General features: G+C 41.0%; 4 protein-coding genes and 2 long non-coding RNA genes across 8 annotated transcripts; 4 read left to right on the top strand and 2 right to left on the bottom strand.

Annotated features, from left to right (window-relative positions):
* Nucleotides 1–2,205: 2,205 nt before the first annotated feature.
* On the bottom strand, nucleotides 2,206–25,237 carry LOC146650649 (integral membrane protein 2B-like). 2 transcript variants are annotated; one of them, XM_085383522.1, is made up of 7 exons: nucleotides 25,001–25,237; nucleotides 7,013–7,171; nucleotides 5,847–5,915; nucleotides 4,639–4,782; nucleotides 4,153–4,263; nucleotides 3,303–3,453; nucleotides 2,206–3,052 (listed from the first exon to the last, which is right to left on the bottom strand). In XM_085383522.1, exons 1-7 carry the CDS (start codon nucleotides 25,082–25,084, stop codon nucleotides 2,964–2,966), a joined length of 807 nt encoding a protein of 268 aa, XP_085239648.1. In that variant the 5' UTR covers nucleotides 25,085–25,237; the 3' UTR covers nucleotides 2,206–2,963. The 2 variants fall into 2 exon arrangements, with proteins under 2 accessions (XP_085239648.1, XP_085239649.1); XM_085383523.1 differs by having other exon boundaries at nucleotides 7,040–7,171; nucleotides 25,001–25,236.
* Nucleotides 25,238–27,790: 2,553 nt separating this feature from the next.
* On the top strand, nucleotides 27,791–31,338 carry med4 (mediator complex subunit 4). The gene is made up of 7 exons (XM_085385432.1): nucleotides 27,791–27,881; nucleotides 28,603–28,669; nucleotides 29,265–29,435; nucleotides 29,793–29,850; nucleotides 29,956–30,042; nucleotides 30,127–30,258; nucleotides 30,637–31,338. The coding sequence occupies exons 1-7, from the start codon at nucleotides 27,811–27,813 to the stop codon at nucleotides 30,807–30,809; spliced, it is 759 nt and encodes a 252-aa protein (XP_085241558.1). The 5' UTR covers nucleotides 27,791–27,810; the 3' UTR covers nucleotides 30,810–31,338.
* A 1,317-nt stretch (nucleotides 31,339–32,655) lies between these two features.
* Nucleotides 32,656–63,092, top strand: sucla2 (succinate-CoA ligase ADP-forming subunit beta). The gene is made up of 11 exons (XM_085383493.1): nucleotides 32,656–32,786; nucleotides 35,690–35,885; nucleotides 39,896–39,995; nucleotides 41,325–41,487; nucleotides 45,603–45,731; nucleotides 49,949–50,087; nucleotides 54,313–54,474; nucleotides 55,600–55,742; nucleotides 55,879–55,999; nucleotides 59,487–59,575; nucleotides 60,867–63,092. Exons 1-11 carry the CDS (start codon nucleotides 32,703–32,705, stop codon nucleotides 60,939–60,941), a joined length of 1,401 nt encoding a protein of 466 aa, XP_085239619.1. The 5' UTR covers nucleotides 32,656–32,702; the 3' UTR covers nucleotides 60,942–63,092.
* Nucleotides 63,093–82,870: 19,778 nt separating this feature from the next.
* Nucleotides 82,871–86,545, top strand: LOC146650652 (uncharacterized). Of its 2 annotated transcripts, none has more exons than XR_014907909.1 (3): nucleotides 82,871–83,005; nucleotides 84,238–85,207; nucleotides 86,145–86,545. It is a non-coding gene; the product is annotated as an uncharacterized LOC146650652 (long non-coding RNA). The 2 variants fall into 2 exon arrangements; XR_014907908.1 differs by lacking the exon at nucleotides 82,871–83,005 and adding an exon at nucleotides 83,016–83,133.
* A 13,274-nt stretch (nucleotides 86,546–99,819) lies between these two features.
* On the bottom strand, nucleotides 99,820–101,061 carry LOC146650653 (uncharacterized protein F54H12.2-like). The gene has a single exon (XM_085384486.1). It carries the CDS (start codon nucleotides 101,059–101,061, stop codon nucleotides 99,820–99,822), a length of 1,242 nt encoding a protein of 413 aa, XP_085240612.1.
* Nucleotides 101,062–116,745: 15,684 nt separating this feature from the next.
* On the top strand, nucleotides 116,746–119,267 carry LOC146650654 (uncharacterized). Its single transcript, XR_014907943.1, has 3 exons — nucleotides 116,746–117,457; nucleotides 117,781–117,876; nucleotides 118,293–119,267. It is a non-coding gene; the product is annotated as an uncharacterized LOC146650654 (long non-coding RNA).
* The last annotated feature ends 24,912 nt before the right edge of the window (nucleotides 119,268–144,179 follow it).

Here is a 144,179-nt window from a genome sequence, read left to right on the forward strand (position 1 = left end):
GTTATCTATTAAAATGTTCAAAGCAGCTGTTGCATGTCACTTCCTGTACACTCTAATTACGCCTGTTGCAGTACCCGACCTAGACTCGGTTTTATTTTTACACATAAACAGGACACGGACACAGGAAGATTATTTTCTATTGTTTGCTTTATATTACTTTCGATTACTTGCTGGTATACCTGCATTGTAATGTTATCTAAAAATCTTATGTTTACCTGTATAATTTTGGATGTTTTTTTAAGATAAGAACATTTATTTATACTACGTTTGCGTAGTTATTAAAAATGTTTCAGTAAATAGATGTAGTGGACTGGGTGTCTGCCACTTGGGATCAGAGCCAAAGGCGGATCATGTTTCTCTTGTCAGATTTTAGCATTCACACCCCAGATTGATATTCCAGGCAGCCATCATGTCTGTAGTTATTCATGGTGCGTGTTGCTCCGTCTGAAAAAAGGTGATGTAATCCTCTGAATAGCTCCAATATAAAATGGATCCTCACATCTTCAGTTATGAACGGGGTATTAGGTAATCATATCTCCAATTGTAATGACGGCAAAAACAAACTGATAGACGTGTTCAGGATAGATGCTAGACCTTTGGAAAAATGTGTATTTGTGAATAAATGTGAAATGCAGCAAATGTAAAATACAAATCTCTATATGTACTGTAAAAAGCAAAAATCCCCCAAAAAATTATATATTATTGAAAAAAAAAAAAAAAGTAGGAACTTTGGTTGTTTAACTATTACTTATTACTCTGGTGTAGTGAGAATAGTTATAGGGGATGTCTTTACCAGTAGGAACAAAACTTATACCCCCCTTTTACATTTCTGAAAGCTGGCCAGTGGGTCTTAATTGAGTCTTTTCAGGGCCAATTCTTGCCCCTGGGCCTTATGTTTGACACCCCTGATGTAGACCCACAAACAGCCTGTAGGCTCCTGTTTGAGGGCCTCAGGCTGGCACAGGTTGGTAAGAGGAAAGCAGCTCTAAAAGACCTAAACTGAATCAGTACAAGCAGGCACAAGTTGAAATTAGCAAACATGAGTGAAACAATAATGAAAGTTTAACACGTAAAACAGACATCAAAGAAATCTAATAGTTTTTCAGTCCAGTATTTAGAGCAGATGTAACTGTACGAACCTCAGCTTTTATGACCTGTCTGCAAACACCTTCCTGCTCCATCAAGGTGACTTTCCATCCACTGCTTTCCCCATGAGCCCCCTGGGTTAGGGCTCTCTTGATTAGTGCTTTAATCATAGACAAATTTCCACCAGGATCCTATGACACACAGGCAGAGAGCCCACTGTGACAGCTGATCTATGTTAGTTCACTGAGGTAACGACTGCATGTGATGACACCGCTGTAAACAGCATGGCCACTGACACTGTCAGTCACATTCTTTATCATGAGTTATGATCTGTATGATGAAAACAAACTGTGTGGTGAACAGTACACTGACTGAAGAAATAATCTGACCTTTCATTAAAGTCAAAGAACCCATAAAAGATGTAGCGCTGATGCACCAGTGTGGCCCACAGTGGGCTGCCACAAACGATTACTTTTGTGATTAGTCGACTAATCAGGTCATGCATCCATTGGACGTAAAACGTACAGCTTATTGCACCAGCAGCATCTGCTCTTATATAACTATCATTAGCTTACAGCTTTAAGTGTTTAAGGTCTGTGCTAACTAAAAATAAAGACAAGATGATAGTTTATTAAATTTTAATGAAATTTGCAGATTGTTTCGGTGAAGTTTAATAAACTCAGCCATCTGCTCCTTGCTATCTAAAATATAACAGGACACTGGAGTATATTCTCGAGCATCTCACACTTCTGAGAATCAGTTGTCTGCTTGACGTTTATTCAGCTGTGTAAAAACTATAACTTTAATCTCAGCCAAGCCGATTTACTCTTAAATCCTACTACTTATTCCTGCGTCTTTTGGGATCTTACAAAGCTTCAAACGATGTGTCGAATATTAAATTAGTCGTCGACGATTTTAAAAGTCGACATAATCGTGACTAGTCGACTAATCGCGGCAGCCCTAGGCACACTAAAATAAACATGTACTGCTGGTTTCAAGTAGTCTGATCCTTTGCTCAATAACAGAAATACAGTCAAGATAATTATTAGTGTATATACACCAATTAAAAGTTTATAGGATTTTTCTGAAGCTTCTGGCACAGAAACACACAACACGCCATTTATAGTTTCTACCATTTTCTTTATTCTGTATGTCTGCTTATGTTTATAGATCATATACACAAATTGGTACAAGAAGAGTTATCCAAAAAAAAAATAAAAAATTACACATTCATAAAAAGACAGACAACCCCTGTGAAAAAGATTTTAATATAAGCGTGTTTTTATTTCTCTGAGCTGTCTTTCATCTGAATGAAAATATTGTGTTCTTCGGTCAGATTTCACACACTTTAAAGCTCAGCAGCAGAAGCGCGCATTTACACTCTTATTTTAAGATCATTTTCCAGTTAAGAAAACAAGTGCAGTGTATTAACAGCTACAGCAGACAAAATACAAAAAAAGTCTTTGTGGACTGAGTGGTATAAAAGTCGCCCTGTCTTAAAATGTTATATGTGAACTGAAAGCAAGGAAATCTCATATTTACCCACGTCTATTAATGAAGAGCTTGATACTATGTTTGCAGTTAATTTGATTAAAATAATTTACTTTTGTATACTCAGCTGGCTGTAAGCTAATTTATCTCTGAAAATAATTTCTGTATAGAAATTGGAAAATAAAACAAAAAACGCAATGCTTCACTTTTTTTTTTTTAATTTTAGGATCACTGAATATTCACCCAACAGCATCACATTTCACCACGCTCACTCACTCAAACTACCTGAAGTAAAGAACAGGAAACAATAGACAGGTGCGGATTAAAAACACAATCTCACTGCACGCCAGTGACTTTAAGAGCACGTCGTGAGGCGACGAGGCGTCTTAAGGCTCACAGATCAGGGTTTCCACCACAAACTGACTCCCAAAGTGACGAATCTTGTGGCAGTTCAGAGCCTCGCGCTTCTGCATACCTGTGAGGTGATCAGAGAATCTCTTATATAAACTTGTATGGCTGCATTTCGTGTCTCATGTTGCTGAAAGAGTACACAGAACTTCCAAACATTCAAATACACAGATTAAAGGTTGCAATGATTTACAATCTCTCTTAATGCTTGCTAAACATTTGTATGGCAGTGCATTTTGTCTTTGCCTTTCCTGTTTGGCATCTGTAGTCTTATATCTCTGTATGTTTAAACCTAAATGAAAGCCTGACATGCTTACCCAGAATCCTGTCTCTGCGCTGCAGTTTGTAGGTGTCTTTGCCTTTGCAGAGGTTGTTGATGAAATAGCCGAGCTGGTCGACGTGCTCCAGGCGCTCGGTCACCATCATCTCCTCACGGACCAGGTAAGACTGAGGCAAGTAGGTGCCAGCCTGGGCAAAGGGAGGAACCAAATGCAAATTATTTAAAGCATGGTGCAAATATGTAAGAGCTTGCGCTTTTTGGGTCTGTATTTCAATTTTTGGACATCTCTTTTCTTTGAGGAGTGCCAGATTCTGCTTAATCGTCATTAATACTGGAACCTGTATTAATAGATCCATGGCAAATATCAATTTAAAGCAGGCAGCTTGGTGGTTTCAATTCATTTATTTTGGTCCCAGCTGTTTGGAACAGTTTGAAGTGTTTTACACGAGGAAGACGTTAAAGCATCTTCCCCGAGCATCAGTTAGGAACTAGTTTCCTTAACATGTCTGGGAAAGTATGGAATGGTAAATTTGAGCATGTAGTAGGACAGCTATAAATCATGTCATCTAAAACCTAGATTATACTCCATAGTGGATGAAGGAACGGACAGAAGGAGACCTGATGACCGAGAAGCCATTCCTGTTAAAATTCTTTCTCATGGGTAGTTGGTGCATTGTAATGTAAATTCTGTGGGGACAAGCCTGCAGGTTAAAAGAAAAACAAAAGAAAAAAAAAAAAAAAAGGCAAACATGTAGACATCCACACAGACCCTCAAATTCACTGTCTGATGATGAAACTGTTACTTGGACCTCAGCAGATTTATGGAAATATAATCCAGGCTTAAGCCAGCACAGGAACACAAATAGGTCTGAACCCTGCACAGTTACCTTGATATTGATGAGAAGGTCCAAAAAGTCTTTGGGAGGCATGACAATGGAGGTGTTGAGTGGGATGACATAGCACTTGTCCAGAAACAGATCCAGGTAAGCAGTCAGCCTCTGAGAAAGAAGGAATACAGTTAGAAAACAGAAAAGTAACTGGTATTTGCTTTTTTTTTTTCTTCTTCTTTACCTAGTAACGGAATAGAAAGCTGAGTTGGTTATCTTTAAAATCTAAATGTTAAATAGCTAAATATATCTGCATACAGTTTCCCATAAAGGTGCCTATGCTGGGAGATGGGTAAATCATCTCAGGCTGAATTCCTACTGGCTGGTTAGCAGACACTGCATCACTCACAACTCACATGTTCTTCCTAAAATTCTAAAGCTGTCAGAATGTTATTCCAGGTGATGTTTGGTCTACTTTGAATCCCTCTAAATGTGCAACCGTAGCTTTGCGTCAACATCACTATTTCCATCTTTTCAAGTACATACCCGGCTGAAGTCGTGGACGATGTCAGCTGGGTCTCCATCTTCAAACTCGGGCACTGGCACACTGATTAGCTCCACCTGCTCTGTCTCCAACACCCGGATCGTCTCTGACATCTGACGCATGTGGTTTGGCAGCTCCACCTCCACCTATGAACCAGTGCGTAACATTTTTAATAAGTTACAGTCACTGGTTACTCAGTGAAACGCTTTCCTTCTACCTAAACATAATTCAGAATTGTTTTTGGATCAAGTCATATTTTCTTAAAAAATACTTTTGGTACAGAAATAAAACCACATGGAGCAAAGCTTGGAGGCCTGTCAGCTCATACACTGATTTATGGCAGTGATGCGAAACTGACTAGGCTCACTTTCCTAAAAGAGCCCTGCAAGCAGAGGTCAGTTAGTCACCAACTCAGGACATTAATCAGTAACTCAATCGGTAATGATTAAATGAAAACAATAGACACACTGAACCAGTGTCACATCTACTGAACACAAACATATAAACACAGGCCTGTGTTGCAAGGGAGTTCATCATACTCATGGTATCTCGTCCTTATCTGGCTTCACCTACCCTCGCATCTTCAATTAGACCAACCAAATAACGCTTGGGGATTTTCAACTCGATACATAACCCAGAGTTTCACAATCTAACCACAAACCCGTTCACACATGAAAGAGCGAGGAATAAGGAATGTGCTAGAAATGATGACATAATTCTTCACAATCTTATTTAAGATCGCCAAGTACGAGGCTTAGGCTCAGGTTTACAGAGCAATGATTTCGATTTGAAGATGCCTGCAGCAAAAAAAACCAATTTTCCTAAAAATGTGATACCTGATGGGTATGCAGAGAAAACCAAAAGCTTTTTTCTGTCTCTAAAACCAGCTGGCCCTTCTGTTATCACTCTGGGGTCAAGAAGTTGTTTGTTTGTTTTTTTAAAATAAATGAGCAAAATACTCTCCAGAGAACTGATCAGTGGGTCAGTGGGTAGTGATTTCGTACCCGCTGGTCTCCAACCTTGACATATCATGCTCCAGAGCAAATCAGGTTTCCATCTTGAATGGCCACCATACTGATGTAGTCCACTAACAAATCAACCCCTGTTGTAACCCTGATAGCCGAGGGTTAACCCTGAAGCACCTCGCTGAGCTCCCAAATCCTGCTTCATAACACAGGCCTCTGATACTATATCCAGAGTTTTGCCATACCTCATCCTCCTCCTGGATCATGAAGTCTTCTTCGCGGTATTTGACGCCACAAAAAAATACTTGGCCCTCCTGTGGTTAAAAAAAAGAAAAAGAAAAAAGGAGACAGAGATGTGACATTTTTGACAAATAAAGCGTAACAGAACATACATCTCAAATTTGAGGAAGTCTTATTCCCAGTGAGTCCTTCAGTTTCGTCTGCTTCACAGCATTTTGTTATAACTAATAACATCAGTTTTTGACGTTAAAAGTTTAGTTCTCTCTGGAGAAATGCATAAAAACAGATACTTCTGTAGACACAAAGTTTTTCTGAATTTAGAAACAGCGCATGTTCGCATTTCCTTAAGGAATGTAATGTGACAGACATGGAGACAATTTGATTCTCTTTAAATTTAGAGAGAATTTGGATTAATAAAAATAGAAGAGGACATTCAGCCACATCACAGCCATTTACAGAATAGTAAACAGGAAGCCTGTTCAGATCAGCGACGGGTTTATTCAGTCTTCAGCTACAAAAGATGAGCTCAAGTTGATAAACTCAAAACAGCTTGGTCTAGTTTGTGTCTAGAACTGCCACTGTGCTGTAGGCGGAGCTTAACGTGACAAGAACAGCTGGCAGTGGCGTACATGCTCTGACCTGTCGCGCTGTGTCAGTTCACATTTACTTTTGCAATTTCTGATCCAAGTTTCATGCCTTTTCTTACCCATGTCATGAACAGAAATTAAATTTGAATGTGTTTTCTTCAGAAAGTGGAGCTGAAATGTGTTTAAAAGTACATATAAATTTGTACCATGTGCTTTGCTCTTCACTGTCAGTGTGAGCTGCAGGAGTACAGCTGAGCACGGCGCTTTAAATAAGGGTGGTTTTGTTCATGGAAGGACAATAACATCCTAAATTATATGCAATTTTGCAGTAACATACATATGCATGTTTATGTTCATCACTGTCACTGTTTTAAACAGAAAATGTGGAAACTTATATATTCCATTATGAAGTTGATAAAGTGGTGTCACCATTGGCCATTAGTTTTTAATCATAGATGATCAACTCTTCCTGAGCCACCGCCATCTGTGACATTCTGTTGTAATGTTGTTAACTGCATTTCTACCTGTCTGCTTTCATATTTAACAACGCACCATTTGCTCCATGCGCTGTATGAGATACTTACCAAATTGTCCTCAGGCTCGCTACTCACCTCCATGACATAGTAGCGATACAGGTAGGCACCTCCGACCACCACTCCAGACAGCATGAGGGCCAGACCGAGGCACATGCACCAGCACCAGGCACGAGACTGGTGACGCACCAGCACCGCAGCCTCAGCGTCCTGCAGGAGAGGGCAAACTACTGATTAGATACGATTAAGTTTAACTGCCTCCAATTATACATTCAGGGATCTGAGAGAATCCCCCAAGGATCAGTACGCATCTGGTTATTATCGTTAAATACTTGTGATGATTTTCAACACATACCTATTATTTCAAACCCTCACACATGCATTTTCCTGAGTTTTTAAGCATTAAGCATTCAAAACCACCCTAGCCTTCAAGGCAGGGCCTCCTCCCAGAAAACAAATACACTGATGAAACTGCAGCTGGTCTGGGGAGAAGCACTTTCTTAAGGATAAACGCAGGGAACAAAAATGCTGAGTACCACATATGAAAAGTTTACCATGCTGGACCTACTCAGGTAAAGTCTAAGTTCATGTAGGACAGTGCACGCACCAAGTACTGCGGTTATATAAATGTACTTAATAGCACTCCACATTACATTAATTGAAAGCAAAAATCAGCAGTATGGGTTGAATACTGTGCACATTTTGTTGTTTTGTTTTTTTAAATAAATTCAAATGCACTTAGACTCAAATAAAAATCAGAACCCGTCCCAACTTTCACCAGCTTTTCAGCCGGGAAAATATCTTGAACTACATCAACTATTAATCCAGAGGCCAGGGTGTGAGATGAGGAAAGTGTGTGTGTGTGTGTGTGTGTGTGTGTGTGTGTGTGTGTGTGTGTGTGTGTGTGTGTGTGTGTGTGTGTGTAAGAAAACAAAGGCTTTCTTGAGATCAGATGAAGCAGGCTCAACATCTCTTTTCAGACTAACACAGCATCAGGGTGACTCATCATGATGCGAATCACAGAGGGGGGAAACAAACAGAGAGAGTGAAAAAATACCTAAAAATGTGAAAAGAAACGAAAACACAGATGAAAGTGTGGCTCTCAACTCGTTCTGTTATTACTTCACTGGAATCTTCAGGAAAGAGGAAACTACAATAAGATCCGATTTACATTTTCTGTTTGTTGAATAGTGACTAAAAGGAGTTTCAATCAGGTAGAAACTTCTACTTGATTTGCATTTTCTTCTTCTCTCTCTGACCAGTGGGCAGTAAAAAAAAAAAAAAAAAAAAAAAATCTGGGCAAGGTGAGGAAGCATGTTTTCTTGTTCTGGTTTCTCGTGTCACTGGAATGATCTCTTCATGCTATGTTCTTTTATTAGATTTGAATCGAGTTGCAAAGGCTGGAAGAACCGATAACAAGAAGCACTGAAGCTGTCCTGGTAGCTTTAAGGCAGCAAATGTTGATTTTTTCCCCTCCGCTTTCTTTTATTTACCAGTTTCCAACCAGTTCTCTTGTTTGCTCCTGAGCAGCTATTGTACAGTGGCATTTAGAGCCCCCTTTTATTGAAGTCCAAATGTTTTAAAAGGAAGAAAACACAATCCACATTTGTGGAGAACCTTGCACGCGTTCGTTTGCTGAGTAGCAATAAATGCCGGGACACTTCAAGGGGCAGCTTTACCACCAACACAATAATACTGCCTTTGTGAGGATGAGAAGTTGTTATATTTGCATCAGCTGAAAGTCACGCTCTGCCAGAAGAGGCTCACCAAGCTGCAAGCGTGGCAACATTACTACATGATATTGCATGCAAGTCCAGCTGGCATTTTTGTTTTAATAGCGATTTCTGTTTATGCCATAAAAGTTACTTTCTCTGAACAACGTAACAAAGGAAGCTGAGATTCTAACGTGAGCCGAGAGGAGAAATGAAGATTATGGGATTATGGGCAAGTAATTCAACAGCTATGAAAAGAACAGGGGTTTTAGCTGCAAACAAAACCTACACTGTGTACTCCAGCCGGGCACGTTCTTTTAGGATAAAAACCTCCAACACATTTGGGAACACGTCTGAAGTACAGCTGATCTGTTGCTTTCCTGTGAATACCATTTTCTTTTTTTAAATTTCCTGTTAAGTCTGAAAATAAATTGTGCGGTTTCCGTTACAGAAACACAGATGAAAACATTTCATAATCTTTTTTTGTGGCAGTTTTGGGGGTGGGGGGCACTGATATTACATAATTATGCTTTATGCTTGCTTTCATAATTAACCTGGTTGACCAAACATTTTAACGTAAAGACAAATTGCTCACAGTGCTGCACTATGTAAAAGGCCCATCCTTCTGTCTTAACTAAAGCAGAACATCCAAGTCTCCTATGTTCATATGTAAACCACGCATGTACACCCATGCAACAATTAAATGATCAAAAAAGGCTAATATTTAGCATGCATTTCCAGACAGAGTGTGTTTGCTAATTTCCTAAATCCTTATTGGTCTAGAACTGGTTCAGTTCAACAGTGTGCTGTATACAATAACACAAGGGTTGACAGGAAAATGCTTATTATTATTATATAATCAAACCCAGGGGATATTATGGTTATTAAATCATCCTGGTTAGACCAAGGTCAAGACTACATGTGTAAATTTTATAAAATGAACAAACACAGTCTTTTGTCACACTGATCGTAGTTAATGGTAAATGGCCTGTATTTGTATAGCGCTTTACTAGTCCCTAAGGACCCCAAAGCGCTTTACACAACCTGTCATCCACCCATTCACACACACATTCACACACTGGTGATGGCAGCTACATCGTAGCCACAGCCACCCTGGGGCGCACTGACAGAGGCGAGGCTGCCGGACACTGGCGCCACCGGGCCCTCTGACCACCACCAGTAGGCAACGGGTGAAGTGTCTTGCCCAAGGACACAACGACCGAGACTGTCCAAGCCGGGGCTCGAACCGGCAACCTTCCGATTACAAGGCGACCTCCCAACTCTTGAGCCACGATCGCTAATCACTAAAATGTTAAAGTTGTTTTTTCATGTTTTAGTACTTGAACTTAACACATTTATACACTGGATAAAAATTTTTTTAGGACATCCTCATCTTTTGTGGCCTGCAGATATACTGTGTCATCACAAAACAAGACTTGTCAGCATGAATTATCTGCTTTGAGAACAGCTGACTTCCAGTTTAAAGCTTGTTTTTACATTTTTGATTGGTCAGTGAAGCATTACCATGCATTTCAGCATATCGGGTAGAGAAGAAGAGTGTTAAGAGCCTTTTCTGTTTTTTTAAAGCAGCAGCAGGGTGGCTGCTGAGAAATAGATAGTCAGCCCTTTCAGATCTACAAGTCAAAGTACAGAAAGCAGGAGAGGACTCTTAGAATGTAACATTTTTCCTGGAATGAACAGAAATACCGGTAGCGATTAAAAAAAGGAACCAAAAAGCAGACGTTAGCATGAAACCAAATATGCGGACAAATAAGAGGAAGTGGGGGGTGAGACCGTTTAAAAAGTACACACTGGCTGACAGATCAGCAACATGTTAGTGTCAGATGCAGTCAGTTTAATACCACCACTGCCTGGCAGAAAGACACCAAATTGGGAACATTTCCTCAGGCTTTTCTCCATCAGCTGTATAGCTGGGGTCACCTCTGCTAAATAAGGGGTTTGCTCCAATCACCGACATGTCTTTTTGGTTTTAAGGGAAGGGGGAAAAAAAAGTTAGCAAAACATAAAAAGCAGAAGTCTCTATAGCAAACAGAACAAAAGAGTTCTGAGACCTTCAAGGAAGGACGCATGTATTGCAGTTTAATTAAAAAACATTTACTTTAAGGATCCTGATTCAATATCACGAAAGAGACTTAACCCAAGCAAAAAGCTCATTCACAGGTACTCACAGCTCTCCACAATTGAACAGAGCAGAAGGAAGGAAACTAAAGCAGGAAAGTGTAGAGTAGTGCTGTCCAAAAAGGGTGTGAATATTGGCTCCAGTGGCAAAGCTGCAATAAGTTTACTAAGGGTGAGGTTAAATAAGGACTGATGACGACTTTCTCCCTGAAATGGTGAAATGCATGTTACTAATAACATATATGTCAGACCTGGTCTGCGGCTGAACTGCAGCTGACCGTCTATGGTTGGTTCATGTCTTTAATGAAGGATGAACTGCATGTGGTAACATACAATCTGAAAACTGCTCGCTACTCTCCAACAACAATTTAATGCACAGACCATCAAGCATGACGAGGAAGCATCAGTAGCAAGTTCACCAAGTAAAAACGTTTTCAAATTTCAAGACAAAGTTTGTATCAGGACCTCTGCTGTGGAGCACTGCTATGTCTTTTTCCAGTTTTACAACCATCTCTTAAAGTCTCACCAACAACAAGACCCAACAGGCCTTCAGACCAACGTTTCATAATTCCAACACACGCACCCTCATTATACCACTCCTATGTCAACACGGGAAAGCATGCCGACGTCATGAGAACAATATGTACAGTCAAAAACTCTACACTCAACACTCAAAATTTGTATCATTTCATCATTATTTGAGGGCCTACAGATTATTAATTGTATCATTACATTTAAAAATGTTTATGAAGTATATGAAACTGAAACATATCTGAGCTGGCCCAACTCTCAACACAAACATCTTTTTATACACAATGATATTTTTGTTTCTCAGTGCTGTCTGGTTAAATGACACGTCCTCTTTTGTTCTTAAGCCAGGAACGACTTATTGTGTAAGCTTTTTGTTGTGGTTGGTGGTCACCAGTGATGGGTGTAGCACATTCCAAAGTGTGAGGTTAATGTAATCAGATTACATTTCAGTACCTGCACATGTTTCTACAGTAATATAACTCGCAATCGCTTTGAAATCTCTTTGGGCTGGATTTCGACTGTCCTTTGTGTTACCATTTTTGTGTTCTCGTGCAAACACTAAAAGAAAGATTGTGTGTCCTCATTAGGACAGGGATTTGTGTTGCAGTGTGGTTTATATTGTTAATTGTGTACAAAGTCATTTATAGAGTAATGCAAAAGCAATGCAACAGTAGTGCAATAAGTTACTTTCTCTGGTAAGTAATTAATGAACATACAGCCTTACTTTTGAGAAAAGTAATGAGAATTGTGTAATACACTACACAATAGGGCACTCTTTTTGAGGAACAAACCCAACACTGGTGGCCACAGAAATCCCAGGTTTGAGCTGCTGCTGTGAGGATGAAGGCTGCTGGTTTACACTGTGCTGAAGTGTCCTCTGGGCTTCATTCACAACACCACAGGGATCAATGACGGTGTTTGTGTGTCTTTGAGATGAATCTACGGGCTGACCACACTAAACCCACCACAACAAACAAACATTTTCCAGTTAATTATGTTTGTGGATTCACATGGTTAGAGCTATTAATCTGTGTGTGAAGATCTTTAGAGTCATTGTGGCCACAAACCCTGCCCCCCCCCCCCCACAAAAAAAAACAAAAACAAAAAAAAACAACCAACAACAACAAAATAAACAAACCCAGTTAATTTTCCAGAATTAAAGTTGACAGCCAGGAAAAATAAATGATGTTTGTGCTCAGTGGTCAACAAGTAGTGGAAATCCTACAGAAAAGCTTTACAGTGTTGCTTAGTTGTTGAAAGTAAAAGACGATCAAGTCTCCAGAAATAAATCTGAGAAGTTCTTTTTGCCTTTTACACCTTAATGTAACACAAGACATGAAGTAAATTAAACTAGGGGATCAATGTTGATATTTATGCTTAGCATAAAGATATTAAATGTATGACAGTATAAAGATGAGGAGGAAAAGCTCATTTGAGAAGCTAGAATTCACTGAAAAGCAAAAGTACTTTTGCTTTGAAAGCAACTTCATGATTAAATGTAAACCACTGGCAGCCGTGTGTGTGTTTATGTTCAATTCATTACTATTACTACTATTTCAGGAATATTTTAGTTATGCATATATTCCATTTCTGTCAGGCTTTGGTTACCTATTAATGCAGTTCTTTGTCTTTTGCAGGCATACTGAAAGCTTTAACACTTTTTCAGTTCACCTCAACAAATATGTTTCATGTTCTGTATTGTGGCATTTTCCTTGTCAATAATCAATATGCAAATAAAGTACTATTTAGAACTCCCTGTGATCCTAAGCACGATTCAGTCTTTCAGTAAATGTCTTAAGCGGATAATGCTGTCCATAAGCATCAGTCTACCTGAGGACGGCTTGTGTTTCCATCTCTGTGGATACAGGTGAGTATCACTGTCCAAGGCGGGTTTTATTTCAGTCTACACATGAAACTTTATCTTCACCTCTGAGCTACATAGCGTGTCTGTGAAGGCAGTAACTGGGTAACGTTAGGTCGAAAGAAGAAAGAGTAGAAAGAGTGTAAGGAATATAAAAGAAAGCAGCAAATCTTTGTGTTTAAAAAGCCAAAGTCAGCAAGTGTGTCACACTGGCTTAAAGGAAAAAACAACAACAAAACCCACTGCAGAATAAGAGCACTCATGTCCAACGTAAAGAAATTAAGAGTGTGGATTTTCTAATGGAAATAGATTTAAAAGTAGCTCTTGGTGTACTTACAGAAGCATTTAAGGGAAGAGCTGAAATCCTATTAGGGGTTCATGAAGTGTATTACCATTGGCTGAAGTGTATTACAGGTGGTTAAATGTTGATCCTCCACCACACAGTGTATTTATAAGTATGTAAACATACATTAGGACTTAGATATGTGTCACAGATATAATACTAATAGCATCATGGTGGGACGCAACCCTACACTTTTTCACTACGTTAAGCAGTGGCTGTGCACACCATTCAGATAGTGTGCACTATGTAAATGTGCATGGGCTTCATAGCTGCTGTCATATATATGTGCCTGCTTAGTTAATCCTCCCTCTTCTTGAGTTTCAGTGGTCGGCAGCGTCCTGTGGGAGGCAGCTAAAGCTCTCTGGCTGAGTCTCCATCTGACTGATTACACTGTAATCCTTTTCAAGCAGCCCACGTGTCTGAGACACCAACCAGAGAACAAACAAGCAGAGAGCAACTGAGGAAAGGTTAGGTCTGTAATCCAAATCTGTAATTAGGTTTACTGATGAATGTGAAGGTGGAAGAAAATTTTTTACTGGCACATGTGGAATAGCTCCTTCTCAAAACTGAGAGAAAACATTATTTTCATTCGATTGTTTGCTGAAAGACGTGATAGACGGAAAAGAAAATCAATATTACGTAAAAAGGAGACCTTTTAAATCTCAACAGACTACTAATGATAATGATTACTTCCATAGCTGATTATACTGTCGTCAGACAGGGCAGGGAGGTTCACCAGGTTTCATGCTGAAATTAGGAATCAAAGCACAGCAAGTATGTACATGAAGCTCTTAACCTAAATACTGCAATAAAGTTTTGCTTCAAAATGCCCACAACGTCAACAAGATACAACCACAGGTTCCTTTGAGCATCTGCATAAACAGCAGGTGTAAGCATGTAACTGCTCCAGCTCAGCCTCTATAAAACCACATACACTCAAAGTATATGACACCCAAACTGTGAGGCTCGGCAGATACAACTGCTCAAACATTTAAAGACTGAATTCATAAGATAAGAAGAACTTTATTTATCCCGAGGGAAATTCTGTTGCAATTAAAAGGCTCCTCCAAATGCGGCCGACAAATGTGTCCTTCATTTCCCTGGACTTGAAGGATGGGCTGGAGGTATTCTTCGTGGCCCAACGTATCCCACAATTCATAGCGTGGCCCAGCCAATTCCAGGTTCCAACAATAAAGCGGCAGCTACTTAGTTTTAATATTACTCTTTCTGGGTCACAAAATTTTCAAGATATCACCCAATGTATCGGGTGATATCTGCTCGATTTATCAAGACATCACATATTTGCAAAAGTGCTATGCCGTTTTCATACCCTGCGCAGTCTTTCGCTACTGTTTTATTTGTTCCTGAGTAAATCGGTGCGGCTGATATTAAAGTTATAGTTTTCACACAGCTGAATAAATGTTACAAAGAAAACTGATTAAACAGAAGTGTGAGATGGTCGAGAATTTACTCCAATGTCGTGTTATATTTTAGGAAGCAAGGAGCAGAGGGCTGAGTTTATTAAACTCCACGTCCACACGTATTTTTGAAAACAGAGATTTAAAAAAAAAAAATCCCATCCACATGTAAAAGCCAAAAACGAAGTCAAACGGTGTCAAGAACATGCCAAATCCTAACCGTTTATGTTGTATGTTGGCCAATCAGAAGTCTAGGAACCTGGAAGGAAAAGAGTAAACAGGATTTTAACTTTAAGCACTTCTGAAAAGTTTTTGGTTTTTCTGGGAAGACTGCTAATTTTGTGTTACTTTTAAAGTGCCTTCATCATTTCAAATGTTAATGACTAAAAACAGTATTTTGGCTGGTGTTGACTCACAACTTAGAAATGGACAAAATGCACACAACATACATAAATAAACATTTAATTTAAAAAACATTATTTTATTCAAAATCGACGATGACGTTGGCGTCGGGATTTGGGTTGCGAGAGCGTCTGTGCTGAATGTAGAAGCCCCGTCCGAAGTTCACTCTGACAACTCCGTCTTTCTAAATGGATGAACAGTATCTGCGTGTGTATACGCAAGCGTGTAAAAACTGCAGATAGTAAGATTAACAGCAACAGTATTTTGTCTATCTGCTGTTGTAGAAATTCATCTCATGTAAACAAAAACGTGGCGGACATCGTGACGCCAAAAAAGGCGCACAACTTTGACGTTGCATGACTAAATCTCAATTTTCCTCGTCCACGCATAAACGCGAAAACAACGTTTTTTGAAAATCTCTACCTTGGCAGGAGTTTTTAAAAATCTGCGTTTTCAATGACCCAAAACGCAGTTTGTGTGTTGGCCGAAAGGGCCAAATGCATAGAAAAATCTGCGTTTTCAAAAATACCCGTGTGCGTATGGACATAGCCTGAGACAGCTGGTGACAGCAGTGTATATTTTTACAAAGTACCAGAACTTTGTTTAAAGTACAGTAGAAAATGTTCACAAATGAAATGCTACAACTAGAGATTAAAAAAAAAAAACAACTTAGCACTCTTTATTTTCTAATACCGTATTTTCACGACCATAAGGCGCACTGTGCTAAAAGGCGCAGTCTCAGTTATGTGTGCCCTTACTGTATTTAACACACACATAAGGCGCACTGGACCATAGGGCGCATACAAGTACCGTATGCGTATTTAAAAATAAAGCGGGAGCAAACGTGAATTCGGTACCTTACTCACATTTCTATTGCCGGTAATCGTCATCATCAACAACACACAAGCATACAAGTGTGCATATTTAAAAATAAAGCAGGAGCAAAACAAAGTTTGGTACTCACATTTTTATCATCAATTAAACCCATCGAAGTCCTCATCCTCTGTGTCTGAATTGAACAGCTGCGCTAAATCTCCATCAAACATGCCAGGTTCACTGTCTTCACCGTCAGAGTCACTTTCCGTGCCGTGCGGCTCCTCGGAAACGATGCCGGCTTTTGCGAAAGCTCGAACAACAGTGCCAGCAGACATGTTAGCCCAAGCATCTACAATCCATTGGCAAATTGTGGCGTAACTCGCCCGGCGCTGCCTTCCACTCTTAGTGAAACTGTGGTCTCCACCGGTCATCCATCGCTCCCAGGCCGCTCGCAGCCTTACTTTGAACGGGCGGTTCACACCGATGTCCAGCGGTTGGAGTTCCTTTGTCAGGCCTCCCGGAATGACAGCAAGCTCACAGTTCATTTGCTTCACAAGTTTTTTCACATCGGCTGTGAGATGGGCACGCATAGAGTCACAGATCAACAGCGATGGTGATGCGTGGAAAAAACCACCTGGTCTCCTTACATACATCTCCCTCAGCCACTCTTTCATCATTTCCTCATCCATCCAGCCCTTTTCATTTGCCTTAATGATGATTTCTGCTGGAAACTTCTCTTTAGGCAAAGTCTTTCGCTTAAAAATCACCATAGGCGGCAGTTTCTGTCCATTAGCATGGCAGCCAAGCACAACAGTAAAAGAAGACTTTTCGTGCCCCGTTGTGCGTATCGCTACCGTGCTGGTCCCCTTCTTCTCCACAGTGTGACTCACCGGGATGTCAAAAGTGAGCGGGACCTCGTCCATGTTTGTGATGTGGCTGGGCTGGATGTTTTTGTCGCCGATGTGTTTGCTGCAGTAGGAGCGGAAGATGGCCAGCTTTTCCTTATAATCCGCTGGAAGTTGCTGCGCTATCGTAGTCCTGGTCCGGATGGAAAAATGGCACCGTTTCATAAAACGAAAGCACCAAGACGGACCTCCTTGGAAATGTTCAATGTTCATCTCTTCAGCTAGTGAAACTGCTTTTAGCCGAATGGTGACCGTCGAAACGCTTCTCCCGCTCGCTCTTTGCTCGATGATCCACCGCTCGAGTCTTTCCTCCAACTCGGGCCACCTCGCCTTATGTCCGCGGAAACTCAGCTGCGTTTTCTTGACCTGCCGGAGCTTGTTTTCCAGCTTCCTCCATTTGCGAACCATCGATTCGTTTATCTTAAATTCTCTCGCCGCTGCTCGATTTCCATGTTCCTCCGCGTAGCTGATGGCCTTCAGTTTAAACTGTGCTTCGTAAGCGTGTCTCTTTGCCATTTTCAGGGTTGTTAAAACAACGATGTCCTGCATAATGCACATACCTGTTCTTTTATACAGGTATGTGCGATTGTCCCGGTATATACGATCAACGCCCACACTTCACCCTTTAACGTTCTCATGGTGTTCTCTACTACGTCCTCCTTACAACACATAGGGCGCACTGCGCTATAGGGCGCGCCGCACTTTTTGAAGAAAATCTAAGACTTTTAAGTGCGCCTTATGGTCGTGAAAATACGGTACTGTCTAGTTTCGTTGATGTTCAAAAAGACTATATACGGGAAAAGGAGTTTAGTTTCATAATCTTCGGAATACAGTGGTCCCTCGCTATAACGCGGTTCACTTTTTGCGGCCTCGCTGTTTCGCAATTTTGCATGCTGTTTTTTTTTTAACAGTGCATTGTGTTCTGCGTCCTGATTGGCTGTAGACCATTGTCAATCAATCTCATGCTGCGTCTCCTGTACAGTACAGTATGTGTTCAGCTGGTCAAATTTACATAAATCTTCAATCGCTAGCAGTGTGACTCTGAAGTGCTGCACTGTATGTTTGTAAGTTTTCTCCCAAACAAACACAACAATGTCAACGAAACGTTTTGGACCCTCAAAGGCACCTGCGGGTTCCTTTGGTTTCATTCTATAATACTGGACTTTTTTTCTACGAAGGTTTGAACTTTGAGAGTGTTTAAACAAGAGAGAGAAGTGTGAAAATGTTCATGTGTGTCTGAGAAAAGTGTATAAAGCTTATAGTGAGTTGTTTTACAATCTTAAAACATTTTGCAGATTTCACCTATTGCAGGTTGTTTTTGGAACGTAACTACCGCGATAAACGAGGGACCGCTGTATACTTCTCTTATCTGTACTTCAGCTTAGACACTTTATTAGCTGACACGCACAGGCCAAAGTTCAACCTTATCATCTATTTCACTCATCACAGAATGAGAGGATGAAGACGCACACTGAGACGGTTTTGACACTTTTGCAATATGCATAGTTTGAAGACTCATTTCTTCTATTTGACAAATCAAACTTATTATCAAACGCAGCTGCAGAAGCCATTTTGTAGCACAGTCAGTACACAGAGGTTGCACGACGTTGGTCCCAGGAACTTGCTCATTTATAAATAAATGGGGGAGTGGTTTGGCTGCTTTGTCTTGATTGTTACTTTTTAAAAATGTATTCATTTAAATTTAACCTGACTTGAAGACAAAAGTGGTTTCTCATCACTACAAAAAAAGTCTCTTGGTAGCTGGCTGTGTTTTACTTATTTAAAAAAAATATAATTTAAGTCGTGCAAACTTTTTCTCAACATATAATTGAAAGTAAAAAAAAAAAAAAAAAAGCCCATCAAGTCAGGAGAACTCAACGTTTATATTTAAGCATGAAATTAAACACTAGACTCTTCTGAGAGTGAAATTTTCAGCGCAGTGGTTTCCTCCTGTGATGTTCTACACTCAGCTTGACACGGCTGCAGTTGATTTGAGGACAGAGATGTGAAAGCTGATCTTTAATAAGCACCACCCGCAACTGCTGTAGCACTACAGCCTGATTCAAACACTGCCGCTCACCAACTGTGAGGTAAGCACAGGTGCTCCTCCATCCAAAGTTAAGCTGAGGTAGCTGGAAGTTATTTGCCTTACCATCTAAGCAGTTTTCGTCATTTAAAACCAAATTATCATATATTGGCCTTGTTTTTCTCATCTTAACATTAAGTACTAATAATGTGTTTGTTGTGTAAATGTGCCTTACAAACGCAAAACTGCACTGTCTCAATGACAATATCTTAATGTGATGAAAATCCTGTAGTGTGCTGTTGAAGCACTTGGTCAATAAAACTGATAATTTATTAAATAGAAAATTTTTAAAGAGAAAATATCTAACTGAAGAACGCTCTAAATTTGCACAAAGCGGCAATTTTGTAAAGCAGACATAATAGTATATTTATTAACACTTGAAATAAACAATAAGTGGACAAAAAGCATAAAGAGTTTACTAAATTTGCAATAATTATTCTGCCGACTTGTAAGTCAAATAACTGTTTCAAACGTTTTAATTTGGGGGGGGAACCAATCTGTTGGCTAAAGCTGAATTTACCATCTCAGACTCAGAAATATTATGATAGATTATTTTCTGTGCATTAAATAATAGGATAAATTGACTGTATGAGAGGTTTTTCACTGGACATGAACAAAGTTCTGGTTTTGGACACAGGGTGCTACAGCTGGTATTAATACTTGCTGAGTTTCCTAATGTGTTTACGGTCACCTGTAAATTATTTGCAAGGTTGCTATAAAACACACACACTGACATCGTTCTATACCAAATGCAGTGTATGGTGGCTACACAGCAGCTGTCTCTTATATAGCAACTAGGAACAACACCGAAAGTATAAAGGTGCAAGTCCAGCACTATGACTGTGCATGGCTCACAGCCATCCTGTATAAAAGAAAGACTGTAAACACAATCAGGCAGACAATATAAAGGGCTGCAAAGCCACATCACAAACAGCACACTGCTCTGTAGGTGCGGTCATGGCCTTCAGTTCAACTGCTGTGCAAGGATGTTTCTATCAGACCTTAACAGGTTAAACAATCCCCAATAATCCTGAGTGTGTCTCATACTAACGACAGTCACTGAGACAACTATAGAGGGAAAATAGGTCAAGCTAAATATTTAGGCTAAGCATATCTTCATGCTTAGTTTAACTGTCCCCGAATACACCACAAGTGCTCAAGCAGTATCTGTGGAGCCAAACAGGCTTGCAAATTTGTTCCTGTTATACATGAACCTCTATGAGTTTCATTCACATGGCTTTTTGCTGTCTGGTAATACGCCAAGTCACTTTGTTAAAAAACATCTATTTACTCAGAGCAGATACATAATCAAGCACCTTTAATTCATTTCCAACCAATCTTAGAGAAATTTGTATTTGATGCAAACACAGCTGTATCCATCATAAAACATGCTGATAATTGTTATTCAATTTATCTAAAGAATACTATAAATTTTCAAGTTTACAAAAGTTCAATATGCTGTTTTTCTGCTCATAACTGAGCTAAAATATAAGAAGAATGAAAATGAAAGGGAAGTCAGACAAGAGTTTATCAGACAGATAGTGACTCAGAGAGTAAAGAGGAACCCAACAAAAAGAGAAACTATCAAAATTCAAGTTTTTTCTTTGGCAAAGTATGTCTTCATCACTCAATATAAGCCAGAACATACTCACTGCTTAGTTCAGCTAGAGTCAAGATGATGCAAATACAGCCTTTAATTAACAAGATCTATTCACAAGTAGTAAAATTGGAAAAATGTTCTGTAGCTGAGTTTGTGATCATCAGCAGTTGCAGGTGCTGGATTTTTAACTGGATTGCTGTCGATCTTTCACCTACTCAGCCTCCAGTGGCAAGCAATCAAAGTTTTGGTTAGCTATTGGATCTCTATCATTCCCTGTGAAACAAGTCTTCCACAGTTCAACAGTCTGCTGTTGTCTGGACCGCTCTTTGCTCCTGCAGACATTCTTTTGTTTAGTCTACCAACCAACAAGGAGCAAATGGCTGATCTTGTGAGACCTCCTACCATACATAATAATCATGTGGCATTCTCCCCAATCAGTAATGATTAATAACTGTATCTGAATCCAAACATCCAAGGAAAATTCACAGCTATAACAGGAGGCAGGAATGACCAAAACATCTCATGAGGGCAGAACGGGATGGCTTACAGACAAACTCACTGTCTCCAGCCTGTCAGACCACAAGACTCATGGCACATTCAAGTGTCTGCCATCAGGCCACCTTGTATCAGCAAGACTTGGCTCATCCCGCACTTTAAAGCATCCTAGCTCCTATTTTGTATCATAACTCATCTGTTGTTTACTAATCGGCACATATGGCAGTAAACCAGCAAGCTGCTACATTTACAAGATTTGCAACTCACTGAACTACAACAGTGTCTGTGTTCACATGAGCAATGAGGAAAAGAAACGAGGAAAAGAAAACAAACAGGAGCCAAGACCTCAACAGATTGACTATTTTTATAATCAAATAACCTCCCCAACACACATAAACACAACTGGCAAAAACATAAAACATTTGCTAGTTCCTGTTTGGTCCTGTGCGGTCTGACCAGTAGAGCAGATTCCTCCCTCAGGAAGCAGAGCAGCAGGAAAATTTCCATGAAGGCAAAATAGATGACGGTGTGATAAACTCAAGCCTGCTCCATGGGAGATTTTTTTTTTTTAAATAATTCTTTGATTTCTAAATATGTTAGAAAACACTTTCCAACATATTTCCTTGACTACAGAATGAGGTATGGGTATGGTGAATGGTTTTAATGGTATTTCTAATGATAATGCTTATCAGTCCATTACTTTAATGGTATTTTTATCGGTACTTTCTGAAGAAGAAATAAATCAAATTAAAAACAGAACTGAATTTACATCACATCATGATTTTTTCCAAGCTATTTTCTAAACTAAGGCTAATGTACTGTATTAGCATACTGTTCCTCTCAGCAATTTTTACACATAAACAAAACAAAGTTCAACACGTTTAATGAGGGATTAGAGAACCAGAGGAGCTGTTAAAGACTTAATAGTCTTTCACTTATTCAGCTAATATTCATCCACCTATGACCGCTACTCAGGGGTACTTAAATCAGATTAGATATGATCCAGTGCTCTCTCACTGCTACAGACAGGACTGGCTTCGTGTGCTGGATGCGGGTAATAAAACTTCCTGTTCCATCTCTGCTCCTGTCCACTTCTGTTGGTGGTTTGGGATAAATGGATTTTTTCTAGTTGCGATTAATTTAAATCAGCTAACCGTCTGTTAAAGCAGCTGCTTACTAATAGCTTTAGCCTGCAACGTTTATATTTTATAACCACTTTTATCAGTTTTTGGATCCTGTTGAGCAACAAGACACACACCTCGTTCCTTGACTGTAGAATGTTTTTTTTCCTTTTTTGTTTTGAGGGCATGTTAATACATTCGAAAACAGATCTGATACAGTGCAGAATTTTAAATCGTGTCTTAGAAATTTAGTAAAGCGTCCTCATTTATGAAGAACTTGTTGACTTTGCCAATGATAAATCAATCATTAATCACTATCAGAAATGTCTGTTCTTCCACATGAGCACCGGACTTCCTCTACAGCTTTATCCTGTTTTGTTCTGATTTCCTCAGTTTGAGATATATTGCTTTATACAGACACTTTATTATATATTTGCCACTTTTTGACATTTTATTTAAATGTTAACTTTTTTTTTTTTAACTTGCATTGTATTTTATTGCATTAGACTTTTACTTATTTAGTGCCTTCACTTTAGTTTTCTGAACTCTTTTGAACTGTTGTTTACAGGTTGAGTTCATTTTTGGCAGTTGTAACAAAGAAATTTTCAGACTTTTGGGACAATAATGCACTTTGTTAATTTAAATCAAATTAGAGGATAGGGGCTGATATCTAACTCTAAAAAAAAACAAAACAAAACAAAAAAACAACAACCAGAGGATACAATCTACTTTAAAAAAGGTTCAGTAAAGGACTTCAAAGGATTACATTTCAACTAAATGCTACTGAACCCCACGCACGAGACACATGGCACAAAGTCCTCATTTGCTCTCTCCACAAGTGCTAGAAAATCCCCCAAGACACAACCCCAAACGAAGTGCAGAATCGCCTCTTTTCTACTTCAATCCCCCTGAAGGAGCACATTAAGCTCTGATTATCAAGATTAAAAAGATAAAAGTCTGTGACACTGAAGCTCAAGACACAGGGGGGTGGGGGGTTGGAGGTGTATGCCACCTTCATACAGTCTAATCCCACAATAACCAAGCAGGCAGATTGTGTGAAAGTTTCCAGCTAATGCAGAACTCTCACCACGAGTCAAGATAAGATATTCTCACAGCTTCTCATCGAGAATTACACTTTGTGGTTTGTCACTCATTGCACATCTTTGAAACTACAAGCAGCTGTTTGCGTTTGCAACTCCAACATGTAGCACGGTTGACATCGCAGCGCTCTCTGCATACAGAGAGAGCCCAGACGTCCTCAGTCAGAACGAAACAGAAACAACAGACAGCTCGTTTTACAACAGGGTGGAGGCCAGCGGGAAGATCTTGTAGACTTTACCGTCTGAGAGGCAACACGCCTCAGCAGCCCACACATTCAACTCCACAAGTCAGCTCGAAAGCAGCTGAACAAGCTCCTTCGCAGGTTGAGATCACACAGCAGTCACAGCCACTCTGCAACTCCAAAACTGTCATTTAGTTGCACTTTTCTAGTGAATATTGTGTGAAATGCACTGCAGTGTCACCATACTGCACAGCACTCCTTTGGGTTTTTGCATTTTTATTTTTTTATTTATTTATTTATTTTTTTTGGGGGGGGGGGGGGGGGGATTTTCCAACTTATGAATGACATTTCTAGGACACTCTACATACATACCTTTCAGACCACAGAGGTTGGCGAAGTGACAGACTCTTATGCCTTCCTGTGAAGCCTTTCCTTCCTAAGCCGTCATTAATTGCTGAGAGGTGCAGACTAAATATAAATAAATTTGCATGGACTTTTGAGTTTAGTGATGGGGAAGTTCCCACCTATTATGCTTTCTCTTTTGTGAGAGTGGCACCTTTCACCAAGACGCAATAACATAACATCTGCATTTTCTGTTGTGTTCTTTTCTTTTCTCTCCCCCCCCCCCCCCCCCCCCCCTCAGCACATTTTCACGTCCTTGAAGTCTGAGGCGAACTGATTGCAGAAAAAGGAGGAATAACTGGTGAGAACACTGACAACTCCTGTAATACGAAACCAGATTAAAACCCATCTTAAAATTTGTCAGGTAAAAATCTACACGTGATTTGGGGTTAAAAAAAGCAAAAACACCAAAATCAAATTCTGTTTATTGACTGATCGGTTTGGAAACTACACGCTTTAACCAGCTAGTATACTTGCTGACCTCTAAAACGACATGAAAAGTCAAGCAAAGCTCGTTCCTGCACTTTAGAGCCCATAAACTTACATTAACGTTTTCAGAGTATTGCCAGACCAACTTAAAAGGTGTAAATATTATATTTATGTGGCATTTAGTCAGTGTATAAAATAGATTTAAAAAATGGAAACAAGTAGAAAATACCGGAAACATCAAGAGTATCAAAGGTGAAAAAAACAAACACCACCTGAGAAAGTAACGTCCACCGAACTCTGAATTATTTGACGTTAGTATTTTAAAAACATATTGTATGATTTTAAAATGTATTATTTAAAACTGTTCAAAGAGTGGGGAAACTGAAATATATCAGGAGCCCTGTTAAACAACAGTATTGTGTCTCTACGCATTTATGCTTAACTGCGCCTTTTCCCCCACCGAGAACCTAGTTTGCCGTTAGCCATTTTCTACTCACTTTGTCCTCCTCGGGAATAAGAGTTTCGGCGTCCTTCTTCACATCTTTCTGTGCCAGAGCCGTGTTAAATGATACCTTGACCATCTTGAAACAAGTGGTGACAATCTCCGACAGAAAGTGGGAAAAAAGCAACACAACAAAAAGCAAACAACAGCAAAGAGAATTTGCTCCGAAATAAAAAGAAGTCGCACTTCTTCCCCGGCCAAGTCTGTTGTTGTGATAAGAGCGACGTAAAGCTAGACTTAGAGTGACCGCGCTTCCGGCCTTCAAAATAAAAGCATATCCACGACGATTAGTCTGAGACGTTCCGACATTTGACTGAAATACGAAGCAAAATGGCACAATCCAAGCTTAAAACTTAGCTTACAAGCAACATCAATGTGAAACTATGTAAACATCTGTATCTACGTGCTTTATTATACCTTATTATACTTGCTTTTATTATGCTTTATTTTATAGCCTCTTCTATGTACGACATGTATTTCAACACGATTTACAATAGGCCGAGAAGCACAGGCAATGGGAATGCAAGATAAACAACAAAATAAAACAATGCAGATAACAATAAACGAAAAACTCAGTTAACATATTTAGTACTATACCTACTTAAAAGAACATATAAATGGCTGTTAAATAATAAAATAGATAAATAATACAAAAAAAGCAAGTAATAGACTAAAATGTTTTATTTAAATATAGAACATTAAAACTGTGCAAATATTATGAAAGTGATTAGATCACGACTGTTGCTCTAGTACCTAGAGCTGTCAATAAATATTATATAATTTACTTCCGAAATGTAATGGATTACATACACTAAACTCAAGACTTTATTACTATGACTATAATTTATAGAGTTTATTACTTTGCTGGGATATATTTGCATAACCAACCCATCAACACCAAAGAGTGGGGTGGGGGGGACAATCCGAGCTACGCACACACACACACACACACACTGATTAATACGGTAAAAGTAAGGCAGGGGCGTCAAATACCCAGGGACCAGAATCAGTTGCCAAATACTCTCCAATCTGGCCCCTGGGACAACTTTTTAAACTGTATTTTCATAAGTTTTATGAGTTTTATTACTGATCAAAAAACTCCCCCGTGACCACTCACCTAAAGTAAATAAAGAATGAAAACACAAATGACACTTTTTTACTGTTGTTATTCAAATTCATCATTTTTGCAGTGGCCTTTAAAGGAAAAATACAAAAACAAAAATTCTTTCAACTAACAAAAATGTTCTGTTTTTATAAGTAAAAGACCATCTGTGCCATAAGCTAATGGAACTTTTTCTGTATTAATACATTTGGATGTAAATTTTATACAATTAACGTAATTAGTGGAAGTAATTTATGCATTTATTTCTTACGGTTTAAGCCCAAATAGTTGTGCTGAAAAACTTTAGTATTTCTCTGTAATGCAGAAAAACTGAGATGTATTGTGTTGTGTTGTTAAACTTTTTTGCAATGACAGAAATGACAGTTAAGATCAAATCTGGCTTTATATTTACACAAGGAGTTTGATATCCCTGCCATAACATAAGAGAAAATAAGAAAATTAACATAACGACACGAACTTAAATTATGACTAAAAACTGGTAGTGTGTTAAAGAAATAACATTCAACATAAAAATCCAAAATTTAAATAATTTAATGGGCTTCAAGGAAATATACACATTTCTGATTTACAGAAAAAAACAGAAGAACTGTCAGTTTTACCTGATGAGCTATATAATGAATTCAGAATATATCTTATTTCTTTGATTCAAATATCTCAACAAACCACGTGAATAAAATTAGGCTGTAATGTGAGTTCTCATCTGCGAAAGACAATATCCAACCACGAAATACAGAATCACAGTACACAGCTTGCAAGAGAAAAACGTTTTATGTATTTTATCTTTTAATTACTGTGGCACTTTTCCCTTTTTGTATAAATGCTTGCATTACATAAACTTTTATGAAATTTTAAGCAGGTTTGCACTTATTTTGACGGTCCGGAAGTTTCTTCAGTTTCGGTTTGCGCTGTCTACGGCCTGACCGGGGGAAACAGCCTACATCTGGGAAACGGCTGTTTCCCCCTGGTCGGAGAATATGGGAACAAAATAAAATAAAGCTGTGTGAACACATTTATATACAGTGACAAAACAAAACAAAAGATTAATACAATTCTTTCTCGCCAGCTGGAATGTGTGATATACTAAAAAAAAAAACACACACACACACAACAACAGTGAAAAAAGGATGCCAGAAGTACTGTACTCATTTTTATTTTCAAGCGCTTGAATCGTTACTTGAATATTTCCACTTTATTCCCCGTCATAATAATATATATATTATCAACCTTTCCAACTTAATGTACTCCTTATTTTTTTGGTGTTGCTTTTCGCTTGAATGAAGGTGAAATACGCTGATAATAGAAACAATATTTGATGCTCTTACTTGTGTAAATGAGAGGTAACCTGTAATTAAAAACATAGGTCTGATAAATAAGTGCAGTGCATTAAAACGTTAAAAAAACAGGAGGAATTTATTTGGAGTAGATGAACTGAGTACAAATTATTGAGAATTATAGATTACATTATAGATATATAAATAAGGCACCATAAGTCTAGGTTAGAATATGACTGCCAATAATATTAATAACGCCAATAAATGCTACGGAAGTGAGAACAGGAGTCATATCTCTAGCATACCCTAGAGACCAAAACGCAAATTGCCCGAAAACAACAAAGACGACGAAGAAGAAGATTTTGGAACGTCATTTCCTGTCTTGCGCAAGCCAGAGGAACGAAAGTAAACATGGCGGCGGCGGAGAAATCGACGAAGGAGAGACTGCTGTCTGTGCTGGATGATTTGGAGGTTTTATCCAGGTAAAATTAAACTTCGTGCGAGCGTTTTCTCGTGTCTCGTGTAAACTGTTTGGTAAGCTATCAGTATTTTATCTGTGAAGAGATAAAATACTCGGAGCCGTGAACTAGCACCCCCAGTTTGTGCTGATTACTAGCAGACATGCCGCTCATTGGCCGAGCCTACGGCTTTTCTGAAAGAAAGATAACGAGCTCTGGGATTTGAAACAACCTGAAACACTGTTCTAATTTTTCTGTTGGAAACTGTTAGCAGTTAGAAGACTCCATTTTATAAAACAAGGTTGTTGAAGAGTTTGTAGGTACTACACTCTACGGCTAATAGTCATTTTCAAAAGGAAATATGTCTGTGAAGGTTCTCATTCATCCAGGTCATCGTAGTCTAAGGAGCTTGGAAAGAAAAGGGTCTGGACTTCTTTGAGACTGGGACTCTCCACCATTGGACCCTTAGAACTGAAGAAGCTTCTCGGATGAGAGGTGAAACGTCTTCAAGCAACTCAAAGAAGTCCAGGCGCTTTTCTTTCCAAGCTCCTTAGACTTTCAAAAGGAAACTACCACAAGAATGGCCAAAATGACTAATCAGAGAAACAAAGCGAACATAGGCGTACAGAAAACGATCATCAGTATGAGCTTTAAAAAGTAAATAAATATATAAACATAGAAATTTGATTTGTTGGATTGAAATGTGGTTTTTGACCATTTTTAATTGTGTGTGTGTTCATTTCAGGGAGCTGATAGAGATGCTGGCATTGTCCAGGAGTCAGAAAATGCCTCAACCTGGAGAGGACACGCAGGTAACACCCCACTCAGCCTTTAGTCGACACACGGAGATTTAAACAAACTAATGACCATCACAGTGGCTGTCAGACCATGCGTAGTCTTAGGGTTAGTGGTGATCAAAGGCCTTCTAGAAGCAAGTCTCACTATGTGGCAGCTATTCTAAAATGTCTCCAGCTATATATTTGGTCAGTGTTGTGAAACGCTGTCCAGTTTGATACTTGTCTGCCACTCGGTGTCTGTATTTTTCCAGTTTCTGGTACTTGATCTTCAAGTTCTTTGTGGATTTGCACAGTCTTTTGTTTTTTGCTGTTTTAAAGTTTTGGTGAGACATGATCACTGATACAGGATCACTGTTTCTTTAAGGACAAACCTGTGCTTAATTGCTAAGCATAATTTTTTTTTAAATTTAAGCATTTAATTTTAATGCTGTCACATTTGAAGATATCTAGTTCCTTCCAACTGATTTTCTGTCGTCCATAAATCTTTCATAGCTTTTGAACCTTTTATTGTGTTAGACATGAGTGATTTTAGTTAGTTACACTAACCTGTATGAAGCCTATGAAATAGGAAATCTTTGATAACAGAATGTGTTGATGCTTTATCCATAAGATCCTGGAGCTGTTGGTGCAGAGGGACAAGGAGTTTCAGGAGCTGATGGAGGTGGCCCAGCAGCAGGGGAAGGTTCACCAGGAAATGCAACTGCTGGAGAAGGAGGTGGAGAAGAGAGATAGTGACATCCAGCAGCTCCAGAAACAACTGAAGGAAGCAGAACACATCCTGGTGGGTTTGGCTTGTCTCTTGTTGTATTTTTTTTTTTTTTATCCAGAGCAGGGCAGCGCTGACAGATTGAAATAAATGCTCAAATGTTTTAAGTATGCTGGTGTAGCTGATACTGTGCTCTTACAGCAGAGGTGTTCAGGGTTATAGTGTTGCTATTGTAATGTAAAGGGGCCTATGATTCTCTTCTTTTTCTGATATACCGTGTTACAGATGTTCATATTAAACATGGCCAAGGTTTAAAATAATGAGGCCAGCATACGAATAGTCATAATAAACAGAAACTACATCTTCTTTAAATTCTAATATCATGTGAGAAGTGATAAAGAGGATTGATATATTTCTGTGTATCTGTTTCAGGCCACTGCTGTTTACCAGGCAAAAGAGAAACTGAAATCCATCGAAAGAGCCAGGAAAGGTGAGGGAACACTCCCGACACGTTCTGGTGAAAGCTTTGTTTGATGGCTGGTTTTCTCTTTGATGGCTTGCCCATAAATTGACACTGTTTACATGTTCTCTGCAGGAAGCATCTCATCAGAAGAAATCATCAAGTATGCTCACAGAATCAGTGCCAGTAACGCTGTGTGTGCTCCTCTCAACTGGGTGCCAGGTATGTGCCAGGCTCTCTGTATCTCACACTGGGTGTTGGTAAAAGTTCATGTTCAGCTTCATTCACTGTTGTCATACTTGACAGGTGATCCACGCAGACCGTACCCTACCGACCTGGAAATGCGTAGCGGGATGCTTGGTCACATGGCCAACCTGTCCACCAATGGTGTGAACGGTCATCTGCCAGGAGACGCGTTAGCTGCTGGGAGGTTACCAGGTAAGTTCAGCTGAGCACTTAAAGGAAGGAGTACCCATGCCTCCTGGCAAAGAGATTTTAGATGAGGTCAGAGGTTTGTTACGGTGATTTCAAAATGTATCATTTATCAATTTATCATTATCCATCCTTATCCATCCTTTAAAAAGTTAAAGGATGGATCCATTATTTTTCTTTTTATCAAGTATAAACACTGAACACAGGTTTTATTTGTTGCCATTCAGACTGCATCTACATCAAGCTCTGTAACATAAGAAACTTGGCAAAAAGTACCAGCTTTCAGATACTATATAAGGGAGCTGAGAGAGAGGCTGAGATAAGTAGTGTCAGTCAGTGTTTGGCGTTTCACAGAATAATCACTTTTCTCTCGTGTCACCTCAGACGTCCTGACGCCTCATTACCCGTGGCAGTCGTCTGATGTCTCAGTGGGGATGCTGCCCCCTCACCACGGCAATGACTTTGGCCTGGAGCCTCCGGGTCACAACAAGGAGAATGAAGATGATGTAGAGGCCATGTCCACAGATTCCTCCAGCAGCAGTAGTGACTCCGACTAAAAGTGTGTCTCAGAGTCAAGAAATGCTGAGACGTGTGTGTGTGTGTGTGTGTGTGTGTGCGCGCGCGTGTCTGTTTGCTCGACTTAAAGCTCACCAGCGAGCAACATCTGAGCAGGCATCTTCAGCTTCAGTCATTTATTGTGCCTTTGAGAAATTGATTTTTTAAATGTACCCTTTTTGAATATTAGTGAGTTCATGGTGTTAGTAGGTGGATTATGTTCCCTTTGGACAGAACCAGGCTAACTGGCGTTATTATACAGTTCAGTGAAACTACTGTATAAACTAGAACTAGCAAAAATGAAGAACGTGTCATTCTGGACTCCTACATGAAAGAAGACAGACCAAAGAATATCCTTCAGAAAACAAAGACAATAATTTGCCTTCTTTTGCTCTTTGGTGACACCGTGTGTGTGAGAGACTTGATGTCTAATTTTAGTTGGTCACGGTCAGAATGTTTGCAGTGTAGTATAAGTTGTGTATATATGCCTGTAAATACTCAGTCTTGTAAATAAATACTTTTTGAATACAATTTTTTTCTACTCTTTTTGTGTCTGGATTTGTGGATTTGTTGTTTTGTTATTCATGTTTAGGAACACCAACTTTCAAATGTTCCTGAACAGCATTAGATGGAAGCAGATACAGTCAGAGGTCATCTCATCCATTACGATTCAGTACATTTCATGGTGCAAGGTGTTTGCTGTATGTTTTTATTTATCAAATCTTTGAAAATCTGAACTGACACGTGCTGGAACACTATTTCTCACTGGAAGTGGAAGTAGAACATAATGCAAAAGAGCAATAAGTACATCAGGGTCATCTTGCATTTGACATCACTTTTTTGAGTGGAAAGATAAGGAGATAATAGAGATACAAGCCAGAAATTAGCACTGGGTAGAAAAGGTTTAATTTCTTGTTGCATACAAGTGGAACTAATGTCAGAGTGCAACACGATGCCTACATGTTGTTTTTGTTTTTAAAATGAGCCATGAGATATGACTTCATTTATTCATTTACAAGTTTATACTTGACACTAAGAATTGTATTTATTTAGGTTAAAGGGCGGAAGGAGTCTTTATTTACAGTATGTTGAGGCAATGATAGTGCTGCCTTCAGGAGCTCACTGTAAAACACTATGTTATTGTATACTATGGTTAAAGATTGAAATAAAGATTTGTTTTTGCATTATGCTATTAAAATTATGTGATGTAGCCTATTTGAGTTTTTGCAGTGTTATGAAAAGGGGAAATAGTCACGAAGTGGATATTTAAAACAAATACATTTAGCTACTTTTTAAATGCTCATTTTTATTCTTTAAAGTAAGTACGCATATTTTCAGATATTTGAACACACACCAGCAGTATACTAACCTAACCCTGAGTCCTTCATCCTAAGCATTGTACAATGGTAGTAATAGGGCCAGATTTAAAAAAAACAATAAAAAATTGTGTTCATTTTCAGATTTTGGTTGAAAATTTGACATTACACTTGAAAAACTATTTTGAGGGGGAAAAGGCAAAATGTGGAGATTGCACATTGTGTTTATGGTTAAAAATAAACAATTTACTTGTAACATAAATCAATTCTGAAGTACGATTTTACTACATTTCGACTTTATTCTCAAAATACTAATTCCTAGTTTTTACAAAAATAGTGTATATATATATATATATATATATATATATATATATATATATATATATATATATATATGTGTGTGTGTGTGTGTGTGTGTGTGTGTGTGTTTCTACGTATGTATTTTCTTTTTTTATTTGGCCACAACATTCCTTTCATGGGACTGAACGTTCCGACAGCATTTGAAATTACCAGAGGGGAGGGCGTCTTTGGAATCGCACTACGCGTGCGCGTTCAATCCACTTTGCTGTAGAGGGAGACATGGCGACGTCCCTGATTTGCGGCCGTTTGACGGCTAGCCTGAGAACTTCAGGGGCTAGAAACACTATTAGCTCCGCTTGTAAGGTAAGTGTGTATCCACAACGGAAGACAACGTTTGGGCTTTCATGGAATGTGTCTGTTATGGCACCACACCTTCCCCGAGGGTTAAAAGTTCTACGAATCTGACAGGGTCAAATTTGACATTAGCACAACTCGATTGAGTTTCCGTTATTTTGGCTAACACGCTAACTAGCACATAGTTAGCACGGCCGGCTGTCAAATCTGCAGATTAAGCAGTAAACGGCCAAAGAATCACTGTGCCCTTAGTCTTTTCTGTAGCCGTACACTTCGTGTGGCTGTGAACGGCATTCTTGGTGGAGGATATGCTCAGTGAAGCTCAGTGACCTCCACCGGCAGCTGCTACAGCTTCCATCCCAGCGATTCCTCCCCCATGACATCTGTCCCGCTGGGTCTTCTTGGGAAGTTATCTGGCCAAATCCGCTCAGGCTCGGAAGCATAAACAGCTTTCACTGCAGAGATACGCTGTAAATATACAACGGGGGGGGGGGGGGGGACAGCAAGATAAAATGACGGAAGAGATCTAACCGGGAAGAGCGCGCAATTGAACCGGGAGTCCATTACACCAGGGCCCCCATAAGATAGAGCCTGACCAGCAAAACTCTGAATACTCTACACTGAGCAGAATTACGTTATTTATGTCGTATTGGTGGGAGGCTTTGGGTCTCGACATTCCAGCCTAAATATTGCTGCAGACACCTGACACCACAGGACAAACTCAGTGGTCTCATGGCTGTGCTCTGGCAGTCCGGAGCTGTTTTGGAAGCATGAAGAGGACCCACACAGTACAAAACAGCTGGTTTTAGTGTTTTGTCTTATCGGTGGTAAACGTATCAGCATTCTTAACAGAAGTCTTTGTGTCATCTTAGGTGAAAGTTTGAAATGCTTGTAAAACTTATTTTGACACATTGTTCAGATAACATCAGCAAAGCTTTACATTTGTTTTACTAAAAAGGTATCTGCAGGTTGTTGAAGCTCTCTAAAAGCACTGAATTCAGTTCTTTTGTCCAAAACTCGGAATACGCCATTTAGTGACACAATATTAGCATTTTTTTCAGCTAAAAAAATTTATAGGATACTGGTTTGAAAGATGGCTGAAAGGTGTAATATAGATCAACGAAAAAGACCGGTGATCTTTAAATTGTTTCATTCTTTTTAGGCTACCTGTCAGGACTCCGTTTGCCTACATTTGTATTCATCAATAGGAATTTTTGAGTTATCCATCTGGAAATGTGATATAATGTATATTTTAATTGCAGTATTGTTCTGGGTTTTCATTTTGGATGGTGTAACAGTGAAATAATACATGTGTTACACTTTATGTGGTTGCAAGAGGGACTTTAAAAGTCTTACTTGAGTAGCCAACAAAAAGTCTTCAGTTGCTCCCTTTTTTTTCTGTTCATTATAATCTTGATAGTGTGTGCACACCTATTAGAGTTAATAATGTCTGTTTACACACACTTTTGCTTGTGATATAATTTTATATAGTGCGTAAAGGTAACAGAACAAAGTAATGTTTGACTAATTGTCTGGTATCTGAAACCTCAAAAACCGCAACAGGTTTAGTTCTTCTTGTTCTGTTTTAGCTAAACACTTACTTCAGTCACAGGTACGCCATACTGGTACCAGGGGGGGGGGGCCTTTTGGCCTTCAGAACTGCTTTAATTGTCTGTGGCACAGATTTAACAAGTGGCTGGAAACATTCCTTAGAGATTTTAGTCCATATTGACATGGAGCATCACACAGATGCAGATTTGTCAGCTGCACATTCATGGTGTGAGTCTCTTGTTCCATCACATCCTAACGGTACTCTGTTGGAATGAGATCTGGTGACCGTGGAGGCCATTTGAGTACAGTGAGAGCTTTTAAATGGTGATCAGTTTGTACTTAAGGCCCCAGAATGTTCCAAGAAAATATTCCCAACACTATTATACCACCTCATTAGCCTCAGCTATTGAAACAAGGCAGGATGGAGCCTGTTACGGTTAGCTTTGATGCTATCATCTGAATATCACAGCAAAAATCCAGAATCATCATTCTGTTGACTGCTTTCGGTGAGCTTCACTTCCTGTTCTTATCTGACAGGAGTGGCACCTGGTGTGAGTTTCTGCTGCTTTAGTCTGAGTGGTTATTGGAGCTACTGTTGCCTTCTTGTTAGCTCAAAGCAGCTGACCATTCTCCTATCACCTCTGACATCAACAAGGCATTTTTACCCAGAGAACCACCACTCACTGGATGTTTTCTTTTTTCAGTAAACCCTAGAGTGCAGATCAGCAGTTTCTGGTACTCAGACAAAGCCTGTCTGGTAGCAGCAACCACTCCACCGTCACAGTTACTTAAATCGCTTTGTGTCTCTGGTGTGATACTGAGTTTGAACTTTAACAGGTTGTCTTGACCATGCCTATTTGCCTAAATGCTGATTAGATATTTGTGTTAATAAGTAAATATGTGAAGCAGGTGTGCCTAATAAAGCAGCCAGTTGTCTTCTTTTTTTTTTTTTTTCTTGACCAAAAATGAAAGGTTGGATTTTTCTTTTGGTCCACTGATTTAGTTGAGGAAATAAACGTGATTGTCTAATGCCCAGCTGATATGCTTTGAGTAACACTTTGTTTCACATCCTTGCTGAAGTTTCCAGTGTTGCTTTTGTGGTCCTACGGACTGTGAACGATTCTCTCTTCCTCCAAGGATGGTTATGTTTTGTGTTGTAGGAATTTTATCTCGTGGGTTTAGTGTCTGCGATTTTCACATGTTGCTCTAGCAATATTGAGCAAAAGACAACACAATGATGTGTCTGCTTGTTTTGAGTTAAAAGAGATTGTTTATTTGTAGGTTAGATTGACATTTGAAGATGGTAGATGTACTGGTTTTAAGTTCATTGCTTCCTGTGCTTGTTCTTTCTGTCCCTTCAGGTTCTTGGTGGTTCTTCAGGTCTGTTTGGCGGCCATGTGTCCCAGCCCCAGCCCCCTCACGTGCAGCAGCAGCAGAGGAACCTCTCACTACATGAGTACATGAGCATCGGCCTGCTGAAAGAGGCCGGTATCTCTGTGCCGGCCGGCATGGTGGCTAACTCCTCAGAGGAGGCGTACGCTGTGGCCAAGCAGATTGGTAAGGCTGAACAAGTCGTTAACAAGCAAGTTCACTTTCACTGTCCTTTACTAAAGGACAAAAAAAACCAAAAACAGTAGTTCTGTTATTAGAACAGTTTAAGTGATTTTTAAAGACAATGTCCAACCTCAGTCAAGATGCACAGCTTCACACTTTAATGGATAAAGAGGCACTGACATTTGAAGATGTTGTATATGCATTTAATTACAGAAGCCTTGAGAAGCCCAGCAGGCTAAACTTCAAATGCTTTGATTGTGAACTGACTGTGGCAATATTAACGTTTTAAATAAATCATAATACAACCTTGTCTGTAAGAAGCCAAATTACATTAGTACTGTTTCTATTCCAAACAATCTCATATTGTATAAGCCATCACTTTCACAAACTTGACTTAAGTACAGAAGTCTTACATTTAGAGTTGCTGTAGTTAAACTCTGTTCTGTCAAACTTCAGTCTGGAGACCTTTGAATTTAGCTACCATGTTAAATGCAGTGGGCTTTAGTAGTGTTATGAATGTTTTATCTGTTAATGGTCCACCACCAAGCCACTGTTGTGGATTTACTAGTGGTGATTTTCTTTGGTTGGTCTTATATGAGCAAGAAGAGGACTTTAGAGCCAGAGATGGGCAGTAACGCGTTAACACGTTACTGTAATCTGATTCCTTTTTTCAAGTAACGAGTAAAGTAAGGGATTACTATTGCAACAACGGTAATTAGATTACCGTTACTTTCCCGTAGGAACGCTGCGTTACTGCGTTACTAAAACCGTGATTTTTTTTTTTTTTTTTTTTTTGCGAGAATGTCTCATGACAGTGACGTAAGCGAGTGCGCCGTTAGTGACAACAGCTGTCTGCAGATCAACAGTGGATCACATATCGATTGTGGGAGAGAGTATGAGCGTGCAGCGTTTAAAGCGTGGAAGTACTGACCTTACTTTGAGTTTGATTCCATAAAAAGTGACAAAAACATTAGCGTCTGTTGTGCGTGAGAAGAAAACTTCTTTTTACAGCGAAAAAAACCCCTAAACAAGCACCGAGTGCGCTACGACGTAATGGGAAATTCACAGAGAAACTCGCGGATTCTTCCACTGCACCAGGGTAAACCTCCGCCTACGCCACTCCTGCTTTACAGGTGAAAATAGAGCAAAAGGACCGCTAAGTCTTTGACTTCATTTATTTTCTGCTGTGTTTTACTTGCATCTATTTGAAAGAGTGAGTGTAAACACAAAAAATATTTTATTTTATGTGCTGGAATGTGCAGAAAATAAGTTTAAATGTTAAACTAATTTATTCAAGTCAGAGAATGTTGCATATAATTAAATTTTTGCTTGATGCATAAAGTTAAAAGATTAAAACTGATAAAACAAAAAAAAGATACTTTTCCATTTGATTACATTTTGTATGATGGATTATGCAGAAAAAGTAGAATTGGGCTGAAAGATCTATCGCTTTATCACCTATTCAGGTTGTAAATCGTGTTTTTAAAAAAATAACTAAGTAACTAGTAATTAATTACTTTTGAAAATAAGTAATCAGTAAAGTAATGGGATTACTTTTTTGGGGAAGTAATCAGTAATTAGTTACTGATTACTTTTTTCAAGTAACTTGACCAACACTGTTTAGAGCTATGTTTGAAATGAAAAACTTTAAAGATGCAGGTGTTAAACATTTTGACCCCATTGCTCTGCATTAGACTTGAAAGCATTTAAAGAGATGGAATGAAAGTTTTGACTCTAACCACGCTATTACTCTCTGACAAACCCAGTGGCGTGACTATCCATTTATGCTGCTAACTCTTTCATCACCCCTCTGGACCTGAATGCCACTTGGAGGCTTTTCTAACATTGTGTGTGTGTGTGTATGCGTGCGTGCGCGCGAGTGAGTGTAAGAGTGAGACAGACAGAGAAAGACTCTCGCACACCCAGTCTATACATAGCCATCTCCTGCTTCAGTGGTATCAGTTGACACTCAGCGTGCACAATTCTTGGATAGAAAGAAGATGCACCTGTTGGAATCAATACACACCCTGTTTCTTGTTCATTGTAAGTAACATGAAAGGAGCTGCATGCCATGTTTTTTTTTTTTTCTCCTCATATGTTACTCCTACTTTGCCTGAGTGTGAAGTTATATTCCTCTATCAGTAAGGAGACATGTGATATGATAAGACTTGTTTAGCTAAGCTGGTCCTCTACTGCTTTTTTTTGAGGGGGGGGGCATATATAGTATGTTGCAAAAGTTTTTAGCCACCCCTAATTTCTTTATTTTGCTAGGAAAATGGGAAGCGTTTGCAGTTATTTATTGACACATGTTCAATCATACATGGAAATACAGTATACAAGCCAAAAATAAGAAGCTTGAAAGTCAAAATTTGGTATAAAGACCTTTATTCTTCAGCACAGCTTGAACTCTCTTAGGAAGATTGCTTGTCATGTGTTTCAGTAGTCTTCAGGAATTGTTCTCCAGGTTTGTCCAAGGACATTCACAACTCTTCTTTGCATGTCTTCTGACATTTTTTTTCTGTTCTCTGACAAGATGATCCCACACTGATTCAGTAATTTTAAGGTCTGTGCTCTTGGGAGGCCACTGTCTGTTTGTCCATACAGGCATGCTTTCACTGGATTGGCAGTGTGTTTGTGGTCATTGTCATGCTGATAATGAAGCTATTGATAGTCAGATGTTTTCCAGATGTTAATTTGCAGTGGATCAAAATCTGATGGTACTTTTTCATGATTCCACCAATTTGACAAGATCTCCTGCGTCCCTGGATGAAATTCAGCTCCAAAACATGACGAACGAAGCCTCCACTATGTTCTATAGATGGCTGTAGACATTCACTGTTGTATTTTTCCCCTGTATATATTAATGATGATTTGAACCAAATATGTGAAATCTGGACTGATCTCTCCATAAGACCTGCTGCCGCTGATTTTCAGTACAGCTTTTGTCTGATTTTGCTGTTTATGTTCTTTAAGAATGACTCCTTGACAGCTACCCCTTTGACTGAGACCATTTCTGAGGAGGCTTGCACGCCCACATTTGTGAATGTACTAACTCAAGAATAAGACGATGTAAAATTTTTATACGATAGGTGTATCTGCTAGGAGGCTGAGTGGTTCCACTGGCTGCTGCCACGTCTTCTTTTGTCCTCCACTTTTCTAATTTCATCAAAATCTTTAAGAAATTTTACAGACTGCTCTAAAGAGCTTGTTTGAGACAGAGGATGAACTGTGATAGGGTGTGGCCAAGGCCAAGTATAAGATAAAAGGAAATGATTAAACTGAGCTTACCCCCCCCCCCCTCCACCCTCAGTCCCAGAATGAAACTGTGTATTGATGAAAATGAACAAAAGTACTAATTAATGGAAAAAAACTGAAACATGCTGTGTGCTACAGCATGCCATGCTGTTCTTAAAGAAGTTAAAGCTAAATGTGTATATAATTTACTATTATCATGAGACATTAGCACAGTTAGTGATAAGTTGCCACCTAGATTTGAAGAAAACTGGTTCAAAAGCCAAACTTGTGAACAAACCTTCAAATAAAACTCAACTATGACCCAGAGCTTTGTGTCACTGCATATTTTTGAAACGGTCATGGGTGCGTTAGTTGCCAACTGGAGTCCTTCCTCTCACTTTTAAACTCAGCCATTATTGCAAAAGCCTCATGGTGTCTTGTAAGCCTCTGGCCATATTGTTTATGCGTGACAGGAGAATAAGATCAAATTAGTCCATCTAAACGTTGTGTCACTAAAGAAAACATACAAATGGAGGTCTGTTTCTGTTAATATCAAAATTGAAGTAGAGCAGTGATTGGTACATCTATGTATAAAGCAGCAAACACACATTTGTAATATGTGAGTGTAAATATTAACAGAAAACCAGGATATTTTTTTACTTGATATTAACAATGTACAAACTTCATTTCTGGCCGGTCTGTCATGTAACTGATTAGTTACTATGACATTTAGTGCATTTAATATCACAGTGTGTAATTGATGAATGTGTGTGTGTTAGGTTCGAAGGACCTTGTGGTGAAAGCTCAGGTTCTGGCTGGCGGCAGAGGAAAAGGGACGTTTGAAGGTGGACTAAAGGGAGGAGTGAGGATCGTCTACTCGTAAGTAACCCACCCTTTATAATTAAACAAAATAAGTCGTTACTGGCAACAAATCGGCTAAATTACGATTGTCTATATGTAAACACATCTTAGATAAAATCCTGTCCTCACTTACGCGTGTACCAAAGAGTATGTTTTGCTGCTTCACAGTAAAACCCATGTTTAAGATTATTAACATGAAACAGGATCAGCAGGAAATGTTTGTGTTGGCCATGGGAGTGGAAAGATTGTAGGAGAGATAACGGTAAATAACGATCACCCTAGCTCCTCATCATGTTGTGGCACAGAAAGGAGGAGAGGAGAACACATACATGAAGAGGGAGGTGGAAGACACCAGGGAGTTCAGCTCCTTCTGTATGAAGAAACAGTGCTGTGTTTAGAGACCTTAATGATGTTTGACCATGTTTACATGCTAATCAATTTAACCTACCCTACCTTGAGTAGTGAATATGCAGTCATTTGAAGAATGTTTTCCCACGACTCTATGCACTTCTGTGAAAAACAGCCTGCGATTCGATAGCTTATAAAAAGATCTTTAGCAACAATAACGTAAAAAACTTGAAGTCATCACAACTGTGCTATCATGAACTTTGACATGCTAGCTACGGTCTGTAGGGTCTGACATGTAGCTCCTGTGTTTTTTGTAGTTTCTTAGCATTGCTAAGTCTGCACTTGCTGAGGATTTTCTGGGCTGTTTCCACTGCTGGAAAATTGTGAGGGGTCTTTCTCATGCCTACAGATTGTAGAGCTGATTGAATATCTGAGCTGCTGTAGTCATCAAAGTGCTTCATTAATTTTTATTTAGCACAGCTGACTGCTGTGTAATTGGAAAATGCTGCCTACTTGGCAAAGTGTCTCCAGTATGGCAGCAACAAACTGCAGTAATACTGAAAAATGGATGAAAATGAACTCCAGACTTCATCTGAAGAACAAAATAATTAATTGGACTATTCATTTCCTCTTAATGAGTTTGACAAGCCTGTTCTATTGTCTGTTTTCAGAAGTTACTGCACAGACTTTGCATACTGTTGTTTAGAGGACAAAGGCTGTAAAGAAAGGAAATTAACTTTTTCTGCACCGTACAATACACGGAGCAGATTACACTTACAACCTTGGTAACTGTGTCCATCCTCATTCTCCTGCTTACTGACTAGCTCAGGAAAGTAGTGCTGACAGATATGATTTAAATGTTAATAAACTCAAGTATCTGTTTAATAATTTTAGTTTGTATTGTCCTTACAGGTTTTTATCTATTTGTTTCATAAGTTTTCTAATTAACTTGTTATGCATTAAAAAGTTTTCAATTTCCTGTCTTCTCCTCATCTCCAGGCCAGAGGAAGCCCGAGACATTTCATCTCAGATGATTGGTCGAAAGCTGTACACCAAGCAGACCGGGGAGGCGGGTCGTATCTGCAACCAGGTGTTCATCTGCGAGCGCAGGTACCCACGCAGAGAATACTACTTTGCCATCACCATGGAGAGGTCCTTTCAGGTGAGGGAACACAGGCGCACCCACAAGAAGCCAAATGATGTGTTTGCTCAGCTGAGAACGATGCTTTCACGGGAAATGAATTTCCTTAAAAAAAAAAACAACAAAGGTGGAAAAGTTCAAAAGGAGTGCTCTTAATGCCCATTTCTTTGTGTTTTGTAAATCATGCATTAACCTTTCAAACAAACCTTTAGAGGAGATGATAAATTTTTTATGTTGAATGGTGTTCAGGCTTTGCTCCTCCCCTAAATGGTCCCAAAAAATCACAGATTTAGTGTTACTAATAACCCATCAGTCTCTGTGTAGAGCCCTGAGCCCTGGCTGAACGACTTGACACGAGCTGTCAGGCGCGACTGCCATTGAACTGAGCGCAAGTGGAAAAAGGACAAACTACAAGTGTCATTCCAGATGCTGAAGGACTGTTGGCGTCAATATCAAAGAACTGTAAAAGATGCCAAAAGAAAACACTTATCTGACATTATTTTGTCAAACTGCCACAACCCGCGTGTTTTATTTAAAACTATTAACTCTGTTCTTAATGCACCGTATACTGACTGTATTGAGCCCTCATCAGAAGCCTGTCAAATTTTTTTACACTTTTTTATTGAGAAGGTCTCCTCCACAAGGGATCAGATCTCTCCTTGTGGTCATGACCTCTCACTCTCTGTTTCCTGCTCTGCTGTCTTTGACAGGTTTGAGCCTGTGACTCTGTCCTTTTTAAAGGAGACTGTTGGTCATCTTAAGCCTGCAGGGTCTCCAAATGATGCTGTCCCTCCTCGACTTTTAAAAGAGGTGTTACCTACAGTTGGTCCTTTGGTTCTTGAGCTGGTAAACCATAGTCTGATGTCAGGTATTGTCCCTAAAGATTTTAAACATGCAGTAGTCAAACCCCTGATTAAAAAACCTGCTCTTGATCCTACGGTTCTTGCAAATTACAGGCCTATCTCCAAACTACCTTTTCTTTCCAAAATTCTTGAAAAGGTAGTTTACAGCCAAATAATGGCCTTCCTGGAAAAGCAAAATGTTTTAGAGGTTTTCCAATCTGGTTTTAAACCCTTTCATAGCACTGAATCAGCCCTTTTAAAAGTTTTTAATGACATATTTTTAGCGACTGATGCTGGGGACTGTGTTGTTCTTGTGCTTTTAGATTTGACAGCTGCGTTTGATACCGTGGATCATGCCATTTTATTCTCTCGTTTGGAGCACTGGGTGGGCATTAGGGGCACAGCACTGGAGTGGTTCAGGTCCTACTTGACGGGGCGAACTTTTTGTGTCAGCCTTGGTGACTATGTGTCGTCCTCCGCTCCCCTCTTGTGTGGTGTCCCACAGGGCTCAGTTCTAGGCCCCCTCCTCTTCTCTTTATATCTGCTTCCTCTTGGTTCTGTACTGAGAAAGCACGGCATTCCTTTCCACTTTTATGCTGATGACTGTCAGATCTATGTCCCTCTAAAGAAAAAAGGCAGATACCTTACACAGCCATTACTTCAGTGTCTCGATGACATTAAGACTTGGATGTCTGTTAACTTTTTAAAATTCAATGATAAAAAGACAGAGGTGATGGTTTTGGTAGCTCCACTGAGACCCCCAATGTGTATGTAGATTCCCTGGCACAGTATGTTAAGCCAACGATCACAAACCTGGGGGTCAAAGTGGACTGTGATCTGAAGTTTGATAATCAAATTAAGGCAGTGGTAAAATCTAGCTTCTTTCACCTCAGGCAGCTGGCAAAAATAAAGCCAATTCTTTCACGGCAGCACTTTGAGACAGTGATCCACGCCTTTGTTAGCACTCGGCTGGATTACTGTAATGCACTTTATATTGGGCTCAGTGCATTATATATTAGTCATCTACAGAGGGTGCAAAATGCCGCAGCTCGTCTTTTAACAGGCACTCGAAAGTTTGAGCACATTTCCCCTGTTTTAGCTTCACTTCACTGGCTGCCCATTTCTTTTAGGATTCATTTTAAAATTCTTTTATTTACTTTTAAAGCTCTCCATGGCCTAGCTCCATCTTATCTCTCTGAGCTGCTACAGCCTTATACACCCACCCGCTCTCTCAGGTCAGCTGATCAGCTGCTCCTGAAGATACCCAGGACTGGGCGTAAACTTAGAGGAGATCGTGCTTTTGCTGTAGCAGCTCCAAAACTGTGGAACGAGCTTCCTTTAGAGATTAGACAGGCCAGTTCTTTATCTGTTTTTAAGTCACTCTTGAAAACCCACCTCTTTACCCTGGCCTTTGACACCACGTGAGATGTTGGTTTTTTATTTTAGTTGTTTTTAGGTGATTCGATGCTGTTTTATCTTGTTTTTGTTTTAACATAGGGCTGTTTTTAATTTTATGTTTTATGTGTTTTATTTATTTATTTTGCTGTTTTTTGTTATTCTATTGTTTTAACTTATTTTCTGTACAGCACTTTGTTCCTGTGCTGGGTATTTTAAAGTGCTTTATAAATAAAATTGGATTGGATTTGTTAGAGGTGATTAGTATTAGTCTAAGTGTTAGGGAAGGTACACTTACACTACAGTAATCTCATGATGTTTTTGCGTGGCATTGAATGAGCTCTAGATCATTTTAGTTGAGCTGTTGACAGTCTGCAAGCCTAGTGTGAAAAGCTCAAGCTGCTGCTGTTTGTTTACTTAAACACATTAAACACATTACTCATTCATTTAAATTAAGATCTGTATCATAAGAAAAGTCAGCTCTGAAAAAATTAGAGGCAATTTATAAACTACAAAAATTAGATGTGAAATTAAAGATTTAGATGAGATTAACTGTTGTTTTTGTAATGTAACTGTACATCGCACCTCCCCTCCACATCTTTTCATTCAGATGACTAAATTAAGCAAAGCACACACAGATTCATCTGTCAGTGCTTAAATGCATCTTGACTCATCTTCATTGAACTCATAAAAAAACAAAGTTGTGATTCAGTTAACAGATTTTGTCCACTAGATGGCAGCACAATACTGAAGATAAAGTCAGTGTTTTTACATGTGTTAAGAATTTTAACACTTTCACTGGATCTTTTTCAGGGTTCAGTGAGTCTGTATGCTTGACTGGATGTTCAGGTTTTTATTCATAATTAGGCAAAGCTGCTAACATTTGAGTCGATTGTGTCTATAACTTGATTATAGATCATGAACTATGCGGTGAGCAAGAATTTTATGTGTTTAAAACGTTTTCACACTGTTGTATATAGTATATAAAATTCTTATTGTAATGTATTCCACATGTTCTTACTGTATGGAGAAAGGGATAAAGATGCTGCTCACCACAGAAATTCCTTCTTAGTATTTTGCCGTCATCACAGCAGAAATAAGGTCTCAGCTCAGGAGTCTTTGGAACAAAACCTTGTATTAAACAGGGTTTGTGATCTGAGGAGCCTCCTTAGGATGTGCAGTCATGAAGACTTGTGTGGATAACCTTTTTATTTTTTTCTCTCTATGCAGCTGTGTTTATGAAGCTGCTGCAAGCAATCAGCGCGCTCAGTGATTAGCCTATTGACAATCAGATGAATGTGAAATTAATAAGTATTTTCATATTTTATAAACTATTTAGTGTTGCTTTTCTAACAACAATGAAAATTACTTACTCCGGTCTGAGAGTTTCTTCTTTTTCCTGTTTTACACGACTTTAAATAGAAAATCTGAGGGTTTGAGAAAATAATCTGAAGATAAATGACATGATTATAAAATTGTTTATTGTTGTCTTTTGCATTTTATTATGAGGACGGTGATTTTACTGTGCAGGCACAGACTACTTTGTTGCTTTTGTTATGAGAGGTTTGAAGACATTGGAATTTTTTATTTTTTTTTTTCATGGCAATAGCATCTTTTAGTTTTTACACAGAAAAATAGGAAGTCTGAAGGATGTGGCTTCAGATTTGATTTAAATTACAGGAAGAGCAGCCAGGTCAGTAAAAAAACAGAAGGTAATTTTGATTGTAATTATTGGGAGAGGATAGTCAAAACCTCCTTGCATAAAATCACTCTTATTAAATCACCCGTTTTCTTTGTAAAGGTGTCTATCCGGGGCTTAGGTTTCACAGATTTTGAAACAAAAATGTTGCAGTAACTCTAAGATTTTAAATCCCCATCCCTCCCACTTGTGTCCCACAGGGCCCTGTGCTGATTGGCAGCTCACAGGGTGGCGTGAACATCGAAGATGTTGCAGCGGAAAATCCAGATGCCATTGTGAAGGAACCCATCGACATCGTGGAGGGTATTAAGATGGAGCAGGCTGTCAAGGTGCGATCAATGGTAGATGTAATAAGTCACGAAACAGACTTGAGGTGCACCCACTTTGTAGTTTGGGCTGCAGGAAGACTTGGAGGAAGAGAAAGGGGAGTGTGTTTGTGTGCGTTCATGCTGCAGTGAGTGCCAAAATGTCTAAATCAGAAGGGGCTCTTTGCTGTTTAAAGAAGGTTAACTCTTATCTAAACAAGGTCATTGGTTGGAGAAATTGTTGCATTCTTCTTAGCGTGTTTTTGCACCTATTTTTGATATAATTAAGGTTTTTCGAATTTTTAGTTTGTTATCCGTTAATGACAAATTTCCGCCCATCATCCCAAATTTTCCTCTGAGCCTAAGTTATAATCATTTTCCAGGGCTTATAGAAAACAACTGATATTTTCTCATGTTTACAGTATGAAATTGGTGCCTGGTTTAGAATAATCATACTTTTTTTTATTTTTCAGTCTGATGTTTGCCTTTAAAATAATCTGTTAGAGGGAAAAAAAAACCTTATCCTGTTTTAGATGATGTGCCAAGCAAGATAAATAATGCTCCATGTTGTGCTTTATTTACAAAGATGACTCTACAAACATTCAGCTGGAGCTTTTTGCAGAATCAGATTTTCACATGAGATGTACAAACAATAACGGCGATGAAGAAAGAAATGTTATCAGTTAATTTTAAAATAGTCTCAATAAGACACTGGCTCTAGTCCTTATGAAGGAGTAAGCTTGTTTTTTAAGGACAACAGGTTGTGTAGGTAGGGTTGGGTATTCCTGCGGTGCATCAGGATAATATCCCCAGTGTTTCACTTTTGTCAAATTACAGCCTTATTCCAAAATAGATTACATTCATTTTCTACCTCAGAATTCTATTCACAATACCCTATAATGACAAAGTGAAAAACATTTTCTTGCAATTCTTGCAAGTTTATTAATAATATAACATGTACAGAATTTTTCACAGTCTTTGCTGTGACACACAAAATTGAGCTCAGGTGCATTTCCCTCGGGATGAATAAAGTATTCTGATTCTGATTCTGACTATGTTTCCACTGATCGCCTGTCGGGTGTTTGTACAACATTACTAGAGTCCACCTGTGGTAAATTCTGTTGACTGGACGTTGTTTGGAAAAGCACACAGCTGTCTATATAAGGTCCGACAGCTAAAGGTGCATATCAGAGCACAAACCAAGGAATTGTCTGTAGACCTCTGAGACAGGATTGTATTGAGGTACAGATCTGAGGAAGGGTGCAGAAAACAGCATTGAAGGTCCCAGTGAGCACAGCGGCCTCCATCATCTGTAAGTGGAAGAAGCACCAGGACTCTTCCTAGAGCTGGCCGCCTGACTAATCTGAGCCATCAGGGTAGATGGGCCTTAGTCAGGGAGCTGACCAATAACCTGATGGTTTCTCTAACAAAGCTCCAGCATTTTTCTGTGAAGCGAGGAGAACCTTCCAGAAGGACAGTCATTTCTGAGGACTACACCAATCAGTGCTGCATGGTAGAGTGGCCAGGCAGAAGCCACTCCTCAGTAAAAGCCACATGACAGCCCCCCTGGAGTTTGCCAAAAGTCACCTGAAAGATTCAGACCACGAGAAGCAAAATCGTCTGGTCTGAGGAAACAAAGATCAAACGCTCATAACTGCCCATCACCTGGCCAATACCATCCCTACAGTGACGCATGGTGGTGACAGCATCATGCTGGGATGTTTTTCAGCAGCAGGAACTGAGAGATTAGTCAAAGTCGAGGGAAAGATGAATGTAGCAATGTACAGACACATCCAGCGCTCAGCTCTGCGACAAGGTTCATCTTCCAACAGGACAATGACCCTAAGCACACAGACAAGATAACAAAGGAGTGGCATCAGGAGCACTCTGTGAATATCCTCAAGTGGCCCAGCCAGAACCCAGAGTTGAACCCAATTCAACATCTTGGAGAGATCTGAAAAGGGCTGCCAACCAACGCTCTGCATAAAGTCTGATAGAGCCTGAGACGTTCTGCAAAGAAGCAGATCATATTAAAAAAAAGCACGCACACACACACACACACACACACACACACACACACACACACACACACACACACAAATGACTTGAGGCTGTAATTGTGTCATTATGTTTGTTTCATCATCACTATTGCTGTCATTATGGGCCAATGTGGAAGAAGTGAAGCGCTGCAAATACTTTCTGATGCACTGTGGTCTACCTTTTGTCAACAAGATGATGCTGCAGTGTTTGTAATGTAGCTGCTGTACTTTACAGCTACTTGAGCAGCTACTTGTGAGAGAGTGAGAATGTTCCTGCTACATGTACCGAACAAGTAAAAAGCACTAGGGGGAAAATTCAGCACTCTTGAGCTGAGCGCTCAGGTGTGTTCACTCAATCACACTTGGATCATGAACTCCATTAACTGTAGTTTATTTCCAGATCACCTGAACAAACTCAAAACATTACAGCTTTCACAAAACTATCATGTTTAATAATCATTATCACGGCATCTGCACGTTGCAAAAGCTTCTTCTTGACCGATCTTAAAAAAAATGCGCTTAACACAGAAACATGATCTTAATAATAATTTCAATTTTTAAAAAAAAAAAAAACTACAAAGATGAAGTGATCGCCCTGTAGCCATGACACGTTATGTCTGCTTGTTTCCTGACATAAATCAACTTGGAATTCATAATTACAGAAGGCTTCATCAGGTTCTCCCTCTGTTTCTTCTTACATCAGCAGGAGTGCTTTCACAGTTGCAAGCTGTATCTGGACGGCTCTTGTTGGGTTTTCTCACGGAAGCTGCCATCAGTCTTTTACCACTGTAAATATGTACTGCTCAAAATAAAATGAAGGGAACACTTGATCATCGCAGTCTTACACCAAGTCGGTTAAACCTCTGGACATCAGTCTGTCCAGTTAGGATGCACAACAGGACAGACCCAGTGTCACCTGCTTTGGTATAAATGAAAGTAACAATGGCTTCTTCCCCTCAGAAACATTAAGCACTGATTCTAGACTTGAGTTCTCTAAAAGCAAAGTTAGAGGAATTGTAGTAATAAGAAAATCATTCAAACAGAACACAGTTCATGAAGAAATTATTCTAATCACCTTTAAAAGAAACATGAATTTCGTTATTTTTCTATCAGCTGACTTTCAGAAGCTAATGCTGGAGTTCTTTCTTGTTTTTGGTGGACTTGATTTATTTTGTTTACAGATGTACTCATTTCTCCACCCTGTCTCACTTCTGACTGTCTTTCTTTTCCTTTCCACTTTATTCCTGTTCCCCTGTTGCTGCACATCTCTTTGGCTCTGAATATTGAATATGTTGGTTGTCATAGTGAAAGCAGAGACTCAATATATTTGACAGAGAGGTGTTGATTGCAGGGCTCTCAAACTAGATGGAGCGGCATTGATATTCCTTCGCTGCATTTATTTTTGTCCGCCAAGACCACATTTTTCAAACAACGTGATGTTCTTACAGACCCAGCAGGCTTTCCGTGCTTCTAATGAGACCTGTCGAAGCTACTGTTTCTGTTTGAAATTTCACTTTTGTCTTAATGTCGACAGGATTAAGCTCTGTGGGAGCAGTGAATGAGACAAAGTGCTACATATGTGACCAAGAAAACCAAAACAATGAGCTGAAAGATGTTAAAGATATCAGGACAGTTAGAGGAGATGCTTAAATCAAGCTATAATTCTTATGCCATTGTTGATAATGATCAGAACTCCCTTTCTCTCAGTGTACAGAAGTTTTACTACTCATTTAATTCCTGACAAATCTTAATGTAAGTAAACCACACAAGCTCAGTGTTTCTACGTGATAAAGAAACGCTGCAGTGGTAAGTAAATCTGTCAGCAAGACTTTTTCGGCAATGACCTACCAGAACTTTTTCTGTAGCTGTACACTTTAATTTAAGCTGCTTCGTAGTTATAAAACAGAAGATATTTGATCATTCAAAAAAATATGAAAATACTGAAAGTTTATTTCTTTCTAATTACTTAATTACTTTGTAGCGAATGCTGTGAACCTAAAAGTATAAAATTCCTCCTTCACATTCTCCAAAGCCGGAGTACAGTCTTTTCTCAAGCCGATTTTGGCCCCTGGGCTTTATGTTTGACCCCCTGATCGCGGCTATAAACATGTATTCTTTGGGCATTTCTCTGCCATTTGTTTGAAAATAGCTCGCTGCTGATTTTTTTTTTTTTTTTTTTTGACAAAGTACATCTGTCTGCAGGTTGCTCAGAAGATGGGCTTCCCTCCAGCGTTGATGAATGAGGCAGCTGAGACCATGGTCAAACTGTACAATCTGTTCATTAAGTATGACGCGTCAATGGTCGAGATCAATCCCATGGTGGAAGACTCCTCTGGCATTGGTAGGCGCACACACATGCACCTGTCTGTTTCTGTCCTTGTAGGGTGGTGCTGGGTCTTGTCTAGCCTTTTCCCCTAACCTAACCCAGCTGTTTGGAGTGATGTATAGCCTGATCATGTGGGCAAACAAATGTGTTTACAGTTGTTTTGAGCACATTTTAAGCTTTCAGTAGCAGGAAACTGTTAAAATCCATCAGAGATGCAACCTGAGTTAGAACAGACTAATCTTTCCCTTCTGAGTCATAACATCACTGTTCCACTCTCTATCACACACATTCTGTCTCATTGAATTTTTAATCATGTGGTCTGGAGAACAAAAAAGAAAACATCCTCTTTGAACACAGAGATGAAGTCAGAGTCACTGTTAGGTTAGGAAATACAGCTTGAAAAAGGAATATAATGGCATTATTTTATGGTATTTTAATAAATGTAAAAACTAGGGGTGCAACGATACACAAAATTCACGGTTCGGTTCGGTTCGATACTTTGGTGTCACGGTTCGATATTTTTTCGATACAAAAAAAATGTTCATGCCTTTTTAATTTGTCATTTATTAAAATTATAAATATATATTTTAACTCAAAAGTACAGTTTTTAAATTTAACCCTAACCCTTGTGCGCGTTTTTTATTTTGACAGCGAATACGCACCTGCGGACCACTTATGTGCAGCCCTGGTTATTTAGCTCATCATATCGCAGCCACAGAAATTATTTTGTCCATGAAACCATAAAGCTGCACTTTCTTTTTGCCTTATAGTCTGATTTGTCATAACTTCTCCGTTTTGTGGTAAGCTTTTCTTTGGCTGTCACTTCTTCACCCTGACCTGTCTTATTTGGCTCAGCAGAACTGAAATGCTTTTACACGCTCACTCACATAAGCTCAGTGATTCTCTGCGCGATCAACCTCTCACATGTTTAAGCTGCGGGAGATTTCACTTGTCATGTTTGCATAGTAAGCTAACGATTAATAAGACGATGTCAGAGGAATTGGTGCACAAATTATCATCACTCACAGATCAGTGCTGTCGCTCTCTATACACAGTTCACACGATTGCAAAGTGAAAGCAAAAAAACAAGCGCAAATTCAAACGCGACTTCAATATGTCACATATTGACAGTGGCTCACCGATGCCAATGACATAATTACCCAGCTACATTTCTGAAAGAATGCAAAAGCATTGACATATATTTTTCCTACAATAGCCCGACGGGCAGGGAAGAGATAGATTTTGGTAGCCCGACTGAAAAAATCGCTAGCTCTGGGACATCGGGCTAGCGATATTGCGAGCCCTGTATCTGATTGAGGAATCACTCATCTTTGGAAAAGAGAGTTTATTACAGAGAAATGGCTCTTTCCAAAATAAAAGCTATACTATCCGCTTCTTCTGGGCTATATTCTCAGCAGCATAAGGAGAATCATGTGCTAACAGCTGTCTAAATGACTCGGCTAAAGTTAGTAGCATGCTTGCTTTTTTTTGTCTGCTTCCACTTGTCTTTGCACTAGGATGATGTCGGCGTAAATGTGCAGTCATATTCGTCGTGTTCCCACTAGTGCTTTCAGGTTAATCTCGTTGAAATGACCTTAACGCCACAACACGGCAAATCTCCGTTAACGAGCTACCGCCGATCGCTCCGTGCATGGGGCTAGACGGCCAACACGTTAACGAGCTAACTGCGCTAACACACTAGTTCACACCAATGTAATTGAGCATTGCATGGCACATCCAACATACTGTTTTACTTTAGTCCATGACTCGCTTACCTTCAGGGTCATACGTCACATGAAAACCAAAATAATTCCAAACGCCAGATCTGAATGAGAGTGGGGGAGTTCCATGTTAAAAGGAGAGCTTAACTTCTGTCTCGCTAGCTTGCCCTGCGCTCTTCCTTCTGACTATGCTGTCTGTGTTGAGCGCTCAGTGGATCTGCGCTGGACAGTGCAGCCTAGGCGGAGTAGTCGAACGCAGATTCACTGAGCGCTCAACACAGACAGCATCGTCAGAAGGAAAATTGATAAAATAAATTACAAATGTTGTATTGTTCGATACATATGCGTACCGAACCGAAAGCACTGTATCGAACGGTTCAATATCGATACGAATATCGTTGCACCCCTAGTAAAAACCAGTTTGGTCTTACCGAACAGTTCAGCATGTATTCAAATGAAAAGCATGCAGGTGCCCAAATTTAGTTTTGGAATTTTTTTTTTTTTTAAGGATTTGTAAATCTGGTAATCTAAAAAAATGGCCATTCATTTCATTGATGGCATTTCGTAAAAATTAATTACATTTTTTTTATGTCTTAATCCAAAAATAATATTATTAAGGAAAACAGTGGTGAGAGGCTGCTGCAAAACCACATTTATTGCAATGAAGTAGCATATGATGATTACCTTGGACATGGTTGCTTTGAAGATGAGGATCAGACCTGTGACCGGTCACAGTTGGCTGTCACATTAAAGACCTTTGGTGATAAAACTGAATCAAGACACTGCTATCAGTTTGCAACTGAATGGGGTTGTTTTGTGATAGTATGCCATTTAACTGTGATAAATCCCTGGGAATCACAGACCTGTGGTCATCTCCATGCACAGAAATCACCTTTAATAAATAGTGATATAGTTGCTTCAGGACGACTGTTTAGTTGGGAAGTGACTTGGTGCTTGGTAACCTTAATATAACCAGAATACAAGCTGCCCGGTGACCAGTTGAGTCTCCTACTGCAAAGAGACTCATCAGCGAGTTCAGCTCATTGGCAGACTGACCAAATCTTTTGGCAAATGTTTGCAACCGTTCTTTAAAGTAAAATATTCAATGCAATCACTGGGCAACCACCATTTTTTGTTTATTTGTTTTTTTTGCACAGGTGGATTGATCATAAAAGCTCTGCTAGCTTTTGTTTTACCAGGAAATGCTTTCATGGTGATTATAGTAACAAGCGCTGTTGCTGTGAATGCTACACAGCAAAGAGAGGCTTTACTTCCACATTAAACTACAACTCTTCACTGCTGTTGTGTTATCAGTCATGTTGTTCAGAAAAATATGTACTTGGACTGAATTGTGTAATCATTTTTGTCGACATGAATGTGCCTAGGCTCTCTTTTTTTACTAAATATAAGTGAGAAGCAGCATCAGCTTCTTGCTGCATTTTTCACTCTTTCACTCTTTTCCAAATCTTCCGGAAGATTGGTTGGAGTTGCACTTTTTTTCAGCTGCACAGTCATGTTGCTCAAGAGGGTTGACCCTGACAGACATTAACCATACACGACTTGTCAGTTTAATTGTTAGTTGGGGAATTTACCACTTGACAAATATCAGGATTCTTTAATTTCCCAGGCCTAGTTGACATTAAAGAAAAATGGAGCCATGCTAGTCTTGCCCAGGTTTGCAGTCTTGCTGACTGAGATGTGGTTGGTATGCTTGTGCAGCTCTTGGCCTCTAAAGGTCATTTTCATTTTGCGGAACAGACTAATTTAGCTGGACTTATGGGTCTCTGGCAAGGAGGAATGCACTGGGGTTTGTCCATGAAAGCATCCTGGAGATGATGAGGAGATTGATTTCAGTCTGAGGTGTGCGTGTTGTTCTGTCAGTGAGTCAGAGTTAATGGCTTTGCCTGATGCACAGTGATGAGCTCCTCAGGCATGAATCACAGCTCTCAAACACAGTTGTGAGGAAAGGAGACCGCTGACCTTTGTGCCAAACACTATGCTGAGTGCCTGATGAGCTGTTAGGTCCTCCTTCTGCATGATCATATATATATATATATATATATATATATATATATATATATATATATATATATATATATATATATATATATATATATATATATATATATATATATATATATATATATATATATATATATATATATATATATATATATATATATATATATAAGCTCCTTAGCTTCCTTCACTGTAGTTTGAGTGAAGCTCAGAGTGTTTCTTTTTCCTTGTACTCATAATCAAAGGCAGACATTTTAACAAAGTGTAGCCAGAAATAAGTTGTCCTCCTGAATTATTCTTTAATAAGCAAAACTCTTTCCTCAACATATTCAATTATTTGATCATTTCTGAGGTGATATGCATTTAGAAAAAAAGAACTCAGCTGCACATTTACATTCCTGGTGCCAGTGCCCCATGGCATGGCTCTCTGGCAGATGGAGAGATGAGCTGACATTGATCTTCTTCTAATGTCAAAATCTTATGTGTCTCCTTGTCAACAGTAATGTGCATGGATGCCAAGATCAACTTTGACTCCAACGCAGCGTACCGCCAGCAGAAAGTGTTCGAACTGCGGGACTGGACTCAAGAGGACCCGCGGGACCGGCAGGCCGCCACGGCTGACCTCAACTATATCGGTCTTGATGGAACCATCGGCTGTCTGGGTCAGTCCAAGCGAAATGTCAGAAAAGCTATTTAGTAGTTTCATTTTTTGTGTTTATTATAGCTTTTGAACCTATTTGGTGGTCATTTTGAGATATGTTCTCAGTTGTAATCCTGATTGGGTACTGCATTTCCCATAATGCTCGGTTATGCCAGACAGAAAATGAACGTTATAGGTTATAATGGTAACCCAGAGATATTAATATGACCAAACTGGACAAGATATGAATATCTATAGATTAAAAAAAGGAGCTTGCTAATTTGTCTGCGATATCCTGCAGTCTGTCAGTCTCCTGTTTACTGTCTTTTTCTCCCTCAACTTTCTAGCCACCTCAACTCCATACACGGCATCCCACAACATAAAGCCACCAAATAAGACACCTTGTGGCCTTTTAGTGGAACTGTTTGTTTTTCTTGACTTACTTTAAACAATGTCTCAGAAACAGTTCACAGGTCCAGCTGAGCTGCTGTGTTGTGTCCAGTGCTGTGCTAGCTTATCTGACACAATTCTGTCTCTTAACAATGAAAAGCAGATCATACACTGTGTTTTTTCCCCTCTTTCTTATGTCTTTAAAAATATCCAAACTCAGTAGCTTGTTGTTGGCTCTAACACTTTCTACTGGCTCAAAGTGCGAGGGACTCATAAATACAATGGGGTGGTATTTTACAGCACAGTGGCACCCAAGTCTTGTTTCCATGTGTAAAAACTATTTTTAGTGAGAGTCTGTAATGTTTTGTCATCATTTAAAGATTTCAAAATGGATATTAAACCATTTCCAACCACTTTCACATAACATAAGGAAGAAGTACAGTTAGTTTCAGACCTAGAAGTACACACCTGAGCTGCTTTAGTTCAAAGTGGTGCATCAGTATCAGCCATTAAAACCTACCAGCCTATCACCAATTGGCTTTTTATAACGACTATCAGACCAGACTTTGAGTGTAAAGACAGCACTGTCGTAGTAGGAGCTCTTTTAGTTGTGATTTAAATGTAATGCGTTTCCATTTAATGTCAGTCTTATTATCAATGAGTGTTTTTGGGTTGTTTTTTTTTCCAGTACATATTCAGTGCAAAAGAAGAAAATCCTCTGCCTGAATCATTTGACCAGTGGCTTTGTCTGTTTTAGTAAATGGAGCAGGTCTGGCCATGGCTACCATGGACATCATCAAGCTCCATGGCGGCACACCAGCCAACTTCCTGGATGTAGGAGGAGGAGCCACAGCTCATCAGGTGACGGAGGCCTTCAAACTCATCACCTCTGACAGGAGGGTAAGAAGATGCCAGCTTCCAAAGGCTGTTCATGGTTTTAAACAGGAAACTGTTGAAGCCCGATGTAGCTCACCCCTCTGAGCTCGTCAACATTCAGTTTTTGATGAAGTTGTTTCTTTTTTCTTTTTTTCCTCAGGTTCAGGCTATCCTGGTCAATATCTTCGGAGGAATTATGAGGTGTGACGTCATCGCCCAGGGTATCATCATGGCTGTAAGAGACTTGGACCTCAAGATACCCATCGTTGTGCGGTTACAAGGTGAGGAACAAACTGCTATTTTTTTTTTTTAATTTTCTTAAAAGGATTTAAAATGTGGCATTGTATTCATTAACTTGTTAAATTGAAGCTTTGACTTTATCCTTATTTGAATTTTTACTGTTGTTAAATAATTTCCCATGAATTTGATGGGGGATTGATGCCTCCCTCCTTCTGAATGTTGAACGAAAGGATGACGACCTCAGACATCTGGTAGCAGCCAGTTGAAGTGATTTGGGAAAAGGATCAGAGATTATATATATCTCATCTGCACTAGGAGCCCCTCAGGATCCCTCCATGAGAAGATCTTGCTGAATTCAGGGATGTCTGATCTTAGTGAGCTATGGAATGCAAGGAAATCCCGACAACTCTCCAGCACAGTATCTCAGATTGAAAACAAGTACAGATATTTGTAACGCAGATTTCATTACCAACCTGACCAACAGCCTAAACCTTGTTTTAAAAGGAAATGGAAATAGACAGGGGTTTGGGCCCAAACACAGTGTTGTAATGTTCTGGATCAACCACAGCCACAGGCTCCCCCTCCAGTGGAAACACACACTCTCCCCCACCTTGTCAGGCGGGTTAACTGGCAGCAGCTGGCAGTGCTGAGGGGGGGGGGGGACTCGTGTCCGTTTCATTTGATGCTTCCTACTTCAAAGTCTGGCTCCTGGAAACGCGCAGAAAACGACAAACACAAATGAGCTGTGAATTATTGTGATATCGTGTGATATATGCATATGTACATTCATACTCTATATTATCAAAGGAGGCCAAGTGTTGAATACAAAGACTTGCTGGTCCTTTGTGGCCTTCCAGAGAGCTGAATCCCTCACTGGGTGAAATTCCTCTGCCAATTTGGTTTTCTCATCTTTATTCATTCGTCAGTGCAAGGCAGTGAAATTTGCAAGCACAAAGAAATGGTGCATGCTTGTATTTGGAGCCTAAACAGAGCTGACATTTCTCAGTTTTCCTCAGGGTAACATTTTCTGCTCCTGTTTTCTATTTTGGAAACGAGAGGATGTCACCTCAAAATGCTGCTGCTGAGGTTTGCGTTCCAGCGCCAAGACTGTAACTGCACTGCAGCTTTAGACACGTTACGTGAATTAAACAGGAGCGCTGCCTTCTGTTTACATGTTTAATCAGTTTTTTAAAAGTTATTCTTTACACATTTTATAATCTAAGATGTAGAAGCGCTTCTGAAGTTGGATTGGAGTCATTAGGTAGTTCTGTCTTATATCTCAATTAGCACCTCTGTGGTCTTGTCTGCAAGTGTAAATGCACTGGTGACGAACAGGGCAGGTAGTTTTGGTGTTTTTTTTTGTTTTTTTTTTTTATTTTAGGGAAGCTTTGCATGTTGAGTTTTGACTGAGTATATGTCAAAGACATGGTTTGATCACCATTATAATAGTTTCTGGGTAGCTGCATAGTCAGAGACCCAGGCCCTTGCTAACTTCTGATGCACACCCATTCATTTTGTTCTATAAGCCTGAAATATGACAGAAATGACTCAGTTCTGAAAAGCTTCAATTGTTACTGCTGATTGGCTTTCAAAGGTTAAAAAGTTAATGCCACCCTCCTTTTCTTTTGATTGGCTGCTCCTTGCATGCTGTATTTTTTTATTTTTTTTATAGGATGTTATGATCAGCAGTGTCACAAGGCTTTGGATGATGACTCCTTGTTGGAGTCACCTGAACAGAGATGGACTTGGGCTGCTTTAAGGTCACTTTGTATAAAATCTGTTTCAAAGAGAAAATAAGATATGGGTGAAAGGTTCAACAACAGAGGAAGTTGCCTTCTTTAGCAGAGTACATCCTAGTTCATGGTTTGCAGCAGATGTTTTCAGTTCCTTTGTAGTGATGTGTGCTTCTTTAGAGGTTTGGACATACTTAACATACTTGCACAATTAAAAAATTGCTCATTAATATTGGCCATAGCAGAAACTTTGTGTATTTTATATTTTCTTCAGGGAGTATTTTCACACACAAAGTTTTTGGACATGGTTGAATGTAACTGAGATTTTGTTGATAACCTATAGCGATGTGATTAAATACTGTGGTTTGTTTTTCTACCTTCAAAATGAAGTTAATTGACTGAGTGCGGTTGATACTGTAAGGCTTCAGAGTACTCAGTCATTCAGTCATCTGAAACTAAATACTCTGCTGTTAGTCTAAAACTCTGAAGACTATTTGAATTTTAACACCCTGCAGTACAGGGTAAGATGGACTGCAGCAGATGCATTTGATTCATTTGGCAAGAATTCCTTCATGTATGCTTCATCTGCTTTTATCTTCTAAAGTTAGTGGTAAAGGGTAAAAGAAAGTAGTTGGAATAACTTTCCAAAGCTATTAAATTCTGTCTTGTAACCTCTTAAACATCTGCGGTGTTTTTAACTTTGATAAACTTTAAGCATCACACTGATGAGCTTGAAACTCAAATGCTTCATGGATTTTAAGTCAGAGCTACAAGTAGCACCTCTGTAAGGCTCTACATCAGCACAAAGACGCTTTTCCTGTGAGCCAATCCACAAATGTGCGTGTGACCAAATGACTTGTTAATCGGGGCCGGACTCGGATACATCAGATGGGTCACAGCTCCTAATTCGACTCTGGAAACTTGACTGGACCACGTTCTCCTTTCAAAACAGGAACATGCTCTTTTTTAAAATTTTAATGTTTTTTTTTTTTTTAAATAATAAATATACTGTGTGTGTCTGTCTACACACTGACAAGTTACTTTGGTATGTTTATACATGCTCTTTCGTGTCTAAGACTGCTTCCTGGTTTATCCTGGATTCATGGGTTTGTGTATTTGTGTCAGTGGCTAATTCTGTAATGTGTCTGCTTTGCTCTGTTTGTAATTCTTTTCTGGGTTGTGAGGTCTGTCTGTATAATCAGGCATTAAAGCAGATGTTGTTGATCTCCATTGATTTGTAAAATAAGCCTCCGTTACCATTTTTCCCCTATGGTTGTATCTGTGGTTGCCATGGCTGCACACCAGCCACAGAGGCAAGCTGAAAAAAGTTGAACCATGAAGTGTGAAGGCATCCACCAAACAAAGGAGGAGGCAACGGCTTGCTGTGTGACAGCAGCTTTAATAAAAACTGTCTGCTGGGAGGTTATAGGGCAGTTTTAGGGAAATTGAGTTTTCACTTTGGTCCGGCGAACATTTTCTTTTTCATCAAAGAAACTTCATCAGCTCTCCAAACTTCTGGAAAGACCTTTTAGATATTCAGCTTTGTTTTTCCCGTGTGCAAATGGAAACTGGTCTGAGGGTGGACAGTACAGGAGGCACAGGTATCCACAGAAAACCACAAGGAGGTTATTAGCTTCCTCGAGGTTCAAAAACATTCAACAGCATCCAAATGAATGTTTGCCGTATCAAGAAACTCTCAGTTCTGACAGTGACACAGCTGTAGGGTGGCCAAAGGTACTGCTGTTTTGAAAAACTGACTTTTTTTCATTTATTTTTTTTGTTTGTTTGTTCTCAGGAACAAGAGTGGACGACGCCAAAGCTCTGATTGCTGCCAGTCCGCTGAAAATCCTGGCCTGCGACGACCTGGACGAAGCTGCAAAAATGGTACGCACAAAGACCCACGTTCAACTCAAATGCTCACGTCATAAATGGGGAGAGCAGGGCTGACATGTACCTGCCTTTAGATGTGTCGCTGTATGCGAGGAGGCGGAGGGTGTGTGTGTGTGTGTGTGTGTGTGTGAGAACCAATGTGAGGAAAAACGTCACTTTACATTTATAGCACAAAGTAACCAGAAAGCAGCAACAGTGTGAAAGCGTATGTGAGAACAGGGTTGGGGAGCAGGTGTGCCGGGAGGCAGTTTGATAACATTTTATTAAATCTTACTCTGTTCTAAACACTTTTCACATCCAATTAAGCTGCTTGATTAATTGCTTAAAAGTGGACTGATTCCAGCTTTCATGTAATGATTATATATGTGGAAAATGGTTGTATTTGATCTAAAAACAGGATATTAGTGATGAGCAGGATCAGCTTTGTTAGATATGTGAGTTAGCGAGGAAATGAAAGCCTTTGTTCTGTTCTTCTGGAGTTAGAATACAAAAGATTTTCAGGAAAGATGAGAAAGAATGAAAACCCTTTAGATTGTTGTGAGTGGAGAGTCCTTGTTGTTAGATTAGGAAAAGAAACGTGTATCAGTCACCTGTATTAGTAGTTGTTGTGTTTGGTATTTTTGTTCTGCCAAAATAACTAAAAAAATTTTTTTTTAAACTTTAGAATTAATATGATTTTGGAGAAAATTACTAGACAAGTATGACATGATATGGCATGAAACTGCAGCGTGTGTCTCAGTGCACAAACCACAAGAACAAGACTGCACATGTGCAATCAGCTGATTAACATGTGCAGCTGCTCTGTGACTGTTCAAGTAGAGTTTGAGGTGTGCGTGTGTCGAGAGAAAAATATGCGTCTTCTAGATGACACTTGGGCGGCCCACTCCCACGGTAAAAGTTCTAGAAAAAGTTTTAGAAACGTAGAACGTCAGCGGCTAAGTTGGTAGTAATGATGTGAAGTGAAGCATGACTGCTGTGAGTGATGGGGATGTCAGCTGTCAAACCTGAAGTGCACTATGTCTCAATCCTAAATTGAAAGCAGAATACCTGCATAACACCTGAATTTCAGACTTTTCAAGCACAGTCAGGAGGAGGATTGGGATCCCATTGAAACAGTTGCATGACTTCAGAGACCTGTATCATTTGTGTCATCTGTTCTGTATTGACTGTCTTAAAAAAAAGGTCTCCTTTTTAAAAACACGGGTTTGTTGGTTAAATAAAGGTCAATTGTAAAAGTATGTTATGTTAAATTTTATTTCATGAGCCCACTCTGCTCTGTCCACAGGTTGTAAAGCTTTCTGAAATCGTCTCCCTTGCAAAGGAAGCTCAAGTGGACATCACTTTCCAGCTGCCCATCTAAGAAACCCAACCTTTCAGATCTCTTCCTCCAAGCACTTCCTCTCTCACACCCCTGGGTCAGCCTATCAACAACACGCCACTCCACTACCCAATCAAACAGCAACATGAGCTAGAGAGAAGACACATTAGGTTAGCCCTTTGTTGAACCTGTTTCTGGCTCTGTGGCACAATGACACGACTCTGAACAGCCCCCCCCCCCCCCCCCCCCTTTACTCAAAGTCTCAAACCCAGAGAATACCCTTAAGTTGCACTTGAGTCGATACGCACAAACCTCCTCCTCCTCCTCGTTCTTTTTTGCTCTCTTCCACCCTGAGAGGGAGACTCGCGGTGAGCCTTTCTGTCTTCTTTGGTACTTGTTGCGAACACTTCCTTTGACCTACTTTGAAACAATAATAGAATAAAAACAGTAGCTTTGTCTTGTTACTCGGTGTTCAGGTTGGGGCTCTTTTGAGTCGGATCATTTCCTGTTTCCAGCTGAATGCTTGTGAGTTGGGACCCACTAGTGCTGTCCATTACACGGTTTAGCACGAGTGCCTTTCAATCTCTAAATAGGAATGTATTCCTCCATTCACGATTTTCTTTGTGTGTGAGTGAAGAGCTACAAACAACTTGCTGGCAAGCTTGACACTGGCATGAGGAAACAACCTCAGTTTTCTCCTTAATGGAGAATCAGCAGCATTGATTTAATATTGGTGGGGTTTATTTTCCATGCAGGCCTCAGTGTTATTTCTGTACCTCCTGTAGGCATGAGTTCCTCAGCCTCCTTCATTACTCCTGATACAGCAGATGTTTCCTCCTTTCAAAACTGCACACTCGGCACGGACGGTCTTCGGGTTCATCTCTGACTTTACCTGAAGGTTTGAACGGCTCAATCCGGTTTAACCCGGGTTTGAACGAGTCGCATTTGTTTGCCTGAATTATTAGACACCAGACCTGCGGGCGTATCGATCGACGTCAGGATCTGAGCGAGTATTGATGAGCGGGCCTGGCGTTTGGGCTGTGCCCCAGCTGTGGTGGAGCTCGTGTGTGGGTATGTTGAACACAGGTGATACATCACAGCTAACTTTCTTTTTTAAAATAAATGAATTATTCAGTGTTTGTGTTGGGCACCTCAAGTTTTGCCAGGAAGGAACATGGAGATCAAAAGTTGAATGATCTCAAAGTAAATCAAGAGAGCTTGGTGTACGTTCCTGTTCCCATGGAAACTGCTCCTGCTTACCTGCCAGGTTTCAACCAGATGGAGTTCACATCTTGTGACCATCTGAAAATCAAAAAGGCCGTTGTTTTGATGTCTTTCATGACAATACTTTTAAGATCTTTGTTTTGAGCTGCTAATTAATCCAAATAAGGAATTTGAAGTATTCCCGGGCAGTGTGAAAATAATTAAACAGAAAATGCAAAAAGTTCTCAGTTGCAGTCTTCGTGTTTTAATATTGAGATTATTTTCCAAATTGAAACTGCACAAAACAGGAGGACGCAAGCACTTCCACTGTCATCCAAACAGTACTTGCTTATACTGTCTAAAGGGGGCAGCCAGGAAGTCTGAAGGTTGACGTTCACAAGTCACAAGTTTTTCCGGTTGAGCTCAAACTGAAGAGGACAGAAAAGTCACTGGTTCCGATTGCAGGTTTATCACCGTGTTCAAAGTGGTCATTGTAGGCAACTTTCTTGTTAAATGAACTACTGCCATAATTCCCCCCCCCCCCCCCCCCCCCGGAGCATGAAAGTCACCAGAAATGGACTGATGACTGCTGAAGACACTGGAATTTTGTGTCGTTCTTTATTTATCTGCTTTGTTCTCTCTATGGAATAATTCACTGGTTTAGACCTCTGCAGTTGCTGCTCCCGTGTGTTCAGTCGTGCCATCGCGCCACAGTCTATTAGCTCCTTTTTTTGTTTCTGTTTGTGAAGTCAGAGTCGAGGTTGGGGTACTCCAAGTCAAACTGTAAAACGGCTGTAGGTTTTTTTTCCTCCTTCCCTTTACTCCTCCTCCTCCAGCTCTCCAAACACAAGCCGACATTGTGAGTTGTACGTCATTTATTTTATCTTGTAAATAACCAGACTGATGTTCTCGCTCTGTAAAATATTTATGCTCCTCACAAAGAGCACAGCAAAGGAAGAAAAAGAAAAGAATAAATACAGAGAACACCAACTTTTCCCTGGTTGAATTTCTTGTCTCCGGTGTGTTTTGTCTTGGACACTGTACAAAGCTGAGCATTTATTTTGGTTTAATCTTCTTACCAAAAAATGCCTAATTGGTGCTGAATGTAGTGGCACCATAAAGCCTCAGAAGCCTTTATTTAGTTTCCTGTTAAAGAGCAACTGTTTAATGTTTTGTATGAGTTTGAAATCGAGAACCTGCAATAGTCTTGTGAGATAGTGGAGAATACTATTCATACATCCAGGCCTCCACCCATTTCTTCTGCTTATCCGGGGCATGGGTCACAGAGACAGCAGCCTAAGCAGAGAGGCCCAGACTTCCCTCTCACCAGCCACCACCTCTAGCTTAGTTTGGCAGGAGGTCCTCGGTGTGCCAGGGACACCTACAGCCGGAGGCATTCTACTAGGCTGGCTCCTTTCGATGTGGAGAGGCTCTATTCTGAGCCCTACTCAGATGAGTGAACTCACCACTTTCTCTAAGGGAGAGTCCAGCCACCTTTTGAAGAAAGCTTGCTTCTGCTGATATCTGCCATCTCGTACTTTCAGTCACTACATAAGCTCATGACCATCGGTGAGGGTAGGGTTGTAGATGGACCGGTAAATGGTGAGCTTCTCTTTTATGCTCAGCTCTGTCTACCATGACGGACTGGAACACAATCCACATCACTGCAGGCATGGCTGCAAAGTGTCTGTTAATCTCCCCTCCCCCCTCACTCGTGAAGAAGACCCCGAGATATTTCAACTCCTCCACATGGGGCAGCAACTTGTTCCTGACCCGGAGTGGGCACTCCACCCTTTTTCAGCTGAGGACCATGGCCTCAGGTTTGGAGGTCCCAATTCTTGTTCCTGCCGCCTCGCATTCTGCTGCAAACTGCTTCAGTGCTCGCTGGAGGCCACCACCTGAACAAACCAGCAGGACAACTGCAAAACGCAGAGATGACATTCTAGATGAGTGTTGGTTTGATCAAGCGGTTTGGAGAGGTAAAACCTGTTCCCTTGTTAGTCTTTGTTGAACTGATTCCAAGTATACCAAAAAGAGTGGCCAAATCAGTGTTGGATAGGATGAATGCACTGGTGAGTTTAGCAACATCAAAAGGTCTGGAAGACCAATGAATTGGACGATTGCAGAATTCTTTCCTGGGTTAAGATAAAACCTTCCACGACAAACAGCCCAGTCAACAGCTGTCGCAACTGCAGGTGGCTCATTGTCAAGAGACACCTTCATGAGTGGAAATGCAGAGGGTTTACAACAAGGTGCAAACCACTGGTTACAAAGGATACCAGAGGATTAGACTTTGCCAGAAAAAATAAAAAAGATTCTGCACTGCTCTGGAAAACAGAGGACAAATGACACCAAGTAAGTCACAGTTACAGAAAACAACTAATATTCACTCTAAATTTATCGAATTACCCACGCTGTACAGCCTCTATTCATGAATATACAGATTACTGTCAGTAGGAAAAAAAAGACTTTTTTACTTGTTTGTTTTTTTTTGTTTTAATGTTACGTAGAAAGCAGTTTGTGAAAATAAATGGTGGTTGCTCCTTATGTATGGACATTGCTTGTGGTGTACCCCAAGGGTCAGTTTTGGGTCCAAAATTCTTCAACTTGTACATTAACGACATCTGTAAAGTGTCCAAAGTATTAAAAATGGTTCTCTTTGCTGACGATACAAACATTTTTTGCTCTGGTGATGATCTGCAGAATTTATTGGAGGGTATGACTAATGAAATAAGTAAAGTGAAGTTCTGGCTTGATAAAAACAAATTATCATTAAATTTGAATAAATCTAAACTTATGTTATTTGGAAATAGTAGTTTAAATACAAATGCAAAGATTCAAATAAATGGTGTTGATATTGAAAGAGTCAGTGAAAATAAATTTCTGGGGGTAATAATAGATGAAAAACTTAACTGGAGAGCTCACGTAAGATATATTCATTCCAAAGTATCACGAAGCATTGCAGTACTAAACAAGGCAAAACAGGTATTCAACAGAACATCACTTCATATTCTCTACTGTTCACTGGTTTCACCATACTTAAGCTATTGTGCAGAGGTCTGGGGCAATAACTATAAAACCACATTACATTCACTTTTTACTCTTCAAAAGAAAGCAATTCGAATCATCCACAATGCAGGTTATAGGGAACATACAAACTCACTATTTTTGCAGTCTGAAATATTGAAAATTGACGATATAGTGAAATTCCAAACAGCACAAATTCTATTCAAAGCAAAAAATAAAGAACTGCCAGGTAATATTCAGAGTATGTTTTTTTTGAAAGAAGGAAGTTATAATTTAAGGGGTTTTTGTAACTTCAAAACAATGAAGGTACGTACTACAAGAAAAGGCTTTTGTGTTTCTGTTCAAGGAGTGAAACTATGGAACAAACTGAATATGGAATTAAAGCAATGTCCAAACATAAAACTGTTCAAAAAGAGTTATAAAAATATGATCTTCTCGATCTATAAAGAAAAGGAAAATATTTAAATTAAGTGAATGTCTCTATTTAAAAACAAACAAACAAAAAATTCATGATGTGATATTATAGTATATAGTATATCAGAAATCTGTTCACTATTTTTATTACAAATTATATCAGTAAGGAAGCTGACTAAATATTCACTGATAATTTATGGGACAGGGGTGGGATTAAATAAGTGTATACTTCTTCCCACTCCCTTTCAACATGTAAATTAATCAGAATGTTTTTTTGTATGTAATTTGTATAGTATATTTTTTTTCTCTCATTTCTTTTCTAAATGTACTTGTATATTGTTCACATGTTGAAATAAATTACCAATCAATCAATCAAACCCTTTTCTGTAATTTTGCTGAGGTTAAAAATGTTCTCAGAATGAGTTAAACTATCACAAACAACAGGGAATATGTTTTCTAATGTTTACCTGTGTAATCTCAGTCCCATCTGAATGGTGTTTTAAACTATGGTCTTTGTTTGATGCTATTTTCTAACAATTCTGCTCGGTATGTAGCAGGATCATTTTGGTGTTTAAATAATAATAATTTTGTAAGCATATTTCCATTTGTGTTGGGCCTGTAACGACTGAGCGAGCGCTCTCTGATTGCAGGTTCTGTCAGAGTCACCCACGCTGGCTGTAATGGCAGGTTGATTACCTGAGTGGGTGTTTCTTGACAGCAGGTTAAAATGCTTTTGACTATGTTGATGGAAAACAACACATGATGATTCAAACTCTGGTCAAGTAAAAAAAACAAAAAACTGGAGGAACATTCACACATGGTTAACATTTGAAGATTACCCTGTTTTAGTTTTTTAACAAGGTAGAAGTTTTCCAAATGCATTTAAAAAGAAAAGACGTTTAATGTGGGCACTTTGTCGTCTTTCAGCTACCCTGCTCTGAAGTTGAGAAAATCAAACATCAGTCAGGTCAGAGGACAGAGACCAGTTGAGATTGTAGAAGGACACGAAACGGATAAGGAGTTAGATATTTCACACACTCACACTGAGTTGGTCAAGACCCAAAATGGAACTAAAAAAGAAAGAGTGTGTCCTATAGTCAAAGCTTGACCAATCAACTGTTGAATAGGTTTACAATAACATGCCAGATGATACAAGTTTAAATCATAGATGGTATAGAAGATGGATGAAGTTTATGGGTCTGAAAACTGAAGCCAACATGGAAAAGCCTTAAACTTGCATTCTTCCTAATGACCAGCAGTGGGTTGCAGAAAGCCTTCCAGTTTTATAGAAGTCTATGACCCTCAGCTTCCTTGTTCTCTTATCCCAGTAAACTATGCCGGCTCATTGGCTAATGGCTTGCCAATCACAAGTCGAAACACTCAGCTTGAGGCTTTATAATGGGACTTCAAACCATCCTGTGTTTTGTGCCGCCCATGTTTAAGATCAACAAATCTATTTATTTAATGATAGTTATGTAAGTTCATGCTTATTGTATCCATAGCAACTAAGTAACAGCCAGGTGCTAATAATCAAATGCTCTTCATTAATTCATTATCAGTGAGCGTGTTCACCTCTGAAATTTTGACAGCTTTTAGCTTTGCACAGCAGCATCTGAATAAATCAGACTTCTAGAAAGACTTAGGACAGATGTGGCCAAAGTAGTGCTGTTTAGCTATGGTGCACAGCACCGTGTTTGATGAAAACCAAACGCAGTATATCAGCACAAGCACCTCATACCAACTGCAATGCATGGTGGTGGAAGGGTGATGATTTGGGCTTGTTTTGAAGCCACAGGCCCTGGTGACCTTGCAGTCATTTATTTGACCTACTGCTCAACGAGGATCTGCAAGATACTGAATCATAAGGTGTAGTTAGTTTTTCGCAGGACTGCATAGAGTTTGGTGAAAACATTCTTTCTTACATGACTATTGTTCCTTTGCAATTCATATAAACTAGCGTCAAAGGTTTTGGACTACTGACACCAGATCTTCAATCAGCAAATTTGGACAACCTCTGTTATATTTTTATGAACACATATTTAAAAAACAAGGGTAGTAATATCTTCCAGTCAGTCGATACAACAAGAATAACCGCAATAACTACAAGCAAGAGTTTGTACTGTCACATTGTGAGTTCATTTTCCTGTGTGTATGTATGTGTCTGAGTGTGTTCTGGCTGGTAACGAATCTAAATAAAACCTCTACAGGAACACACCAGTTAATCTGTGAAAGATGCCAAAACAAGCAAAAAATATAAAATCACTTCTTAAAGAATGACACACTGATTCATAATGTGCAGTGTGAAGTCATTTACTATACAGTTGGTCAGACAGCTGCTAAAATGCAGGTGCTTGACGTTCACAAGCAGCAGATCTACCAATCAGTCAATCTGCACACAGCCACACGTGCCCTCTTCCAGTTCAGGCAACAAGCTCTAGCAGTTCTTTGCTGCTGAAATCCACAAGGGCAGCACTGTTTTAATATGGACGGTGAGATGAAGTCACTGCTTTAAAGCTGAATGTGGATATGGCCTTTGAGCGCTGGAAGGCCGTGTCACTGTAGAAGAGATGAAAAGCTGGGTTAAGTCATCAGAGGACTCCCTGCTGAGTTCACATCTTCACTCAAATTAAACCTTGCCAACACAACACACACTCACACTGAGCTTTGAAGTCAAGTTCAAGTTCAAGTTCAACTTTATTGTCACTTCAACCATATACAGTTTAAAAATACACAGTGAGGCGAAACAACGTTCCTCCAGGAACCAAGGTGCTACAAGACAAGTTAGTGCAAAAAAAAAAATATATATATATATATATATATAATATATCTAGTAATAATATTGTGCAAAAGAGCATTTACAGGTTGGTGTGTGCGATGGTTTGGTGGTGTAGGTCAGTGTGTTTGCGCTTTGTGTTGTGAAGTCTTTGCTCCAGCCTCTTTTTCTACGATTTCCTTGGCTGTAGCACCAGGCTCAAATCTCCACCCTGTGGGTAGAAGAGATGATTTTGATTGTACACAAGACATTTCATTATATCTCTCCCTGCCATGTTTCTCCAGAGATGAAAAGTCTGCGGAGGCCAAAAATCTTGTGATAAATGGACCTTTTTTTATTTCTAAAACTAATTAAGAGGGAAAGGAGGGGTAAGCTGGGCTCTGATTTGTCATGGATGCACTGTATGCAATATGGAACTAAAATATGAAACTCGATGACACATTTTTAATTTTCTAAATGTGTGTTTGTGGGTGGCAGGCACAGCGTCTGTGCTGGAGCCGGGACAAACTGCACTGAATCTGTGTCATGAGTAATTTTAGCTGTAATGGAAAAATGTAGCAGTACCTTACTAAAATCACTTGTGCAGTGTTTAATAAACTTACGGCGGGTGGTCAAAGTAAAACAAATGCTCTCTACGATCTAAGTCTAGCTTTGTTCATCTCAAAACCAAACCAACACTTTTAATCTGGTGTTGTTTTTCCTTTTTTGTGTATGTGTGTGGGTTATTGCTAAGTCATTCAGTTCAACCAGGAGAAGGTTGGTTTTTTTTTTAACTCTGTGCATAATTTATATTTGTCTTTGGTATGGAGAACAGACCCCAGCAGAACATGGAGCAGGCATCTGTGGCTTGAGGTGGGTTCCAAAGTGGCCTGCAGATGTACAGCAACTTTTAACAAACTAAACGCAAGGATTACCAAAGTCTCTAAGAGTAATATTGTAGGTTTGAAACACATTACATATATGAATTGCAACATAATCAGTGAGACCAAACGGTAGAAAAGGTGGGTTATGAGGAAAAGCTCATTCACATGAGAAAAAAACTGGGGCAGTAACTTCCTTGTGACAGGGAAGACACAATTATGGCATTTCATTTCAGTTTTTTGCTTTCAGTAACAGATTGAAAGTGTTGAGAGGGGTGGGAAGTCCCCCAGCTTATCTTTCATTACATCTGAGAGAGGATCAAAGGACTTAATATCCAGCTTTTTTATTTAAAGTGATACAAAGTGCTACAGCATTTTATCTGTATGTGATTATGCTAATAACGAATCATGCTTAAATCTGCTCAGAAACAAAAATAGATCTAATCAAAATCTAATCAGATGAATGAGAATATAATCATCAGAATGAAATGTTTCTAATACCTGAGTTCTTGAGTTTGGTGTGAGTTTGTACTGTGCTGACATGGATATTTCAATGGAGAAGTTAAACACGGTGTAGCCCAGATCTTGTCTGAGGGGGAGAAGCTTTAAGTGCTCGGTCAGAATGATTAAGGAATGTCTGACTTTACCATGTATCATTTATGAATTTATTTTTGCTGTATAATTACAAACTCTGTGTAAAGCATCTTGGTATGAAAATAAAGCAAACACTTGCGAGACCTAATCATAGGTGTAACCATCACACATGTATCAAAGTAGCTGAGTATAGAACACAGAAAAACATGAAGGATTTTTTTTTCTAATTCTTCATAGTTCCTGGCATGAGCAGAAAACATCATCTGAATCCAGCCCTGGGAGATCACAGTTAGAAATTACAGCAAGAAATGCCAGAGAAAAACCCCTGCATGAACCACAAACTCATTTTATATTTTCTGGCTTTTTCTCTGTGAGATTATAACCTTTGAGAGTTTGTCTGTTTCCTGCTGGATTACATTGCATTCAAAAATTCTAAATTGTTGCCTTTATCTTTTTAAATTATTGTGAAACAGAAAAGTTAAAACCCTGTGTTTTATTAAAATAACATCACCCAAAGGGTTGCATACATCTCCTGGTGGAGATGGAGATGTGTCTTCAAACAATTGCTGCAGTCACTCTCACACAGACTGGTACTTGCGGACTATTCTGTTAACATAGACAAGTTGCCAACATGTTGTAATTTGTCTGTTTGCTATGGGGGACGACTCAACTGTTTGCCAATGGGTCATATTCCTATAAAAAAGCAATGTTTCTAAGTGCTTATGCCATTTTCCTGTCAACTAACCATCCTGTGGCAACAACATCAGTATTGTACATCAGTGTCTAGACTTTGGATGTAAGTAGCACATGTTAATTTAATTTATTTATTATATAATGTGATTTTCTGTGTACATAGACAACTCCTGGAAGAACTGGACTACCTGTACAACCTGTAAAACCATTCCTGTTTTAGGGATTGTGCCATTGTTGTCCCTTTAGTGCACCTGTTGCTATAGTTTCATCAACATTTTCATTAACAACCCCTCTGCTACTTAACCCAATATCAATATCCCACAAGTTTACTTGACTTGATTCCGTACTCTGATTAAAAAGTGTTCCTGTAATTGTTTTGAATTTCTGTGTATGAAGAGTGCAACAGATTTATGACTTTCGAGGATTTTTTTTTACAGTCAATAAGCAATTTGACCCCATTAATTGAAAACAGCCACCAACCCTTTGGAGTCCATGTTGATTTTTAATCTATCCTTGATCTTGCATGCATGTACCCTATGTAAGCTAAATCACAGCGTGATAGCAGACTGATCAGGTGTCTTATTGCTGTTTTAACACTCATTTTGCTGTAACAAGACAACAAGACACTTTGAAGACAGCAGCTGAGTGCAACTGGCTGCAGACTTGCTCCATGTAGTGGTAAGACTACACACCTTTGGAGCAGGAATCACAAGTTCGATTCCCACCTGGTATCCAGTAAGGGTCCTGGCTCGACCCCCATGCTAAAAAAAAAAAAAAAACAAGCCCTGGAATTGTGCGGCTATGTCTGCAGCTCGGACACAAGCGTTTCACTACATGTTATACTTTGTATAATTGTGTACGTGACAAATAAAGGTTGTTTGTTTGTTTGTTTTGAACAAACCACGTGAAAAGCAACAAGAACTTCACTGCACATGGCTGCAGTAAAAATCTCCAACCACTGTTTTCCATAGAGTGACTGCAGGACGAATTTGCTATTCATTGACTTTCATTACTCTTCTCTCCAGAGCATACCTCCGCCTCTCCAGGCTCTTTCCCACCTGCTTCCTACTCTCACTACAGAGCTCACCATCATCTGCAAACCTCATAGTCATTCAGGGTGGACAATCCCGCCACTTCTCAACATGTGCTGCACCAGCTTCACATACTTCTCTGACACCTGACTTCCTTATACAAAACCACACTTCCTCTATTAACAGGTCTATAGCTAGATCTTCAAGAATGAATGTGGGTCATATGATCTACAGATGATAGCTTGGCTATCTATGCTTAAACTAGTTTTATTAATTATTTTTTCACCAAAACCAACTGTTTCTTCCCTCCTACAGTGGCTGTGACTTCAATCACATCCCAGTTGTTCTATTTAAAATCTACTGTGGTTGTGTACAGAAAAAAAAACACTGTCACTGTCCCCAAACCTACAGGCCTAAGTGTATTAAAATACTATAAAACCGGCACCGACATGATGCATTTTACTGACGAAATTTGTGAAAATCTTAATTCTTACAATGGGTTATTTTTACACATTATGCCATGGCCTAAAATAAAAGGCTTCTCCACCACTGATATTTGAAGTGTCAGCACGGATCACATCAGGGACTCCCACTCTCTCAGCAGAGGCGACCGTGCTGCTGCTCACACGTGAATCCTGACGCCTCTGGCTGGTCATTGCTCACTTTGTTGCAGCAGAAGTGAGGGAAGAGCAGCAGGAAGGAACCCTTTAGAGTCCGGGTTGATTTTTAATGTGTCCTTAATCTTGCATGCATGTACCGTGTGTAAACTAAAACAGAGCCTGATGAAAGTTTGTAAATTAAAGAATAAAAACAATAAACCTTATTATACAACTAGATTGTAAAATAATGCTGTGAAAGATTTAAAAAACTATAAAAAAACCCACGTCTGCTTCCTTCATGCTGGACATATATATATATATATATTTATCAATGAAGGTTTTAGCTTTGTCTTTGATCAGGGAAATGTGTGTTTGTTGACCAAATCTATTGGAAAAAGTGAATTTTACATATTTTTTTCATTTTACAAAAGAACTTCAGTGATTATCACAGACTATATTTCATAACTTTATGTCATCTTCTATCCTGTCCTCCTTCTCTCACCCCAACCGGTCGGAGCAGATGGCCCCGCCCCTCCTTGAGCCTGGTTCTGCCGGAGGTTTCTTCCTGTTAAAAGGGAGTTTTTCCTTCCCACTGTTGCCAAAGTGCTTGCTCATAGGGGGTCATGTGATTGCTGAGTTTTCCTCCGTATGCATTATTGTAGGGTCTACCTTACAATATAAAGCGCCTCGAGGTGACTGTTGTTGTGATAAATAAAACTGAATTGAAATTGTTATAGTGGGATAGCGAAATGTGGAGGCTAGTCAGTGGTGCTGAAACAATGTTTATCTATTCCCATGTCAGAATCCTAGAACTCACATGCTGTTATATTAGTGTGTGATTGCCTGTTGGACCAATGGAGGACGCAGCTACGTAAGCTAAGTTATCATAATTACTATTTAATGGTATTTTCATGGTTTATACACTTGCACTACTGTTTGCAGACCTATATGAGTTGTTTTCAACTAACTGTTTTCAACTAAATTTTGTAAAGGTATTTTATTTAGGAAATTCATTGGTTTGACAGCTTTACAGCATAAATAATGGGTCTCTTAACTGTTACAGTAAAAATGGTTGACATAAACTACACAGTGATATTAATCTTGACTTTTTAGTGTTCTGGTAAACAAAACAGCCTGAAAACCCCCCACAGGTTTACAGTTATCAGTATTTGTGTAGAAGCACAAAAACAAAAAGTGTGCCGATCTGGCCTATCTCTTTTATTCGGAAGCTGTCGAATTTGAGTGCATTTATGTGTATAAACCTGACACCTCTACAGCAATCTGAGAAATCCATCTTCTCAACTTTCAATTTTCAGTCAAATCCAAACACATGTTTTCAAAGACCTCTTGCTGGGTGGGAAACCTGTTATTTTCATCCAAAGATATCACTTTCAGTACCATTAGTTCAAGTGGGTTTTTTTCTCTTTACATATTATCTATTACCGGTAGATGATTGCTTTCTGCCCCAGTTGTCACATAAGTGTATCTGAGACATATAGGGTTCATAACGGTCCAACCTCTTATTTCAGCCACAAATCCACTTCTAGTCTGTCACTGTTTCCAACATTAGCTAGTATTTTGATGGTCAATCTGCCACTGACGTCACTGCTAAAATCTGAAACAGAAATTGTTTTGCACCACATGTTTACTTAAAGTCTTATTTCAGTGAATGCTGTAAAGCATGATAAGACTTTGGTTGACTGGTTTGTCACTCTGGGCAGCAGAGTTATTTATTATTGCCTGATACTGATCGCTGTGTGCAAAATACACAGTATTCCACTTCCAAAATACCAGAAAAACTTTGCATCACCTTTGTACTCTATTGTTAAATTCAAAATTAAAAAAAAAAACTTAAAGACTCCTGTAGGGCTCAGTGATGGGGAGACCCTTATATCAGGAGAGGAAAGTCATAATAAAAGTGTCACTCATTCAGCATGCATAAGCCATAAATGATGAAGAAAAGGGTCTTTTAATTAGAAATGAGAGAGAATGGAGAAAGAAGGCTGACTGCTCAGGTGAACCCTCACTGCTTTAAGACGCCCGTTAATAAATAACTGGCATTATGGGATATCTATGTAGGGCTAGACATGAGGGAAGTGATAGCTGGCCACTTTTTGAGGTTTCCTCTTGGTAAAAAAAACCTACATTTTAAAGAAAATTGATCATTATTTTACAATAAGGTTTAAATTTCATATACTTAGATAGGAACACAATTTACTTGTGGACACTGGACAGTTGAATAAGAGTAGACACAAACATAACCTTGATTTCAATGAATGATTTAATTGGATAATGAAAAGTCAATCACACTACAATGCAGGAAAAAAACCATTTTTGCCTTCGCCTTTTTTTAAGCTGTTAATTTTTCTATTTTGAACACACAGATTTCATGATGCAGATGATTATCGTGCATTGCATTACAGAGCGGCTGTGACTGTGGGCAACATTTTGTAATGTTTTATTATAACTTCCTACTATAAAGTGGAATCCAAAGCAATTTGCTTGATTTTGCTCTGATTATATGTTTATTTGTGTTGATACATGTGTATTATTTTTCCAGTGAATTTGAAATGTACTTCTTCTAAGTCACACACACACACACACACACACACACACACACACACACACACACACACACACACACACACACACACACACACTCCACTGTCGATTTCTCTTTTTGGCTTAGTCTGGAAACTTGGTGAAATATACTCATTTTCATCACAGAACGACAGCGTGTTTTTTTTTATGAATGGACTAAATTGACCAACAACTGCCTGCCACCTCCATCCCACCCAGCTCGCTGCAGCTGACTGGCCTTATCACAAGTTAAGTAAATGAACTGGCAGCAGCAGCAGCACAACTTCTGTAAACTCTGAACCTTATCAGAGCACGCCAGCTGAGAGCAAGCAGCCAGGGAGCCAAGCCACCTGTATTCACACTGCTGGAACTCCATCACTGTCTGCACCCAGCGTGGAGATAGCAGGGAGAGAGAAGGAAGTGAGCAAGATGACGAGAGGAGGATGAAGCACAGATGGAAAGAAAACTGTTTATCTGAGTTTTTGTGACCTAATAAAACTATCAAATTCAAGCGAGGCTCATCATTTTCAGCCGGAATCAGTTGAGATGTTAAAGTGAAAACTGTTTTACATCAGAACATTTGCTGCAGACAAAGGACACAGTTCATTTTAGTTCACAGTACACGGCCTCACTGATGACGAAAGCCCTGAATACTGACACACAGTCAGAAAATACAAGCTGATACACAAAAAACCTCAAACAACCCGAGGCACGTCTTGATTCATGCTCAATCATCAAGGTATGTAAATCTCAAAAGGCTGATTCTGTTCATCTGGACGTAGCATTTTCAGTGGAAGATATGTTTTGTCACTCATCCAAGTGACTTCTTCAGTCTCACTGAAGACCTCACAGACTAAAGAAACTACTGAAAACGCTACGTCCAGATGAACAGAATCAACCTTCTGGGAGCCCGAGGCACATTTACAACATAAAAGTTGCACATTAGCACAGCTATGCAACCCAGTTTTAATTGGAAACAGGCTTTTTTTTTTTAAACAGCAAGGAGATAAATAATCAGATCTGGTGCCTCTCTCTCTCTCTCTCTCTCTTTCTCTCTCTCTCTCTCTCTCTCTCTCTCTCTCTCTCTATATATATATATATATATATATATATATATATATATATATATATATATATATATATATACACACACACACACACACACACACACACACATATATATAACTATATATTTCAATGCAAGTGACTTCTGATTAATATCATAATATAATATCATCTGTACAGCACATGACCTTTGATTTGGAGGAATAACTCTTAAAGAATCTTTATATTGGGGATAATTGTAATAATAATAATAATAATAATAATAATAATAAAGATTTATAATAATAATAATAATCAAGATTTCTTTGGGATGGGCTAAAGATGACTTTACGCAGTGGTCTGACTCTCCCATCACCCAGACTTTTGTAAAAAATTCATGTAATGTCTGGATGGATTTAAAAGTTGTGACCTTGCATAAATTTACCAAAATATCATCAAAGATAAAGCCAGTCTTATGAAATACTGCAGGATGTTAAGCAGCACCCATTTTGGCTTTAATGTTCTACACTGGGAGCTTGTCCTCACATGTCAGTGTGGGCTGGTTAAGCATGAAGTCAGTGAGCCACCTACTGAGGCATGTGCCCCTGCCTGCCTGAGCCCACTTCCTCTGTTTCACCTTCTTCAGGATGAAGCATCCTTGGCAGTGCTGTTCCTCCTTAGTGCAGCAGCCCAGCAACCCTGCACACAAGCCTAGTCTGAGCTGCTTGAAGCCTGTCCCAGCACCCCTTTATCTCTACTGCTGAGGACAACTGATGCCAGGTCCACGTCTATTCCTCTGCCTGGGTCAGCCAGGGCTGGGTCTAAATTCTTAAATTCTTCCCCACTCTGAGGAGGAAGGTCACTAGGGCCCAGACTGTTCCTGCACCTAGTATTAATACCCTCTAAGAGACTGGCTTGCCTGAGCCCCCATGCTTACTGTGCCAGCTTTCTAGCTGACTGTTTTTCTTGAGCTCCCTGAGTATCCTGAGCCCCCAAGTATCTCTGAACTGAAAAAGCTACAGAGATCCAGGAGCTCCTGAACTTGCCGAGCTCGAGTGACTAGAGACAAAGAGCCTTGATCCTTTTGAGCAATGTGAGCTGGGTCATTACATCCAATACTGACCAGACAGGATCGGATTGTGGATATGGTGAACTTTTGGTAGCTCTGCTATTTTTGCTGCTGTTAGCCTCGGTTAGCTGCTGTTGGCCTATGTTAGCCGCTGTTAGCGTTAGTGAAATTGTCTTTGAAGTGGATGTGACATAGCTGAACTCTGATGCTTAGTTAATAAACTCTCATATGATGCAAGAATGCAAACAAACTGTTATCAGAGGGAAATTGGGATTTTTAGGCTAATGTTAGCTTATAACCTCCTTTTGTTGTTGTTTGCTTGGCTCTTGTCAGCTGTCCGGAGGTGGGAGGGTCACATGTATAATCTACTGATGAGACATAATTGTGACAACATTGGAAATAAATGAACATATTTAAGCAATTTTTTCTGTTAGAGCTATGACTTTAATCCAGGACATTAGGCTTGAGGAGTGGAGGAAGAGTTTTATGAAGATGTCAGTGGCGTTGTCACTTTTCTTCATGTTTTTGCTTCTTAGTTCAAGGAGACCTACATATCTTGAGGTTGAAGGTTCGGGCATTCATTTAAATGCCCCTCCAGTGCCAACACGTTCTCATCCCAAAGCGTAACATTTTACGCTAGGTGACAAATCGTCAACATATTACGTTTTCGGGCACCCAACACGTTCCTACATGACGACATCGGAAAACTGAGGACCTATGACAACCGTTTGGACTCAATCTACACATGTTTACTCTTCTCCTTCAAATCGCTTGGGAAAACACTATTTAACGTCATTAAAGTGGTGGTTAAGCTTAGGAACAAGGTTATGGTTAGGGTTAGGGAGAAGGTTAGGTTTAGGGCTGGAATACAGGGCTGGAACGTCTATTACCGCGGGACCGTCATTCCACTGGATTTCTGCCATAACCCGGCGCGTACCATAAGAACGCGGAAGGACACCTTTCGCGTTCCTCAGGAACGCCGCGGGACGTGACAAAACGTCGGGATGTTACGCCTCGGGAGTGAGAACGGTCTGCCAGTGCACATGAATGCCTACAGCTTCTCTTCCATCTTTGTTGTGACCATCTGTTGCTGGCCTCTAGCCATGTGTTTAAATTGCTATTAATCTGAAGGGAGATGTCCTTCACGGCCACTGTATTAAAATATGGGGAAGGCTCTCAAAAATTGCAAACCCGTTCCTATATATTTTTATAAATTAGTTATAAACTTATGAAAATGCATCTGTTTGTTAGAAAATGTATATATATATATATATCATATATGAAAATTGTATATATATTTATTAGTCATTTTCCTATTAAATAACCTCAAAAGATCATTTTAAATTTGTTTACAGTCTGATAGTTGATTTTTGGATGAGCAAGAGCTGGATACGACCTTCTGGCTGTGCCATGATTACAACAGTCAAGATGAGACAAGGTGAAAGCATGTTAGCATGAGGTAAAAATAAATGATAACCACGTGGTCCTTTTGAAGTGATTTTGGGTTGTAGGAAGCATTAATGTGTTACCTTGGTAAGTAAGTCCAGAATTTACAATAATATGAGCAGAGACCTGATTAAAATCTGTCAAGGATGCTATTAGTGGGGCATCCAGATTTCTCTTTTTCAGGAGTGGCCTGCAGTTTTTAATGATGCTGGAGAGATGCCTGTGAGAAATGAGCAGTTTATAATTTGCAAGAAAACCACTGCCGCAGAGCAAAACAGCTTTTCAAAAGCTTGTAGGCAGGGTGCCTAATGAGCAAGTAAATGTTTAACATGCCAAAATATTTCTTAGAAATTTCTATTAATTACACCAAATTCAGAAATGACCATAGTTTTTGCACATGTTTGATGCCATCCCTGCTCGACTGAGTGGATATAATATTAAGTTTCAGCAAAGTCCGCTGACTTGGTTCAGCATTACTTGGCAACAGGGAAAGTGAGGCAGGTTGTACTGGTGCATTTGTGACAGCTACACATGAAATCCCTTCATACATGCCATGTCCATGAACTGACAGATTTCCTTGCTGAGCTCAAAAACTCTATTGAGAATTTTTATCCCAACTCAGCCAACGGACCTCTGTATGATAAGGAATGTTGGCAAACTCTGAATCTATTTCCCACATAAAAGACTGAAATTGACGGTGATTTAACTTTTAGCTCAGATAAAATTTCGTTTGCGTTACGGTGATCATTACATGCTCCATTTTTAGGACTTTACCACCAGAGATGGGCTGTAATGCGTTACTGTAATCTGATTACTTTTTTCAGGTAACGAGTAAAGTAAGGGATTACTATTGCAAAAACGGTAATTAGATTACCGTTACTTTCCCGTAGGAACGCTGCGTTACTGCGTTACTAAAACCTGATTTTTTGCGAGAATGTCTCATGACAGTGACGTAAGCGAGTGCGCCGTTTGTAACAACAGCTGTGCGCAGATCAACAATGGATCATATATCGATTGTGGGAGAGAGTATGAGCGTGCAGCGTTTAAAGCGTGGAAGTACTGACCTTACTTTGAGTTTGATTCCATAAAAAGTGACAAAAACATTAGCGTCCATCGTGCGTGGGAAGAAAACTTCTTTTTACAGTGAAAAAAACCCCTAAACTTCCAAGCAAGCACCGAGTGTGCTATGACGTAATGGGAAACTCACAGAGAAACTCGCGGATTCTTCAACTGACCGCTGCGGCACACCTGCACCAGGGTAAACCTCCGCCTACCCAACTCCTGCTTTACAGGTGAAAATAGAGCAACAGGACCGCTGAGTCTTTGATGTTATTTATTTTCTGCTGTGTTTTACTTGCATCTATTTGAAAGATTGAGTGTAAACACAAAATATATATATATATATTTTATATGCTGGAATGTGCAGAAAATAGGTTTAAATGTTAAATAAATTTCTTCCAGTCAGTGAATGTTGCATATAATTTAATTTTTGCTTCATGCATAAAGTCAAAAGATTAAAACTAATAAAACAAGTTTTAAAAAGAGACTTTTCCATTTGATTACATTTTGTATGATGGATTATGCAGAAAAAATAGAATTGGGCTGAAAGATCTATCACTTTATCACCTATTCAGGTTGTAAATCGTGTTTTTAAAAAGTAACTAAGTAACTATGTAATTAATTACTTTTGAAAATAAGTAATCAGTAAAGTAACAGGATTGCCTTTTTGGGGAAGTAATCAGTAATTAGTTACTGATTACTTTTTTCAAGTAACTTGACCAACACTGTTTACCACACAGCCTTTCCTGGTGTATGATGCACTGATATGCTGTTAACTCACCGGTACAGTTCTCCTCCTGCATCTTTACTCGCATCCTGCTGACTAGTCTGCTTTTTTCACCGCATAACACTGGCGCTCCATCTGTTGTAAGTCCAACAAGTTTGTCCCAGGGCAGTTTTTATGTCAGTTACACTTTGACATACGTTTTTAAAAAATGTCTTTTCCTATCATTGTCCCGTGCATCGATTTAATGTTCAATATTTCCTCTCCACGGATGAAGATGGCCAGCTGTGCAATGTCCATCATGTCTATACTTTCAGCAGCAAGAGAGTATGCAATAAAGTTTTTGCTTCTTTCACACAACTGTGTTCTTAAATCAGTGGCCATCTCACAAACCCGATCAGCAATCGTATTTCTCCTCAGGCTCACATTTGCCAAAATCTGCGTTTTGTCTGGACACAAGACGTCGCACAGCTTCATCATGCAGCTCTTCAGAGTGGCTGATTTGGCTCCTCTGCTACAGTAAAACTTGCTTTCACAACAGCTTCACGTTGTGATTTTGCTCTGGTGAAAAAAAGTCTGCTGAAATGTTAGATTCTTCCTTAGCTCTTCTACTTTCTGTAGTTTCTGCTCTGCATTTAGGTTTTTCAGCTTATGCTGACCAGAGGTGGGTAGTAACGAGTTACATTTTTCTTTGCCCCCCAAAAAGGTATGTACAAAACGAAGGAGAACAATGCCGGTCCGTACAAAGACAGACTTGATGAAAAGTCAAAGAAAAGATACGAGGAAAAAAATCAAACCAGTGAAAGGGTCAGACCCTTATGAGCACACAGAGAGACAAAATACGTTAGCGTGCTGCCCAACTTCACCACGCTCATATTTATAATTTTATGGTTCTTGGAGTGAGGGCATACACTCGTGAAGTTTAGTAACTTCAGGTCACTGCAACAAGCCCCAGTTTACCGACGGATGGGTACAGGACCTTGAAAGGCACCGTGTAGAACGAAAGACCATCATATGTATCATAAGTTTACCAGTCTCACAAGTCGTCTTCATGAATACACATTCGTTAACCGTTTATTAATAGGACCTTTGAGCTCAACGGTAATTAATTAGTAGTGGAAATAATTTCTGGTAGCATCACAGAAATGTAGCAGTGACAATAATATTGTATGTTGTAATCGTACTGGGCAATTAGTGATACAAAAAACCTGTTTTATCCTGTGAATAAAAGTATATGTTTTTGTCAATGTACCATGGTTATAAAAGAAGCGAAACACAATATTGTGTCAGGACAATTTACTATTTATGCACAATAAACAAAGGAGCATAGCGCGACAATTTCTTTTCAGCGCCAGACTTGCTTGTAACCTATATCACCAATTATGTTAAGAAAAATGACGCATTAACTACAACAGCAGACTGACCTTTGTGTAAATGCTTGGAGCAGACTAACCTGTGAGCTGGAGTGTTCTGGGATGTTATATTTTGTCTTTGAATGGCTGCAATCCAGGCCACCCGTCACCTCTTTGTTACTTCGGAAACATGGCTCGAACAATTTCTCTTCAACGACGTAATCCGATAACAACCGATCTCTTTACCCGTCGGCTTCCCGTGGCTGTCATGCGACCGGCTATTGCAGTTAATAATACAACAGCTTCTTGCCATTTTTTGGGTTTCTTTTTATCACTGTATAACTGATTTCAATTGAAAGCCTGCGTGCACTAGTACCTCTTGCCACGAGTTCCCAGAATTCTTTGCGGTTTTACCCCTGAATGACGTCACATTTTCAATCTCTATATGCAGCTGAAGATCGCCTCGACCAGCCGCGAAAGCTGGAGTAAAACGATAGTCCAAAAAGGGGCTTAGCGTGAGACCCAAAGCCCCCAGGGGCGAGGCGAGGCCAGCAGCAGGAACAAAACTGGACGGCCAACAGATCGGAACACAAGATAAAACAGGGCAAGACAAGACAGCAGCTAGGCAGGTGTCTCGACTCTTTGCTTAAAATCAGGCAGTTGGTCCCTGAGAAGGTGCGGCAGCAATCAAACCCTACAAACAAAAAAGGCAAAGATAACCTTAATCGTCTCTAATTTACAAATACTAGCAGCTATAATATAAGCGGCTTACTCCAAGACTGGAGGCGCTGTACTGTACGGTGAACGCAACTCACGCGTCTCTCCACCACAGCTGGAGTAAAGAAAAGAGAAACAGCCGCGCTGTAGCGGGCCGGAGAATTATGACTACTATGGACAATGGACAATGCCAGGCATCCTCTGCACACGGCCATTAACAACCAGAAGAGTCTGTTCAGTGACAGGTTGCTTCTCCCAAAGACAAGAACTAACAGACTTAAAAACTCCTTTGTCCCACACGCCATCAAACTGTTTAACTCCTCTCTGGAGGGGAGAGGGAGGGGAAACAGGAGGACAAAGGAGGGGGGAACAACTAAGCTGTAGTGCCTCTTCACCTCACTGTGCAATACCCTTTGTGCAATACTTTTGTAAATAGTCAACAGTGCAATAGACCTCAATACTTGAAATGTGCAATTCACTTGTATTTTTATTTTTTATTCCTATTTATTCTATTTATCCCCTTCGTATATTTTATTTATATTTGTCTCTGTATTTATATATATGTGTGTGTGTGTGTGTGTGTGTGTGTGTGTGTGTGTATATATATATATATATATATATATATATATATATAATATTCTGTAACTCTGTAACTTCTGTCGGTGCTGTGCTTTTTTGGAAATCGAATTTCCCAGAGGAACCCACCCGAGGGATTAATAAAGTTCTATCTAATCTAATCTAATCTAATCTACTAGTTACCGACTTTTGAGACAAATCAGAGGTCGAAAGGAGGCCTACCTGTAGCAGTCACACAATCCGATCGTATCGGTAAATTAACCAATAGGCCAGCATTTACTGCTGTATCGCACCAGAAGCTCGGGAGGAATGATCCAACAAAAAAACCGGCTTCCCTTTATACAGGTGGGTTCCTAATTAACCATACAAGGATACAAGGAGCGAGTGCAGCGGAAAGAGAACGAGGGTGGTAGAGCGAGCGAGAAAGAGAGAAAAAGAAGGGCGAGTAGCCCATCCGGCTACAGCCACATCAGGTAGATGTAATTTAACTCCAAGCAATGCTTCGGGGCTAATATAATGAGATGATCTGAGGACGATCTTTTAACTGCTCGCTGGTTAGCTAGCGTGAGCTATAAGCTAACAGCTAGCATGGTTAATGACGCTAGAGTTCCACGCACATGCAAACAGCTCGTCTCTACTGCTTTAACTGTTAAAACACAAGGCAATACTGCGGGTGACAGGGTTTGTTATGTGAAACAGCAGCTTGTTTAGTTTAAACAGTCTGCATTAAGCTGGGCAAACACTGTGCGATTTTTTTCAGTCACGTTATTCAGCTCCTGCTCAAACTGTACAATTGAATCTCAGGGGTTAGAAGCTCATAGGTCACGATGCAGGGTCTCACACGGCCTGATGCTCTGATGCGACCTGAGTGCTCAAACTGTGCATTCATAACATGAAGCTTATCATACAAAATCTGTCTCTCGCTCTCCCTCTCTCTGTCTTACAGACACACACACACCACCACCGTCAACTTTGCCAAATTACTAATGGAAAACATTGACCAGGCAGCTGTGATTGAGCAACAATGTCCATCCAACTCTTTTCATGGTTGCTGTAGTCATCATAATTTTGTGAGGCCACACTGAAAAGCCTTGGATACGGAAGCGTAGTACGGAAGCATAGAGCTGCCACCCAGGCAAAAGATAAATAGAAAAGTGAAAAGTATATTGTTCTAACAATATACCTTTCACGTTTGAACAATATAATATCACGTTATTACAATATACAGATTTATCACGTTCGTACAATATAAATATTATATAGGCTACATCACAGCTCCAGTCACGCTTCCATCACCGTCTTTCTTGTCTTTTCACAGAGTAACAGCCAAACAGGTGAGGATCTATTGGCTAGCACTGCTTAGCCTTGCACGCATTCTTATTTTAAACTTAATCTGGAATTCATTGCAAACTGTTTGTGCGGGATATGAATGACAAGATTTTGTTTTTCTTCAAGAGTTAGTAAAAAATATCTCCAGTGTGATCAAATCTTCTTGCCAAACATCCGCAGCTTTGCAGTGTATACAGCACTATAATGACCAGACCTAATTCTTTTGAAAACCTTACATCTTTCCACAGGTCTCCACTTTATCAGACATCACCTAGACACAGAGCTGGATGAGGCCAGCACAAACAGCGGCCTAACCAACTAAGATGATGGATCCATGGGGTCAGGAAAGCCAGAAGCAAGGGAGCTGGAGAGGTACCTTTCATGTCCATTCACTGGAGGTGTGGATCTATTGCATGGCGTTCCTCATATCAAGAAGCTGTCCATCACAATCAATAGCTCTTCCTGCATCTGGAGCTTGTGAAGGACTTCTCAGTCATGCAGGACTCCTGTTCACTGCTAAACAGTTACAGCTGTTGTAAAAAATGTTGTAAAATTCTTGAAATTAGAATTGTTGTGCCTTATTTTGTTGATCTTTTTACATATATTCCTTTTGAAAATACTCAAATTTGTATATTTATTTATTTTTGTTTGTCTGATAGCATTTATTTATAAAATAAATCGGACATTTCAAACAGTTACTCGCTACTTGAGTAGTCTTTTCACCAAGTACTTTTTTACTCTTACTCGAGTAACTTTTTTGAAGACTACTTTTCACTTTTACTTGAGTAATAATATTTTAAAATAATGCTACTCTTACTTGAGTACAATTTTTGGGTGCTCGACCCACCTCTGATCCTGACGTTTTGTCTGGTAGATTAAATTCCTTAATTACAGCCACATAAGCTCCACTAATAAGACACATGGTTTACCAGCAATGTCTGTAAACATATTCAGTCACCCACTGGCGCTGAAAGGCTCTTTTTTCAGAATCAACTTTTCTCTCCACCATTGTGAGCAGCTAGCTTCCTAATAACAGAAGTTTGACTTGATTGACGCGGGACTGTTCCAAGTTTGCCTAGCGTTCAGTAAGGAGGCTGCAGCACTGCATTATGGGATCTGTAGTTTGTATATTATTAGCAGTGTTGGGTAAGTTACTTTAAAATAGTAACTTAGTTACATTACTAGTTACTTCTCTCAAAAGTAACTCAGTTACTTCAAGTTACTCGTTACTTTCTTTTTTTTTTTTTTTTTTTTTTGGAAGTGACATCAGAAACAGCAGCATGTGACATCACGTGATGGCGGAGCTTCAGTTCATCCTTTGTCATCCTTTTTTTTTTTTTTTAATAGGACAGGGGGAAAGAATGAAAGAAAGAGGGGGAGAGGAAGAAAGAAAACCAAAGGGGAGAAGAGACGGTGAGAAGGGGGGGGAAGAGAGAGAGTGGATCAGCATGCTTGCATTCCAAAGGTTTCTCCATGTAATGATCTGCTAGAGAGTGTGGGGAGCCACAGCCCTGTCCTCTATGGTATCAAGCAGGTATGGAGGAGATCAAAACTCCAGACATCCAGAGGCCCCCAGAACCCAAGAGACCAAGGAAGACCCACAGAGGGGCAGCCGCGCCACTGTCCCAGTAAGAGCTAAGGAGAGTCCCAGATGAGGGCTCATTCAGCAGCCGCGGAGCAGAGGCCAGGGGGAGTTGCAGTGACGCGCCCGTGAGCTCCGCCGGCAGCCAGCTGTGCCTGAGTGACCGAGCCCCAGGCCGAGAGGCCGGGGGCACCCCACCTCCAAAGTGGCCCGAGCGAGCCCCAATAAGCGGCCGCCAAGGAGTGAGCCGGTGTGTACCCGGACGCCCACCCCCAGATACAAAGAACCACCAACGCACCGATACCTGAGGGAGTCCGCCACCGGCAGGGGAAGTGGTGGTGGGTGGAGATAGGCCTCCAAACCTTGGAGGGCCCGAGATGTCCCCAGAGAGGTGGCGTCTGATACCCAACCTGACATATAGACACAGACATACAGGCACACACAGACACAAACATCCATTCCCACCCTCATGCTCTCATATGTACTTCACACTCAACCGACGTGGAGACAGACATAAAGGGACGCTGTATACACGATCACACTCCCCAAGCGTACTCTACTAACCGGGTCTAGGTTACTCGTTACTTTCAAAGTAACTAGTTACTAGGGAAAGTAACTTTGGTTTTACTCAGAATTCTCTTGTTAATGTGTTTCTTCCATAACTTTGCCAGTCTTCTAGCTTGCTTACTTGCCACAAGTGCACTGTGCCACCTACCAATAGAAAGGAAAAGATAATGTGCATATTTCCACGAGAGAAATCCCACGCCTGGACCGTCATTGACTGCTGCCATGATTCTAGCCTACGTCACAGCGTCATGTGCGTCTTTTACATCCAACACAAAAACTGCAGTCGTGGTGCTTTCGATTGTACTCAGAACTCGGAAATTCTGCCTTCTGAATAGGAAGATGTAGGTAACACCAGACTGCAGATGAGCTGCATACATGGCTGGACTGGGACAAAAAAATCGTCCCGGGCATTTTGACTAGAGACCGGCCCACCATTATAGGAAAAATCATAAAGCCTTTGAATGAAAACAAACGCTGTTGTGACAGTGATGTGCACTGTTTTGATGGTATATATGCATCAATCTATCAATCGTTTGTTGTAAGATTCAGATAATTATTTTTTAAAAGCGAGACATTTTAAATGAGAATAAGAAAGAAAAGTATTTCTTTGTGCCCCCCTTTCCCTGTTAATGCCCTACATGCCCCCCTGGCAACACTTTGCTAGATCCGCACCTGCACAGTTACCAGCTGTCAGCTACCTAAAAAAGGATCCTGGGGTTATTTGTCTCTCAGAAACAGTTCATAACTTCCCTTCAACTCATTCATGTCACCTAAAAGGTAAACCTGTTTCTCCATCACCTGTTCAGCTCTGATGATCCAGTAAGGACATCTCCTGGTTTCATCTTCATGTTTCCCTCTCACCACATATCCAAACCGACATCCTGACCAGCAGCTTTTTTGCAGCTGTGGCTCCAGCAAACATCAGCTGATACTAGAAATTAATATTAAATAAATTCTAACAATAGCTGATCAAGCTTAAACGTGCTGCTGTTGTTTAGCGCGACATCCGCTGGTTTCCTCTTTCGGCGCAAAGTGAGCGATAAACAAACAAGAGAGAAAAGCCGATCAGCTGATCATTGATCAGTTTAATGATTGAAGTAGAAACAGGAGAGGGAGGGGGAGAGAATGAGAGAAGAAGAGGCAGCTGTGCAGCGTAAACACAGAATAACTCCAGCTTTGTGCCTTTTCCATTGCAGCTGAATTACGGGACAAACTGTTCCTTTTCACCTCAATAAGAAACGCGTAATATTTTCTCTGAATACCAGACGGGACGGTTGGCAACTCTAATAACTTATGAACAAAATAAAGTTCAACATCATTAACTTCATAGCACCACCCAGCTGTATAGAAACTCCGTCATGCTAGCTAGCACGCAGTACGGAAAAAGTCAGAATAACGAAAATAAACTCCACCTAAACTTGGTTCATATCTGACCCAGAGAGACTGCAGGTCATAACTTCTTACCTGAAGTTCAGTTCACACTTGGACCGGCGGCCGCCTCGGGTCTCTTTTCCTTCTGTGTCCCTTTTCCTTCATCCACCTGCTGCCTCCACCACTTGCTAATGTTACTGAATCTGTGGAAGCTCCGCGATAGCCACCACACGAAGTAACGAGTAACGACCCTATCTAAATCCCAGTAACGAGTAACGCGTTCCTGGTTTTGGCATAATAACTAGTTACCGTGCTCGTTACCACAATAATAACGTAGTTACTGTAACGCGTTACTTATTAACGCGTTAGTCCCAACACTGATTATTAGCGCCTCATATCGCCGGGCCATGCATAACAATATTAGTACATCTATATAAAATGATCTCGGGGCCGAATATAAATGTACGCCGGGCCGGATGTGGCCCGCGGGCCTTGACTTTGACACATGTGGTTTATAGCATCCTGCCATGCGATTGCATTTGTCCCTAACCATCGGGAACCCTCACGTTAACTTTTATCAAATGGTAAAAAGTTAGCATCCTTCCACTGTGTTTATGTTATGCTAACGTAGCTGTGTCGCTAGTGATCATGTAGCACATCATTATATACCAGCTAGCCCAACTTCAGTAACCCTACAAACGTCACTGCTGTTTAGTTTTCTGTCTTCATTCATGTTGAAAGTGATAGCAGAGCTGCACATTTTAATTTTTTCAGAAATCTCTCAGTCAGAACATGCTATAGGTGGAAACTAGCGAGCTAACTTCCTGCTAACTTTTAACTCTGTTAAATTTAATAAGTTCTATTTTAATGGATGATTGGATGTTTTAACTTAATTGTTACACCTGGTAAAGCAGCAACACTGATTATTTTATTAAGGATGAAAGAATTTAGACAGTTTTTAACTCTCAGTGATGCTGCAGTGTTTGTTTAACTTTGGGACCTGAAGTTGACAGTGTTTTGGACCCAGATTACTCCGTGAGGCTCCTGACTACAGTAGCCATAATGCTCCGACAATCCATCAAGCTGTGCGGCTTTGTATCTTAACAAAGTCATACTAAAACATTGTTTGACAGATTTTTGAGCGCCGCGTACCACATAAAATCGTTTCGAGGTCAGTAAGCACAACCAGAATTCATACATTATAAGGCGCACTGTCGATTTTTGAGAAAATTAAACGTTTTTAAGTGCGCCTTATAATGCGGAAAATACATTAAATACATTTAACCACAAAGGTGTCAGCAGTGATTATCAAAAGTATGAAGTAAGGCTGGAAGTTCTCCAGCCAAGACATCATTGATCTTGTACAGTGTGTTTGATCAGCTGTTTAAGACCTGTGACATTTAAAGGGCTTTGTGATGTCATTCATACATACCCGAGTAATGATTTGTGCAGGTATTTTTAAAATTCATCTTCCATATGTGTCACAGTGTTCCTGTACATATTATACATATGTCTGGTGTGTTTTTATTACAGATAAGTCAGTAATTTGTTGATCAAAGACACTTTCCCCCCCTAGTTTTGCCTGTCTACACCACCACTGGTGATTTGGTGGATAAATTAAATAGTCAAGTTGTGATTGATGTTCAGACTTTCAGCTTTAATTCAAGGGCTTTAATAAAAGTATTGTGTTGATTGTTGTTAAGGTTCAAAATTGAGGAAGGAGAATACAAACCACCCATGGTCCAGGAGCTCTTGGTCAAACAATGATTTTAATGAATACACACGTGTGGGAAGACAACTCTGTATGCAGACAGCAAGTAGTCTTCAACTTAATCAAAGCATGAACAGATATTTTATAGCATCAGGGTTTGATTTACTGACGCCCCTTCATGCGTCACAGATACATTTTATACATAGATCAGATCAACACCACAATGACTTTTAACCCAGAAGATCATCTTCTATTTTCATGGCTGGTACTTTCCGTTCTTGTCTTAAAGTGAATCGTTCCTCTTTCTTACCGAGACATGACTAATCTCTCCTCTAAATAAATCTAACTCATGTGTGTGTGTATGTTGACCTCACATGCTCTCTGTGTCACCTCTTCACCTACTAACTGTCTGTGTCTCGTCCTCAAATGCTCTTTCTCAATTCACCTGTTGCACTTCTGACCTTTCACCAGACCAGAGGCTCACTGAGACTATATGTATGTCTTCTACTAAATAAATGTTTTAACCAAGAACTTCTACTAAAACCTTAATATAAAATGACCTGATATAAGTGTTTTGTAAGCATGTATTGCAATTCCTTCTATGGCTCCAAGTCACTTGCACAATAGATTGTCCGGACATCGCGCCGAACAAAGCTTCCAACCCCCAATTAATTGACCGAGCTCCAACTCTTTAATAAGCACAGATATGCATTGTGTATAAAATAGTCATAACTGCACCTGAAATACAAGGTCAACATAATAACTGTATGCATAACATCTTAAGGCCTTCTTAAAGCTATCTGTTACATTGTTAAAGCCTCGTCTTAGCCTGCTGCTCAAAATAACTTCCTGCTTCTGCAAACTCTCTGCAAGCCTGTTTCCTGTCAGCCTGTGACTTTTAGCCTTTCTGAAAGACACACACTGTTCAACCCCTCAATGCAATATAAACTCCAGATTATATTATTAATGCAATGGTAATAATGATGATTATTTAACAATAGCAGTAAAATAATTTCCCTGCTCCACACTCCCTCTCTCGACCTCTGGAACACCAGAGGTCGCAATACATTGTGTCCTCTCTCAGCAAATCAGACAACCTCATGTCATCTAATTGGTCCGGTAATAAACACCAGCTCCCCTTCGAGAACACTCCATGTGTAAGCTTAGGTTTTCTCGGTCCCTCTCTGGTGGTCTCGGACCTCCCTGTGGTCGTCGAGATCTTCTGCAAAGGAAACAAAACACCTTTTCCTGCACCTCCCTAACTTATCCTATCTGGGACTCTTTAATCAAAAGCCTGATCCTAATTATGCTCTTAACTTATTGACTTGTATTTATATATATTCTTCAACGTTCCTCATCAGAGAGTTATTCCCATACAGCTTATGACAAAATTTGATCCGAAGTGATTGATGGCCCTAATCACGACCTTTTGACCTCCCCCCCCCGTGGGAAACCCCCCGCGTGACGAATCGTATCCGGAGAAAGGGGGGCGGGAAACCCCCCGCGTGACGAATTATATCCTGAGAAAGGGGGGCGAACCCCGGAAGCGCGCCATCTGTTGCTAACCGTATCGAATTGCACCCTGAGAAAGGAGGGGCGAACCCCGGAAGCGCGTCATCTGTTGTTGGGGAAAAAAAAAAAAGTTTTTAGAGGGAGGGGGGAAACCTCCGGAAGCGCGCCATCTGTTGGAGGGGAATAAAAAAGCAGAGAGAGGAGTCCGTCACAATTTCTAAGGCACAGACACAAGATGGATTTCCTTCTGCAGCCCCGCAGCGGTCCTGTGTCCGATGAGATCTGCTCTCCCAAAGAAGAAGGTTTTGAATATGACATATTCAAATACAGCATATTTACTATGGAAGGCATCGATCCGGACCTTATGACCCTACCGGAAATACTCCGGAAGTGTCTAGTCATTTTCAGACCTGTTGCATCATGTTCCCTAAGCACAGCGGTGATGCAGCAGATGATTCTGTGATGAAAAGAAGAACTTTCTATCCGCTTGTAACCTTTAAGATACACCATAGCTTGTGATGAAAAGAAGAACTTTCTATCCGCTTGTAACCTACAGGCTGCCTATGTGTAAAAAAATTGAATAAATATCGCTTAGTGAATACTACTTTTCCTTTTGAGAGTCCTTTTTTACAAGAGACTGAAAAAACAAACCAGCGACAGGCGATCTTGTTTCACACACACACACACACACACACACACACACACACACACACACACACACACACACCTCTGTGGGAAAGAGTCAACCATGAGAGTTTTGTCAACAGCAATTGTCCATTTGGTAAAACAAATATCCGTCTCAAAGTCGTATTTTACCGTTGCAGAAAACAGACGGCGTTCGCAAGAAGGCCCACACACACACACACACACACACACACACACACACACACACACACACACACACACACACCCCACCCCGCTGGCCAAGGAGGAGTGAGACAGCAGATATCAGTTTTTTCTCAATGCTTATATCCTATAACACGCCCTCAAAAAAATATTATTATTATTAAAACATCTATATGAGGTAGGTTTTGCGCAACCTGCTCCTTGTCAGACCAAAGTAGAGAGTTTTTTCTTCATTACTTTTTACAATAAGTTTTCTCAATAGATAGAAAATGATGACGCTGAGGAGTCAACATCCGATATTATCATTGCTTGTAACCCGGTTTTTTACATCTCCCCATAAAACTAGTCTTAGCGAGGAAAAAAAAGCTCATATTCGAATAAGTTTATTAAAACACCCCCCTCTGTGGGAAAGAGTCAACCATGAGCCGAGTTTTGTCAACAGCAATTGTCCATTTGGTAAAACAAATATCCGTCTCAAAGTCGTATTTTACCATTGCAGAAAACAGACGGCGTTCGCAAGAAGGCCCCCACACACACACACACACACACACACACACACACACACACACACCCCGCGAGGCAAGGAGGAGTTTTTTTTCTTCATTACTTTTTACAATAAGTTTTCTCAATAGATAGAAAATGATGACGCTGAGGAGTCAACATCCGATATTATCATTGCTTGTAACCCGGTTTTTTACATCTCCCCATAAAACTAGTCTTAGCGAGGAAAAAAAAGCTCATATTCGAATAAGTTTATTAAAGCACCCCCCTCTGTGGGAAAGAGTCAACCATGAGCCGAGTTTTGTCAACAGCAAGAACAAGGTCAGACAGCAATTGTCCATTTGGTAAAACAAATACCCGTCTCAAAGCCATATTTTACCGTTGCGGAATGTGGGAAAACAGACGGCGTTCGCAAGAAGCCAATCGAAAAAAAAACAGCCCACTCTAACTACCGGTATTGTCAAGGGAAAGATGCGAAAAACAGATGCTTCGCTAGACTAGGATAAAATGAGAGAAGAAGCGGAAGGGGAGTCGCTATCTGTGACAGTTCTACCAATCGCGAGGAAGAATCCGTGAATATTATGTCAGCATTCCGTTCAAACAACGCCGCCGATCAGAGGGCCATCTCGCCAGATCTGTTCATACCTCACCCCGGTAAGTTTTTTTTTTTCTTTACGACTTTAAATTATATATCAACAGAGATGTCAATAATTTGATTACTTTCTTTTAGATTTCTACATCAATGATTTCACGCAAGTGGACTACGGTACGTTTAAATAAGTATATACCATTTTTTAAATAAGTTTAGATAGACTTGATTTAACCATGCTCTGATACTTACAGAAACAATCGATAATGCAGTGAGTAACAGCAGAAATCCGGCCGTTTTCCGCGGCGAATTAGAAGCCATATCCCCCGCAGAACCTCCGCTGCCGCCGCGTCGAAGAGAAAAAATAGGAAGGATGAGATTGTTTTCTTAAATCTCTTCTGTTTTATTTTCCCCCCGACAGAGACCGATACAGAAAATCAGGCGGAAGAAAATCAGGCTGAGGAGGAACCGTCCAGATCGCCTCCTCTCAGGAGAGTGAGAGCTCCTCTCGGGAGACTGAGAGGTAATTGACGGGGGGATGAATCGATCCTATTAAACTTCTCTGCTCTATAAAAATAAAAAATGTAAGGTTTAAAAAATACATTCTGTCCGTCTTTTCTTACAGCTCGACGGATGCTTCATAAGAAGAGAATCCTTGAAAACCTCGCTTTCATGTACGCCATAACAGTTCGCACATATGCATCGATATACAGACACAAGGACCTGTAAAGTAAAAGCATGTAAAAGTCTGTGAATTAAGAAATAAAGAAAATCATGTCGGAAGAACACAGCATTCCTGAGGCTTTGTTGGAAGCCGTGGCAGAATTAAACAGAAACGATGAACATTTAGCCCCACCGTTAGAAAACAATATAGCCCCACCACCAAACGACCCTCTACAACCTTTAGAAAACGCATTGCAGGTCCTCCTTCAAAACATTGAAAACGAGCGGCTTGCCGGTCTACTGAACTTTGACCCTCTGCAGCCGATAGAAAATGCTCTTCAGCTCTACGACCGGCAGCAGGGGGAGCAGCAGGTGCAGCAGCAGGTGCAGGTGGAGCAGCATCATCATCAGCAGCCCAGGGAGGAGGAGGACCGGCCTGCGGAGCATCAACAAGAAGGAGGAGGAGGATCTCGGGTACAGAACGATGCGGTGACTCGCCGCGAACATTTTAATAATTTCGAAATAAGGCGAGTATTTAACATTCCCTCTCCGGATGAAGCGAGCGACCTCGCTCAATTTTACCTCAACGTCAGGGATAATTTTGTAGATCTAGCGGATAGGGTCAGACCGGAAGTTAGTCGTAACGACCGGGTTCAACTGGAGATCATCAGCGAGCACGCGCGAAATCACTCTGTTTTTAACGTCGACGACGAAAGCGCTGAAAACATTGTACCGGTTTTTGAGGACCTGCTAGCCAGGCTGATACAATCAAACGGAGCGATCGTCGCAGGCTCTCCCCTAGAAATTGTTGTGCAAGTAATTAGAAATCCTAGAGGCGGTGGCAGTAATGACCCGCGTAAAAAGATTCACAAAATGTTAGACGATGAAATTCTAGTCAAAAAGCGTCGCTGTCTGTACGTGGTAAAAAACAAAAACGATAATCTGTGTTTTGCCATCAACCTGATTCACCTCACTCAACCTCATTTCACAGATAAACAGGCCCTGGAACGCGGCAGAGAGCTGCAGCGTTTAGCGGGGTTGAGCGATCGCACTCAGGTAACTCTCACCGACATAGGTAAATTCGAACAAATACTAAAACGTAAAATCGTCGTGTTTTACCGCCCGGCCGAGGACAGAACTCTTTCATTAATCGAAACAGACTACCCGAACACACGTCACCCGCTGTACTTATTCTTATTCCGCCATCACTATTACGGAATAAAAAATCTAAAAACATTTTTAGGAATCCAGTACATTTGCAACGAATGTCACCGCGGGTATTATAAAAGAGAGGAACACTTTTGTCAAAACCGCTGCAACCTCTGTTTTGACCCCACATGCCCCTCTCACTTTCTGGACTCTGTAATCTGTACGGATTGTAACAGATCATGTCGCACACGTGCGTGTTATTTAAAACACAAACAACCTGGAATTCACTCCGGTTCAGACCTCAGCGTTTGTCAACAATTGTATAAATGTCCGGACTGCAAGCGCCTCTCCCGTCGCGGAATGCACAGGTGCACAGCCGCCAGATGTAAAATCTGTCGCGCGGAGCTTCCTCCCGACGACGATCAACACCTGTGTTACATCCAACCTTTGAAACATGAAAACTCTGACAACGCTTCCATAATCTTTTATGACTTTGAAACCTTCCCAGACAGGGAGGGGGCGCACGTCCCTTACCTAGTGTGCACAAAATCTCTAGAAGGAGAAGAGTGGCACGCTTACGGTGTAGACTGTGTTGAAAAGTTTCTCCAAAGATACAGAAGGAAAAAATATAGAGAGACCACGTTCGTTGCGCACAACGCGAAAGGGTTTGACAGCTATTTAATTCTAAGTCACCTGGTGGGGGGTGGGATGACGCCCTCTCTCATCATGCAAGGCAGTAAAATTATATGTTTCACAGAATCCGATTTCCTTCTCAAATTCATAGACTCGCTTTCTTTTCTCACCATGCGTCTCAGCGCTATGCCCAAAGCTTTAGGCTTCGAGGACAAATCCAAGGGATTTTTTCCTCACAAATTCAGCTCGCGGGACCGCTTAAAATACTCGGGTCCGTACCCTCCTCCTTCAGATTACGGGGTGGAGCGCATGTCACCACCCGAAAGGGCAGAGTTTTTGCGTTGGCACTGCGAGGCCTCCCGGGGAGTGTTTAACTTTGAAAAAGAATCCCTGTATTACTGCCGAAACGACGTTAATATCCTGAGAGAGGCGTGCGTAAAGTTCAGAGACGGGTTTATAGGCGAAACTAAAGTAGACCCTTTCAGCTGCGTCACTATAGCTTCAGCCTGCATGAAAGTGTTTCTCACCAATTTCCTACCCGAAAACAGTCTGGCCATCCCCTCGCCTGACAACTACGGGCGCAGATTCAAAGCCTATTCGCACGCGTCCATTCAGTGGCTGGAGTGGGTAGCTCACTCTCAGAAAATTCCCGTTCAACACGCTCTCACATCCGGCGGGGAGAAAAAAATAGGCCCGTACTTTGTCGACGGATACGCGCTGATTAACGGGGAAAAGTGGGTGTGGGAATTTCTGGGATGCTTTTATCACGGCTGTCCAAAATGCTACAGGCCTGAGGAAATCTGCCCTTTGACCCGCGCTCCTTACGGGGACCTGCACGCCTCTGCCGAGGCGAGGCTCCGGGAGCTGAGAAACGTTTACAGAGTCCGCACGGTCACTCTGTGGGAGCACGAATGGAACAAGATGAAAAAATCGAACGAGGAGGTTATAAATTTTATGCGGAACTACGAAGCCCCGGAACCTCTGTCTCCTCGCTCGGGGCTTTACGGAGGCCGCACTTCGGCCTTGAGACTGCGTTACAGCGCCTCGCCAGGAGAAAATGTGTATTACGTAGACGTCACATCCCTGTACCCTTACGTCAACGCCAAGCGCGCTTACCCTCTGCATCACCCCCAAATCATCAGAGAGAATTTTGCAGACCCTCGCAGTTATTTCGGGCTGATCAGAGCCACCGTTTACCCGCCGCGCGGGCTCTATTTCCCCGTTCTACCGTACAAAACCCCCGGAGGTAAATTAATATTCTCCCTCTGTCGCACCTGCGCCGAGACCAATCAACAAAGCGGTCCGTGTCTTCACGACGACGAGGCCAGAGCTCTCACCGGGGTCTGGGTCACCGTCGAGTTTAACAAAGCCTTAGAATTAGGTTACAGAGTGGTTAAAATCACAGAGGTCTGGCACTTTGATAGTAGCAGCAGCGATATTTTCGCCGGCTATATTAACACTTTTCTCAAAGGCAAACAGGAAGCCTCCGGTTATCCTCCGGAAGCTCGCGACGAGGATGAGAGGAACAAATACGTGGAAGAGTACCACAGGCATCAGGGCATACGTTTAGACCCGTCAAAAATAGAGGTGAATCCGGCCAAAAGACAAGTTTCGAAATTATGTCTCAACAGTTTCTGGGGAAAGTTTGCTCAGAGAGCCAACATGACTCAGACCGCTCTGGTCAGAAAGCCGAGTCAGTTTTTTAACTACGTCTTTTCAGGACAGTACGTCTTTAAACACGTCTCTTTTTTAAAGACCAAAAAACAGGAAGTGGCTTTAATTCAGTGGAGCTATAACGAGCGGTGCGTGATACCTCCCGGCGCTACCAATAACGTTTTCATAGCCGCTTTCACTACAGCCTACGCCCGTCTAAAACTCTACGAGTATTTAGAAAAATTGCAGCGCAGCGTTCTGTACACCGACACCGACTCTCTGATCTATGTAGTGAAAGAGGGGGAGGAACCTTTAGAGCTGGGCAACTATCTAGGGGATCTCACGGACGAATTAGACGGGGACACCATCCAGGAATTTGTCTCCGTGGGTCCAAAGAGTTACGCCTACCGGACCAGAAACAAAAAGAAAATGGTGGTAAAAATGAAAGGAATAACGCAGACGAGAGAATGTTGCGAACGTGTCAATTTCGACAGTATGAGCGGGTTGGTGGAAAGTTACCTTTCTGGTATGAAAGAGGCGGAGCTCCAGACCCCTCAGAACGGTATTCAGAGGGATAAGAGAGGCTTTGTGCTCAAAAACAGAACATTTCAGAAAAAGTTTCGCGTGGTTTACGACAAGAGACGTCTCTTTCCAGACGGTACAACTCTGCCTTTCGGGTACTAGTGTTTTAGTTTTCTTCTAAAAAAGAATGGAGGAAACTGATTTTGATCACAGACTGAAAGTACCTTTTTCCTGTCTAGTTGTGGGTCCTAGCGGGTGTGGGAAAACTCATTTTGTAAAGTGTGTTTTGGAAAACTGTGAACGCGTCATGGATACTGTGCCCGCGAATATTGTGTGGATTTATACTTCTTTTCAACCCATGTATGAGGAGCTTTCAAAGACCAATAAAAACATTAAATTTGTCGAGGGACTGCCTGATTCTTTTGAAGATTTCCGAGACGTTCTGGTGGTGCTGGATGACGTCATCTTTCAGGCCTCGGATCACCAGGAAGTGGTTAAAATTTTCACTCAATACCGCCACCATAAAAACGTCTCGGTTATGATGCTGACCCAGAACGTTTTCCATCAGGGTAAATACAGCCGCACCATCAGCTTAAACTCCAATTATATGGTGTTGTTTAAAAACCCCAGAGACAAGCTGCAGATTGAGATTTTGGCCCGTCAGATTTTCCCTTCGCAAAAAACATTTTTCTCAGACAGTTTCAAAGACGCCACCGAGGAGCCCCACGGGTATTTAATCCTCGATCTCACTCCCTCGTGCCCAGAACGCTACAGAGTGCGCGCTGGTCTGCTTCCGGGGCAGTACCCCGTCATTTACCTGCCTAAACCCAAGTAGCCATGTCTCAGCGTATAAAAAGAAACGCAGTCTTACTGCAAGCTCTGTACCACGCGTCGCCGCAGAAACGCAAAGACATTCTCGCTCACAGCTCCCCGGATTTCCTCCAGGCGCTGTGCGAGATAGCTTTAAATCTTTTAAGGGGAAACATACCTCTTTCCGCTCCTCAATACCAAAAACTGAAGCGCCAGAAAAAGATCATCAGGCTGCTGGCCGACAAGAAAACGAGTTTAAACCGTAAGCGTCAAGTTTTAAAGAAACAAACGGGCGGGTTTCTTTTCCCTCTGTTGTCCGCAGCCGTACCCATTCTGGGGAACCTGCTGGGAGGAATATTTCAAAAACGCTGAGATGTTTAAAAAAATGATTCTCGTTCCCTCTCACGAGTTGAAAAAACTGACCCGACCCACCGAGCCTACCGTCAGAGAAACTGCCAAAGACGATTTGGACGAAAAGATGAAAGCCATACTGGAGGATCCGCGGTTAAATTCGTACGAAAAAATCAAAAGATACGAGTCTCTGCTGCGGAGATATCTCACACTCTCTAAACAGGACCGGGACGAGGAGAGTAGGGTGACTTTCCACCTCCCGCCAGAGGAGGCGCAGCAGCAGGTGCAGCAGCAGGTGCATCAGCAGGTGCAGCAACAAGTGCAGCGGCCCAGAGAGGAGGATGATGAAATGATGGAAGAAGTATTAAAATCCTTACCCCCTCGAGATCGCAAAAACGCCCGCTACATTATGCAGAAATTAGCTGAGGGTGGAGGAGGATGGACAAAGAGGGGTGAATTTGTTTACAAGGGGGATGCGGTGCGGGGTTCGCACATGATCGATCTATTTAAAAACCTCTCCCTCTCTTTTAAAAGTAAAAACCAAACGCGACCGAAAGGATGGAACGCGTTTTTAACTACTTTGGTCGAAACAAACATACCCTCATCCTCAATACATAACCGTAGAGCTCGCGACCAGTATGCGCGTCTTAAATCTGTGGAGGAGGAGGAGGGAGGACAGACACCTGCGCGAAGGGGGAGAAAACCTTCTCGGGTCAAAATAACGCTTTCCCCGACCTGGACCTCTATGTAAAATCAAATGTTTTTTTGTTTACAAATGAAATAAAAAAAACGCTGCAACAAACTTTTTTTTTGTTTACGTTTCTTTATTCGATACACACATCTTTAAACTTTTGTAAGGAGCACGCCCCGTGATGACCTCTGCGAGAGCGAGCGGGGCAGCGTCCTTTCAGAAAGTCAGACACCATGTCATCATTTTTAAACACATCGTTATAGTACAGAGAAAGTATTTTACCGACGGATAACCCCTGAGCCTTGTGACATAGATAAAAAATGCAATGTTGCCCGCAAACGACAGACATAGGGTGCTGAAGTTGACGATTGTGATAGAGTATTTTGTCAGAGCGGTCTTCCAGAAACTCTGAGATGACAGAGGGATAGTGAGCAAAGTCGGGAGGGAATCCGTAAGAGTCAAAAAAAGTGGAGGAACCGTCCTTTTCCAGAGTCAGAGCCAGCCAGTGTTCTCCCCTCAAGTGCGAGGGGTGAGTGTTTACTATAAAGTAGGCGGGGGGTTTAAAGTCGCGCCTCAAAAAGGCCAGCTGGTCCGAGGCCCAAACCCCGCAGAAAACGTCTCCCAAGGCGCGATGTAGAATGTGCTCCAGCTGAAGGTTATCCATGTGTATATATTTTTTTTAGTAATAATCCACCAGCACCTGTCTTTTAGAGTCAATCTCCAGAATTGAGTCGTAGCAGGCATACACTATGAGAGTTGTGGTCTGAGGCAGAGGAACTCTGAATCTCATCTCCAGCCTCAAATTCCCGTTGGAGACGGGAGACAGGGCGTCAGCATCCTCGCTGGGTTCCAGATTAAAGGCAAAAAGGGCGTACCCTTCGTTAAATTCCCGGCGATCGATGCTCAGAGGTAAATCTTTGAGGTGTCTCCCCGTGGCGGAAAACATGTGATAAAACTCCCTGACCGAATTTCCGCGGTCAAACTGTGGCTGGAAAGCTTTGGCGGGCACCTGCCTGCCGTCCTGACACAACGCCAGATGCTCCACATCGTTGTGTCTAAAGTTGAAAGGTGACAGATCCCTCCTCCCGGTGAAGGCGTCGTGATGAACCATGCCCAGGACCACGTATTTTGGCATGGCTCCCAGAAAGAGATTCTCTTGGTTGCAGATCCTGGAATTTTCAGGGATGGAGTAGGTTTTCACAGAAACGCGCGAAAGAGGATAGAGGGCGTTTCCTTTCATCAGGGCCGCGGCGTGCCCCAGCCTGACGGCCGGCGAGACAGTGACCTTTTTAACAAACAGAGAGGCCGAAGTTATTTTCAGAGCAAACTGCGAATCCCGAGTTCCCATCAGACTGAAGGCATCGCTGTTGCGTATCAATTTAATTCTCAAATCCACAGAGTTCAGCAGGAGCCTCTCGCAGAAGAAAATATCTGCGTGGAGGGGACCCAGCAGGTCCACTTCTCGCGACTCGGCCGTGAAAACGGCTCTCTGTTTTATCCCTCTGTTCGGCCCGTTGCTTATAACTATAGAATCCATGTCTCCGGCAGTGTCTTTGTAAAACAGACCGGCGCTGAATTGACTCTTTAGAGTGTCTTCTGAAAAGTTGAGCAGCGTCTCGATCATGGCCCTGTAAGGATGGGTGGCGCTGGACTGCGAAATCAATCGATCCCCCAGAATAACGTCGCACTGACTGAAAATTGTGTTGAGAGGATAATTGATGAGGGCTACCCCCGCATCGGGTGGGATGTTGCTCCCGTCCCTTTCCGTAATTTTCACTCTCAGATGGAGCATGGTGTCGTTCAGATCGAGATACTTTTCCCCGTCTCCGGGGATGAAAAATTCAATGGGTGAGTTGTCGTTCAAAGCAGAGAGGGGCTGACATTCTTGATATTTTTTATCCTCTATGGATAGCTGGGTCATGGGAGCCGAAAATAGATCCAGTTCGGCAAGGGTGCATTCGGCAGATTTCTTGTGTAAGAGAGACATTTTTTATTTATTTATTTTCTTCTAAAATATGTCCGAGCTCCTCTGGGGCTTCCTTCTCTTCCCACTGCCAGCCTTGACTGATTTACTTTTTACTCCGACGCTTTTATTTTTAATCCGCTCGCCCGGAGGGCGTTTCCTCTTCCTGCGGGAGAGGACCATCATACCCCCCGCCCCCTCCTGGCGAGGCTCTGTCAGCTTACCCATCACTCTTTTCACAGCGTCTGTAGCGATATTGGTTGCGGCCGTTTTCAGGTGAGGTTTAGCTACGGCGAACCCGGATTTGAAGAGAGGAGACACGAAACGAAACAGTCTGGAGAAGATGGATCCTATCCCTCTGCCGTACATCACGGGCGCTCCGTAAAAACCCGGAAGGGAACCTCCCACCTGCCCCTCATAATACCTCACAAAACGGTGGGGGTCCTGCGGGAGACGCGCCGCCATTCTCAAGCCGGTTTAAAGTGCAGCTTGACTATCGTTTTCCCGTAAACAAAATCCACGAATCTGTCGCGATCCGTTTTAATTTCTACGCGTATGGTTTTAATGTATTTTTTAGAAACGCGCAAGTAATGGACCGTATTATGTCTGATGCTGATCACGTCTCCGTAATCGCCTTTCACGTTAAGGACGCTGAGCAACGGTGAGTAACTGTCACCGACCGGCTGGTACTGAACGATGTCGGTGTAGAGAAACAGGTTATATACGCCCGCGTTCATATCGCACGGATACGGAGTAGAGCGCTTCGACAGAGTCCACCACTCGTTCGTTTTCAATCCCAGCATGTAAGCCAGAGGAGGGAAGACCTTTATTTTATGGCTCCCGACTCCTTTGACATCCAGACGTTTGGTGATGTTGTTGAATGAAGCCTCGAAGGACGGGTCGTACTTTTGGATCGCCGGCACCAGGTGATCCAATAGATCTTTAACGCGTCCGTAATGACCTCCCCTGCCGAATTTTAAAATCACCAGGGGCTGATCTTCCTCCGTCGTCCGCATCAGCTCCAAGTAGGAGGCGTCCGGCGGTAGATTGTACCATGTGCGCGGGTAAATGAATTCGCATAAGCCCACGCTCCATTCTCCGGTCAGCTCGAGGGGTTTGGCCAGATCCACCGTGTAGCAGCCGCTGGCGTTATCTTTAAATAAGCCCTTGCTGGCGTTGGAAGGCAGGGTCACGTAAAACCCTTCGGACTGCATGATGAATTTTAAAAAATGAGCCGAATGATGCGAGGGGTCTCTTTTTTTATACGCCTACCACTTCCGAGGCTTTCACCCAGCTGTTGAATTTATCCGGCCAGTTTTTCCACTTGACAAAAACCTGTTTTTCCCCTCTGACTGTGCGCCGCTTTAAAATCTTCTCCACATGAAACGCTTTGTCCTCGGTCAGTTTCACTTTCTGCAGCTCGGGCTCATAAAACGACCCATCGATGGGGTCCCCGTCATAATCTTGTAGTTTATACACCGGTGGCGATCGGTGAAGGACCCTGATCACAGTAAAGATTTCGTCCGTGAAACTCTGTTCGTATTTTTTATCAAATACTCCTCTCAATTTGGATATCCTCACCAGATCCGCCCTCTTAAATTTCAACTTTATTTTAGGACGGGCGGGTGTCTTTCCATACAAGTTGCGAAACACCTGATCCGCGTTCTCGGGGCGCACCTCGGCAGGTGCCATTTTAATGCTGCTGTGATAACTGCGGTTATATCCTTCTAACAGGTCGGGCAACACCTCCAGATAGCGTCTGGTATTGTGCGCGGTGAAATATCTCCACATCCTCGTTTTCAGGGTGCGGTTAAATCTCTCCACCACCGAGGCCTTTAGGTCGCTGGCGGTAGCAAAATGGGAGATGCTGTGATTTTTCATCAGAGCTTGAAAACTCTTGTTGAAAAACTCTTTTCCCGCATCGGTCTGTAAATTTTCCGGTATTTCACTCTCTCTCAACACAGATTCGAAAGCTTCAGTCACTTCAGAACCCGTCTTCTTTTTCAGGGGGCGGGCGTAAGCCTTTTTTGAAAATACGTCTATGACGGTTAATAAATAATTGAATCCGTCGTTGTATTCAGACAGCTGTCTCATGTCGCACAGGTCGGCCTGAAGCTGCTTCAGGGGTTTGGTCACAAACACTCTATTTCTCTTAAATCTTACTCGCGCCGGCTTGTGCAGAGTATAGGCGTCCTGCTCGGATAAAAAATTCTGCACCTTGCGGATATCAACTTTTTTACCAGTTTCATCTTCTAAAGCGCGTCGGAGTCTATTTACTCCTCCGAAACTACCTGGGTGATGCGGGTCATAATACACTTTTTTCATCTCACTTTTCTCGGCCATCTCGTCTTCTGATAAAAAGCTCGTCTGCGTTATAACGTCGCAGGAGTCGGCTTTTATTATTTTATTCAAAAACCAGAGATGAATGTTTTTTATTATTACTTTTTTTTTGAAACCAGAGGGCTTAATGTGCAGAAAACAGGAATACAATATTCAAAAACCAGAGATGAATGCTTTTTAAATATTTTTTATTCAAAACCAGAGGGTTTAACATGCAAAAAAACAGGAATACATTTTTATTCAAAAACCCTGAGATAAAACACACTTATAGAATACAAGTAAGTTACAAAAAAAACAGGAATACACTTTTATTCAAAACCCTGAGATAAAACACAGTTATAGAATACAAAAACTCTTTTTTTTTTTTTTAATTCAAAACCAGAAGGTTTAACATGCGAAAAAAACAGGAATACATTTTTATTCAAAACCCTATAAAACACACTTATAGAATACAAAAAAACTCTCTTTTTTTTAAAAAAACATGAGGTAAACATGTTAAAAGGTTACAAACAGAATACTTTTTTTTAAAGCATACATGATTAAAAAACGAGGTAGTTTTTTGTTTTTTTAAAAAGAAACAGAATACATGATTAAAATAAAGCAGAATTAAAAAACGAGGTAGTTTTTTTTTTGTTTTGTTTTTTAAAAAGAAACAGAATACACTTTTATTCAAAACCCTGAGATAAAACACAGTTATAGAGTCAAACGGTTACAAAAACTCTTTTTTTTTTTTTTTTTTTTTTTAAAAAAACATGAGGTAAACATGTTAAATGGTTACAAACAAACAGGATACTTTTTTTTTTTTTAAAGCATACACGATTAAAAAATGAGGTAGGATTTTAAAAACGAGGTAGTTTTTTTTTTTGTTTTTTTAAAAAGAAACAGAATACATGGTTTAAAAAACAAGGTTAAATATAGGAAGCATGCAGGATAAGAATCAGCAACCTTTGTAAAACTCCGTAACCAAACGGAGTTCCCCGATTTTAACCACATCTTGCCCCACCAAATTGTCATAAGCGTCTGTGATGGCGTCAAAGACTTTCCTCACCGATTTCAGCTCATGAAGCAAGGTCTCCGCAACCATCCCGACTTTAACATCCTCAGTCTTGATGTTGCGAGCAATCAGCAGACGTTGAATGGAAGGGACAAAGCGAGGAGTGAGCAGTTTCTTTCTGATGTTATAATAATTGTCGGAATAAAAATCATCCTCCAGAATTTGCAGGCACTCGTGTTGTCTCTGGCTGGGATGGTCTATCTTACATCCATTACATTCGTCGGTGCGGTGCTTGTTTATCACCAAGTTGACCAGATGATACACGGCTGTTTTCACAGTGTCGATGAATAAAGAAGACGCCCAGCCGTCCATCTCATCGGTATGCTGCTGCTGCCGCTGCCGCCTCTGGCGCTTCAGAGGCCAGTAACCGGGAGTGTCGGGTACCAGCTCGCCCTCGTCAGAAAAACAATCGGTGGAGCCGGTCTCCTCATCGCGAAGCAGGGGTGCAGAGTCCATCTCTCTCTCTGAGCTAAAAAAGGCTTTTTTGATCGGACTTTTAAAACAGAAGGAGGGGGGGGGGGGGGGGGGGGCGTGGTCCGGGAGGGGCGGGGATTTTCAGAAGTTGAGACATTTCCTTACTCCTACGGCATCCCTCCAGCAGCGGCAAGTTTGAAAAAGAATTGTAATATCCTTCCTCACTTGCAGCATTCTTACGACCCACTCTTTGGCTGGTATAACCATCATGCTGCGAAATAATCCGCAGTCGGAGTTGAATTTTTCCAAGACAAAAATGTCAGGGGCATCAGACTCGTCAGTCGAACGCAGACTAGCTCTCATTCTCCATCTCCCCGTGGCTGTGGTTCCTGAAGACCAGACGGTTGACAAGATTGTTTTAGTCTTGATCAGTTGCTCATCATTGAAGCGTATGCCTCCGTTCCGCGGCGGGGGAGGGGGAATAGCTTCTATTTCTTCTTCCGTAGCTTTTTCTGGAGCCGGGGGAATGTTTTCTTTATTCTCAGCGGCTGCTTTCTCCTCTTTTATTTCTGGAGCCGGGGGAATGTTTTCTTTATTCTCAGGAGCTGCTTTCTCCTCTTTTGTTTCTGGAGCGGGGGGCTCATCATCTTCTTCTAGAAGTTTTTCAGCCAGGGGCTCATCATCTTCTTCTTCTTCTTCTTCTTCTGTGTCGAGAGGATGATCATCATCATCATCATCAGCTGATTCATCAGGGGAGGAAACATCCTCTACAGAGGGGGTCTTTTCTTTATCCTCATCATTCTCAACAGCAGTATCCGCTTTTTCATCAGAGGAGACAGAAGGAGGGGAAGGAGGATCTTTTTCATCAACAGCAGCATCATGCTCTTCTTCATCATTGGAGCCGGAAGGAGAAGGAGGAGGAGGGGGAGGAGAATCTACCTCTCTCCGGGGTCTTTTAGCGGCAACATCTTCCTCTTCAGGAATGGGAAAATCCTCATTTGCCTCTCCGATAGCCATCGCAACCAGCAGCTTCAGCACGGCCCAGTCACTGGGAGTCAGCTTCACAATGCTGCTCGATTCCGTCAAGCTTTCTCCTTCGTTCAACTGATAAAACCAGACCTCCCCCGACTCATATTTGAATATGTAGCCCCACTTTCCACAACCCTCAGCAGGCAGAGTCCATTCTCCTCGCAAGTTTCTCGGTGCTGGAATTTGGCTGCGGAACATGAAGACGTTCTTACTTCTTCCTTCTTTCCGCGGAGTGTCGGTTGCTTCGGGTCTGGTACTGTAGACAGAGACCGGCGTATCGCTGATAATCGACGAGGCCCACTCACTGCTGCTGCCGCCCATGCTCGAGGAGGGTTCTGCGGGAGAGCAGATTTCTTCACCGTCCAAGTAAACAGGACCGCTGGAGGGCTGCAGAAGGAAAGAATCCATCTTGTGTGTGAGACTTAGAAATTGTGACGGGGCTCCACCTCTCTGGTTTTTATTCTCCTCCCTCGCTGCAGTCCCTCCCACTAAAAACTTTTTTTCCCAACAACAGATGGCGCTCTTCCGGGGGTTCACCCCTCCTTTTTCAGGATGCGATTCGACACGGTTAGCAACAGATGGCGCGCTTCCGGGGTTCGCCCCCCCTTTCTCAGGATATAATTCGTCACGCGGGGGGTTTCCCACCCCCCTTCTCCGGATACGATTCGTCACGCTCATTACACGCTTCCGGGGGGGAGGGGCGGGAGGTCAAAAGGTCGTGATTAGGGCCATCAATCACTTCGGATCAAATTTTGTCATAAGCTGTATGGGAATAACTCTCTCTCATCACTTTAAAATTCTTTAAGCGCTGGTTTCACGTCCGGTTGCTCGCTCTATTTTCCCTTATCTGATCATCAACATCCTGTGCACAAACTGTCCACCTTTTTAACAAAAAATCATTAGAACCAGCCTATTCTACTAAAAGCTCCAAAAGAAAACAACCACTTTAATCAATTAAGTTTAAGCATATAAGCAACTACTCCTGTATACATTTCATCATAGCTAAATGCTGCCTAAAACAACTCCTATGTGTTAACACTAACTTCATTTTAACCTCACATTTCCTATGTTATAACCCGTTTTTGGTATAGCCTTTTTATTTCATTTTCTCCTTTTAATTTAACAATACCTTCTAATTCTAATTTATCAGACTTAACCAAAATATATGCTTTCCTTCCTCTTTGGTCCTTCTTTAAGTTCAGTCAAAAAGCTAAATGAATTTGAGGCCTTTTGCCTGGAATCAATACTGTCATGTGTGTTTCTGTGTAATATCTGTCTGTGTAAGCCTACATTATAACCACTACTTCTAGAAATCAAAAAAGAAATCAAACCTGTTCTCCTCCTTCAACCCTCACTAATTTTCCCTCTAAGATTTATTCACAGCTTTGAAAAACCGGCATTGTATCTTCTAAACAGGATTCAGTTCTTTAATCCTTTAACCTTAACATAAAAATAACAGTTTCAGTTTTACCATATCCAAATGATCAAAAACCCCAAAAGTCCTAAAATGATCCTAAATTATTAAACAATTAAATTAATACACCCTAAACCCCCCTTTATTTTGATACATGAAATGTGTCAAAATACTATACAAAACTAAAAATGCTCAGTTTTCCCCACTCATGTTCCAATCTGTGTCTTACAAATAAACTTAAAACAGAACAATTATCAGTCATGTGTTTCTACAATTAATGGTAACTGAGTTATATCAAAAAATATTTCCCCTTTAGCATTTGGCATTCTCCCAACAATATACTATAATCCCATAATCTAACCCCAGTCAACAAAACAGAAATTTTCTCTGGTAAAAGCAAATTGTTTGTCCACATGTATTCATCCACACCTTCATCCAGTCACACATTCACATGCAGTCACACCATATATTGCTAATAATGGAGCAAGTGAAGGAATTAGAGTCATTTTTATCCATAGTCCCTGATCTTTAGAGGCTCAAAGTTATTTGAGTTTTTTCACTGTTATTTTAAATATGTGTCCTAAAGAGATGCTTGTGAAAGGGAGGGAGACGGCATTAGGCTGGAAACCCCCCCCCCCCAACACCACACATGAGGGAGAGAGAGTAAAAATTCCAGGAGTGGCCAAATAAACAAACTAGTGCATTTAGAAACAGAGTGAAAGCATAGCCCAGCTTAGCAACACCGAAACACCCGTCGCGCCGTCGCGCCAGTACTGCTGAGCGGGCTGCACCTGTGGGAGAGAGTGACTGTGCGTCACACTCGCAGCCCAAGTTTTCTGATCCCGGACTTCATGACCTATGCACTACTGTGAGTAACTCTGTTTTGCCCGCCATTGTGTTACCTGACTCGGATAATTCCGTCACCTTATGTTTGGACTCCAGAGACACTGTACAGCGAGGCACCTCAGTGTCAGATCATTCACCGGTTGCTCTCGCTAGTAGCCTTTGTGTTTTTGAGCCCTCTGATTCTGGTAATGCTCACAGTATTTTCTTTGATTTAGCTGATATGAATGTGTCACCTGCAGATAGGGTTGCCAACTCCCTGAAAAATAAATAAGGGACACCTCGTGGCCAGGGCCGGGCGACCCAGTTGTCTTCACCCTTCCCAGTGTGGTGAATTTTCTAGCTCTTTTTTTGTGTGTGAAATTATTTTTTTTAACCATTTGACTTGAAGTTGATTTAAGTAGATGCATATTCTATTCTTTGTGATATGAACACATGTGAAACAAATGATAATTTAGCCATTTATTTTTAGCTCAAAATTACAACATTAACACAATAAAACAGGTCTCTTTCTTAAACAGAAGCCTGTCATGCTTAACTTTTGAGAATATAAGTAAATCTTTCTTTAAAAGAACTCTGTCCTGCTTAACTTAAAATAATAGAAAACAATAGAAAGAAAAATATTCTTGTAACAGTGCACATTTAGTGCATTTAGTACAATTGGCTTCAGTTGAGGTATTATTTCAGCTTTTCTAATGCTAATCAGCTGCTCCTGTTTGAAAACCCGCTTGTTCCCATGATTACGCATCTTAACTCATCATCATTATTCATCTATGTATTACTTTTATGTATTAGTCATCAATTTGTTGTAATCATCTATCCTTGCAGTTGTTTATTACACAAAATAAGTTATATTATCTTCTGGCCACATAGCGCTGATATTCACTGCACATGCCCATATTAACTTTTTCCAGCCAGGTGTTTTCCTTTTCCCATTCTTCCCTTTCTCTGAGGGGAACAAACATTGCTGCTCTAATGCTGGGCTCACACTGTGCGATTTTAGGCCCATTTTGAGCCGATTTTTGAGTGATCGGACCGATTTTGGCCTTCATCGTGCGTCGTGTAGTATACGTGGGGTAACGAGAAGTGATTAACACCTCACAACCAGCTCCCGATCATCAATCGCTCGTGAGGGTGTCACCACAGGCGCTCACACTGCTCACGCGCAAACACGTAAACGTCCGTGAAAAAGACGTTGCAGCACGGCTGTGGAGCGTGTGATCTGGACACAAGCGATGGAGGCACAACTTGGAAAACTTTGGAAAGCTCATCCGAGCCTTTTCGATGTGGCATCACAAAATTATCACGACCACAACAACCGTGAAAATAGTTGGATTTACATTGCTGCTCAATCACAGCTGCCTGAACAATGTTTTTCATTAGCAATTTAGCAAAGTTGATGGTGGTGGTGTGTCTGTATGAGTGAAAGACAGAGAGAGAGAGAGCGACAGAATTTCTGTTATAACCTTCATGTTATGGAGGCACAGTGTGAGCACTCAGGTCGCATCAGAGCATCGGGCGGTATAGTGTGAGACCCTGCATCGTGACCTACCAACTTCTAACCCCTGCGAGTCAATCGTGCAGTTTGAGCAGGAGCTGAATAACGTGACTGAAAAAAAATCGCACAGTGTCTGCCCAGCATTAAGTGTACTGACATCCGAGACTTGCACCGCAGTGTCGGCGTTTATTTCCCTGTTGGCCATGCTTCTTGTTGTGGTCATCTGTTGTCTTCCGGTATTTTCTCCGCAAGCGACCTTTCCTCGACCAATGAGATGAGCGGTAATCTGAATTGTCATACTCGAATTGTCATAAGTGTGCTGTCAGCTCATTGGTCACAAAGCAGGAGAGGGGCTGGGAATTTATAGACTACTTTTGATTCTCACTGTATTACGGGACAAAGTGCGTCCCTTATTAGCTCAATACGGGACGTGTGCTTTTGTTTCTAAATACGGGACGATTCCGTATTTTAAGGGACGGTTGGCAACCCTACCTGCAGAGATAGCTGAACCTAGGACTGTTGCTTCACACCAGACTCATCTACAGTGGGGCAAAATAGTATTTAGACAGCCACCGATTGTGCAAGTTCCCCCACCTAAAATGATGACAGAGGTCAGTAATTTGCACCAGAGGTACACTTCAACTGTGAGAGACAGAATGTGAAAAAATAAAAAACCATGAATCCACATGGTAGGATTTGTAAAGAATTTATTCGTAAATCAGGGTGGAAAATAAGTATTTGGTCAATAACAAAAATACAACTCAATACTGTGTAACATAACCTTTGTTGGCAATAACAGAGGTCAAACGTTTACTATAGGTCTTTACCAGGTTTGCACACACAGTAGCTGGTATTTTGGCCCATTCCTCCATGCAGATCTTCTCGAGAGCAGTGATGTTTTGGGGCTGTCGCCGAGCAACACGGACTTTCAACTCCCGCCACAGATTTTCTATGGGGTTGAGGTCTGGAGACTGGCTAGGCCACTCCAGGACTTTCAAATGCTTCTTACGGAGCCACTCCTTTGTTGCCCGGGCGGTGTGTTTTGGATCATTGTCATGTTGGAAGACCCAGCCTCGTTTCATCTTCAAAGTTCTCACTGATGGAAGGAGGTTTTGGCTCAAAATCTCACGATACATGGCCCCATTCATTCTGTCCTTAACACGGATCAGTCGTCCTGTCCCCTTGGCAGAAAAACAGCCCCATAGCATGATGTTTCCACCCCCATGCTTCACAGTAGGTATGGTGTTCTTGGGATGCAACTCAGTATTCTTCTTCCTCCAAACACGACGAGTTGAGTTTATACCAAAAAGTTCTACTTTGGTTTCATCTGACCACATGACATTCTCCCAATCCTCTGCTGTATCATCCATGTGCTCTCTGGCAAACTTCAGACGGGCCTGGACATGCACTGGCTTCAGCAGCGGAACACGTCTGGCACTGCGGGATTTGATTCCCTGCCGTTGTAGTGTGTTACTGATGGTGACCTTTGTTACTTTGGTCCCAGCTCTCTGCAGGTCATTCACCAGGTCCCCCCGTGTGGTTCTGGGATCTTTGCTCACCGTTCTCATGATCATTTTGACCCCACGGGATGAGATCTTGCGTGGAGCCCCAGATCGAGGGAGATTATCAGTGGTCTTGTATGTCTTCCATTTTCTGATGATTGCTCCCACAGTTGATTTTTTTCACACCAAGCTGCTTGCCTATTGTAGATTCACTCTTCCCAGTCTGGTGCAGGTCTACAATACTTTTCCTGGTGTCCTTTGAAAGCTCTGTGGTCTTGGCCATGGTGGAGTTTGGAGTCTGACTGTTTGAGGCTGTGGACAGGTGTCTTTTATACAGATGATGAGTTCAAACATGTGCCATTCATACAGGTAACGAGTGGGGGACAGAAAAGCTTCTTACAGAAGACGTTACAGGTCTGTGAGAGCCAGAGATTTTCCTTGTTTGAGGTGACCAAATACTTATTTTCCACCCTGATTTACGAATAAATTCTTTACAAATCCTACCATGTGGATTCATGGATTTTTTTTTCACATTCTGTCTCTCACAGTTGAAGTGTACCTCTGGTGCAAATTACTGTCCTCTGTCATCATTTTAAGTGGGGGAACTTGCACAATCGGTGGCTGACTAAATACTTTTTTGCCCCACTGTACATACTGCTACTAGCACTGTAGCCCCGCAGAACTGTTTTACTCAGCCTTTGGATTCTGAGGTTTCCCAGTCTGAGCTCAGCCACACACCACCAGTATCATCAGCTCTAGATGTAACAGTGCATGCTGAGAAACACATACCCCCTGAAACCGTGTGTTCTATAGCTAATGCTCCTCCTAGTGACTGTTTCATGTTCCAGCCTATTTTGTCTTTAGACATTCCTGGTATTTCTCAGCCATCTCCTCAACCAGCCATTGCTTTCGCAGCTCCTCAAAGAGTTACTGAGAATGAGACCTGTGTTGCTGAGCCAGCCAACTTAAAGTCTACGCCTAGCGTTCTGCCTGAGCCAGGTGACACAGAGACTATTAGCCATTCCTCTGCTATGAACAGTTTACTCTTTAAACCAGCTCTTGTATCTGTGACTCCCAGTGTTGTTCCTTCAGTTTCTCAGGCTGTGGTTTTTTCTGTGCCACAACTTGAAAGTGCTAACTCGGACGCTACCTGTGTAACCTCACCTTCTCTCGTGCCTGCTAAGCAGGAGACTGCTTCTGTTTTTCCTCGTGGACTCCTTGAAACTGTGTATTCAATGCCTGCTAAGGTTAAGAGCCGCAAGGTTTCATCTGCTATACATAGACTGGCAAAGGATTTTAGTTTGAGCACTGCAGAGCTGGTTGCACAGGTTAACTTTTCTGTTCCCTGGTCATGTCAGTTTGACTCTGTGCGCCAAGTTCCATGGACTCTGTGTGTGCTACGTCTCGGACTACATTCTGTACAACTGTGTGTAGTGTTGTTTCACATCCAGGTTATCCAGATGCTGCTTGTGTGAGTTCTCCAGTACCTGTGACTGCTCCTAAACTCACTCTTTCTAAGGCTGCTAATCATGACATGGACAACTTAAGTACAGCAGAGTTGCTAGAACCAGCCCACCATAAGTCTCTGTTTGCTAAAACTGTGTTTGGCTCCACTAACTTGATTTTCCCAGTGTCTGTTACTGCTCCCGAACTCCGCTCTCCGCCTCCAGTTCCTGTAACCAGGGCAGCGCGGGCCTGGCTTTCCCTTGCTCCCGTATCAGTTCCTCGGGTGAGGGTGGCTGAGGTCCCGCTGGTCCCTGCTTCTGTCCCTAGCCTGGCAGAGGCGCCGTTCATCCCGGCACCCGTACCTGCCCCTCGGGTGGGGTTGATGGACGCCCAGCCTATGCCTGCGCCAGTTCCGGTTCCCTGGGCGAGGTCCACTGTGACCCTGCCGACTCCTGCACCCGTCTCAGTCCCTCGGGTGGGAGCAGCAGAGGTCCAGCTAGCTCCTGCACCTACACCGGCCCCCAGGGTAAAGGCAGCCAGAGCCCATCTCGTCCCTGCACCGTATCTGTTTCTCGGGTGGGGATGACTGGTGTTCGGCCAGGCCCAGCACCCGTTCCTGTTCCTCGGAGGAGAGCAGCCAAGAGTCAGTCACCTGTTCAGTCACCGGTTCAACTACCTGCTGTCCCACCATCACTACAACCACAACTACAACTTGCACTTCAATCGATAGCACAGTCATCAGCTCAGTTCATTGCTCAGCAACCCATTCAGACACTGCCCACCTCAGCTGGAAGCTTTGGTGAGCTTTCTCCGCCAGCTGGGGACTGCGTGGTGCTGACACACTTTGGACAGACTGTTTGCCCTGCACAGCCCCAGCCGTTGCATCCTAAGCCGACTGCGTGCCCTGTGCCGCCACAGTTAGCGTCCACTGAGCCAGAGGTCCCCGCACCTGCTGGTTCTGCATCCGTTTCCGCTGGGGGTTCAGGAGAAGCTCTCCAGCCTTTCCTCGTCTCCGCTGGTGGCTCTGGTCAGCCCGGCCAGCACCTCCTCGTCTCCGCTGGAGGGTCCGAGGGGCCCGTTCAGCCTCCTGTCTCCGCTGGAAGGTCCGAGGGGCCCGTTCAGCCTCCTGTCTCCGCTGGGGGGTCCGAGGGGCCCGTTCAGCCTCCTGTCTCCGCTGGGGGGTCCGAGGGGCCCGTTCAGCCCCACGCCACGTCGGCTGGAGGGCCCGAGGAGCCCGTCCAGCTGCCACCTGCGGCCGCCTTGCCGTCGCCTGGTCCAGCCTCTGCAGCTCCGCCTGGTCCGGCCGCCGCCGGGTCTTCGTCTTCGCCTGGTCCGGCCCCGTCTTCGCCTGGTCCGGCCCCGTCTTCGCCTGGTCCAGCTTCATCAGAGTTTGCATCCTCGCCTGGTCCGGCCTCCGCCTCAGCTTCGCCTGGTCCAGCTCCAGCATCTGCTTCAGCCTCGTCTTCGCCTGGTCCAGCTCCAGCATCTGCTTCCGCTTCGCCTGGTCCGGTCCCCGCTTCGCCTGGTCCGGCCCCCGCTTCGCCTGGTCCGGCCCCCGCTTCGCCTGTGGCTGCCACGCCACCGCCTGGTCCCGCCTCGTCTGGTCCGTCTGGTCCTGCCTCGTCTGGTCCTGCCTCGACTGGTCCTGTGCCCACCGGGCCTCGGCCAGTACGCCTGACACTGGAGAGCCGCCGCTGCCTTCCGCGCGGCCGGCCCCCTGAACTGCTCCGTCGTCTCCTTCGCCGCCGCCGCCGCTGTCTTCCACGCCCCCTGAACTGCTCCGTCGTCTCCTTCGCCGCCGCTGTCTTCCACGCGGCCGGCCTCCGGACCCGCTCTACAGCCGCCGCAGTCTTCCCCGCGGCCGGCCTCCGGACCTGCTCTGCTGCCACTGCCACTTTACACGTGGCCGGCCCCCGGAACAGCCGAACTGAACTGTTGCGCTGTCACCTCCCGGGTTGACCTTCTGACCTCTTTGGACATTTGCTTCCCTGTTTTGCCCTGTTTTGTGTATTTGTGGACTCAGTTTTGTTCTCGTGCTCCTTGTCTTTTGTTTGGTTTCGTTCCCTCCATCCTGGTCCCCCGCCTCCCGCCCTGGGTGGGTTGTTCCTCTTTTTTCTTGTCTTTCGGTTCTCGGGTTTGGGCTGTCGGGGGCCAGCCCTTGAGGGGGGGGGGGGGGTGATGTCATGGTCCTGGGCCATGTTGGCCCAGTATTCTTAGTTCTCATGTATTTTTGTATTTTGTTCCTTATTTAGGCCATGTTTCCTGAGTTGCCCTGGTGTGTTGTTCCCCAAGTGTTTTCCCTTCATGACTCTTACCCCCTGTGTGCCCCTCTGCACTGTAAAAACGATAACTAGCAATTGTTGATTTCACTAAAGTTTTTAAATTAAACTGACTTAGAAATAAAACTTTCCATTTACAACCTAAAAAAGCTTGTCTACCCAACAAATTTCTTTCATTGTTGTCCTAACTAAGATTTTCTAGACAGCATAACAAAGATTATCAACTTTTGAGCAGAGTTTCTGAGTCAAGTTGGGAACCAGTGGGAAACCCCGTAGATGACTGGCACATGTGGTCTGAACAAGTTTGAACTAAACCAAACGAACTTTCAACTGAGCCTGAGCAGACCTGAGCTGTGTGATAGTGGTTTACCATGTGTTCTAGACTAAAAACCTCCTAAGAAAATTTGAACCATCGTGGCTAGATTTGGATGTAAATTGCAATTTTTCGACCATTGAGGATTTTCACTTCTGCAGTTGGAGTGTATAATTCTTTTGGACAGGTGCTGGAGCTCCGACCATTTACCCTAGCAGGTAAGCTAACTACATGTGTTATTAAGATTTTCTACAAGCTCCTAGGCTGCATCCTCCTGAGGACCCGGGAGGATGGAACTAGTAAAACACTGAAAAAGGCCAACAATAGCATTTTTAAGTTATCTAAGTGACTTAATTGATTTCCCCCCGGCTAGCTATCGAGCTGGTGGGTAACAGACGTCTCCGAAAACGTCGGAGCGCTTTTGCAAGCATATGTTGTCTTAATAAACTGAACAGATATTAGCAATTTACACAGCTACATTAACGCCTGAAAATATCTTAAAAGTTTATTTTGTGACCCAGAAAGAGTAATATTAAAACTAATTCCACAGGTAGAATTTGCACATGCGCAATAAGGATCGGGGAGTCCGATCCGTACTTTTTTTTTCTCGTTTTTTTTCTACATTATATTGAAATGTTTCAATATTGCAAACATTTTAAGTGATGCTTATTGTAAGGAGGACGTATTTCTCGGACACATTTAGAGGAGTCCACTATGAATTTGGGCAGCCTTCGTGGCGCCGCTGTGTCGTAATCGGGCTACAAGCAGCCTCTGAAGGTTTTAGCTCAGAGTAGTGGCCCAGCGCAAAAAGTAATGTTTAATGTTAAACACTCTGATATTTAGACAGACATCACTAAATGACGGTATCTCACACTGGCTTTTTACAGCACTTCTGCCATGGTAAAACTTATTAGCTTATTACCCGTTTTGTAACCAGTTTCAATGTTATCTTTGCATGAAAACGTTATGTTAACCTTGACAACAAACTGGGCCAAGCACGCGTTGTCATGGAGACGCGTTCATGGGTCGGTGTAGGATATGTGCGCCAATTATATGACAGTGATATAAGTAACTTGCATATTGTCTAATATTGTTTTTTCACTTTTTCAATAGCACTGTTACTTTAAAGTAATGTTTAAAGCTGACTTGACAGTTTGTCAGCTGGTGTAAGATTGCCTAATGTACTGTAAGTTAATTGTCACACGCAAATTAAAGTTGTACTTCATGCTCTATATTATAAGATTGCTACATTTTCAGAGCTTTTTACATAATGGGGAAGGAGACAATATTTAAGGAATGATTGTGTGTTGTTGATGTATATTGTGTTACAGATAGTATTATTTTTTCTAGAGTTATTGCATTTTTTTAACATAGTAACAAAACAAATGTTTGAATTCAAGCTTGCATTTATGTTACATGTCATGTATGTTATCAATCATATACTTGATATAGTAGACAAGTGGTTATATGTAAGTTAATATGATTCCTTACATATTTTTTTCATGATGTCTCTGGTTTTGGCTTGTTGATGTATTCAGCTCCTGCATCTATGGATTCCTTCTGTGTGTTAGATATGGATGTTTTATCCCATTGCAAAAGTGCTTTTGGCAAAATTGACTATGTCTCTTGTGTTTCAGGGGTGGGTTTCATGCAATGCCGATTTTGCAAATTCACAAGCTCCAATCAAGAGACTCTTTTGAAACATTTCCGCCTTCATCACGGACAAGGTGCACATTGGCCATGCATTCACACAGACTGTGTATGTGTATTTAAAACACCTGGAGCATTACGATCACACCTCTCAAGGTCACACTCAATAGTAAAAATCCACAAAAATTCCACATTTCAGTGTGAACATAATATGTATTTGCATATTGATACTGTTTTTTGTGGAGGGTGTTTCTATTCCTGTGCAAAATGTGTATTCATGAGAGATTTTTGAAGTAGATTTTGCGGTTGATAACACAGTCAGGCATACAACATGGTGCAGACTGTACAAGGCAGCTACCCAGAAATTTTCTGTGCTGAATAAATGGCAATATTTTGGTTATTGTCTTGTTTAGATATCTGAAGAATTTCATCGGATCACAAGCAAAGACCTCCTGGGGACGTTCAATGCATCCCTCGACAAATTTGTGCCTGGCCTGCTGAAACTATACCGGTCTAAGAAGGGAGCTCTTGGTGAGGACATGGAAGACATCTTGGATAAACTTGATGAACAGGTAAGTGCTCCTTTACCTGACATTTTTAGAAGAGAGTATACCTTGGTCATAACAGAAAAAAATGTTGGCTTCAGCCAAAACACATCAATGGAAATGAATGTCATCAGTCATTACTTTGTTTTTATTTGGCGGTATTTTATTTAATTTGTAAAAAGAAAGTAAAATCGTTAAAATGGTGTTTTGTTTTTTTAAGTTTTACATGTTGCTGGGCCTGATCTGTATTTTATTTTCATTACTATAAGAGTTCTGATTTTGCATTGTGTGTAGGTACACCATGTTACTATACTAATTTAAATGCTTGTTTTCCACTGAATACTCTTTAGATATCTGACATTGTGTCCCACCGAAAGACAGCAGCACTGAGAGGCCTGCCCATTTTCCTCGGAGAGGATGCAACACAGGTTTTCCTGAAGTGCTTAGTAAGTACAAAAAAGTAATGCAAGCAAAACTAATTGCTATGAGATGTTTTTAAAAGATGATTTAATCCAAAATGGAAATGTCCACTTCCTCAGTGCAGTCCAGATAATTTTATGGTGAGGATTGCAGTTGTCATAACTCTCGCTGCTTTTTTTTCTGCTGAGGAGCACCTGGGCATTTTTAGTGGGAGTTCAACAGCAGAAAATATTTTTGTACAAAACTCATCACAAGCACAAGGTTGGTTGGTGAAAGATATTGTGCCGTTAATTAAAGGAAAATAAGCTTTTTCTTTTTAAAACCTCCATGAGTCAAATGAGCATCATGGTATAGAGGTTAAAGTTAAGATCTTTAGAAATGTACTTTGTCTTTAATTTTTCTTAGCTTTCAATAATTCATATTTTACTTTTCTTCTCTTCAGGACACTGACATTTTGGAACCAGTGTTGAACGGTGCATCAGTTGCCATCCTGACCATCCTGCAAGATGATGATGCCAATACTTCTGTTTGAGAACAGGCTGTTGTGTTGGAAGGGGACATCGTGCTACATAACATTCCAGACCTCTCTACTGCCTTGGCATACCTCTTTGGCCTTCTGTATGCCCTCAACATTGATTATCCAAAGCAGATGAGTTTACCTTTGAAGCAATTCAGGGCATCTTTTTTGAACTCGGTGGCTCTCGATGCTCACAGCGCATAAGGTCTCTAAAAACAAAGCTTTTGCTGTGTCTGTTAATGGGGAAGCCAGACATGAGTTTAACTTGTTCTTAAACATGTTCAAGTGCATTGTAGAGTCATGTAAAAAAAAAAACAAAAAAAAAAAACAGTAGTTCAACCCCTTTCCCTCTATATAATCGTTCACCTGTTACAAAGAGTTGCATATTTAGTGTTTGAACTGTTAAAATTAATTAGGAATAAGTGAAGGAAAGAGGGAGGAAAGGAAGAAGGGAGAAAAGAAGGAACAGTCAAAACAGAATGGTTCATTTTGACCTGGTCGGTCAATATGAAGGTGAAGTGAATAAGTGATTATTTGAAATGTAAATATTAGTCAGATGAATCTGTATTATTGAGAATCTATGGTGAAATTTTGTCTTGTAGGATTTTAAAAGATTTGTTATAGTGTTTTTCACTCCACCTGAAGCATGGAACTGGTATTTTACCTGATAGTTCGCTGTTCATTGATGGTAACATTTCTAATGACTTTTGACTTCTGTAGTTCATCATCGTAAGCTCATGTAAAATGTCAATGTCTGGGTACATAGGCAATTGTTTGTTGCACTACCCTATTTAGTGTGCAATAGTTAAGTTAAGCTTTTACAGGACAGTCAGGGTGTGAACGTGAATGACTAAGCTGCTGGACACTTTTCTTTTTTTCTGGACTCTGGAATTTTAATGTCTCTGCTGGGGTGCTCAAAGCACCCTAAAGAAACTGGCAACACGTTTTTTTCTGTTTGTTTGCTTTTTTACAGAAATTCACCCCACTGCCCATGACCTTCTGAAATATACTGAAAGCACTGTTGAAAAAAATAAATACGTTTTTACATAACATTCAGTTGTGCTTTGTTTTATTCTATATCTGTTTGAGTGTTTTTTCAAGTACGATAACAGCATACATTTTTCTTTATTAATATTGGTAAATTTTCAACTCACTGGAGTAAGAATTGTATGATTATTCAACAAGAATATCTGTGTTTTGTGAATTTAGGAATACATGGCCTTGGAGGGAATAATTGTATGTTAATTCAACAGGAATATCTTTGTTTGGTGAAGGCAGAAATACATGGCATTAGAACCAGAATTTCTTTGTTAGACTTACAGGATTATCCTAATTAGGTGAACAAGTAGATCCAAGTTGGCAGAACATGAAAATATTAGTTAAGTCAACTACAGTTGGCAGAAGTTGAGAAAACTCAAAAATCTCTTGCATCATGTTGCCTTGAAATTTAAAGTTTTCTCAACTTTTTCTTTTTTACAGTGTGGGTATTCATGAGCCCTCGTCTCTCTTTGTGTTTATTCTATGTTTTTCCCCAGCCCGTTATGTCTGTGTTCTCCCTGCGCTCTCTCTCCTCCTGTCTGAACCTCTGTACTTCCTGTTTTACTTCGCCCGTCTCCCGTCAGTGTTGTGTTCACTCCTGCCATGTCTCGTTATGATTATCAGTGTCACCTGTGTTCCCCATGTGCTCCTACTTCCCTCGTTAACCCTCTGTGTATTTATGTCTGCGTCTCCCTCAGTTCTGGGTCGCGTTCTCCCTCATGTTATGTGTGATTCCCCTGTGTTCCTTGGTGAGCTTTATGTTAGTTTTTCCCAGTTTAGTTTTGTATTTCCGGTCATCTTTTGTCAGCAATAAAGCTGCTTTTTGAGTTCATCCCCTGAGTCTGTGAGTTTTGCGATTGGGTCCTCATCCTGCCTGCCACACAGCAATCCATGACAGACCACACAAAACAACAAAGTGTATGATTACATTATTTCCATGGTTGTGAGAAAAACTTGTAATAAAACCAAGCTAAACATATCTACAGTCTATAGTCTACGTTCAAAAGACATCTTCATGAATGAATTGGGTTACAAGATTCAAGAACAAGAAGAGCAGACTGGTAGAAAACATCTAAACAACCCTGTTGTGACAAAGAAGTGTTAGGACAGATCAAACCCAGGAAAAAAGTAAAAAGTACAGAAGAGAGGAACAGCTGAAAAAAGTGGCAAACAAACTGAAAGTCTGAACTTCTATTGGATCTAATTGTATAATGATTTAAACTCGCAGAGTATGAGCTACAGTTTTCCCCGTTTTTGGAGGAGGTTGTAGCTCAGGAGGTAGAGCATGTCACCTACTAATCAGAAGGTTGGTGGTTTGATCCTTGGCTGCTCCAGGCTGTGTGCCAAATATCCTTGGGCAAAATACTCCAAATTGCTCTCTGTTGCATCCATCGGAGCGTGACTGATAAATAGAAAGCACTAGTTCTACTTTTCTATTTAGAATTAATACACAGGTGGATTTGCATTTCAGACGTGCAGGATTTTGGCCGACGGTTGACCAGCTACCATGATGACTCCATCTCATGCTAGCATCTCTGCTCACGCAGATGCCATGGCTCGCGTGACTCTGTTTCATCTTCTCATCAGCTCTCTGCCAACATTCAGACAGTGATCGGTGGGATGAGAAAGCAGACACTGCGCCAGATGTTTCCTCGCTGATGGGATTGTAAAACCATCTGTTTAACATCGCCTCATCAGACGGTGCCTCATTAAATCATATTTAATAGTGTCACATTGGTTTGAATTTATTAAAGACGGTGAAAGACAGTGAGATGAAGAAGATCAGTAATGAAGATGCCTACGTTATGTATGAAATGCAATTACAGGTAAACCATCACTCACTAATTAAAAAAAGAAATGTCTAAAAAAATGTAGACATGCAGAATTTGGAGACAAAAATGCATTAAAATTTAAATATACCTGCTTTTTCGGTTATATGAAGTGGCAGTAAGTGTATTTTTGGCTGATTTTGTTCATTTTAGAGTAGATCCTGGATAGACTGTCTACTGTCCACTAGAGATGGCACGATACCACTTTTTTATGTCCGATACCGATATCATAAATTTGGATATCTGCCGATACCAATATGAATCCGATATAGTGTTTTTTTTAATCAACAAAACAGTTTTTTTTTAAATATCTTGCTGCATTTTGTATAAGTTCATACTCAAGTTTAAAACAACAACTACACTAAAGCTATTCTGTTATACCTGTATGCAAAAAAAAATATTTCATAGTTCAGCAATACTGATCAATCTAATAAACTTAGACCTACACCATCCTCCCTATTCTGGTATTTTAAAGAGTACTTAGCATAAATATTAAGCAACCTAACTAATAGGGTTCCAACTCCCAGCAACAACAAAAATAAATAAATAAAAAAATAGGGAACCACCCCTCACGCTCCACCTCATGATGCTTAATCGACGTAATCAACCTTAATTTGATGCAGTGTGGAAAAAAATGCACAGAAATCAATTCTTTTTCAAGAAATATTAAATAGATTCAACATCTTTCTTCAACAAAATTGCAGACTGCACAGATGGTACCTTCCCAAAGGAAAAAGTACTATAGCTTACTAGGGTATATTAGACTTAACAGTTACTATATGCAGTAATGGACTTCTATACATTTTACATCAGATTAAAACTTTAGGTGTAAGATTCAGATAAATATTAAATAATTAAAAGCGAGACATTTTAAATGAGAATAAGAAAGAAAAGTATGTCTTTGTGCCCCCTTTTCCCTGTTAATGCCCTATCGGCCCCCCTGGCTAAACTTTGCTAGATCCGCCCCTGCACAGTTACCAGCCGTCAGCTACGTAGAAAAAGATCCTGGAGTAGAAAGTAATATTAAATACATTCTAACAACAGCTGATCAAGCTTAAACGTGCTGCTGTTGTTCAGCCGCTGGTTTCCTCTTTCTGGTGCAAAGTGGGCCAAAAACAAACAAGAGACACTGACTCGCGACAGAAAAGTCGATCAGCTGATCATTAAGCAGTTTCATGATTGAAGTAGCAGCCGGAGAGCGAGAGGCAGTCGCTCATTAAGCTTAACGCAGGAATGCTTTACAAACATTCAGAGATGGACTTACACACTTGCTGTACTTCTCTCGGGGATAACTTTGTCGGAGATGAAATGCCGGGTTGCTAGCGAAGCTCCACATGCTATCCAGACCACCGACAGGTCCCGCATGCCACAGCCGCTCTATCACGTGATGCATACTGCTCCGACGTGCTAACGTTCTGAGGTGAGTTACAGCGTGTTGCAAGTTTTGTGAGGTGCTTTCGTGATATTTAATGGATCGGATTACATTTTTAATTTTTCTCCGATATGCGATCCAGTAATTTAGGTCAGTATCGGACCGATACCGATACGTAATATCGGATCGGTCCATCTCTACTGTCTACCTCAAAGTGTGTGGAGAGGTCAGTGGCTGTCACATAAGGAGGCTCTTGGTTCCCCTGGGTTATTGCATCCAGACTTTCTAAACTCCTTTAATTTAAAAAGGCTGTATTGAATAATTTATAATAATCCAGGCTCCAGTAATGTGCTGTATACCTAAAAACATAATTTTAGATCATGGACCTGTAGGAGTTTGAATGCATCAGTGCTTTGATTTTTCTTTATTTTTAGAAGAAAAGGACATTTTGGAGAATGGCGCACAAGAGTGGTGTGGGGAAGTAGAAGACAGACACACACACACACACACACACACACACACACACACACACACACACACACACACACACACACACACGATGAAAATCAGAGCATCTGCAAATACATCAGAAAGACGGCCCCTGAGATGAGCTGCTTTAAGAATACCGAAGGCTGCTGAAGACAGACTGTGATGAGGAACAGGTGGAGGAACCTCTAATGGGCAACCAAGTCCCTACATAGGATCTTCCATTGACAGCTAGAGAAAGTGGCTGACATAAAGAAATCCTACAAGTGGCTAAAAAAGGGTGGCTTAGAGGACAGTACAGGCTCTGATCATGACAACATAAGAACAGGCCTCAAGCACCAGAGCCATAGAGGAACGAGTCTGCCACAGCCGACAGGACCCAAATTGCAGACTATGAAAAGCTACACCGGAGACTATCCGGCACATAGTAGCAGAATATAAGATGGAACATTGTACAGTGAAAGTCACAACCAAATGGTTGGACTAATGTACAGAAATATCTTCGGCACGTATGGACTCGAAGTCTCCAAGTCCTGATGGGGAATCCCACAAAAGATGGTTAAGAATAGCAGGGCTAAATCCTGTGGAAGTTCCAGACAGACAATCAGCTGCTGGTTAATCAACCAGACATAGTGGTGGCTGACATGGAGCAGAAGACCGCATTTGACAGGCAGACCTAGAAACAGCTAAAATACTTTGACAAACCCTCAAACTCCCAGGGCTCTGCTAGAAGACCAGATGGACTGGAGGTTCTGAAGTTTCCATTTAGTTTTGCATTTACACTTCTATAAATAAACAATTTTCCACAAACTGCAGACAATTTTTTTGTTTCCTTGCCAGCTTTAGTCAGGCATTGGAAAAATCTCATTAAATACATTTTTGTTTAATCTACCAAGATTTAAAAAAAAAAATCTTCTTCTTCTAACTTCGCTACATTTATCTACAATAGTTGATCTTATTGGAAACTATACAGATCAAGTTGCAAAACATACAATGACCTAAAAAAACCACAATGCCAAAACGATATCACAGTAATATTTCATCCAATTAACTTTTGTGTGAAATGCATTTTTAGCGTGTCTATTTATTTGTCTTAAAACGTGATAACGCCACAGTGACCTTGACCTTTAACAACTTTAACAGCTGTCCTCAAATCATCTTTGTCATCCAATGAATGTCTTTGCCAAATCTGAACAAATTCCCTCAAGACTTTTAAAACATAGCACATCCACAAGCGTGGGACAGATAACCAATCCGAAAAGACCCTAATGATTCTGTCCACAGCACAGGAACATAAAACTCAAAGGATCGATAAAGTCATTAGATATACCCTGAGGCCACACAAAATATTTCTGCACTCTGGCCTGTGAGACGAGTAGCTGCTTTCCAACCTGGACGCTCACTGAAAGCAACAAAAGGAGGCTGTTCAATATCATAATTCAGTGTGTCTCTGGCCAATAAAGGTTCAAGTATTTGATCGTAATGTGATTCGTGATAAGCTGTCATCCTCAACAACAGCAAGCCGTTTTCTTCAATGAAAAAGCCATTACACGCTGTCCTTCACTGGTCATCAGGGAAGCTTGTTCATCCTCTCTGGATCTCTGCAGGTGGAGGAGTGTGTGATGAGTCATTGCACTGTTTTTCTCTCAGCTTCAGTGTAAGAGAGAAGAAAGGGGTGACCGGACCCTGCCTTCATAAATATAGATAAATGAGGCTGCCTGCTGATAGAGCTGTCTCTCACACACACACATGTGCACACATACACACACATACACATGGGTGTGCACATGTCCTTCTTTCAGGACTATGCTGACTTTCAAACCAAAGTTAACAAGAAGGACTGCCTTATGTCTCTGTGCGATCTCCATGGCCAAAACTCATGTGATCATAATACTCTTAATTTACCTCATTAATATTCAAATGTGTGCTTAATATGGTTTTAATTACCTTCTATGCATTGTTCCTGAGTTATCATTAGTGAAACAAAAATGGGGCCTAAGGAAGAAACGAAACACACCTGAAGGTAAAGTAATATTCAAGCACTCAAACTTTCATCGCCCGGGAGCGGTTTTGGCAAACAAGACAGGAAGGTGCTGAGGATAGAGCAAAGTCCAAAAACAGTACAAGAGCTCGCACACAAGGAGATAACTTTGAATGAACAAATACACATGAGGAAACCTAAAAACAAACAAACAATAACAAAGAACACCAACTAGCAAAACAAACATGAGGAATACACACACGCTAGGAAGGAAAAGACAAATGCAAGCAAAGAAAGCATGGCAGTTATACAAATGAGCAAAGAATACAAGCTGGAAAACAAAGGACTATGCAGTCCTGTGAAAAATGAAGCATACCCTTACTGCCTCAACAGGAATTAGGAGAGTTAATAGCAGCCAGGCATTGCTAATCAAATGCACTTGGCTGCTCTTGACATGCCAGGAAACTCACCCCACGCTCAGACCATGAAAACCGATCAGTGAAATTGCAAAAAACTCAAGAGCTACATGTGAGACACTACAGGCCTTCGTTAGCATGTTAAATGTTAGTTCATGACAGAACAAGAAAATTATACAAGTTTGGAAGAGCGACCAGGAGAAATCGTCCTTGATAAGAACACGGCAGCACAACCTAGCTTTGAAAAGTTACATCTGAACAAACCACAAGACTTCTGGAACAATGTGTGTTGGACAGATGAGACCAAAGTGGAGATGTTGGACCACAATACACAACACCATGATCAAAGAAAACAAAACACGGCATATCAGGACACCATCTGTACACCATCAAACATGGTGGTGGAGGCGTGATGATTTGGGTTTGCTTTACAGCCACAGGAACTCGACACCTTGCTGCCAATGAGCTGATCACAGTATTCTAGAGCTAAATGTGAAGCCGTCTGTCTGACAGCTAAAGCCATGCAACCGCACAATGATCCAAAGCACGGCAGCATCTGCAACCATCATTGAACTGAAGCAACATTGTAAAGAGAAGTGGACTAAAATTCCTATATGAGTGACCAGTGTTGGGAAGGTTACTTTTAAAATGTATTCCATTACAGATTACAGATTACATGCCCCAAAATGTATTCTGTAACGTATTCCGTTACGTTACTCAATGAGAGTATTGCTGTGATTTATGACTGTTACTGAAGGTCCGCGGCTCCGAACCATATTAAAGGGACCTCTGGCTAATATGTCGGGCTCCGAGTTCGTAGCCGAAAAATAGCTTTACTTCGTTGTCTGGGTCAATTTTGCTAGCGAGAAACAGAGAGAGGCGTTGAAAGGCTGCTTCAACGGAACTTATTGTTTTGGAGGAAAACACGAACACAGTGTACAGTCGAGTCTTAATAGCTTACTTACAACTGGGCTCGTCAGGCACTCTTCTTGGCTGCAGTGTTTATTATTATATTTACATGCTTCCAGCTCCTGTTTCTGCTCAATGATAACTCCTAGTTTTCCACTGGCCGTTTTCTCCCTCCTCGCGCTCACAGACACATAACGGGTACGGCAGTCCATTCTCCCAGCAGCACGGACTACACTGCCCATGATGCTACATTCTCCCTATTAGCTTAGCACAACAACAACAACAACAAAAAGGCGCTCTCTCACCCAGGAAACCCGCAGAGAAAGAGCGTCACCCTGTAACCATGGCAACCGTAACGCTGCCACCTGGAACAACAGAACGTAGCTGTCAAACAAAACCCAAACAGTCCTGATCCGCCACAGTATAAAACAGGAAAGTACCGCCGTGTAATCCATTTATTTCAACAAAGTAACTGTATTGTAAATACCACCTTTTTAAACGGTAACTGTAACGGAACGGCAGTACATGTATTCCGTTACTCCCCAACACTGTGAGTGACTCACACAGCCACACAGAAAATAAATACATCAAGTTGTTGCTGCTAAAGGTGGTTCTACAAGCTACTGAGTCATGGACTACACAGAGTCCTGTGGAAACACGATTATCAAAATCAAAAATCAATCAAAATGTATTTATATAGCACATTTTTAAAGACCGAAGTACACCAAAGTGCTTTCCAGTAAAATCATGATACAGATAAAAATCACAATATAAAATATAAATTACAGATATAAATAAAAATAAAATAATTACATAATCTAAATGCAAAGCCAGATGTAAATTACCCTAATTCGCCTTGAATGCCAGGTTAAACAAATACGTTTTTAGACGTGATTTAAAAGACTGAATATGAAGAGGAAGAGTATTCCATAACCTGGGTGCAGCAACGGCAAAGGCACGGCCTCCTCTGGTCTTCAGCAGAGACCTAGGTTGCACTAAGAGCAGTTGGCCCGATGATCGTAGTGCTCTCTTAGGGCTATACAGACAGAGGAGATCAGCTAGGTAGTCAGGTGCCATATTATTTAGGATTTTATAAGTAAACAATAAAATTTTAAAATCAATTCGGTATTGTTACGGATTCAAATATTGGGGATGGATACAAGAGGAAAAACCAAAATAACAACACTGGTCCGGCCGGGTTGAGTCAAACGATGATTTTAATGATCACACGCGTGGGAGATGGACACCGTACGCAGACAGCATCAGATCTCACCTCAAAAACCACATCACAATAATTTTATGAAATCAGGGTATTAGAACGCCCCCTCATGCGTAAGACAGGTACAATACAATCAATATTGACAGTTATTTGACACAGCAAAGGAACATTCTCTCCTTCCTGAGGACAGGCACTGACTCCCGCCTCTCTCCTGGAGCCAACCGTCCCCTGTGGAGACACAACATTGCAGCTACAAGGATTTCCAAATTTGTTAAGGCGATCAGTGTGTAATGCTCTGAATCAAGTATGTAATATTAAATGAATGTTGTTTAATCAACTGCGACTACTTAAAACATAACAAAAAGATATAACTAAATGTAAAATCACAAAAAATAACATGATATCAGTGTTGTGTAAGCGCGTGCGGCCTTCCATGCTCGAAGCCTTTCCCCTCCATAGATCAGCCAGACATTCGCGCTGACTGTAGCTTTTAACCCTTATTAACTTGAGCACAACTCTATAATGAGCAACAAACTGCAACATGTATGAGATGATCATGTTTACACCTGCAATGAAAGATCATATGATTATTCTGGCACCTGTAAATAGAAGATTAACCTGAGGTTATAGCAATCACTGTAATACAAATGTTAATGTAATGTCAAAAGCTTCAATAAATGTTCAATGCAACGCTGGTCATATGATTCTGATGTACTAATAATGCCGATACTAAAATAGCAGAAAAAACACCCCCTAAATACTCCCACAGTATTTAATAGGAAGCCAGTGTAAATTTGCCAGAACAGGGGTGATAGAATCGTACTTTCTAGTGCCGGTCAAGAGACGTGCAGCGGCATTTTGGACCAGCTGCAAACGCTGAAGAAGAGAAGATTGTAGGCCCAAGTAGAGAGAATTACAATAATCCAGTCTTGAAGTGATGAAAGCATGAATGAGTTTCTCCAGATCTTTGTGTGGTATATAAGGTTTAGCCTTAGAAATTAGGCGTAGTTGGTGAAAGCTGGTTTTTACCACAGTAGAGACCTGTTTATCTAGTTTGAAGGAACTATCTATGAAAACTCCAAGATTCCTAGCAGCATCAGTGAGGTGGTTAGCAACAGGCCCGAATGTGCCAGTCAGTTGCCCCAGAGGCATATTTCTATCAAAAACAATAATTTCTGTCTTCTTTTCATTTATGTGATAACCAGTCTTTGACATCCCTCAGACAATCAAACAGAAGCTGTAGTGAAGATGAAACATCCCCAGTCAAGTGGAGGTAGATTTGAATATCATCAGCATAGCAGTGAAAAGAGACATTATGTTTTTCAAAAATGGAGCCCAAGGGCAACATGTACAGAGAAAACAACACAGGACCCAATACCGAGCCCTGGGGCACACCACAGCGAAAAAGGGCAGAAGAAGAGGAATATTTTCCCATCATGACAGATTATATGTTGCATATACATGATTATATTATATTTCATGTTTATACTATTTTATGCTGCACACTGCTACCACAGTAATCACATGCCTGTGGTTATCACAACATGACATAGGCTACTTCAACAGAAAACACATACATTATGTACAGCAACAATAAAGATCAAGCCTGCACCTTCTGATTGAAATTTTAAAAAATGTTTTTGGAATAGATTAATGAATTAATAACCATTAGAAAATCACAAAGTAAATAATAATCCCAAACTTCCCCAATTCAGGTTTATTTATACAGCACCAGTCACACAAACAGTCACCTCGAGGCAATTTATAGTTAAAGACCTGACAGTGTTCTGCAGAAAACTCCAACAATCAAACGACTCCCTGTGGGCAACCACTTTGTGGCAGGAAAAACTCCCTTTTAAAAGGAAGAAACCTCCAGCAGAACCAAGCTCAGGGAGGGACAGCCAGACTGTTTGAGGGTGACTGGGAAAAAAAAGGAAATAGAGAATAGGAAGACAGGACAAACCACAGACTAAGGGAGATTGAAAGACATGCCTATAGCAACATAACTATGAAATCTTTCAGGGTCACTTGAAAAAGCCCTAACTATACATGTCACAAAAAGGAAAGTTTTAAGTTCAACCTTGAAAGTAGAGAGGCTGTCTGGCTATCAAGTCCAAACTGGGAATTGTTTCCACAGTAGAAGGGAAGAGCATTGGGAGGGGTACCTATGAGTGAATGATAAGTCATAAGTGTTGATACTGCTAGTAACAAAAAAAATATCCATATCTGCAGTGGATATTTAGCAGATCACAGCATGTATCTCTGGTTACTTTGATCCCAGTCACCATTGAGGGGGCAGGTGGGAATGGAAAACAGACTGACAACTGGACAGACAGATGTTCTTACCTACATGTGGCATGGGAAACACTAGCTGTATACAGTGAGAGACACACACACACACACACACACACACACACACACACACACACACACACACACACACACACACACACACACACACACACAGGATACATTTTGAAATCCAGTTCAGATAGGTGAGTTTGGTGAAAATACTTGTAATTAATTCAACAGTTTGTGGTTATCAGAATATCAGTTGCAGGCTGCTGATATCTCTGTACTCTGTACTGAGACTCAAACACAAATCTGATGATGTAAATACCTGTTTAACTTGTTAAATGGTAATTTAAGAGACATTGCTGAGGATGGGGCCATCCCAGGGATTAAACAATGCTAACTTCTTATGTTAAATCATGCTAATGTAACTTCTCTGTCTTACAGGAAGCTGACTTGATCTTAATTTTTTTTTAAATATCAGGAATATTACTAAGTTAAGTTGTGTTATCTCCAAGGTGGAATTAGCACCTATTTGAAGATGGTAACCTCTTTAAATTGGGCAAAGTCTCCAACATGCAGCTGCACATCTCCTAACTTTTTCCAGTAAAGATGTCACATCTCTCCAGTTTTAAAATCCCCAGAAGTCAGTTTTAAAATTCTTGCTTTAACTTTTAAAGCTGGTCACTTAGGTCTTCAGAGCAGAGATCAGTACTGGTGCCACTCATTTTAAAACACATGGAGATCAGGTCTTTGGAGTTATAGTTCCAAATCTCTGGAATTAATTGCCCTAATTGCCATTTTTCATTGGAAAAGGTGATGAGAAAAGGCTTCATAAAAAAAGCTAAAGGCAGAATAGGGGTGTAATTTTTATTAGAACTTGGTTAATTTTTTTCCTGACCTTGTGTTGTTCACAAATCTGTTTTATTATTTAGCTTCTATTTAATTGTTTTTCTTTTGGTTTGACCAGTTGAAACCCTGTTATTGAATCTCAAATTCACATACACGTAAATACAACTCAGATCATTTCAATTTATTGATATAACTTACAACAGTCATGTTATTTTATTTTATTTGTAAGGTGGAGAGAACCCCCCAAAAGTCCCCTATAATGGGGTAAAACACAAAGAAACCTTTAGCTGAACAAATCTCAGGGCTGGAGTGAAGGGACCGGGTAAAGATCAGAATAGAGAAACAACATATCCCACAGGTCCTGTGTTATTCCCATTGGTGACTTTTAGGAGGAGAAAAAAATGGAAGGAAAGAAAAATAATCTTTCTAAGGCATGACTCAGCCCATGGCCTCCAGAAATAGTCTTTCTATATCAGTGCCCATCACTCAAACGGCTGTGAGCTTTGTGAGTTTTGTGGTCGCAGTCGCTTCCCCGCTCCACGCTGTGTCTCTGTCACAGCTCCTCAGCAGGGCAGTGCAGCCCCTGCTCATTTTGGACCATTTTAAATTCTTGCCATTTTGGGGAGAGTTAAAATTAGCTCACCGGCACCCAGCAGCCCTTCATTCAGAAGTTATTACACCCTGAAGCAGCTCTGCTCACCAAGTCGACAGGAAAGACAGAAAGTCCTTTTGTACAACGCAGATGCCGGGGAATAAAGATGACATAGAGGATTTGTCAAAGACCTGCTTGGAATAAAAATGTCATAAAAATCTGATACATACGTGGATTTGTGTGTTTTGTAAGTCAGAGCTGCTCTCAGACTCTGATAAGGTATTTGCCTTTCTAGATTTAGAAGCACAAACTCTTACAGCAGCTGAATGCGTCTTGAGCTCAGTGAGGGCGATGTGAAGATGATCCGTGAGGGTGACACTCTGCTGATATGAACCGGCACATAGAAGCTTAGATCTCAGTTATGATCACTTCTTATGCAAAATGAGGCTTGAATCAGGCTTATTTGTGATCTGCACAAACTCTGATCCATTTGTCCAAACAATTTGCAGATCTAGAGAAGACTGATAACTTTCTGGCAGTCATGGCCACTAGGAAAGAATTAGTAATGCCTGACTGATTTACAAAGGATTGCTGAAGGCTGCTTACTATCACTATGAGAAACTGATCACTGCTGTAGCCCCCTGTAGTTTATATGGAAGACACCTACATGTCTTTAAACACTTGCAAACTACCTGATAAGGAGTTGAGAAGTTGTAAAGAGTGAGATTAAAAGAAACAGTGCGTTTGCTTTCAGAGGCTTTTAAAAAGAACTCCTTTTAAAACATGTTGTTTGGTTGAAGCTGTGAGGTGCAGCTTTCACTTTGAAAGCAAACAATCTCCATTTCTGCTTTCAGTCACACTCTTCGCAGTTTCACAGCTGCTTAGTGAGTATGTGAGTGTTTGATGAAAACTCCAGGAGCCAATGTGTAGTGTGCTTTTGGTACAGGACGTTTTGTAGCCAATTTCAAGTCGAGTCAAGTGGCTTTATTGACATTTCAACCATGTGCAGTGGTACAGTACACAGTACACAAACCATTCACTCATCACAGGCAGACGAACACACACACTTCACAATTTAAGTCACTCTGAATGTCCTCCTTTTTATATCTAAGCTACACTAACACATGAGATAATGATGAATCTATATTTTATCAGCCTCAAACAGGCACACTTTCTAATAGCCAGCAGAGGGTGATTTCAGTAATTGCAAAAAGAAGTGCTTTCTATAGCACTCTATAAGAAAATGGCTCTGCTGCTGACCTCAGTAAATGCTCAGTGACAGGTCTCAGTCACAGTGAAGGTAATGTCTGTCTGTGTCTGTGTTAGCCTCTCGATGGACTGGCAACTTTTTGCTATAACAGTTTAAAACAGCTGCAGAGCTCCTGTGACACCGAGTTACGTGGATGGATGACCTTTATGTAAATTACGGTCTTGGAGTTGTGTGTAGTGTATTTTACTGTATATATGTCACGGTCCTGGGTCGGTGACCCAGTGTTTTGAGTTTCTTGTGTCTCTGAGTTTTTGTATTATGATCTTAGTTCTCTTTGTTGCCCCAGTTTATTCTTTAGCTTAGTGTCTTAGTTTGGCTTTATTGTATTCTCTTTAGTTTTCTGAGTATTTAGTTAGCCGCCCTCTGTGTCTCCCTGTTATTGTTCTGTGTTTCTTAGTTGCTCTGTCTCTCCTAGTCAAGTCTGCGTCTGTTACATTTCCTGTTTTACTTTGAAGGTCTGTGTCCTACGTGAATGTATTGAGTTTCGCTTCACTTCTGTCTTACGTCTGATTTCTCCCAGCTGTGCTCCCCTTCTGTGTCTCATTCCCCTCGTTATTTCCCAGTGTATTTAAGCCCTGTGTTTCTCTGTGTCAGTGTTGCGCTCTCCCTCCTGCTGTGTGTGATTCTGCCTGTGTCTCCTGGTGTACATTATAATTAGCTTTTCCCAGTTTAGTTTTGTATTGTCTGTGATCTGTTTTCCAGCAATAAATCTGTGCTTTTGAGTTCAAGTTCTGTCCCTGTGAGTTTGCGTTTGGGTCCAGTTCCTGCCTGCTACACAGCCAAAACATGACAATATAACGTCTGGACTTCTTTAAGTTGCTTGAAGACGTTTCACCTCTCATCCGAGAAGCTTCTTCAGTTCTAAGGTCAAATGGTGGAGAGTCCCAGATATAAACCTAGTGGGAGTAACCCCCCACAGAGGGACAAAAGGACCCCCTGATGATCCTCTAATCCACTGAGCCAAGGTGTGAAACTGGGTGTGGGTCCCAATCAGCCAGAGTTTCGGGTGTGTTCATTGTGAAACCTGGCCCCACCTTATCATGCGAATTCCTGAGGTCAGATGGCCCAGGATGTGAGTGGGTGTTAAGGCGTCTGGGAAGGGATCTCAAAACTGGATTATAGATGGCAGAGAGTTGGTGTCGTAAACCCCCGCCTCTGTTCAAAGATGGTCGCTCACAGTGGACATAGATGGCTTCTTTCACTCCTCTTTCAAACCATCTGTCCTCTCTGTCCAAAATGTGAACATTGGCATCCTCGAAAGAGTGTCCTTTATCCTTAAGATGCAGATGGACAGCTGAGTCTTGTCCTGTGGAGGTGGCTCTTCTGTGTTGTGCCATGCGCTTGTGAAGTGGCTGTTTGGTCTCTCCAATGTAGAGGTCTGGGCATTCCTCGCTGCACTGTACAGCATACACCACATTGTTAAGTCTGTGTTTTGGCGTTTTGTCTTTCGGGTGAACCAGTTTCTGTCTGAGCGTGTTGCTGGGTCTGAAATACACTGGGATGTCTGTTAGACCTCTGCCTCACCACTACATATTTCAAGTACAACGAAGGCTTTTACAGACAAAAACATGGCTGTGCCATGGGCTCCCCCGTGTCACCTATTGTAGCCAACCTTTACATGGAGGAAGTGGAAAGGAAGGCTCTTGGCTCTTTCAAAGGAAGAGTACCCAGCCACTGGTACAGATATGTGGACGACACCTGGGTCAAAATCAAGACACAAGATTTATACAAATCATTCTTGTATGGTATTTTCTTTCTACTAATTTGTTTTTCCTTCCTGACCCTTGTCCTGATGTTAATTTCCCCAGTGTGGGATTAATAAAGTCTATTTTTCTTCTGTGGGATTTTATTTCAAATTTTGAGTCATTTAATAAGAACGTGTGGGAAATGCAAACAGTCATCTGTGAAAGAAGAATAAACACACACACTGAATGTAAATGTAGGACATAATCCATCTCACAATGCTGCTTACTTAAAGTCACTAATAAAACTCAAACAGGCAAAACATTTACCTGGAGTCGAGTGTTTGTATAATGTGGTGGACCTAAGATGAAGGAGGGGGAATGGACTGTGTCTTCTTGTGGAGCTGACTTGTATGTGTGTGTACAAATCATTTAGCTTCCTGATGGCGTGTCTTCCTTGCTGTATCTGGACTCTTTGCTCTGTTTCCCCATCTGAGGCTCTTATCTTCCCTCCCTTCTCTATCTCCTCTCAATGAGACGCATCACAAATGTAATAGTGCTGGGTCTATTCTCGGGGTGTGCGTCTCTGACATGAGATATTGGACTGTAATAACCTACGGCACTCTGCCCATCTTTGATTTCATGTTTCAGCTTCCTGTTCCTCTCAGCAGATTGGCTGCTGATGTTTCGGATGTCAGGATCAGATGTTGTTTATTGGGTCAAAAGCTTTGCTGCCTGGAAGTGTTTGGGAGGCTGTTACAGATCCCGAGAGGGACTCAAAAGCTGAACACTCAGTGGGTAAGAAAGAGATGAACTGTTGTCCACACTTGTAATATTAATTACATTTAAAAACATTTGAATTTCAATTAGAAATTATACACTCATCTTACAACAACCTATTCCACTCGAATTCTCTCTGGGACTAATACAATGCTGGCCTTTGTGATTGTAGTTCTCATCTGGCCCAAGGCTTTCTACATGTTCTTTATTTGTATTTGAAAAAATAAACAGAAAATGAATGAGTCACAGGGCTCAAGCAGATAACCACGTTCACATTGCAGCAATAAAAAGTGACTAGTTCTTGTCAAACTGCTGCAAAGAAAAGCCTAATTCTCTTCCTGTCATGAAACGCTGTGTGGCAGGCAGGAGATGAGGACTCAAAGTGCAGGACTCAGACTCAGGGGATGAACTCAAAACCACAGCTTTATTTGCTGGTCACAGAAAAACAAGCATACAAAGTAAACTAAGCTAAACTGGGAAATAATGAACTAAAACTCACAGGGAGATCCACACAGCATGAGGGACGACACGACACTGACTCAGAGAAACACAGGGTTTAAATACACTGGGGAGTAACGAGGGGAATGAGACAGGAGGAGGGCACAGCTGGGAGAAATCAGGACTGACGAGACAAGCAAAGCAGGACACATTCAAATAAGACACGGACCTTCAAGGTAAAACAGGAATTAGCACAGATACAAACTAGACTAGGGGAGACAGCAACTAAAAAACACAGAGGGCAGCTACTCAATACTCAGAGAACTAAACAGAACACAAGAACACCAAACTAAGACACTACACTAAAGAACAAGCTAGGACAACAACGAGAACTAAGAACATAATACAGAAAACTCAGAGGCACAAGAAACTCAAAACACTGGGTCACTGACCCAGGACCGTGACACTTCCAGATTTGTCAGCCTCCTGCCTTACCTCAGGTGGAAGTACTGAGTAGAGAACACAGGAAGCATGGGGCAAAGGAGCACGTACACATGGGTGTAGTCCCAGAACTCACTGATGCTGCTGTATAACCCCATCACAAAAGCTTTGTGTTTGCGATCGTGAGATGAGGTTTTGGAGTTAGCCAAAGCTTAGACTACTTTCTTTCATTTCTGTGTTGTAGGGCCTTTCAGCCGTTCAGTGCCCATGCTGAGAAATCCAAATTGGATGTATGTAATCCATATTTATTTTATTATTATTATTATTATTATTAATAATAATAATAATAATAATAATAATAATAATAATAATAATAATAATAATAATAATAATTTATTTTTTTTAAATGACAACCTGGTGACACTGTTGCCTCACAGCAAGAAGGTCCTGGGTTTAAGTCCACCATCTGGCCAGGGCCTTTCTTCTCTGGAAACTCTGGCTTCCTACCACAGTCCACAAACACACAGTGGGGCTAGGTTAAATCGGGAATCCAAATTGACAGTAGGTGTGAGTGACTGAATCGTCAAACAACAAGCCTACATAGACAGCATCATGAAGGTAAAAAGATATCGACATGGGATCACTAAACAAAAATTACTCTCTATGTACAGAAATCAAGAGGATCCACAGAGGTGCTGCTCCTCCCATGTCAGCAAGCCTCCACAACAAAACTCACTCTCCCAGCATTCCCTGGAGTCCTTATTAGGCGACATCAAGCTTACTTTCTGTGCACATTCTGCCCTTTGGTGACCTTTTACTTCTTTTTCCAACTTAAACTTACTTAATCTTGGTCGATATATGAGTTTGTAAAACTGAGAAAGACTTTCTATGTAGGTAGAATTTTTTATTTTATTTTCCATTTGACATTTATTCACAGACATTTTTCTAGCTGTAATTCTGCGACTTCCCTCAGAACAAAGGTCACTCATGAATGTAAATATCTGGTAGCTGGTAGCAAATCAAGAGGAGATTGCGCTTCTCCGGCTGATTTTAAAATCTGTGATAACATCCAGGAATTTTTTCTAAATGCTCTGTAAACTCATGTGTGTTAATTTAACGAGTATTGCAGAACAGCCTGCTCTACATTTACCTCTGCCTGTAATCATTGTTTTAATGGCATCTCTTATACCACATAATAGCAAAACTAACATAGTATATGCTTGTGGCAGCAGACAGGGCTGGACTGGGACAAAAAATCGGCCCGGGCATTTTGACTAGAGACCGGCCCACCAAAAATGTGACGTCATTCAGGGGTAAAACCGCAAAGGATTCTGGGAACTTGTGGCAAGAGGTACTAGCGCATGCAGGCTTTCGATTGACTATGTGCACGTTAGCATATGCTACTTCCGGTGCGGAAACTCCTGTGGGGAGCTTTGTTTCCGGTGTCCTATTCGCACCTGGTTTATGGTCCAAAACAAGTTAAGCAAATGAATCAAGTGGCGATTTACATTTCTATAGATGTCTTGGGCATTTATCCAATATATCTGTAAATGATGTTCATCAACTTGTCAATATTTTTCCCCCGTGCCTCAGAGCAAAAGATAAAAGGGATTCAAATGTTATATTTCTCAGCTGTCCCTCGTTTATCGCGGGTGTTATGTTCTAAAAATAACCAGCGATCGGTGAAATCAAGTAGCCAAATTTATTTTTTGACGGTGCAAAACGTTTGGTGGACATCGTGGACATACAGCACTGCACTTCAGAGTCACACTGCTAGCGATCGATGCAGCGATTCTGTACTGTCACGTCACGGAGGAGATCGTCTGCAGCGATCAGGACGCAGGACACAATGTGACGTAAAAAAAAAGCATGCAAACTTGCACTAAAAAATCCGGGAAACAGCGAGGGGAAAGGTGAACCGTGTTATAGCGAGGGACCGCTGTAATTTTGAAGGTAAGTCACAACATACCCTTCGTAAATACTAATGCATAGAAACCGTTACCAGCAATCATTCATTTTTTGTGTGGCTTTTTTCACGGTTTGTTAACATGCTGTGTAGGTGTGTACTTGACTAGCTGATCTCGACATAACGGGGGAAACATCTGGTTTGACTATTCTTCACCTGTAGTTTGAATGCTGAACATTTGCCTGTTTAAATCATAAGACCAGTCACTATACAGAGATGTGCTTCTGAATGTGGACGATGTGTCTTCTGCTGCAGTAATGCAGTTCTGCTTATGTTGAGTGATGTAAACAACTGATCGATTTAAACGCTTTAAACGTCAAAATTGATCATTAGATTTTTTATGACACAACAGCGGTGAGTGTTCCCACCTTCTGCGCTTTGTAACTTAACGCCATCTTTCCGTTTTCGAGTTTTGGACATGATTTTGGAGTATACAGTATATACCATCAAAACAGTGTACATCACTGTCACAACAGCGTTTGTTTTCATTCAAAGGCTTTATTATTTTTCCTATAATGGTGGGCCGGTCTCTAGTCAAAATGCCCGGGCCAATTTTCTGTCCCAGTCCAGCCCTGTATGCAGCTCATCTGCAGTCTGGTGTTACCTACATCTTCCTATTCAGAAGACAGAATTTCCGAGTTCTGAGTACAATCGAAAGCACCACGACTGCAGTTTTTGAGTCGGATGTAAAAGGCGCACATGACGCTGTGACGTAGGCTAGAATCATGGCAGCAGTCAATGACGGTCCAGGCGTGGGATTTCTCTTGTGGAAATATGCACGTTATCTTTTCCTTTCTATTGGTAGGTGGCACAGTGCACTTGTGGCAAGTAAGCAAGCTAGAAGACTGGCAATCTGGCTGGATATCCAGTTACGGAAGCAACACATTAACAAGAGAATTCTGAGTAAAACCAAAGTTAATTTCCCTACTAACTAGTTACTCTGAAAGTAACGAGTAACTTGAAGTAACTGAGTTACTTTTGATAGAAGTAACTAGTAATGTAACTAAGTTACTATTTTAAAGTAACTTACCCAACACTGGTGGTTATTATTATATTTACATGCTTTCTGCTCCCGTTTTTGCTCGATGACAGCTCGTACTTTTCCACTCGCCTTTTTCTCCCTCAGCAGCTCTGCCTCCTTTTCGACTACCGGGACATTTAAACAATGGATAATCAGTTTACAAACAAATTCAAGCTTTTCTCCTCAACAGAGAGCGTCCCCCAATTGAACAACAGCGCTGTAAAATAAGAAGAATGGCGCCTAATTACAGAGTTAATAATACAGACTTTGTAATATCTCACGTGTAGATTCATCAGCCAGATTAAGTGTTTACTGACAATTGACAGTGATAGCGGACATCATCATCACTATTCCAATCAATCTTCCCGCACAGACAAGCATAAACACACTCGACTATCGCTAAATCAAATTTAACACACGTTTGTAATGACGCTAATTCAGTTTACAATAGGGTTCATTCGCTCAGTCAGCAGGTGGCAGTATCCTCTTATACTGGGGAGTAAACTGCCATTAAACGAACAGAAGAAGAAGAAAACCCCTGCACATGCGCGGTACGGATTGGGTAGACCCGATTTGTACGGTCCGACTTTGCACATGCGCAGTAAGGATCGGGAGTTCTGATCTGTCACTATCTTTTTATTTTTCTCTACATTATATTAAATGTTTCATTATCGGAAACATTTTAAGAGATACTTGTTATTCTTAACATCTTAATAACAGATACTCTGACATGTAACTATCGTAAAATGCTTCGACCGGAAGTAGACATCTTTCGCGCATGCGGGGTACCGATCGGGTTTCCGGTACGGATCGGGTAGTGACAGCGCTCTCTCACCCAAGAAACACGCAGAGAGAGAGAGAGTCACCCTGTAACCATGGCAACCGTAACGCTGCCGCCTGGAACAACAGAACGTAGCTGTCAAACAAAACCTAAACAGTCCTGACCCGCCACAATATGAAACAGGAAAGTACCGCCGTGTAATCCATTTATTTCAACAAAGTAACTGTATTCTGAATACCACCTTTTTAAACGGTAACTGTAACGGAATACAGTTACTCATATTTTGTATTTTAAATACGTAATGGCAGTACATGTATTCCGTTACTCCCCAACACTGCATATATGTTTCAGCTGTATGTTTAAGTCTTTCTGCTTCAAACAGAGGTTTTAAAATTTAGCTTCCTGCGTCTGCAATGTTAAATTGTAGCTTAGTTTCAACGTGATTGTAAAAATATAAGATTATTAAAAAACTGTGATGTCAGCTGGTCATTGAGGGTCAGTATTGGTGAGTAAAATTTGCAAGACAGCGTTCAGATGTGATGACTGTGAAATAACATTAAGCAGCTCCTGTGTATTTACAGTTAAGGATTTTTAGACCAGCAAGTCTTAGTGGTGCTCCAAGCTTCTCTGATCTACTGAATCTAAGACTGGGTGGGGTGGGTTATTCTTCCACTTTCACTTGTTTGTGTCTTAAGGAGTCAATGCAGTGGTAACCAGAGAGTAACGCATTACTGTAATCCGATTACTTTTTCAAGTAACGAGTAAAGTAAGGGATTACTATTGCAAAAACGGTAATTAGATTACAGTTACTTTCCCGTAGGAACGCTGCGTTACTGCGTTACTAACACCGTGATTTTTTTGCGAGAATGTCTCATGACAGTGACGTAAGTGAGCGCAACGTTCGTGACAACAGCTGTGTGCAGATCAACAATGGATAATATATCGAGTGCCGGAGAGAGTATGAGCGTGCAGCGTTTAAAGCGTGGAAGTACTGACCTTACTTTATGTTTGATTCCATAAAAAGTGACAAAAACATTCGCGTCTGCTGTTCACTGCGTGGGAAGAAAACTTCTTTTTACAGTGGAAAAAAAACCCCTAAACTTCCGAGCAAGCACCGAGTGCGCTACGACGTAATGGGAAACTCACAGAGAAACTCGTGGATTCTTCAACTGACCGCTGCAGCACACCTGCACCAGGGTAAACCTCCGCCTACGCCACTCCTGCTTTACAGGTGAAAATAGAGCAACAGGACCGCTGAGTCTTTGACTTTATTTATTTTCTGCTGTGTTTTACTTGCATCTATTTGAAAGAGTGAGTGTAAACACAAAAAATATTTTATGTTATGTGCTGGAATGTGCAGAAAATAGGTTTAAATGTTAAACTAATTTCTTCCAGTCAGAGAATGTTGCATATAATTAAATTTTTGCTTGATGCATAAAGTTAAAAGATTAAAACTAATAAAACAAGTTTTAAAAGGAGACTTTTCCATATGATTACATTTTGTATGATGGATTATGCAGAAAAAATAGAATTGGGCTGAAAGATCTATCGCTTTATCACCTATTCAGGTTGTAAATCGTGTTTTTAAAAAGTAACTAAGTAACTAAGTAATTAATTACTTTTAAAAATAAGTAATCAGTAAAGTAATGGGATTACTTTTTTGGGGAAGTAATCAGTAATTAGTTACTGATTACTTTTTCAAGTAACTTGACCAACACTGGTGGTAACACAGATTAGAATAACAAAATGACTCAATTAAAGCTAAGAATGATATCATGTTCCTCCTGTCCATCAAGGAAGTCTAGCAGCTCTAATTCCTCTCCTCCTTTCTTATGTTTATTCAGGTGACACAGCAGTCATTGTGGTTATGATGCAGCACACAAAAAACTACTACTCAACATGTGGTGATAACTGGTGTGCAGTCTTTCAGAACATTGTCCTAAATGTCCATGTTTTCTACCATAAAAGTGTGAAAGAACTACTGCCAAATTTAAAAAACAGTGAGGCAATCCAAGAAATAGAATGACAAGCTGCTGCAGTACAGCAGCAGCAGCAGTGTCAGAAATGACCAGGGGACCCACGATAAGAGCCACTCCTCAAGAAGAACCCCAAACAAGCCCATGGAGATATGTTCAGCCCTGGAGACAACAGAAAGAAAGTAAAGCTTTCAACTTTAAAATTTGGGGGCAAGACAGCTTGATGCTCACAGTGACAGTGCTGATGTTTATGTGAGAGTAACTTCTTGGAGATTAACAAAGGATGAGTGTCTATACTAAAAATTATATTAAAAAACAATAAAGCTAAAGAGCATATATATAATCAGAATGATCATGACCATATTCCTTATTAAAATGATCTTTCATATTTTTTGGCTAAAAATGAGCCAGCACAGGACATGACATCACATAGAAGTCCCTTGAGCAAAAAGTGGTGCTTTCACCAATCTGTTTAACTGCAATAAGTCTGAGTCAGACTGAGGCAGCTCACCTCCCACAGGGTGATCTACACAATCGCCCTGTGACCTCAGTGATCTCCCAGAGGTTGAGGGTGCTGTATGTTCGGCCCACCCGTTGCCATCTTATTTTTACTCTAGTGTGACTGAGCTCTTGGAAGTCTAAACTACAGGTGTCTGTTGCTTATGATTTAATATGTGCACAGGATCGGTCATTTTTGTTCTTTTCCTTGAATATTCACCGTTTCCCATTGCCATTTCTTTCCTCTTCTAATTCACTTATTGTAATAAATATATACATTTTGTGTGACCCTGACCCTACAATCCCCTTGAAAAGGCACCAGGCATCAAAATCAAGACAGAAGCAGAGAAAAATGCCCCCAACATAAGCATCTGCAAACTACACAGCAGTCCTCATTGTGGGCCATGTCTGCTTCCCTTGACCTTTATTGAATGTCAGATCATCTCCATGTCTGACTGTGAACTGGCTGCTGATGCTAACTCTACTAGAATTAATGTTTCAAGATTCCAGTAATATAAAGTACTGTGTAAAGCTCCAGTTTTGATCTTCACTCACCATCAGATCATCAGCCCACCTATGTGTTGTATAGTCTAAATACTCAGTTTCATACCTAGAATTTCTTTGTTCAGTCTAGTCTGCTGTGCCGTTCTAACATTTTCCTGTCCTCATTCCTCACAGTTACTCCCCCAAGCACCAACCACAGCCTCCAGCCCTGGACTCCCAGTGTAGCCCCTCTACCCTGGCTGCTTAGTCTCACGCATTATGGACCATGCTAAAACCCAATTTTTCCCTGAACCATTCAGCACTCACCTGCTCAGTCACAGGAATTCGATGATCCCTGTGGACCTGTGGACTCCCTGTAGACCAGCTCTCTCACTGCCTTTACACAACCTTGCAGTACCATGTTGAAATTATTTTTTGGAATAAAACTCGAAAACCTTTCAAATGAATCAAGTGTTTGGACGAGTTAGAGGACTTTGCAGATTAACTATATTATTTTCTACATGTACGAGTTGATCACTAGTTATAGATGGAAATGATGTACTCGCTGCACCCTACATTTATATGGCAGATATAAATGTAGATGTTTTTAGTCTGAAGGCAAAGACTTTATTCAAAGCTTTTAACCACAACAAATATGAGTTTTCCTCATTATCTCTGTTCTAATGTCTGGTAAAAAGCTGTGTGTAGCCAGGGTTAATGAATTGTTAACAGTTCCATTACAGAGCAATTTTTCACTTTATGAAGCTCTTCAAATGGTTTTATTTTAATAAATATTCAAATGATATAACATTTAACCTCTTTTAAAAATGTACTCTAAAGGAAGAAGCAGCCAAAAAGTTCAGCCCAATCAGCATCCACACCAGTGTTCACAGACCTAATGAAAGGTCATAGTAATCACAAAGATGTTTTTCTTTTTTTTTCTCCCAATGTCACTGAGTAATTCATTCATAGTTGTCAGCACATAGTAAATCGGCTCATCTTAGACGTAAATTGGCATAGTTGATATATTAAAATGTAAATAAACATGCACAAAAAACAAAAATCATCCAAACATCCAGTCAGTGTCATCTGTCCTAAAATGCTGCATTGTACTCCAAACTACTGTCACTAAAAATGTTTAGTTTCAGTTCAGGTGACATTCCTGTAACAGTTTAGCTAGAAGCAATCTTTTGTTTTCCATGTGTCACCATCAAGCTCAACATGTCCGGGATATTTTTCTGATATCTGACTTCACTTACCCTGACACTGGCAATCAGGATAAGCAATCACATAAGGATGGCTATCAACTTTTTTTTTTTTTTTTTTTTTTTTTTTTTAATAAATAGGACAGGGGGAATGAATGAGAGAGAGAGGGGGAGAGAAAGAAAGAAAACCAAAGGGGAGAAGAGACGGTGAGAAGGGGGGGGAAGAGAGAGAAAAAAAAAAAAACTCCTGGGTCACCTGTATGGAGAAAAAAAAAAACAACAACA

The sequence above is a fragment of the Rhamphochromis longiceps genome, linkage group LG16 (genome assembly GCF_057381845.1).
Source record: "Rhamphochromis longiceps isolate RC_006_pf linkage group LG16, R_longiceps_female_GT1.1, whole genome shotgun sequence".
Taxonomy (NCBI): domain Eukaryota; kingdom Metazoa; phylum Chordata; class Actinopteri; order Cichliformes; family Cichlidae; genus Rhamphochromis; species Rhamphochromis longiceps.

Excerpts from the sequence above, each read along its gene's own strand:
- sucla2 (XM_085383493.1), top strand. The coding sequence starts at position 32,703 with ATGGCGACGTCCCTGATTTGCGGCCGTTTGACGGCTAGCCTGAGAACT. Across the intron at positions 41,488-45,602 it reads CCATGGAGAGGTCCTTTCAG|GGCCCTGTGCTGATTGGCAG; the intron begins GTGAGGGAACAC and ends TGTGTCCCACAG. Across the intron at positions 56,000-59,486 it reads CATCGTTGTGCGGTTACAAG|GAACAAGAGTGGACGACGCC; the intron begins GTGAGGAACAAA and ends GTTTGTTCTCAG.
- LOC146650649 (XM_085383522.1), bottom strand. The coding sequence starts at position 25,084 with ATGGTCAAGGTATCATTTAACACGGCTCTGGCACAGAAAGATGTGAAG. Across the intron at positions 5,916-7,012 it reads GCGAGCCTGAGGACAATTTG|GAGGGCCAAGTATTTTTTTG; the intron begins GTAAGTATCTCA and ends TTTTAACCACAG. Across the intron at positions 4,264-4,638 it reads TCGTCCACGACTTCAGCCGG|AGGCTGACTGCTTACCTGGA; the intron begins GTATGTACTTGA and ends CTTCTTTCTCAG.
- LOC146650653 (XM_085384486.1), bottom strand. The coding sequence starts at position 101,061 with ATGACCCAGCTATCCATAGAGGATAAAAAATATCAAGAATGTCAGCCC.
- med4 (XM_085385432.1), top strand. The coding sequence starts at position 27,811 with ATGGCGGCGGCGGAGAAATCGACGAAGGAGAGACTGCTGTCTGTGCTG. Across the intron at positions 29,851-29,955 it reads CATCGAAAGAGCCAGGAAAG|GAAGCATCTCATCAGAAGAA; the intron begins GTGAGGGAACAC and ends TGTTCTCTGCAG. Across the intron at positions 30,043-30,126 it reads TCCTCTCAACTGGGTGCCAG|GTGATCCACGCAGACCGTAC; the intron begins GTATGTGCCAGG and ends CATACTTGACAG.